Source organism: Drosophila grimshawi, unplaced genomic scaffold, assembly GCF_018153295.1.
Source record: "Drosophila grimshawi isolate 15287-2541.00 unplaced genomic scaffold, ASM1815329v1 contig_311, whole genome shotgun sequence".
NCBI lineage: Eukaryota > Metazoa > Arthropoda > Insecta > Diptera > Drosophilidae > Drosophila > Drosophila grimshawi.
In genome coordinates this window covers 14,138,615-14,265,794 of record NW_025063098.1, presented here as the reverse complement: position 1 = coordinate 14,265,794, position 127,180 = coordinate 14,138,615, and the positions used below count along the sequence as shown (strand labels likewise).

The 127,180-nt window shown below is 39.3% G+C and overlaps 20 protein-coding genes across 29 annotated transcripts; 15 read left to right on the top strand and 5 right to left on the bottom strand.

Annotated features, from left to right (window-relative positions):
• Positions 1 to 17,609: 17,609 nt before the first annotated feature.
• LOC6570404 (selenoprotein BthD) lies at positions 17,610 to 18,525 on the bottom strand. The gene is made up of 2 exons (XM_032742084.2): positions 18,448 to 18,525; positions 17,610 to 18,384 (listed from the first exon to the last, which is right to left on the bottom strand). Exons 1-2 carry the CDS (start codon positions 18,484 to 18,486, stop codon positions 17,851 to 17,853), a joined length of 573 nt encoding a protein of 190 aa, XP_032597975.2. The 5' UTR covers positions 18,487 to 18,525; the 3' UTR covers positions 17,610 to 17,850.
• A 1,961-nt stretch (positions 18,526 to 20,486) lies between these two features.
• On the top strand, positions 20,487 to 23,327 carry LOC6567263. Its single transcript, XM_001994242.3, has 2 exons — positions 20,487 to 20,989; positions 21,059 to 23,327. Exons 1-2 carry the CDS (start codon positions 20,541 to 20,543, stop codon positions 23,187 to 23,189), a joined length of 2,580 nt encoding a protein of 859 aa, XP_001994278.1. The 5' UTR covers positions 20,487 to 20,540; the 3' UTR covers positions 23,190 to 23,327.
• Positions 23,328 to 23,618: 291 nt separating this feature from the next.
• On the top strand, positions 23,619 to 27,005 carry LOC6567264. Of its 2 annotated transcripts, XM_032740234.2 has the most exons (4): positions 23,656 to 24,208; positions 24,271 to 24,523; positions 24,583 to 25,543; positions 25,612 to 25,674. In XM_032740234.2, the coding sequence occupies exons 1-4, from the start codon at positions 23,787 to 23,789 to the stop codon at positions 25,620 to 25,622; spliced, it is 1,647 nt and encodes a 548-aa protein (XP_032596125.1). In that variant the 5' UTR covers positions 23,656 to 23,786; the 3' UTR covers positions 25,623 to 25,674. The 2 variants fall into 2 exon arrangements, with proteins under 2 accessions (XP_001994279.1, XP_032596125.1); XM_001994243.3 differs by having other exon boundaries at positions 23,619 to 24,208; positions 24,583 to 27,005.
• A 290-nt stretch (positions 27,006 to 27,295) lies between these two features.
• On the top strand, positions 27,296 to 30,309 carry LOC116806081. Its single transcript, XM_032742087.2, has 3 exons — positions 27,296 to 27,859; positions 27,922 to 28,162; positions 28,222 to 30,309. Exons 1-3 carry the CDS (start codon positions 27,438 to 27,440, stop codon positions 29,896 to 29,898), a joined length of 2,340 nt encoding a protein of 779 aa, XP_032597978.2. The 5' UTR covers positions 27,296 to 27,437; the 3' UTR covers positions 29,899 to 30,309.
• Positions 30,310 to 30,799: 490 nt separating this feature from the next.
• LOC116805804 lies at positions 30,800 to 33,879 on the top strand. Its single transcript, XM_032740288.2, has 3 exons — positions 30,800 to 31,311; positions 31,378 to 31,621; positions 31,683 to 33,879. The coding sequence occupies exons 1-3, from the start codon at positions 30,881 to 30,883 to the stop codon at positions 33,792 to 33,794; spliced, it is 2,787 nt and encodes a 928-aa protein (XP_032596179.1). The 5' UTR covers positions 30,800 to 30,880; the 3' UTR covers positions 33,795 to 33,879.
• Positions 33,880 to 34,098: 219 nt separating this feature from the next.
• LOC6567934 lies at positions 34,099 to 37,276 on the top strand. Its single transcript, XM_043215140.1, has 4 exons — positions 34,099 to 34,554; positions 34,609 to 34,852; positions 34,917 to 37,143; positions 37,177 to 37,276. The coding sequence occupies exons 1-3, from the start codon at positions 34,124 to 34,126 to the stop codon at positions 37,131 to 37,133; spliced, it is 2,892 nt and encodes a 963-aa protein (XP_043071075.1). The 5' UTR covers positions 34,099 to 34,123; the 3' UTR covers positions 37,134 to 37,143; positions 37,177 to 37,276.
• Positions 37,277 to 47,058: 9,782 nt separating this feature from the next.
• On the top strand, positions 47,059 to 48,039 carry LOC6570398 (protein lifeguard 1). The gene has a single exon (XM_001996585.3). It carries the CDS (start codon positions 47,072 to 47,074, stop codon positions 47,861 to 47,863), a length of 792 nt encoding a protein of 263 aa, XP_001996621.2. The 5' UTR covers positions 47,059 to 47,071; the 3' UTR covers positions 47,864 to 48,039.
• Positions 48,040 to 56,934: 8,895 nt separating this feature from the next.
• Positions 56,935 to 58,434, top strand: LOC6570397. Its single transcript, XM_001996584.3, has 2 exons — positions 56,935 to 57,207; positions 57,899 to 58,434. Exons 1-2 carry the CDS (start codon positions 57,184 to 57,186, stop codon positions 58,325 to 58,327), a joined length of 453 nt encoding a protein of 150 aa, XP_001996620.2. The 5' UTR covers positions 56,935 to 57,183; the 3' UTR covers positions 58,328 to 58,434.
• A 1,373-nt stretch (positions 58,435 to 59,807) lies between these two features.
• LOC6570411 (DNA-directed RNA polymerase II subunit RPB2) lies at positions 59,808 to 63,852 on the bottom strand. The gene is made up of 4 exons (XM_001996583.3): positions 63,670 to 63,852; positions 61,374 to 63,542; positions 60,378 to 61,312; positions 59,808 to 60,312 (listed from the first exon to the last, which is right to left on the bottom strand). The coding sequence occupies exons 1-4, from the start codon at positions 63,686 to 63,688 to the stop codon at positions 59,908 to 59,910; spliced, it is 3,528 nt and encodes a 1,175-aa protein (XP_001996619.1). The 5' UTR covers positions 63,689 to 63,852; the 3' UTR covers positions 59,808 to 59,907.
• A 270-nt stretch (positions 63,853 to 64,122) lies between these two features.
• On the top strand, positions 64,123 to 65,316 carry LOC6570410 (RPII140-upstream gene protein). Its single transcript, XM_001996582.2, has 4 exons — positions 64,123 to 64,376; positions 64,443 to 64,608; positions 64,678 to 64,766; positions 64,842 to 65,316. The coding sequence occupies exons 1-4, from the start codon at positions 64,198 to 64,200 to the stop codon at positions 65,200 to 65,202; spliced, it is 795 nt and encodes a 264-aa protein (XP_001996618.1). The 5' UTR covers positions 64,123 to 64,197; the 3' UTR covers positions 65,203 to 65,316.
• An 80-nt stretch (positions 65,317 to 65,396) lies between these two features.
• LOC6570396 (twinfilin) lies at positions 65,397 to 66,990 on the bottom strand. Its single transcript, XM_001996581.3, has 3 exons — positions 66,914 to 66,990; positions 66,771 to 66,848; positions 65,397 to 66,456 (listed from the first exon to the last, which is right to left on the bottom strand). The coding sequence occupies exons 1-3, from the start codon at positions 66,936 to 66,938 to the stop codon at positions 65,531 to 65,533; spliced, it is 1,029 nt and encodes a 342-aa protein (XP_001996617.1). The 5' UTR covers positions 66,939 to 66,990; the 3' UTR covers positions 65,397 to 65,530.
• A 145-nt stretch (positions 66,991 to 67,135) lies between these two features.
• LOC6570395 (abl interactor 2) lies at positions 67,136 to 70,240 on the top strand. 4 transcript variants are annotated; one of them, XM_032742090.2, is made up of 7 exons: positions 67,168 to 67,299; positions 67,520 to 67,886; positions 68,006 to 68,625; positions 68,701 to 68,788; positions 68,877 to 68,888; positions 68,961 to 69,148; positions 69,240 to 70,240. In XM_032742090.2, exons 2-7 carry the CDS (start codon positions 67,531 to 67,533, stop codon positions 69,401 to 69,403), a joined length of 1,428 nt encoding a protein of 475 aa, XP_032597981.1. In that variant the 5' UTR covers positions 67,168 to 67,299; positions 67,520 to 67,530; the 3' UTR covers positions 69,404 to 70,240. The 4 variants fall into 4 exon arrangements, with proteins under 4 accessions (XP_032597983.1, XP_032597981.1, XP_032597979.1 ...); XM_032742088.2 differs by having other exon boundaries at positions 68,698 to 68,788; XM_032742092.1 differs by lacking the exon at positions 68,877 to 68,888 and having other exon boundaries at positions 67,136 to 67,299; positions 68,698 to 68,788.
• Positions 70,241 to 76,295: 6,055 nt separating this feature from the next.
• Positions 76,296 to 79,548, top strand: LOC6570412 (kinesin-like protein KIF19). 2 transcript variants are annotated; one of them, XM_032742094.1, is made up of 5 exons: positions 76,296 to 76,587; positions 76,656 to 78,057; positions 78,547 to 78,698; positions 78,763 to 79,106; positions 79,174 to 79,548. In XM_032742094.1, exons 1-5 carry the CDS (start codon positions 76,477 to 76,479, stop codon positions 79,373 to 79,375), a joined length of 2,211 nt encoding a protein of 736 aa, XP_032597985.1. In that variant the 5' UTR covers positions 76,296 to 76,476; the 3' UTR covers positions 79,376 to 79,548. The 2 variants fall into 2 exon arrangements, with proteins under 2 accessions (XP_032597985.1, XP_032597986.1); XM_032742095.1 differs by having other exon boundaries at positions 76,297 to 76,587; positions 78,550 to 78,698.
• A 1,227-nt stretch (positions 79,549 to 80,775) lies between these two features.
• LOC6570394 lies at positions 80,776 to 84,926 on the top strand. Its single transcript, XM_001996578.3, has 2 exons — positions 80,776 to 81,103; positions 82,593 to 84,926. Exons 1-2 carry the CDS (start codon positions 81,020 to 81,022, stop codon positions 84,357 to 84,359), a joined length of 1,851 nt encoding a protein of 616 aa, XP_001996614.3. The 5' UTR covers positions 80,776 to 81,019; the 3' UTR covers positions 84,360 to 84,926.
• A 2,264-nt stretch (positions 84,927 to 87,190) lies between these two features.
• LOC6570393 (pyrokinin-1 receptor) lies at positions 87,191 to 90,453 on the top strand. Its single transcript, XM_001996577.3, has 4 exons — positions 87,191 to 88,457; positions 89,252 to 89,469; positions 89,531 to 89,677; positions 90,032 to 90,453. The coding sequence occupies exons 1-4, from the start codon at positions 87,590 to 87,592 to the stop codon at positions 90,080 to 90,082; spliced, it is 1,284 nt and encodes a 427-aa protein (XP_001996613.1). The 5' UTR covers positions 87,191 to 87,589; the 3' UTR covers positions 90,083 to 90,453.
• A 2,608-nt stretch (positions 90,454 to 93,061) lies between these two features.
• LOC6570796 (10 kDa heat shock protein, mitochondrial) lies at positions 93,062 to 93,793 on the top strand. Its single transcript, XM_001996973.3, has 2 exons — positions 93,062 to 93,152; positions 93,220 to 93,793. Exon 2 carries the CDS (start codon positions 93,224 to 93,226, stop codon positions 93,530 to 93,532), a length of 309 nt encoding a protein of 102 aa, XP_001997009.1. The 5' UTR covers positions 93,062 to 93,152; positions 93,220 to 93,223; the 3' UTR covers positions 93,533 to 93,793.
• A 953-nt stretch (positions 93,794 to 94,746) lies between these two features.
• On the top strand, positions 94,747 to 100,405 carry LOC116805789 (neuropeptide CCHamide-1). Its single transcript, XM_032740153.2, is given in 5 exon segments — positions 94,747 to 94,942; positions 98,777 to 98,812; positions 98,889 to 98,935; positions 99,950 to 100,002; positions 100,004 to 100,405. Coding segments are annotated over 5 exon segments (543 nt in total). The 5' UTR covers positions 94,747 to 94,878; the 3' UTR covers positions 100,347 to 100,405.
• Positions 100,406 to 100,883: 478 nt separating this feature from the next.
• Positions 100,884 to 104,764, bottom strand: LOC6570797 (ecdysteroid-regulated 16 kDa protein). Of its 4 annotated transcripts, none has more exons than XM_043214835.1 (3): positions 104,716 to 104,764; positions 101,481 to 101,614; positions 100,884 to 101,410 (listed from the first exon to the last, which is right to left on the bottom strand). In XM_043214835.1, exons 2-3 carry the CDS (start codon positions 101,566 to 101,568, stop codon positions 101,016 to 101,018), a joined length of 483 nt encoding a protein of 160 aa, XP_043070770.1. In that variant the 5' UTR covers positions 101,569 to 101,614; positions 104,716 to 104,764; the 3' UTR covers positions 100,884 to 101,015. The 4 variants fall into 4 exon arrangements, with proteins under 4 accessions (XP_043070770.1, XP_032598137.1, XP_001997007.1 ...); XM_032742246.2 differs by lacking the exon at positions 104,716 to 104,764 and adding an exon at positions 102,825 to 102,884; XM_001996971.3 differs by lacking the exon at positions 104,716 to 104,764 and adding an exon at positions 102,701 to 102,827.
• A 1,617-nt stretch (positions 104,765 to 106,381) lies between these two features.
• On the top strand, positions 106,382 to 118,564 carry LOC6567941 (kinesin-like protein Klp98A). Of its 2 annotated transcripts, XM_001994252.3 has the most exons (12): positions 106,382 to 107,114; positions 110,217 to 110,434; positions 113,449 to 113,762; positions 113,821 to 113,990; positions 114,052 to 114,490; positions 114,557 to 115,303; positions 115,423 to 115,596; positions 115,746 to 115,868; positions 115,988 to 116,101; positions 116,160 to 117,129; positions 117,194 to 117,369; positions 117,440 to 118,560. In XM_001994252.3, exons 1-12 carry the CDS (start codon positions 107,068 to 107,070, stop codon positions 117,680 to 117,682), a joined length of 3,735 nt encoding a protein of 1,244 aa, XP_001994288.1. In that variant the 5' UTR covers positions 106,382 to 107,067; the 3' UTR covers positions 117,683 to 118,560. The 2 variants fall into 2 exon arrangements, with proteins under 2 accessions (XP_001994288.1, XP_032595788.1); XM_032739897.2 differs by lacking the exon at positions 115,746 to 115,868 and having other exon boundaries at positions 117,440 to 118,564.
• An 8-nt stretch (positions 118,565 to 118,572) lies between these two features.
• LOC6567696 (putative gustatory receptor 98b) lies at positions 118,573 to 120,891 on the bottom strand. Its single transcript, XM_001994253.3, has 5 exons — positions 120,841 to 120,891; positions 119,225 to 120,125; positions 119,029 to 119,105; positions 118,809 to 118,967; positions 118,573 to 118,749 (listed from the first exon to the last, which is right to left on the bottom strand). The coding sequence occupies exons 1-5, from the start codon at positions 120,889 to 120,891 to the stop codon at positions 118,654 to 118,656; spliced, it is 1,284 nt and encodes a 427-aa protein (XP_001994289.2). The 3' UTR covers positions 118,573 to 118,653.
• Positions 120,892 to 127,180: the final 6,289 nt, after the last annotated feature.

The following is a 127,180-nucleotide window of genomic DNA, read 5'->3' as shown; positions in this document are numbered from 1 at the left end:
TTAATAAAAACACACTTTTAATCACAATTTTTACATATACGCTTGGATTTGCGACCAAAACCGTTTGATGGATGTCAAGAATTTTGCATACATGGCCAAACTAGATAAGACATGTGTACAGCATCTCGACCTACACCTTGACCTTGTGGCCAGCATGGCGTGGCAGCACGCAGCACATTCTGCTGTTGTTGCCAACACGGTCTGCTCCGTTGACCTGACAAATGCAGCGACTTTGACTTTTGACAAGGGCAACGCTGCGTATGCGCAATCTCTGACATTTACCAAAGAACTTAAAGCACTTTAAGCTACCCCAACGAGTTTCCATACGCCACACAAAGTTTCGTGGTGTGTGTGTATGTGTGTGTATCTTCTTTTACCGTTTACTGCAGTGGCAAAGTTGTGACGACAAAAGTTTCTCGAGCTGCAACAATAACGTTTCAGAAAAGTTTTGACAACAATTCGCCACAACTTACAGCAGCAGCACCACACCAAGCCACACCACCCAGTTAGGCAATCAGCCAGTGGGCTTTGCGTTAGTCAACCACCTGGGTAACGGACCTCGGCCTGGTTTACTCTCGTATTGTCTGGCAAACAAAATGTTGAAAGCATCCGCCTAAGGCCTAAAAGTTTTCAACGCTACTGCACATTTTCATAATGCATCCGATTCGTACGGATTCTCAATGTTCTACGTCTCTAGATGCTCATTGCTAATGCCATTCTATATTTCAATTATGGCAATTTAATTGAAAAACAAATCCAATTTCGTATCAGACTTTTGGCAGAAAGTTTTCGTACTTTTCCAGCAGCTATTGACTGCATCGAGTTATTTGCCTGTACTCATACATTCATTGGCAGAGAGGCAAAGACGACAAGAAAAAGCTCTCAACTGAGCTGCGCAAAACCAAAGTGCAATTTAAGTCAAGTAGACTGTGCTCTTGGGTATTATTCACCTTTTTTTTTTAAACTGTACTCGCCCAAAAAATAACAATGATTAATTAATCAGTCATTCGGCTGGCACTCCAGCCTCCTTTCAGCGCCTCACACTGATTACTTAACTGAAACTGCACTCAATCGATTTACGAGTACACTTTCATGACATGCATTTTAATTAAAAAGCCGTGAGAAGAACACAACATCCTCGAGGAACAATATCCGGAGAATATCGGTCCTCACAGCAACTGCTCTACTTTCCAGCCTCCGTTGGCTTCCGACATCCATATGCATATTATATATATATATATGTATATATATATATGAATGTACAAGATGTGTGTGTAAACAGACCTCTGGCAAGGCAGTGTTTCGCCTTAACATGTTGCAACATTATTGCAATTTTAAACCCAAATTGAATTATCGCGTTATCGTCGTTCTCTCCTCCCAAGTTGTGTGCAACAAGACTTTTTTTTATATCCTACACCCATAAAATGTGCAATGTCATAGTTAAGTTATGCATGCACTATGAAAGTGTCATCAAGCAGTCAATAAAGCATAAGTCTTGCATATTGAAACTATTGCATAGTAAACTTCGAAACGATTAAACATAATAGCAGCTTCTTGATATTTTTGTCGAAACTATTAAACTATAATAGCACTAATATATTCATATTTACGCACGTGCTGGGTATCTGATAGTTGAACCTTTCAAACCATATGCTGTAACTTTGTGAATCTGATGTTTTCGCTGTCAGTTGCTGAACATGTTTTATGACGCCTTATTTAGAAGCTGTACTGTTGTGGTATGTTGAGTATAAAATGCGCATAAATTATAAATAGCTTATTAAATAAGTTTTTAATTAGATGTTGTAACTTTATGCGACGCTCTATTTGAGAAAATATGTTGCAAGCTCTTCGACACAAAGCTAAACAATGCAAAGACATATTCAAATATGTTAATTTCCCAGTAAGTGTCATTATTAAATTCCAAATAGCTCACGAACTTGATACACGCCTTCCCATTATTGTCACTATTATGATTTTAATTGCACTTTATTTATGTATGTGAAAGAATCAAGTAGTCAAATTTCAATTAAAATCCCTTAATGCAAAATATTGCAATTTGTAATTAAAACTTCAACAATGTTCACAATCATAAATAACTACTAAATTAAGTTGCTACGAACAATGCAAGAATCAAATGACCACTTTAATATTCATGAGCAGCGTTATTTGTTATGCCAAAACAATTCAAAGAATTTACAATAATTTGTATAACTTTTGCATTGTTTAATTTCTAATCAACTTTCACAACAAATAATTAATTTCCAAACTGAGCATAAATTAGATTTGACGGCTTGCCAAATGGTCGCTATTACAATTTGTTTATGGTCACAAATCGCATTACGGTTTTATTAATTGCTAAATATTTTCATTGGCCGCCAACCACTAACTTGCTGTTGCTCTTTCCAAATTAAACAATAACAATAACTTCAGCTGCGACGTCCTCCATTCGCAATTTGAATGAATGAATATGCAATATGTGTGCACACAATGTATATGGATGGAATGGTCAATTTTGTTTTCTTTCGCTTCTGCTCTTAGGATAGTAATATTTGAATTCCAAACAAATGCCAAGCGGTCCATAAATACACAAGTTAAGCCACATCCACAGCCACAGGCACAGTTATAGCCACAGTCTAGCGCCAATGTACGATATGCGGATGCGAGTATGCCGCTGACACCCAGAGACGTCCACGCGGACCTGGCCCGGAGAGTGCTGGGTGGAGGGGTGGTAGAGGGGATCGTGAGTGTCGGTCGGCCTGTGTCGGGGCCTGTGGGCCTGGGCCAACAATGCAGGCGTGAACGTAAATTTCAGGCTTGAGTGAACCCCAACTCAACTTCTGGCTTCGCAATTCTGGTTGCATGCCGCTAGCCGGTCTTTCGTAATGGCTAAAAGTGCCAAAGTTTATTATTAAATTATGTTGTCGAATAAAACTGTTGAAGAAAAATCAATTTTTGTCCACCACAGCAACAGCAGTAGCAGCAGCAGGTCAACGGGTTGTGTCCACAGTGTGTGTATGTGTGTGCGAATGAACCCAACTAATCAAATTAAGTTTATTTTTAAAAATACGTTCAATCGTTCAAATTTCGAATCAGCCAAGCACCAAACCCAAATCCAATTTTTAGCCAGGCAACGCAAATTCCCAAAAAAAAATAAAATTTATATATAAATATAAATATTCGATGCTGGTAATCGAATATTTTAGTCAATCTGCCGCACAAGACCAAATTTGTTGACATTGGGCTGGCTCGCTGGTCGAGCTGTAAATAGTCCAAGTAGCCCCCTGAATAATCGATATCTCATATGTATATGCAGCTGTCGGATTCTATATTTCAAATAAGTATTTGCAACCAAAAATAGCGTGGCGTTTGCAGCAGTAGCAAACAAAACACTGACTAGCGCTCAACAGGAAATCTATACAAGCCAATGAGCTAGAGCAAGCCAGCGAGATATCGCGTGACAGGGCGAGAGAAAGAGATGGAGAGCGTGAGCTTTCTTTATAGAATTACTTCTGGCGCAATAAGTTTTCCAGTCGAACGAGCCGTTGATGGGAGTAGTTGGTGGTGCTGTTGATGCTGGTGGCACTGCTGATGCTGGCGGCGCTGCTGTAGCTCATGCACTCAGAAAAACTCGCCTTAAAATTTAAAAAATCAGCCTAAAATGACATCAATTCTGAATTTTAAGACTGTGTATGTTTTTTTCAGAAATATATTTCAAAATGCAAAAACTTTTTTAAAGAAAAATCCTTTTAAAATTCAGAAAAAGATATCGACATTTGCTCTCTTCAAATTCAATTTATAATTTAAATAAAGTCCAACAAAGAATTATTTTTCCTTTACATTAAAAAAAAAACAGTGAAGCTTTAGCCATCTTTTTATTAATTGTAGAAAAATGTATATTTGAATTGAGAAGAAAAGAAAGTCACAGAATTTCCCCTTAAGAGATCTACTTTCTTAATGAGAAGGTGCGATATGGGCTATGTCGACTTTCTCAACTTCAAACCTATTTTTGTTGTTGAGTGTAGTGTCTGGTATATTGTTGCATGGAGTCCGTGCAACCCTTCGGCCATGCGTCATTCTGAATGGATATCCATTCATTGATTTGCCTTCACCGTTGCCAACCACCGCTGAGCAGCGTGCAACGACAATCGTTTGTCCAGCTATTAAAAGCGCTTATAAGTCAACAGCATGGCCCAGATGAAGTTGTTGTTGTTAAGTTAAGTTACTAAATGGCCGTGTGATTGACCACTCGTGTGCCGCACAAGGCAACAGTAGCAAAAGGTGCGGCTGGACCGCATGTTGCGCCTTGTGCAACGCTGTCGACATCGATGTGGATGTGGATGTTGATGTTGATGTCTTGACCGTGTCTGTGCTAATAAATTACAAAAGCCCGTCGGCCAAAGAAACAGACATTGGCGTTGAAGTAGAAACCACTCGCCCGCTCTTGCCAAGATTCGCCTCGCCGTTGGCAGATGATTAATTACATTTAATTGTAATTTATATGCGCAGCCAAGCAGCCTCTCAATGGGAAGTCTGTGAAGGATCTCCGGGTGCTATTCATGTTGTACTTCTATTGAAGTTTTATTGAAATGTAAACCGCTGGCAGTGCTCTTTTATTATTTGGCCTAATTGCCCATAATGCCAAATGATTTTAATAATAAAATGTCATATCTGTGCTGGCTTCTCTGGCGGGTCCAACTTTCACAGCATGGACTGCAAATTGATGTGCCGATAATTGTTTCATGCCTTCTCGTTCGCTGCTGGTCAGCTTAGAAAAGGCAATGCCCTGGTTTTTTTTTTTTTGTCTGCCTGTCTGTCTGTGTGTGTGTGGGCATCATTTGCTTCAAATAAATCATGCTACTGTTGTCCTGACGGTTTTGGCATTTCCATTTCTTTCCTGTTGCTTCTGTGGCAACAATCATTAATCAAGTTGGCTAATAGCAGCAATGCTCCGAGTCATTCATTTCACATGACCTTTGCCCCGGCCAGACATTAACTTTAAGTTGATTTGCTCAATTCATTAGCCATTAGGCATTGCTAAATTTTAGCGGTCTGCTATAAATGTAGCATAAATAATGGTCACATTTATTTAAACTGCATAAAACTTATTGTTGCGAGACTTAGTCATATTTTAAACGTTCCTCAAGCTAGAGTGAAGTTATCCCAACTTTATGCTTGAAATTTCACAAACCAATTAAATCAAAATTAATGCAAAATGTAATTACATTCTAAATTTATTATGCGTAAGTTGACTATTAAGTGCATTATCAATTAAGTGAAGAGAACTTTACAAAACTTTGTTTTGTTAGTTTTGATTTTGTTCCTTTTGCCCTGCAATAAACTAATCAATAAGCGCCATTTAAAAGTTTTCCTACTACTTTCGCTTCTACTTTGCCAACCAGAGTTTTCCACTTGAAATTAAATAAATAAGTTCATCCCATCATTCAATTCAAAGTCGCAAGCTGTACAGACACTTGAACAGAGTTGTACTTTGACTTTCCGAATATTTAATACTGTCGCAGACCACATCTGCACTCAATTATTTTAATGGCAGCTGTGGCCAACAGAACTTTAATCAGTTGTGAAATTCGGAAAGATTTCGAGCACAAAGTAGTCAGAAACAATATTTTAACAATATTATAACAAATAAAATCACTTATTAATAAATAGTGACATTTTCGAAGATAATTTAAATGGAAAAGTCAATGCTTTTAGGCACACAGATATAAAATCCAATATTTTCTTGTTATTTTCTATATTAAGACAAAGCCAATATATATTTCTGACTGATATATTATTGGGACCCAAAATGGCTTTAACAATAAAATGCAATTTAAAAGTTTCAGTGCAATATGCTGAGGCGCAATGCAACCGAACGCATTCGCATTCTCGAGTTGAATTCGACTGCAAGGGTCTGTTGCATACTTTGGATGCACACACATTAAAATTATACGAGCTTAACTCCGATTTAACACTGGAAATGCTGCCATCAGTATGGGCCAGGATTTATGACCTTCGCCGGCAGTGAGCTGCTGACATAGATTTGGCTTAAATATTTCGCACTACTTTTCTCTTTATGAGCGCATGCAATAAAAGAGGCGAAAGCATTACTCAACTGTTTGTTTGTACGCCTTACCACGCCCACCGATTTTCCACACTTTTCCTTTGCGCCTGTTTGTTTAATATATGCACCGTTGCTTTTTTTGTGCGCTATTGTCCGTACTGCCGCAATTGTTGCAGCATAAAAGTGAAAAGTGCACAAACAAACAATACTTTCCCCTCCTGCATCCGCCACAACCCTTTTCAACCCATTTGCGTGTACTTTTCGTACATAAATTAATACTGGCGTGTTGTGTTTTTGCAATCTGTTTCTCTTTTTATACCCTTTCAGAGGGTATTCAAATTCTGTACTCAAGTTTGCATCGCATTCAACCCCACGTTCTCGATCTGAATCCATGGCGAGTCTGCCCGTCTGTCTGACTCTCATCAAACCAGCCGCTCAACTTTACGGTTTAATGAAACTTGGCAAATATCCGTCTTTTTGTTGCAGATAATACGTACGTCGGAGTCGGCTGGTTCAGAACCTGATGTTAAATATTTGTCAGAGGAACATGTATAACCTTTCTTTCTTGTTTTTTTTTACATATTGTATTCAAAGAGCGAATGCTCTATGTTAATTAAAATACCTTCTTCAACACAAAACCTTTCTCCTCTTTTCAGGTTGCATTTCATGTTCTACTTTTAGGCTTTGTACAGGCTGCAATCACAGCTTAACTATTTATTAATTGGTACGCAAAGTACAGGCTTTCGAAATTAAAGACTAAGTTGTCTTTTGCCAACTTTGCGCTTATCTTAAGTATCTTAAAATAAAAAGAAAAACTGATGGCTATACCAAAAAGTTTAAATGAAAAAGTTTTCAAAGTGAACTATTCTATTTGTCCAAATTTCTGGGCTTTGGGCTACAAATAAGTTTGTGCTTTCAGAAAAGAAAAAAAACGATTTCCTTTTCGCTCGCAACTAACTGAAATTCGCAAAAAAAAAAAACAAAGGAAAGAGAATGGCTTACTCAAATTGTCTACATTTAATTAATCAAACAATTATTCCATTTAAATACTTAACCCTGATTGCCATCTACATATAAATTTAATCCTCTTAAATTAAGTTTTAACTCAATTTCTAATGCATTTCAGCTTTAATTGCAGAATTGCAAAATATCAAGTTCAAAAATAATTGTCCGTTGGATAAGTTGACTGGCAGCACAATAAAAAAAATATTAGCTCACATCGGTGAAATGGTGTAATGTGCAAATTGTCAAAAACACTCGAGATGTCGAATATTATGTCAACGCTGGCTGCAACAGCCGGCTGCCAAGTGAGTTGCCTCCGGAATTGTCAGTTTATACGGATGGCTGTTGGTTGCTGAGGCAGCATCACATCTGAAGCGCAATAGTTTAATGGTCATACAATTGACACAAAGGTCGCACATTCCATATACTGAGTATATATATTATATACATATATTCTCCATAGTATCCACATCGCCTCTTATGCTGCCACCAATGCGAGCAGAGTTCCAAAGTATTATACAAAATCCGACCGAGCTGAGCTCCGTTTTGCAAAATATTCGCAAGCAAAGAGACAGACAGACAGATAGACAGATAGACAGACAGATAGACAATGTGAGAGGCACGCATTCACAGAAATGCCAACAAACAGACAGAGCGACAGACGCATAGATATTGCAGTGCTGCGTTTTTATAACACAGCGAGAGCGAAGCGGATTTTCAGTGCCAGAAGCCAACCGTCTGTGCCATTAGTGCAAATGTCAATAAGAATGCCGGATACGGCAATGGCAATGCGCAACAGTGTCGGCTCACATTTGCCATACTCATGCACACAAGTATCAAAACGTATAAAATCATTCATGCATTCGAGAAAAAAATGGACTCTCTTATGTGCTCATCTATGAAACATATCAGAACACTTTTATAATTTAATTGTAAATTAAACTGAGCAATTTTTCATGGCATTGGTAACATATCTTAAACACACGCATAGCCATCAACTGAGTAAATGTGCATATTCAAATTAATTTTTGCAAATTACGCTTACCTTTTTTGTTGTATATTTTAACCAACTTTAAGCAACTGCGTTGCAAATGTTAACTCAAAAAATGTATATAGAAAAAGTTTAGGCGAATACCAAAGAATATTGCTAGTAAACATGAAAATGCAATTAAAATATAAGTAAATATCAGAATAATTATATTATAAATATATATATATATATATATATATTACGATATTGATGACAAATTATTGCAAACAATACTTGCTAAGAACTATTAATAATAAACATCCAATAATTCGATGTGTGTATTTTCGTTAAATTAAATTTATGTATGTATTATATTGAAACTAGGCCTAAATGAACTTGTCAAATAAAAACTCTTTTGTACCTTCTGCTCCCCACTTTCGAATTTATTGTAGAACCCTATAACTACAAGCGATAAGTATAACTTAAATATAAATAAATAAAACCATTAACAACAAACTAGACACAAACAAAATATTAAAAAGAATGTCTGAAAACAGCAAAGAATTTTAATGCTTAAACAAATGCACAGGTTAATCATAAGTAACAATTATGCTGAGAGCATTTAACTGTTTAAATGTACCACAATGGAAAATAGTGATTACGATATTAAATAAATGCAAATTGAGTGTAAATTATAGAATAAAATGATCATAGTAAAAACGTAAAAACTCAATATACTCGTATATAAATAAATATGTGTAGAGCCGTAGTCAGAAATTGTAGTTTATTGTTACTGTCTAAAATAACATCTATGTAAATGTGTGCGTTCAATCATTGTATGCATATACCAGCGTACAGTTTAATCGGTCAAATACAGCAAAAATAGATCAACATGTTAGTTGTGAATGTATGTATGTCTATATTTACAGATCTCCAAAACTTGCTGTATCCCGTTCACTTTTCTGGCTTTTATCTAAGTTGACCTATCCCACAATTGGATCACCCTACTGGCATATGCCTTAACTGTTATCTTCCCTAAATGGATTAAATTATGAATAATTATCAATTGTAAATTTCAAGTTAATTGTTAAGTTAAAAACATACTGAGAATTACTTAAATAAATACTGAACATATTAATAAGCAAACTAATCGGCAATATCAGTTCTATCTGAGCTATTCTCAATATATTTTCTGCACATTCTGCCAAGTAAGTATTAATACAGAAAGGTGGGCAAGTATAAAAAAAACTGCATATTTATAATTATAAAATATAACAATTTTGCATTAAATATGATTTATATATATATATTTTTTAAAATACAATGTTTGAACAACTATTTAAGTCGTGGTTAAAACTATCATATCCAATGTGGATTTGGAGTTGCAAATCATTTATTATTTCATATCATTTTATAAGTTGTTCCTACAAAGCTTCAAGTGACAGTTTCCTTTATCCAACCAATCCGTGAAACTTGGAAAATTTAGAAAAAGTAGTGCAATTTATAAAATGCAAATCGATAAAGCCATACATCTCCCCCAAACTCATCATCGGCATGCTTAAAATAACTATTAATTTGTATGGAGCTGACAGCTGACATTTGTGATGCTGTGAGTAATGAGAGCTAATTAAAATTTTTTAGGGGAAATTCAATATGAAATATAGATCACAGCATGTACTAAAGTGTACTCAAAGTGCAAAACAACAGTATGTACAAAGCAATAAGAGGATGGCAAGAAAAGGATACCGACGCAAACACATAAGTCGATCTTTGACGGGCAGTGGTTTTAATTTCCGTTTTGGCGGCAGCCATCAAAAAGTCGAAAGCAGTGCAATTACGCTCATATATATCTGTAGCTGCTTTTCATCTTTGAATATTGTTATTGGGAGAATAATGTAGGCTTTTGCTTTACGAACGTAATGCTTTACGAACGTAATTTTGACTGCCTTTCATGTAGATTCTTTTGTCAGCAGGTAAGACTTCAACAATAAGAACCCGCTGAGCACAAAATGAAGTTTGGAAATCTATTAGAAATTCAGTTGATAGAAATTGATTGCCTTAAAGTAGAGTCTTCTTTTTAACGCATAAATGCCCAAAAAGACGAACAAAAGCCAAAGGCAAATTTTTAAAACCAAAATGGTGCGAGTGCACATGCATACACCATACCATACCATAAGCATATCTTCTGGCCTTAAGCCATATGGGGAAAAGTAAATAAAAATAAAAAATAGATGAACTTATTTCGTTTTATGCGCCATGCAACGGTGGGCAATTTGCAACTCAACTTAATCTAGTCTTGTGTATACAGCTTGAATGGTAATATTCAGCGCATTGCAAAACTTCACATTTATCCTTTGAAATTCAATTTACAGATACCAAGCCTCTTCATTACAATGAGACGAAATGCTTTATCCTATCATCTTTCCCATTCCCTGTGAGGATTGACTGAATGATGGTTAGCTTATTTAGCATGGTAGATTATCCTTTTGCTTGTGTACATTTAATATTAATGTATCAATTTGCATATGGTTGTGCTTTTACTTCAACAAATTCTCATCTAGATTTTTGACTGTTTTATCAGCCAGTCGACCCACTGTGCAGTTTGCCTTACACATGTGTGTTGCATGTGTACATTTATGTATATTGGGCATGAAAAGCAACTGCGGCAAAGGCATCAACCGGAGTCAAATAATACACCCAAATAACCCTTAGGCAATACGAGAATGTGGCACATTAAAATGAGCAAAAAATGTTAATGAAAACCATTATCCAAAAAATCAGCCAACAGATGATACCGTTAACAACAGTGCTTGATACAAGCATTCTGTGCACGACGCTAAGCAATAGAGCCAAATTTCCCAGGAACCAACTCAAGTTTAAGATATTAGTCTCGAATGTATAGTTCTCTATCGTATAAAGAAATATTAAAGCAAGCGGTAAATTGTAAAATTACAATATATTATTATACCGGATACCACCTATGTTATACCCTATGTTAAAAATGAGAAAAATACTATAAGAAATTTGAATACAATCTTGAGCAGCAGCAACAACCGAGTCAATAATGCCATGTCCGTCTGTATGATCGGTCCGATCTAGACACTTTTATTTAATTTTTTTGATAACAATTCGACTTTCGATATCAATCAAATACGCAATTAATAAATCAGCAAACCTACTATGCATTTAACAGCAACTACAACATTCTAACTTGTTTTAAGTTGTCTCATATTGAAAACTCTTTATAAATGTATAAAGATTTCTGGAGGATGTTCAACTTTCTTTCAGCATCCGTTTAATTAAAGCGAATATAAATATTAATGGTGTTATTTTGGCCTGAGGGTGAAAACGATTGAGTGTCTTCAATGTGTACCTGTTTCAATGTGTACGTGTTCAAAGAAAAATCAACGCAGCAGTGAATTAAATTATTACCTAACCAAAATTACAGAATTGATTTGCACAACTCACCAGAGTATCCCTGACTGTTTTCGTGTCGTTTACAGATGTTAAGGTAAGTAGCTTACTTTATCCGTGCTGATCTGCCCAACACTTCAGTTTAGTATCAAAAGAACTCGTGTTGTGCACACAACTCTAATCGCAACTAAATGTGCTTGAAATTTAAATCAATAAAACGTGCAAATCCTAGAAAAACATTCAGAAAGAGAGAGAGAGAAAAACACATAGAAATGCCTGCTTCTTGCTCAAATTAAAAAGAAATGTATGTGAATGTGTATGTGTATGTGTGTATGCATGCATGCTCTTGAATAAACACATCATAGTACACATATACATATGTATGTATACAACGTCCACATACATCTCATAGAGCCATCGAGAAGGTCAACGTCAAAATATATATACATACTCAAAATATATGTAAACTTACGCTTGGTTGCCTTCGGGCTAGCAGAATTTGGCATTTTGGGTGAACTCCCAACGATTTCCATTTAGTTGACAGCTCGAAGCTACGCCAGTTTCAGCAATTTCAGATTTATTGGAAAACCAACAAACTGGCAAGACTGTGGCTGATGTAAATGATTTGCCAGCATATTTCAAACGTATTCCATGGCATTGCTCATTTGTCTACCAGCAGCTAAAACTGTTTTGTGGTTTGCCAAAACCGCACGCGCCACATTGCGCTTTGCCAATAGCATCGCACTCTGAAGTGCATAGTGAAGATCCTTGAATGCAGTGGCTACATGCTGCTACCTAGATTGAACACCTTTTTTGCCGCCTGTAGTCGTGGTGTAAACACAGAACGTGCATATTTCACGTACATTTTGAGAGAAGTATTAAATTCCCTCTAACTACACTGTGGAAAATAATTTAGTACTTAGTAACATTAAATAATGTGTATTAAATCAGTTTTAAGGTTCTTATTGATACAGCTGTTCAATATATATATTCAATGGTATTATTTATTATTAAATAAAAAAGTACATCCCAGCTTAATGTATTTCTAATAAACAATTCCATTGTAAGTTAACTGTATTCATAGCACGTGAAAAATGCATTCTGGTCACAGCTTCAGTGATGATAAAAGTTTCGTTGACATTTTCACTAGCAATAAGACACTCAATTCTGTTTTTTTAATATATCAATATATTGGTTCTGGTTTAATATGTACAAAGAATTTAAGCTCTTTTGATTAATTAGTTGTCTTTCTTCAAGCATTGCTTTTTTGAATACACACACACACACACACACACACATTTATTTAATTTGTTGTGTTTACAGGATGCAAGTCTTTTAATTGATTGCAATTATGTTTGATTCCAAGCTTCGAGCATGTTTCAGTAATATGTTTGTCCTTTGTTTAATAGTTAGATATTAATCTGGCAAAGCAATTAAATTTGTTGTACATGGACAAATATTTACGACAAATCATATGTGTCCAAATTAATTGCTTTAGCCTGCCATAAATCCAAGATCAAAATATACAAGTCACTTGTTGATGTTGTAATCAGATTATGCAAAGCTTAAGTGGCAAATTAGTTACAGTTGCTAAAATGGTTTGAGAATAATCAAATATTATGTTAGCTACTTCAACAACTTTTTAGATGTTTAAACTCTTTCGGCTTAGTTTATTTAGCTTGTTTTTAAACTAACCCAAGCGAATTCTTTTGCAGCAGCCGCAGCATATTCTATTATCAAATATAACTAAAATGTTTGAAACAACACTTCTATAAATGTTTTATGTATTTCGAATGAAATTGCGGTTAGTTGCCTCTCCGCTTTTTACTTTACGCAAAAGCTAACCAAATACCAAAGGAACTGTGCAGAGCTCAACTTTGGATAATATTACTATATTAATATTGTTGTTATTATGTGTGCATGCTAATCGGAGCTGTGAGCAGCCATCTGAATCCAATTAAATCGCTTCAGTTTTCCATGAAGCTTCCGTTTCTGTCAATTTTTGCGAATTGCGTCGAATCATATTAGTTTTCACAAATCCAAAATTTTGTTAGTTTTAGCGGGGTAAACAACTGGCGTCGGTAAGCGCCAAATTAATTCGCGATATTTAATTAAAATCGAGCCTAATTTAGTTAAGTGCATGTGGTGAAATTATGCGGCATACTTAAGGGCTTAACAGCCCCCAACCTATGTGGGCGGTATGGCCTGGTAAACATTGCGTGCTATGCGGCTTATAAGCAAATCAAATTGCTCAAATTGTTTTTAGAGTTTCGCTCTGGGGTGCCGTGCGTAGCCAACAAAGTGCATTGGCCTCCTAAATGGGAGTCTCTTGTCGACAGCGCAACAGGCAGGCGACTAAATGGGCATTGACCTCAAGCATTTTCATCTAACCAATTTGCTTATCGTGCATCTAAAAGGTTATTGCTTGAAAAATGCTGATCAATATTCGTGGGCAATTTAGTTTTGCTTATCAGCTTACGTCAAAAATACAGTTGTCTAAGGACCTACATTATTGTAACGCGCTTAGATGCTGTCCGATTTGCTGCGCAAGACTCTCCTCAAGGATGCTGTGCCCATAACATTGCTCTACTCTGGGCTCAGTGTCGGAACCGCAGAGGTCTGGTCTTCTGAGAGTTTCAGCAATCGCATTGACTATGGTATGAGCGATACGATACATGCAGAGACATGCAGCATCTTTTCACGCATTGAAGAAGAGATGGCCACTATGGATCCACTCTTCTTTTTAACCATTAAGTGTGAACAGGAGGAGTACGAGCAAGGAGAAGAGGTAGAGCAAGCGAATGAGTTTACGTAAGAAATAATCACTAAAGTTAATCACTCAGCATTGACTCTGATTAAACTTACGCAGAACACCTAGCAGGAGCTGCGCCAACTTGGGCAAGGTCATTAATCCGACTGACATTATGGTCGTAGTGGGTGCTCCACAGCCCTATCCCATTCCGTCGTTGAGTGAACTAATGCCGGAAGAGGGTGATGAGCGGTTTCGATTGGATTTAGATCACTATCGCAGCAATAACCAGCGTATTGTCGAGCCACCAAAGGAGATTGGTGGAGTCGACGCGAGCTGTCAGTTAAAGGTGCTGACAAAGCATTGCGAAGCTTTTATCGACGTGGTTATTAAACAGGTCTCTCGCTTAACTTCACCGATGCCAGATGAGCAGCCACTATTCACGCATGGCCAACGGAACATATACAAGCATAAAATTGTTGAGAACACGGTTCCTGTTCCTGTTCGTGACATGAAGATGATGTCCATGAACCTGAGAAAAATCTTTCTGCCTATGAAGTCATTCAACAGTACATCAAAAGCGGTCAAAAAACCGAAAGCGGAGTTTCTAATGAGACAATAACAAAGAAGTCGAAGTAGTCTCCCTGTACTTGCACGTGGTACAAGATATGCGCTCATTGTCGCGTTCGCCAAACTTGTGCGGTCATCTTTATGCCACCCGCTTGGCACCAAAAAGTTGAGCCTACTGATCATGCATCATACTCAAGCCAGACGGAAAAATCGTCCACAAAATGTCGTCCTTATCTTGAACGGGTATTTTCCGAATTGCAGGTTCTCTACGATACAAATGCCGCAAAGAAGTTGAGACATTCAAATAACCTCTGCAAGCGGCCTCTTTTCAAAGGGCGTCCATCATTGTTATTAAAAATGTAAACGTAAATTTATGTAATTGACTGAAGAAAGCATCTTCCATAGCGTAAAGTATACAGTGTCTCGCAGTTCAACTGGAACAGCGCCTAGCAAAATATTTAAAGTGCTATAACTTTTAAACAAAACAATAAACGCAAAATGTTTAAATGCCAATTTGTTTTATGTTATATCACGTTTGAAAAGGAAGCTTCAGTTTTTATTAAAATATTAAATAATTAACTGAAATTTGTCAAAAACTGAAAACATATCCAAAATACATGTCAAAGTTTTTTTGGAACAGTTTTAGAAAAGTAACATATTAGGCGTATAAAAACTTAAATAAGGATGTTAATACTTAGTATGATATCCTTTACCCCTAATAAAGTCCCTTAACCTATTATTCATGGAAGATACCAGCTTCCGGGTCGTTTCTGGACTGATTTTGCTCCACTCATCCAGCAGAGCATTCTTGAGATCGGATCTGTGATTCCGGATGTTATTTTCGAGCAGAGCCCACAAATTTTAAATAACATTTAAATCTGGAGACTGGGCCTGTGGAATTATCATGTGGAGGCAGTTCCAGATATGCCAAGACCGTACTAATCCGGACTTATTCTTGGTTGTTGTCCTGGTCGTTGTCGTGGTAGATCTGGAAAGTACTCCGGATTCCTAGCTTCTCGGCACTTTGGAGTAAATTTTCCTTTAATATATTGAAATACACACTCTTTTCCATTGTTGTTTCAAAAAACACCAAATTTCCGACGCCGGCTTCCGAGATAGATGCCCATACCATGACACTTCCTCCGTCGTGCTTGACTGTTGCCTTTAGGATTTTGGGACTCAGCTCAGTATTGGGCTGTCGCCACACATAATTCCGTCCGTCCGAGCCAAAAATGTTGAATTTGGACTCATCTGCAAATATGACTGTGTCCCAGAACTCCAAATCCTTGTCCAAGTGGGTTTTGGCGAACGTCATCCTAGTCCCTTTATTTTTTGCGCTTATAAAGGGCTTCTTCCGTGGTACTCGGGCATTAAAGTCATGATTGCGCAGAACCCGACGCACAGTTTCCACACTGCACTTTTTCCCCATTTCATCCTGCACCTGTTGAGTCAGTTTTGGAGCCGATAGCTTGGGATTTTCCCTTATTTTCCTGATGATCCTCCGCTCCTCCTGTTCGGTGAAAATCTTGTTTGGTGCATTTCTGACCTTGTCCTGTATCCGATTTTCGTCGACGAAGCGCCGAATGATATTGAATACAGTTGTGGTACTCAGATTTACCATTTTAGCTATTTGGCGATATGAATATCCAATCCTGAAGTGTTCCAGGATCAGTTTCCGTTGTTCAATGGTAGTCCGCTTGCCCATAGTCCTTGTTGGCTGGTTGCACTCGAGATGCAGGATATAACTAATCTGACTACGAAGGATTGGTCTATTTATACCAAAAATAATCAACCTGACGTAAAAAATCATGGTTTTATGGCACCCAGGTGTCCATAACGCCCATGTTCCAAATAATATGTGACCACAAATTAAGGTACTTTTTTACATAACCCGGCCTAGCCGGTGGGAAAACCCCAGTTTATGGGGGTCATATAGTCATTTAGGTAGTCAATATATGTACCTGCCATCGGTCTTTGGAATTTTTGAAAAATATTGAATAATTTGTTTATGGCAGGCAATTAACTTTTTTGCTAGGCGCTGTTCCAGTTGAACTGCGAGACACTGTATATATTCTAAATCAGCATCAATGACCGTTCAAGTCAAACGGGGACAAGCGACAGTAACACCAAATAGTCATGTATCTCAAATACCTTTCGCAAGCTACCTATAAAATTGAGAGACTTTCCATTTTTCCTCCTTCAAGGGTATATGAATTCATATTGAGCAAACAACTCAGCAGCAAGCGCCACGGGCAATCAGTTTCTCTATGTTTGTGTCTAAATATAAATAGATACAAAGTGTATTTAATTTTAGGTATTACATTGCTATCGTGTTAGATTCGTGTGCCATTAATTTGGCTTACCTTATTGCAAGCAAAGCTAATAAATTGGTGTTAATATAAGTTTTTGTATGAACACGCAATTGACTTAGTTTTCCACAGAGACCCAGTATTTCAGGGTCACCAATAGTTGTGCTGACCGAAGAGTCCTTATAACTTTCTTGCAACTTTTGTTTTGAAAGCTATTGAAGTTAATGGTGTATAAAACTTAGGATTATTTTATATATCCGGCACTATTCAGTTAATATTTGAAAGCAAAAGAATGACTGTAATTAGTGCATAATTCATTTGTTTTTGTAACTTACTATAAAAACGATTTTTTTTTTAAGATTACGTATTTAACATCGGTCATTTGCTGTGCAATTAAATTTTAAAGAAATTAAATTAATGTTATTTTAAAGTAAATACATTGGGTAGACTTTCCAGCAAACTTGGATGATGAACAAAGATATATTTATGTACCTATACAAAACTTGCAATTATATGTATTTTTTCAATTATATATTTTGTTTCAATAACAATTTATTTATTCATTTGATTCGAGAACAGTCATCAACAATTAATGATAATATTTTGTATTTATCTCAATGTAATGAAATCCAATTATTGTCGTCAACAATTAACCAGCTTTGAGGCAGAAGTTTCACACTGAACAGTTCCCGTAAGGGATTTACCGTTTAATGATCATATGGCGCTATTGCTGAGCAAATTGATGACGGCAACTAAATGGTGCTGTATCATTTCATTAAGATGCCTTTGCCTTTGATGATTTGCTGCGCTTAGACGACGTTGGCGCCTGGTGCTCAGTGTCAGCTGCAGGCTCGCTCCGCTTCGAAGATGAGGCTGGGGATGTTGCTGATGGCGACGGCGACGCCGATGTCGATGTCGATGGCGACTGTGAAGTACGCTTACGCTTGTTGCCCTTGCCAGAAAGCTCGTTAAGGATCTCCACTATTTGCTGGTATATATCATCGACGTCGGGAAACTTCTGTGCACGCGGCGTGCGTTTTAGACCGGACCAAAGCGGACGCTGCTCGCTGGCAACTGCTGTGGGGTTGGGGGCAAAGGACAACTCAAATGCGCCACGCCGAGGGGCACCATGGGCGTTGAGCTGCAGTTGGAGCTGGAATTGCTGGCCTGCATTCTGAATTCGAGTTTGCAGAGCAGCATGCAGCTCTTCAGCGCGCCGACGAAAGACGCGTCAGGAGCGACAGTGCTCGATATAGAGCACCGGATTAGTAGGATCCAAAGCCTTCGACTCCTCGTCATTTGCCGGTAACTGCCCAGAAAGGAATGCATTTTTTGTCAAATTGTAGCTCAGGGCAAAAATATTACTACTTACTGGCCGGGGCGCCGCTTTTTTTACACGCTTTGGCGGCATGTTTGCTTACACGACTGGAATTGCGTTCTGGAGAACAATGCGCGCTAAGATTATGAAGTGTATCGATATATCGATATTCATAATCGAAGTTGAATAGACAAATTTAATTACTGGCACGACAGGCAATCGACAGTGAGTATCGATTGCTAGCTTAGTCAACTGGCACAAAGTCAATATCAATATCGATCATTCAGCATCTCATCGCTATTTACTTTAAGTGTTATATTTAAGTGCGTTGAAGACAAACAATTTTCAAGGGAAATAACTGGACTTGATTTAAGTACTGTCATCAATTTAATTCCAAGCTATAAAGTATGTTTATTGTATCCCATAAAAAGATCAAGCTTAGCAATATAACTTTCCACCTTCGCAATTTGAGGCCATCATTAAATAAGCATCAATCACCAACAGCATCATCAATCAACTGATAGCAATGGACAAGCCAGAATCAAACTCGAAATCCACTAATCCAACAGCCTCATTGTCAGAGCTGGTTCCAGGCACAACGTGGAGGTATCCAACAAAGTAGAGGATGCGGATATTTTCGACCAGCTGTTGCTGTTTACTCGAAGAATCAAGCGAATTACCCTGTCGTCGTTTACTTCTCGACTGCATTGCTGTATCTGGCGCTGCTCGAGGTATTCGCATCGTTGCACATGCCAAATGGACAACACACCAGCTAGAACATAGCTAATGAGACAACATGTGGAAAACTACCCGAAATCTGCATCTGCTGCCCAAAGCAGTATGGATAGTGACAGCAACACTGCCTACTGCAAACTGAAGTCCAAGCAGCCCACGCGAACATAACCACGCATATGGCAAGGAGCACAATTCAACTGGCTTCGACAAAGCTAGTCCACGTAGCTAGTACAAACTTCCTAAAATGTTTGCACCTTAAGCGAATATTATGAAAAGACCATTTTATGTTATTCATTTGTATAAACTCAATAGAGTCAATAGTCTACACCAGATCTTTGTATATCTCCTATACTTTCCGCAAGATACCTTCAAATTGGAAGACTTGCCTTTTTGCATCTATTTAACAAACAACTTGGCCACAACCGGCGCGGGAAATCAGTTTCTGTTTACTTATGCATAAACACAAATAGGTGCAAAGTGTGATTAATTTTGAGTCTTAATTTGCCATTATTTAGGCTTATCTTATTGCAAGTAGTGTTAGTAAATTGGTGTTGTTATGAGTTTTTGTATGGACACGCAATAGGCTTAGTTTTCCACAGAACCCCAGTATTTCAGAGCTATCAATATTTCTGTTGCCAAAAAGTTCTCTTAACTTTTTTCTTCGTTTGCCTTGAAGGCAGGCCAAAGTATTTACTCGTGCTTATGAAGTTGGGATGATTATTGATTATGTATCCTATTTTCGGGCTTCGTTTTTGTCAAGTGCAGCAGGTAAGCAGTTCGCGACGGTAAAAGCGTGAAATTAATGCGCGAAATTTAATTAATCTTCAGCTTAATTTAGTTAAGTGCATGAGCTGAAATGATGAGGCATATTTAAAGGCTCTTGAGCAGCCAACAAAAGGGGGCATGGTCTGGCAACGTGCTAAGCTGCTTATCAGCAAATCAACGACTGCTCTTGCGATGAATGAAACGTGTTAAAATTGGTTTTTGTGCTTTCGCTTGCAATGGGTTGTAGTGGTCTCGAGCGATTTGCGTAGACGACAAAGTGCATTGCACTCAGCGTCGTCAGCGCAACAGGCAGGCAGACTAAATGAGCAATGCCCTAAGGAATGTCAAAGAATTCAGCGCAATTAAGGGTATTTTGGCAAAGTTCTTGTGGGTAACTTTGGGTCGTCTGCTTGTAAATCAGCAATTATATTAAAGGGCCAATGTAGTTGATATCCAACAACCATCTTGCTAAAACCAACCATTTATTAATAATGTTCAAATTTGTTTATTAAAATGTTGCTAAGTGTCTTTTATTTTCATATAAGTATACGATAGAAATTTTTGTCATTTAATATTTTACTTCATCAACATCAAATTTGTTTTTATTTCATTTCTATTTTGATTGTATTTTTTAAAAAAAATTTATAATGTCGACAATTGAACCCATTTCGCGGTTGAACTTTATTTTCGACATTATTGTAACTCGATTGCAGTTTATCAAAGATAAAATCGATGACCCAGCGGATCTTCTGATCAACTTGAAGTTTAACAGTATTGGGGTTAGCATTACGTCTAGCCGCATTAATGTGGGCGATTTCCGGGCTGGACGCTGCACTGAATTCGTTTCAGATCCGAGTGCGTTGCGCACAAATCTCGAGAGAAACGGTATGCCCATAACGGTACGCAACAAGGGGATGACTTTGGGAACTGCTCTGGTCGCATTGCCTCAGAGCTTCATAGATCGCATTGAGGTTGGGATGAGTGATCTAGTATTCGAACATAAATGTAGCATCATACGACGCGACGCTGAGGTGGGTACTTTGGAATTCCTTTGCACTCTAATCATTAAGTGCGATGAGCAACCACAGCAGACGGTGTAAGTTAGCCTCACAAATTGATTATGCATTGCTCCAGCTGTTTATTGACGGTTCATGGCTTCCCACAGCACATGTAACAGTGCCTGTGAGAATTTGGCCAAAGCCTTCAATCCGACTGACATTATGTTCGTAGTGGGTGCTCCACAGCCCTGTCCCTTGCCATGTGAGCCGTGTTTGGATGAATTGGAGCCAGAAGAGGGAGACGAACGCCTCCAATTGGATTTGGATCGCTATCGCAGAAGGAGCCAGCGTGTTACCACACCTCCTGAGAAGATATGTGGAATGGAGGCGTGCTGCCAGTTAAAGACAATGACAAAACAATATGAGGAATGCATAGAATCGGTTATTGAAAAGGTGTCTCACTTGCCTTCACCGATGCCAAATGGTGATCTTTGTTTTACAGACTGGAGTGGCAAACAGAAAACGTTCAAGCATAAAGCTACAGATCACACAATACCTGTTCCTGTTAAGGACATGGAGGAAGAGATGGGTATAAAGCCAATTCGCTTCTGTCCTATTTGTCTGACTCCAATGAGCTGGCTTCCAAAATATACACCCTGTCCCAAATGCTGCGCCGTGCCCATTCCCCAGATAGAAGCTGAGGAGAAACCCACTGCAGCCCAAATAATACGAGAGTATCTCAAATTGCCCTCGAATTCAGACGAAGACTTTTGCCACGATCCCTGTGATGAGGCAAAGAAAATGAAAAAAAAGGAAAAGGAATTCCAAAATTCACGTCGCTGTTCTTGCACAATTGACAAATGTTGTACTCATTGCCGTGTTCGTAGTCTCTGCTCGGGCACTTTTGGTCCAGCACATGAGACTAGCACTCCAGATTCAGATGAAAACTTCTACGTGGAGAGCAAAGATCGTCGCCCATGTTTGGAATTGGTATTCTCTGAACTGCGAGCTATGTACGATGAAAGAGACGAAAAAAAGAGAGCTAAATTAAATAAGACATTTGGGCAAAAACCAGATCTGGCTAGGAATTCATCAACAAGTGCCGGATTAAGAGCAACTGGAAGTCCAACTCTTTTGCATCGTTCCCTCAACGCTCCAAAACTTGGCCATAAGACCTGCCTCAAGAGACAGGGGATCGTGTCCCGGCGACACGGCTGGACATGGCCATCGAGCAAAGAGGCACGAAAATACGGCTGGCGTCCAGGTGCCATTCATCGCTATGTTGGCGCAATTATGAAATTCTTTCTAACAAAAACAACAGAGCACAATTCATATAACATCTGCCGTTGTGTGGAAGACGCAGAGAGTCGAAAACAGCTTCCCATTCTCAATGTCTGCAAAAGGAACGGCGAAATTTTCATAGCACTACGAGCACTCAATAATCCAAATGTGCGAATGGAGCCCATTGTGTTCAAGGTGGTCAAACGCGATCTAGCTGTTGCCCTAAGGGAGATCAAAAGAAAGTTCAAGGATATGGGTTTTCCCAAGTGCACCTGCCACAATACGGTTATGTTGTGCGTCTGTCGCAGCAGCGTGGAAAAGAAGCATCTCGAGTCAGCACTGCGGAAGGAGTGTGAGCGCAGGGGCATCGAGAACTGTGTAGATCACCTGGTGCTCACAGATACCAGTGACAGCGAGATGGAGTTTGACTTCGATGTGTCCCCTCCAGCAGCTGTAGTTAAGCCGCTGTTAGCTATTAAACCGCGCTCTATCAACATTAGTACACAGACTTTTAAGAAAGTTGAAACTGTGCCGTCCAAGTATCCAATCCCTGTTGATCACTACTGGCGTACCTATGACTGTGCTGCCGGTGATCGATTTACGAGCACGGCTTTCGGTGCTCCCGGAGAAGCAGTGTTTGAGGATGGCGTCTTTGGATATAGGGCCGGTGGGCCACATGGAAAATCAGTCTCTCCGGGTGGCAGGCCTAAGACCGCGAGAGTTTGGGGTGCGAGTCCAGGACCTATGCGAGGTGGTGGACGATTGGGACCAGGGGCTATTTGTCGTATTGGAAAGTCTTTTCCTGGGTGTAAAACTAAATCATCCAGCCCAAGTCCGGTTATTCCTGTCAGAATGCCTAAGCGCTATGTTGAAGGACTCAAGAAAGCTGCTCAATCTGAAAAGGATGCAATTGAAAAGCAGAAGGGGAAAAAGAAGGCCGTTGACCCGATGAAGTATTTGATGGAAAAAGGCACCGTTGCCAAACCCTGGAATCCCAATGACCCACAGCCGAAGTAATCAGATCTATATTGAATTATAGATGTTTCAATGATTTTAATTTTGAACCTATATATCTGTACAATATTTTGATGATGCAGAAATTAAAATAATAAATAGCTTGGCAGACCGTCTTATCACCATAAATCTTAAGACTCTTGCAATATTGTAAAGCCATTTAAATTGTATACCAAACAATACATAATCTCAGAAACATGGCTTTATTCCGAATTCATATTTCTAAAAGGCTAGGCTATGTCATTTGCCATCAAAGTGTTAAAATTTTGCTTCTGCAATTTTGAAGCCGAAATTTTGGATAGAAAATTTCTAGCCGTCGACAACTCTCATCTGTAAAACCAACTGCAAACAAACAAACAAAGATATCATCTACCGAGGCCTTTTTTATTTGAAGTTATTCATCTAAATAGCTTTTGATTCAGTGTATTTCAATGTTGTATATAAATGTAAAAACTTAGTTCAGACTGAACAGAAAAATTTCATATTTTATGTAAGATTTTTAAATTTGGCGGTAGTCATACTTTTTAGTAGCCAACCTGACGAAATTAGGGATCCGTTAAATTAACAGTACCAAAATATTCAAAAATTATCTTTCTTAATATGGAAAGTTGTAATTTTGTTTTTGATATTATTGTGACTCATTTTGAGTGTACCACCGTCAAAATACCTGATCCCAACAGACTGAAAGTAATCGCTAACTTCAATAACACCAAAGTGCCAATAACAGCGAGCCGCATTAATGTAACTGAGTTCAAGTCTGGCGCTGGTGTCGATCTAATTGCGGTGCCAAAGAAGATACGCAAGACTCTTGGAGAATGTGGCATGCCCGTGTCGATCACGTATAATGCTCGCGTCCTCGGCACTGGCACTATATTCTTTCCTGCAACAACAATAGATCAAATTGAAAACAACATGTCTGATCTGTTGCATGTGGACCGCTGTTCTTTTGAGAAGGATGGAGAAGTTATTGGCAATCTTGAGGTGCTCTGTCGCTTGATTATTAAATGCGATGATAAGACAAAGTATGTTGTTTTATTTTTGGGCCTAATCAATAGTTTAACATCGCTTTAACACATGTTTTCAGGAAGGGGGAAACCGATTGTAGTCGAAATATGGACAGAAGCATCCAACCGCAGGATATCTTGTTCGTTATGAGTGAATCCCAGCGATGTCCCAGCCCTTGCGACCCTTGTCTAGATGCTTGGGAGCCAGAGGAGGGCGACGAGCGCCTGAAGTTGGATTTACAACGCTATAGCCACTCTAATGCTGCTGGCTTCAGGGCAGCAGAAAATTTCATACATAGCCCAGCCGGTAATGCAGCCTGCTGTGAGCTTAAGGTCGGTACAACAAAACCAGTAGCTTTTGAAAACCTCTTTGAATGCACTTGCATTTGCAGAAAATGGCGCAGGAGTGTGGACAGATTGTAGACTCGATTACCAATCGAGTTGGCCATCCAAAGCCGTTAAAGTCGCCTTGTCGAAGACCCGACGAACTGGATTTGGGAGCTCCTTGCAACGGTCCAGGTCCCTTTAACCAGGAGGAAAAGCTGCCGACTGGTTCACATTTGCCCTGTTTTTCGTACCTGCCCGCTCGACAGGGTAATAGCCCTGATTTTTGCAGTCCGGAGCTGATACCCGTGCCAATAAGCGACACGACAAAGACAGATATCAAACCCATTCGCTTTTGTCCCATCTGCCTAACCAATATGTCATGGCTGCCAAAATTTGCTGCCTGTCCGAATTGTGGTGTCAAACCCATGCCGGTCGTTGAGGAACGCCATAAGGAAAAGAAACCGACCCCAGACCAAATAATTCTTGAATTTCTCGGCAAATCTACAGACTTAAAAAGCGACTACTGCAAGGATCCCTGTGACAAGACTAAAAGCCAGGATGAGGATGTTGATGACAAATGTCGGTGTACTTGTAAATATGGCAAACTGTGTACTCATTGTCGCGTACGTCTGCTCTGCGCGGATTTCTTTCAATCGAATAATGAAGTGTGCCCCAGTGTAAATCCAAAGTCCTCCGAGGAGGATTTTTGTGTAAGAAAAGACGACACACGAGAATGTCGGCCACATTTAGCACGTGTGTTCTCCGAACTGCGCGATTTGTATAATGTAAATGATGCTAAACCACCAGCGGAGTCCAATATTGAATGCACTCAAAAGACCACACAAAGAAAGCCACGTCAAAAAACCAATTCAGTCTCAGTTGAGAAGCGTAAAATAATTGAGAAGCCACACAAGCCCAGCGATCGCAAACTTCCGATCTTCGGTTTCGGACACAAGTTGTGCTTGAACAGTAAGTCGAGTGTCTCGCCTCGTCACGGATGGGCTTGGTGCTTGAGAGAAGAGGCCAGTAAGCATGGCTGGCGACCCGGCGCCATTCGCAAGTCTGTCAAAAAGCTTATGAAGTTCTTTTTACAGGACTCAACTGAGAGCAATGCCTACAACAGGTGTAAGGAAGCACAAGAAGCTGAGAAAGAAAAAGAACGTCAGCTGCCAACACTCAATGTGTGTAAAAAGGATGGGGAAATTCTCGTTACTCTGCGGGCCCTCAATAATTCAAACATCAAGATGAAGCCCATTGTATTTAAGGTAGTCAAAAGCGATCTCGCAGTAGCTCTAAGTGAGATCAAGAAGAAACTTAAGGAAAAGGGTTTTCCCAAGTGCACCTGCCACAAGTCGGTGATGATGTGCCTCTGTCGCAACCACGTGGAGAAGAAGCGTCTCGAATCCGCACTGGAGAAGGAGTGCGAACACAGGGGCATGGAGAACTGTGTAGATCATCTGGTGCTCACAGATACCAGTAACAGCGAGATGGAATATGATTTTGATGTGACACCGCCAGCAGCTTTAGCTATGCCACCAAGTCCACCAAAGCACCGCACTATCAACAATGGTACACAAACTGTCAAAAAAGATCAAAACGTGCCGACCAAATATCCAATCCCTCTCAATCCTTATTGGCGGGCTTATGACTGTGCTGCGGGAGATCGATACACGGGTACAGCGTTCGGTGCTCCTGGAGAAGCAGTGTTTGAGGATGGTATCTTTGGCCAGGGCGGCGGTGGACCACACGGGAAGTCGGGTTCAGGTGGACATATGCGTGGCGGTGGACGTACTGGACCAAGGGGAAAGCCCTTTCCAGGGGCTAAAAAACCACGTACTGGCCCAAGTCCGGCTATTATTGTAAAAATGCCTAAGCGCTATACTGAAGCGCTCAAGAAGGCTGAAGAAGACAAAAAAGCTGCAAAGGAGAAGGAGATAGCAAAAAAGAAAAAGGGCATTGACCCGATGAAATATTTGATGGAAAAAGGCACCGTTGACACACCCTGGGATCCCAAAAACCCTAAGTCGAAGGGACAGCCGACTAAGACGGGTCCTGTAGTGGGGCCTGATGGACTAACTGATGCACAGCGCAAGCGTCGAGCTCTCAACGAGATGTGCATACCACCACTTGACAGCATGCCCCGCCTGGGCAAGGGATTCGATCCTTGTCAATGCTACGATTTCTGCAACGCCCAATGTTGCTATCCATATTGTTATTGTTGCTAAACGATGCTATTCAAAACATGTTTAAACTCTCTATGTCTCAGTCGCAGAAGAGAGTGCTCTTATTAACAGAAACAAGGATCAATTCTACGTTGAGTCGTCTACAGTGATTTGGTGTACTGGTATATTTTCAGTTTAGTGGAATCGCCTTAAGCTATCTTAAGATTTTATTTCAGTACAAAATTTATGTAACTTATGAACCATACTTTATAGCCTGTATAAACGTCTTCTTTCGAAACAAAATAAAAGATTTATTAAATTATAAATTATATTATGGAATGAACTGAGCCATTCATCAAATTATAATTGGTAAAACAAAGAAAAAGGATTCGACTTTTTCAGTTTTCTTAGATGCCTACGATTTATCCGAAAAGTATATTTTCACAGATAGCGAATCAAGAAAAAAATGTGCAAATATTTAATATGCGATTATTGAATATTTGTGCCCTATATGGGGCAGATGACTTGTACAGCAGCAAACAGCTTACAGGTCGAAATCTGAATGCTGCCCTGATCCATGCTTTTTCTTTCAATTTAGTAATGTCAAGCAGAGATTTCAATGTATTTTACGTACACAATTTATGTATTTTTATAATTTTTTAATTACACTACTCTTTGTTTTACTTACATTTTATATAACTTTGAAATTAGGCAAAACCTGCAACTATCAAATATCAATCAAATCAGAAATAAATTAAATGGCAGACTGTAACTTTGTCTTTGACACCGTTGTTACGAAATTTGAGTGCTTTCATGTTGAAATTGGGAATTCCCAGAAATTGAAAGTCTTAGTTCAATTCAATAAAAAAGAAATCCCAATAACAGCCAGCAGGATCAATGTAACCGATTTTCCGCCCCTCTCTGGCACTGAGTTCAAAGTACCAACACAAACATTGCGACAAGTCCTCGAGGCATGCGGTATGCCATTTTCGGTATCGTACGACAATTTTGTTCTTGGCACCGGTAAGATGAGCTTCCCTCAAAGTTTTATTGATGGCATTGATGAAGGCATGTCTGATCTGGTGCACTGGGACTCTTGCCAGTTTGCGGCAAATGGTCAAGTTAAAGGTACACTTGAACTGCTCTGCCGTTTGATTATTAAATGTGATGCGCAGCAACAGTAAGTAAATGTTGGAAATTCTTGGTCTATGTCTTTGTCTTTGTCGATGTCATATGTTTCAGATCGATGGAGCGGGATTTTAGGTGCAATGCGAACGCAAGCATTAATCCGCAAGATATTCTGTTTGTAACGAATCGATGCCAGGGATGTCACAAAATCTGCGATAATTTTCTGGATACACAGCAGTCAGAGGACGGTGATGAGCAGTTGAAATTTGATATGGAACGATTTGCTGGTCCCAGACCAATAGAAAATACACACATTCATAAAGCAGAAGGCAATGCAGCCTGTTGTCAGCTAAAGGTGCAATTGAAGCGTCACAAGATCTACTACAGATATCTTAATGGCTTTTCTAATCACAGAAAATGATTCATTGTAATAATTTCGTGGAATCACTTATAAAGAGCACAGGGATTCCTGATCTACCCAAGACGCCTCGGCAAACATCCGAGGAGCTGCATCCGACAACGGTTTCGTATTTGCCAGAAAGACAGTATGAAATCAATGATTGCTGCAGCTCGAAGCTGCTGACTATTAAGCCAATTCGCTTTTGTCCCATCTGTCTGACAAATATGTCATGGTTGCCGAAATTCGCCGCATGTCCAAAGTGCGGCACCAAGTTTATGCCGTTCGTTGAAGAAGAGAATCAGACCATTCCTGCCGAGCAAATAGTAAAGGATTACATGGTCAATACCTCGACGATCATTGATGATAAAAAAACTAGCAAGGAGATACTGACCAGATGTCGATGCTCGGGCAATACTCTGTGCGCCCATTGCCGAATACGTAAACAATGTGCAGATTTTTTGCAGCTCCAACCTATGGCGCAGGAGTCCAAAGTGGTAGATCAGCCCTCTGCAGATTATTGTATAAATTCAGTAGACTCTCGTCCACATTTGGCACGTGTGTTTTCCGAATTACGCGATGCTTATACAGAGCAGAAGGGTCAGCAATATCCAGCGCTGAAAAAGCCATGTGATGAAAGACTAACACACAAGACGAAATCATCGAAAGCCCATTTACCTGATATTAAAAGAAAAACCAACACAATCGACCAAGTTGCCCGACTGACAGAAACAAAGCGACATATTAGTTCTGTGCACAAGTCTTGTGTGAAGGCACAGCAAAGGCGTGTTTCTCGGCGACACGGCTGGAATTGGTCCGACAGCAAAGAGGCTCGCAAGTACGGCTGGCGACCCGGCGCCATTTTCAGACCCATTAAGAAGATCATGAATTTCTTTTTGTATCCGCCGAAGGATAACGCATACGCAATATGCAGAGCACTGAAGGAGGTCGAGTTGCAAAATAAATACCAGCTGCCAATTCTTAATGTGTGCAAAAAAAATGGTAACATTTTCATTACCCTGCGAGCAGTCAATAATCCAAATGTGCAAATGAAGCCAATTGTATTCAAAATAGCTAAAACCGAACTGGCTATAGCTCTAAGCGAGATCAAAAAGAAGCTCAAGGAAAAGGGATTTCCCAAGTGCACCTGCCACAAGACGTTGATGATGTGTGTCTGTCGCAATCACGTGGAGAAGAAGCGTCTCGAATCCGCACTGCAGAAGGAGTGCGAACACAGGGGCATGGAGAACTGTGTGGATCATCTGGTGCTCACAGATACCAGTGACAGCGAGATGGAATATGATTTTGATGTGAGCCCGCCGGCAGGCAGTACAAAGCATCCTTTGCAAGTAAAGCCAATCTTAGTTAACCACGCCACACAGACATCTAGAAAGCATCGGCTGGTGCCACCTTCATATCCAATCAAACACAGCCCCTTCTGGCGCACCTATGACTGTGCTGCTGGTGATCGTTACACATCCACAGCATTTGGCGAGCCAGGAGAAGCAGTGTTTGAGGATGGCGTATTTGGAAATAGGGGAGGAGGTCCACACGGTGCATATGCCACTCCGGGGGCAGACCCAAAAACAAAAATATTTGGGGTGCCACCTCTGGAGGGTCTATGCATGGTGCCGGACGATTTCCTTACGGAAATCCGAAAAGCCCAAATGGCAAGTCTGAGTCGATTCCCGTAAGAATGACTGAGCACTTATTGAGAATGGCCCAAAGGGCTGCCGAAGCTAAACAAGTGGTAAAGAAGAAAAAGGCCTTCGATATGATGAAGTATTTGACGAAACACGGTGCCTTTTCTAAGCCCCTGATTGGCCCGGACGGACTAACTGATGCTCAACGTAGGCGTCGTGCTCTCCGATTTGTACCCAGGACACCCATTGAACTTGTGCCACGACTCAGTAAGGGCTTAGATCCCTGTGCTATCCAATTTTGTGGGTACTATCCCCGGGCAAATTATTGTTAACAGCACTTATTTACTTCTGAGCAAAAGCTATTTGCATCGTAAACATTCAAATTTTGGGCGGCGTTCGTGGAATTATCGAAAAGTGAAAATTCATATTAATCTAATATATATATATCTCTAAGATTCTTTTAATAATATATTTCATGTTTTAACATTTATTTAATAACACTTTAGAGTGCTCAATTCGGTTGAAGCCATACGATATGAAACTAAGTTTTGCCTAACAAAATCTGCGTTCCTCATCCAATCCTAATGAAATCCTTACATCTAATCAACAATAAGTTAGCATATTTCTTTGCAATTCCGTCCTGTATTGCTGTTATCAATCAAATAAAATAAACTTAATCTGCGCTTGGTATACGAGAATTCATATTGTAAATTTGAAGTCTCTAGATCGACTCGGCTATTGAAACTGATTGGATATGCTTTCTTCTGACCTTTGAATGGGTTTAGGGTAAAATAGTTAATACTATATCTCAAATTTGTTTATTTATCGTACTATCATTTGACTTTTAGTCATTTAACCAATATATCCTTTTCAGATTTATGTAAATTATTCGTGTTTCAAAAGAGCTTAACATTTTTAACAGATTAGCTGTACAAATTATAATTGTCAATTCAGAAGTTGCTTATTTGGATTTAAAAAATAACCTTTAATTAAGAAAAGCAAACAAGAGCAATAGAAGTAGGCAACGAAAGCAATGAACCAAGAGCCAAACTGTAATTTTATCTTTGAGGTTTTTTTGACTCGTCTTAAGACAAATCAAATACAAATCAAGAATCCACAAAATCTTAAAGTAACTGTTAGATTTAATGATTTGCCGGTGCATATAACACAAAGTCGCATCAATGTAACCGATTTCAAACCCGAATCTAGTATTGAGTTCAATGTGTCGGCAAAAAAGCTACGTGACAACATTGAGAAATGTGGGATGCCCGTGTCGGTTATGTATAACAATATAACCATTGGCACCACTGTTGTCAGCTTTCCCAAATCCTTCATCGAAAGCATTAACCATGACATGAGTGATCTCATGCACTCCGAATACTGTAAATTTACCAAGGCAGGTGAAGAAGTTGGCACATTAGAGTTCCTTTTTCGTCTATATTTAAAATGCGACGAAAATACCAGGTATGCGAATATTTGATGCAAATTCTAGAGCTTACGAACTATCCAAAAAGATAACTCTTACATTAGGAACGAAGATAGAGAGTGTCGCACCAACATGGACCAATGCATCAGCCCACAAGATATCATGTTTATTATGGGGGAAAACCAGGCTTGCCCAGACCCCTGCGGTCTTTGTCCAGATGTATTGATGTCAGAAGAGGATGACGAGCGTCTGGAACTGGATTTGGAACGCTATCGCAGCTCCAAACCTGTTCGACGCCGGACAGCGGACCACCTGATAAATAATCCAAATGCCACTTGTGTGATGAAGGTTGCTTAAAATTCTGTAATTACTTATTAGCATGTTTCCCATGGCCTGTTTCCATTTACAGAATATGGCACGGGAATGTGAGCAAATTGTTGACTCAATTTTCAAGAGCACCGCTCAGACTCAGCTTTTTAAGCCACTGAAGAAATCCCACTGCGTCCACAATGTCGATCCTCTGTTGGAGACTCCACTCGGCCGAGAGACTTTTCCCTGTTTTTCGTACCTCCCAGAGCAGCAGTCCAAGATAGTTGATCTCTGTAACCCAAAACAAATGCCTGTGCCGATTAGTGATCTTGAAAAACCACTAATCAGGCCTACACGATTCTGTCCGGTCTGCCTGACCAATATGTCATGGTTGCCAAAATTTGCTGCCTGTCCCAATTGTGGGGTCAAGCCAACGCCGGTGATTGAGGAACGTCATAAGGAAAAGAAACTAACTGCTGATCAAATACTAAACGATTATTTTGGTAAACAACCAGAGTCTTTTGATGATTATTCTGGAGATCGATGTGCAAAGACCGCTAAGGGCAAGTCTGAAGATCAACAAGCCGGCTGTCGATGCACGTGCAACGGCGGCAAGGTCTGTGCCCACTGTCGCATACGTGAACTGTGCCTTGACATCTTTCAGGGTAATGAACAGGTCGTTGGGTGTCCTAAAGTGAAGCCTCAATCCTCTGAGGACTTTTGCGTGATAAACACCAACTTACGGGAGTGTCGCCCACATTTGGCACGCGTATTCTCCGAGCTGCAAGACCTCTACAACATCAGGAAATCGGCACTAGCATCGAACCAAGATAAGCATTGCCAGAACACTGAATCACACAAAGATAAATCCCAACAGCCTGATGATAACACATTGGCACGTTCCTTATCCACCAGACGTGAAAAAAATATCAAGAAAAACACTACTCGAAAATCATTGAAAACAACCGGCGAGCAAGCGCTGTCATCAATCAGAGCTAGACACAAGTCCTGCCTTAGTCAACAGGGAACTGTTTCTCGTCGCCACGGCTGGAACTGGACCTGCACCCATGAGGCCCGCATGTACGGCTGGCGGCCCGGCTTCATTCGGAAGCCCATTCAAAAGCTGATGAAGTTTTTTTTGCATTATTTGCCAATGAAAAATGAATTGAACATCTCAACTAAAATAGAAGAGGCTGAGAAGCAAAAGGAACGCCAGCTGCCAATTCTCAATGTGTGCAAAAAGAATGGTGAAATCTTTGTAACACTGCGAGCAGTCAACAACTCAAATGTGGAGATGCAACCTATTAAGTTCAAGATAGTGAAAAGCGATCTGGCTATAGCACTCAGAGCGATAAAAAGGAAACTCATTGACAATGGTTTTCCCAAGTGCACCTGCCACAAGACGGTGATGATGTGCATCTGTCGCAACTACATGGAGAAGAAGCATCTCGAGTACGCTCTGCATAAAGAATGCAAGCATCGGGGCATGGAGGACTGTGTAAATGATCTGGTGTTCACAGATACCAGTGACAGCGAGATGGAATTTGACTTCGATGTTACACCGCCGATGGACGTGGCGAAGCCAAGACCAATCGCAGTTGACCGTGCCACCCAAACACATAAAAAGGATCTCGATGTACCGCCTACATATCCAATCAAACACAGCCCCTTCTGGGGCACCTATGACTGTGCTGCTGGTGATCGTTACACATCCACAGCATTTGGTGCGCCAGGAGAAGAAGTATTTGAGGATGGCGTATTTGGAAATAGGGGAGGAGGTCCACACGCTGCATATGCCACTCCGAGGGACAGACCCAAAAACAAAAATATTTGGGGTGCCACCTCTGGACGGCCTATGTATGGTGCTGGACTTTTTCCTTACGGAAATCCGAAAAGCCCAAATGGCAAGACTGAGCCGATTCCCGTGAGAATGACTGGTCACTTATTGAGAATGGCAGAAAATGTTGTCAAAGCTAAACAAGTTGTACAGAAGAGCAATACCATGGATATGATGAAGTATTTGAAGAAACACGGTGCCTTCTCGAACCCCATGATTGGCCCGGACGGACTAACCGATTCCAAACGTAGGCGTCGTGCCCTCCGACTTGTACCCAGGACACCCATCGAGTTTGTGACCCGCCTTGGTAAGGACTGTAATCCCTGTGCAGACCAATGCTGCAATCCGTGTACCACAGGTTTTTACTATTGCTAGTCTTGAGTAAATATATCTAACAAAATGGTCAGAATGTGTGATATAGTACTATTTATATTAAATATATGCACATACAAAGCGTATACGAAACAAAAAATATTGCTTTTATTAAGTGAGAAGAATGTTGTCCTCTGAGATTTGAATAAGTATTAAAACTGTATGGTTCTAAAGCATTTCTAACACTTAAGTTAACGTAGTAGTTTTTGTGTTACACTCAGTCACTTTTGATTATTAAGTGTAGCTTTAAAATGCTACACAATTTTGTGCTTTTAAATCTTTTTAGTGTTTTATATATTTTTTTTTAAATTTTCTATAAATAAATAATTAAAATGTCTGAAATGGCTAGCTGTACATTTGACTTCGATATCGTTGTGACGCATATCGACTTAACCCGTGTTGAAAGCGTGAATTCGAAGGAACTGCAAGTAGAGGCCACAATTAATTATAGAACAGTGTCCATAACAGCCAGTCGAATTAATGTAACTGAATTCAAAGATAATTGCAGCACTGAGCTCAATGTGGTCCCAGCAAACCTTCGACAGACACTCGAGAAGTGCGGGATGCCTGTGTTAGTTAAGTATAGTGGTGAAATTCTTTGCACCGGACAGTTAAGTTTTCCCGCGAATGTCACAGAAAGCATCTCGGAAAATATGCAACCTCTAATGCACGTGGACACATGTCGATTAGAACGTGATGGTCAAAAGATTGGCACACTTGAAGTGCTCTATCGCCTGTTCACTAAGTGCACTAATCAGCCAAAGTAAGAAAAGGTTTTGCAGTGTCTGTAAATAGCATTTCACCAATTTTGTTCTAGGCCTGAGGAGAGCAGTTGCCGTCGTGACATGGACAAAAGCATCAATAAGGAGGATATTCTATTTATTTTCGGCGGCTCCCAGAGATGCCCCGCGGATTGTGATCCGTGTCTAGATGCAGTTGACCCGGGGGAAGGTGACGATTACCTGAGACTGGGAAGGCAAAGCGTTCAGACTGCTGCCCCCAAGTTTGTGGACACATTAATACATAACCCAGTTGGTGATTCCGTTTGCTGTGAGATAAAGGTATCTAAGCACAAACTTAATACTTAATAGATCATTGACTAATAGGACATGATTTCATTTATAGAATATGGCAGACGATTGTGATCAGATTTTAAACTCAATTTTTAGTCGCTCTGGCCATCCAAGGCCTTTGAAGCCGCCTTGCCGAAAACCAGCTGACTTTAATAATCCCTGCATACGTCTTGCTCGCGAATCTCAAGAAAGCTTTCGTACAACACCTTGTTTCTCGTCCTTACCAGTACAGCAAGTTGAGAGTAGAGATGTCCGTAAAATGGTTCAGGTGCCACTGCCAATCGATGACATGAAAAGCGATAAACGCTTTTGCCACGTTTGCCTAACCAATATGTCATTTCTCCCGAAATTCGCCGCCTGTCCAAATTGCGGAATTAAGCCAATGCCGATCACTGAGCAATGCCCAAAGGAAAATAAACTAACTGTTGACCAAATACTAATGGAATACCTTTGTAAGCCTGCCGATGTAGATGATGGCAACTCAACTAGCAATGCAGCAAAGGAAATACAGGAAACCGAATGTCATTGCACGTGCAACCTCGGAAAACTCTGTGCACACTGTCGAGTAGTTAAAAAGTGTTCGGAATTTTACCACAAGACTGGCAGCAAAGTGCCCAAAGTATCTGAAAATATTGTAGAATCCGAGGAGGATTGTTCTATTTCCGTAGAAGAAAAAATGTCGCGTCAATTTCTAGCACAACTGTTCTCCGAACTATGCGACTTGCAAAATATTACGGGCATCAGGCGAGCATCCGAGCTTGAGAGGGAATACCATCAAAAGTCGCTACAAAAGAAGAAACGTCATAGAGGTGGGCATAAGATGGCTCATAAAAACAAAGGAAACTCAGTCCTAGCCTGTGTAAGCAGCGATGCTGGTTTTACTTTGAGAAAGTCGGAGCATCTTCGACGACTGATTAGTGTAGGACACAAAGATTGCGTGAGCACGGTGGGTCGTGTATCTCGTCATCACGGTTGGAATTGGTCAGTCAGCCCAGAGGCACGCAAATACGGTTGGCGACCTGGCGCCATTCGCAAGCCCATTTTGAAACTCATGAAGTTCTTTTTGCACTACTCGCCAGCGGATAAGGCCTTCAATAAGTGCAAAAAGGAAGAAGCTGAATTAGAAAAGACACATCAGCTTCCCATTCTTAACTTGTGCAAGAAGAATGGTGAAATCTTTATAACACTGCGAACGATCAATAATCCACACGTACGAATGGATCCCATTGTGTTCAAAGTAGTCAAAAGCGATTTAGCTGTTGCCCTAAGGGAGATCAAGAGAAAGCTCAAAGAAAAGGGATTTCCCAAGTGCACCTGCCACAAGACGGTGATGATGTGCGTCTGTCGCGATAATTTGGCGAAGAAGCATCTCGAATACGCACTGTCGAAGGAATGCAAGCGGCGGGGCATGGAGAACTGTGTAGATCACCTGGTGCTCACAGATACCAGTGACAGTGAGATGGAGTTTGACTTCGATGTGTCTCCCCCAGCAGCTTTAGCTACGTCATTAAAAGAACACACTACCACCAATGGCACACAAACTGACAAGAAAGATCTCAACGTACCTCCCAAGTATCCAGTGCCTCTCAATCCTTACTGGCGTACCTATGACTGTGCTTCTGGAGATCGCTATACGGGCACAGGGTTTGGTGATCCCGGGGAGGCAGTATTTGAGGATGGCATCTTTGGACATGGAGGCGGTGGACCCCACGGAGAGTCAGCCGCTCCGGTAGGCAAGACTAAAGCCGCAGGAGTTTGGGGTGTCAGTCCAGGTGGACCTATGCGCGGTGGTGGACGTACTGCACCAGTAGGTACAGGAGGTGGTGTGGCAGGTGGTGGCGGAGCTGTTTTCGGAGGCAACCTACACGGAAAGTCCTTTCCAGGGGTTAAAAAGCCACGTTCTGGCCCAAGTCCAGCTATTCCTGTAAGAATGCATAAGCGCCATATTGAAGCTGTCAAACAGGCTGCTCAAGCAGAAAAAGATGCAGTTAAGGATGAGGTTGAGAGAAGAAAGAAGGGCATAGACACAATGAAATATTTAATGAAAAAAGGCACCGTTCCAGAACCATGGGATCCGAATAACCCTAAGCCAAAGGGACAGACTAAGCCGGCGCCAGCCGTGGGGCCTGATGGACTAACTGATGCACAGCGCAAGCGTCAAGCTCTCAACAAGATGGACAGACCACCAATTGGCAGCATGCCACGCCTGGGAGGGGGCAACCGTTGCTGCTGTGCAGAACGTTGCTATCCATGCTGTTATTATTGCTAAGCGGGCATTTTCGATAGCATTGTACACGATGCAATTTTAAAAGTCGTCAAGTTGGCTGAGCCATTGAACTTTATTGTCAGACTGTTTGGTTGCATGAAATTTAAATGTTGTTCGTCGTATTATTACTTTTGAATAAATTTGTATGTGAAATCTAGATTCGATTAGATTATTTATTTCGCCTTAAAAAGCACCACTCTTAATTACCAATATTGCATATAAAGTCCTACAATTGTTACAAATAGATTGGTATCGATATTCGCTAAGTTGAGGCAGTTATCGATTAAATTAAATAAACTTGATCTGTTTACGAGAACATATCTTCTAGCTTCTGAAATAGTTTTGTTTATATTAAAAGTATACATATTTTATTGGGTCGGGCATGCTTTTGCACAATTTCGTTATAACCATTATACCATTTTAAATGGATTGAGCGTATTAATATCAAATAGATTCAGAGGAATGACACTGATATTTGACATTTCGAGTATAATGGCACGCCTACACAAATCGAATGCCAAACGGCATAGGAATAAATTGTAAGTACAGCCAACTGCACACAGGATTAAAATAGAAATTGAGAGCAATGAGAAAGTTACTCGACAGTAAATTGGGCAAACAATTGAAATCCTAGAGCTATGTATCAACTTGATTATTTAAGTAAGTACAGATGTACATGTATGTCAAATAATATGCTTGGCTGGTTTGTTCAATTCAAAACAGTCGCTAAGATGCAAATCGCTCTCGCATTTAATTAACATTGTCGACAGATCAAATTGTATTGGAAATGTTGTGAAATGTGCATTTAATTAAATGTTGGCCACTCACAGACTCTTGGGTGATGGATGATAGTTGCACAGCAAATCAGAGCAGCAATGAATGAATAGCTTTGCAGACCAATGAGCACTCAATCCTTGATTCACAATCAGTAATTTGCTGTGCATAATCCGTATACTGAAACATGTCCAATTAGTAGCTACTAAGTAGTTGTCATAACTATTTTCATTGTTTGTCTGGTAACCGAGTAAAGGGGTAAGTGCAATTTTGTGGCAGATCTCTTGTATATGAGATGCTTGAACAATTTAAGAATTAACCCCAATAGCTTTGCTGATGAACTTAACTGTAAACATGAGATTCACCTAGCACTCAAAACCCGCTTAATGAGCAGCCATTTAATACCGCAAAAGAACATTCTGTAAAAAAGGAAGACGAAAAAAGGTATCCAGCTTACCCAAACGCAAATTTTTAATTAAACAAATTACGCAAATTAAGCAAAAAGTACAAAGAAGAAAAGAGTAAAATAAGGTAATATATATTTACATGCCATAAATCTGTTAGTCTGTGAATATTTCTCAAGTACAGCCAAAATAATATATTGTGAGTGAAAAAAGAAAGGGCACAACTCAATTGCGCCTGCTTTATAACAAAAACTAAATGTTTGAAAACTTTGCAAATCCTTATAAAGGGAAGTGAACTTTCATGAAAAAGATTTTCGTTTACCAACGTTTCCGGATCAGACGTACAAAATATGAATTTTTTAATGCTCCTAACAGTCATATAAAAAAAAAAAACAACAATATACCAGTATATCATATAAACTAATAGTGAAAGTTATATGTCGGCTAATTGACTCTGGTATTGTTTTTTTTTTTAATGAGTGCCAAGCACTTATTAGAATTTTTCATAAAATATATTTAAAGTAAGTAAGTAAACATATTTAAAGTAAGTAAAGTCTAGAACATCAAATTAGCAACTTGTTCAAATTTTTGCTATAACAATACAATGTTAAAAACAGTACAAAACACAAAATAAATACAAAAAAATAAAGTAAGACTCAAAGGTAACCAAATGTAACCGAATACAGAGAACACTTTGGAATTAATACTTTTTATCATAACCTTTACACTTTACGTACCAGAACATCCTGAAACCTTTAAAAGTTAATTTGGAAGTAAGTAGAAATGAACTACCCACTAAATGGCATCTGTTCCTTTAATGCCTAGAGTTATTTATAGTGCTATATATAAAGCTCCATCAAATAAGCGGACATACTATTTTAGGCTAGACAGCTGTGATTGCAATGGGTATTTTATACACAAACATATTTCATAGCCCGCTTTACAGGTGTCGGTATCAAATTACATAGCTTAGCCCTGCTCTAAAAAGTTGTATGCCCGTTACATGTGAATTTCAAATATGCTGACATACAACGTAACATTATTTAATAATGGGTCACAAATACACACACAAGCTTCAATAGGCCATGAAGTGAAAGAGCTCTGCATAAAATATGTGACATTCGAACCCCAAAACCCTAACCTAACCTAAACCTAAAAAGTCAAAACGTTGGGCAAATTTTATTGAATATTTCATGTACAAGACTTGTTAATTTACGCTTTAAGCCGAGTATGCAAGAGACGAAAAGGTTTTTCTTCACTCCATAAATCAAAGCCAAAATCAGTGTATAAAAAAGGAAAACGCATATTTGAACTAGCTAAAACGAAATTTTAATACTCTTTAGTAAACACAGTCGATGTGTAAGAAAAAGTGAACTCCACCCACTAACTAGCTGCAAACCTGATAAAGACTCTTTGACTTTGACACTTTACCTGCTGATAAGGAATGGAATAAAATTTAAAATGGAAAACATCAACTTCTGCAAACAGATTTACTTCACAATTTGAACCTGCCACTCTCGAGTTCATTTTATGCCAGTCATGTCAGTGTCCATTCCGGGTCTGGCAGCCAACATCCGTTTCCGTTGGCACAAACAAAGCTTTTATCAGATTTTCCCAGCACGCTCCAAATTCGCGGAGTACTTTATTGTGGTTTGCTGGCAACGTTAAGAAAATGTTCTAAAGTGAAGTAAATTCGTTTTTGGGGTGCTGGCCGAGACACTTTATCATCATTTGTCAATTAGTTGCGTGAGTACCAAAAAAACGAGACGGCCTTGGGTCGGATCCATTAGAAGCCGAGTTATTGTTGCATAATTCATTATAATTATGACAGTAGTTTTACAAATGCCCAACAACCTTGCCACAAGCTGCCCAATAATTTTCCAAGTTTTTCACAAGTTATTAAGAGCAGGAGGTGAGTCAATTTTTGCCTGTCTACCTCATTTGCAAAACTTTTGTCGAGCGCTGCTGGCTGTTTTTGTAATTTGAACGCAGCTGCGCGTGTCGTCGTTGCCATTTGCTAGCTGCCAGCTGCCAGTTGCCAGTTGCAAGTTGCTAGTTGGCAGGGCGCAGATTTCAGTTTCAGCTTTGTCAGCTCGCTGGGTTTAATGCAACACGATAACTGCAACAAAGCAAAAAATAAAAAAAACAGAGTCACAAACCTGGCGACACCTGCAGAGCCAACCGAGCCAACCGACCCACCCCTTTAGCACACCCTTTGCGTCCTGTTTCCCAGCTCTTTCCCTCAATATTTGGTGTTCTTTTTTCTTTCTGGCCACTTTTACGAGTCTTGCAACAGAAAGTTGTGCTTGGTGGCAAATGCCAAATCCCATTTGGCTGAAAATTCGTTAATTTGCGGTTTGAAATTAGCTGGCTTTTAATTGAAAATTCGATTGAAAAGCGAAGGACAAGCGGGTAACGGTAAAGGCTCGCATGAAAGCATTCTGTCTGCATGCAACTTCAGCGTCAACGTTGCCCTAATTAATGCACAAAAGCTAGTGGCGACAACACTGCGTATGAGATACTTTTAGTAAAATATCTTGATGAAACTTTATACCCGATTAAAGAGTTGGATCTTAAAAATGTTTGCTTTCCTACCTACTAAGTATGCAATAAAAAGTAAGCAACAGGCAGAAAGCAGTTTCTCAATAAAGTATTTATTTTCTTGAACAGGTTCCACAGCGGAGTCGTCATCAAGAAATCTAACTGATATTAATGAGGAAGGAATTCGATTTGCAACAATTTCACTAATCTTTTTAGTCAGTAGTAACCTTCATCAGAAATCCTTAGGGTAAAGCAAGTGCTGCAAAAGAGAGGAAAACAGGGAATGGTTTTGGGCATTAAATTGGTCGGTTTTGGCAATTTGAGCGCCAGTTTCTCGCGTGACTTTGTTAGCGCAGTTGCTTTCCGTTAATTGAAAGAACCAGTTACCTACATAGTAGCTAAAATTTTCGTGTTTATTGGCTAGCTAATTCCTGAATGTGACTCAATTGCAAATGTTGCCCACAACCGAAATATTAAACTTTAACATGCTGTCGGAATCCGAGGCAGTTGCAGAGAGCCAAAATTTAATGAACAAAAAGGCGCTGATGCTTGAAAAGACACCTCGCCATAATAGACCAAGTGGAAGCGAGAGAAAAAGTGTCGCCAGTGTGGAGGGGAGGCGAGGGCGGCGGGTTGGTGGGCGACCTCTGTGCGGTCCCACGCACCGGCGTAAACAGTGCTGAAATTAAAACTTTTTAATTATGCGTTTTGAATGCAAAGGCATTCCCATTTACATTCCCACTGAGACTGGCGGGTGGTCCTGGTCTGAATGCTATCCAAACTGCAGCCGGCCGAGGAGCACCAAAGAGTGTGTTTGACAATCTACACTGAAAGCGTATGGAATAAAATTTGCATGCAAACTTGAGCAAGGAACATCATAAATACTTAAAATATAGAAAAACTCAAAGCACTTGAATTCCATTTTCACATTTCACGAAATCGAAGCAATGAGCGTTGAGACATGTATACAACTTTTCGCAATTTTCTTCTCAGAGATAAATGTATTTTGTTGTCAAACAAAAATAATCACAAAGTAGAAAAAGCTTATTGAAACAAAAAGAATGTATTTCCACTCGAAAAACATTGTATACCCTGAATCCACCAAAGATTGGCAAAAGAGTATAATGAAACGGAGGAGAAGTATGTAACAGGCAGAAGGAGACTTGCTCGACCCTTGAAAATATATATATTCTTGATAACAATCAACAGCAGAATTGATTGAATCGATTTAACCTATAAAACAATTTTATATTTATTTATTTTTAAAAACATGGCATTTCATTGAATTTACTCAAGGAAATTTCTGGTTCATTTAATTTAAGACATCAAAAATTTCATTCTATAGTCTGAGGAATAAAAGACAAATTCAATTAAACCCGGAGACTTTTTTTCTTTGCACTTTTTGTGGTTTTATTATCTGCACAGACCGCGAACGACAAGCGCAAATGTGTCCGCAAAAACCACGCAAACAGTATGAGAACGATATTTGCATGACTGAGCAGCGAATGAAATGCAATCAAACAAATTTTATGCACTGCATCTCTGAATATTTGCTCAACGAATTTAATCCAACATTTCGACCACAATATGCATTCTTAAAGTAGCCTTAGGTCAAACGGCATCCAATTGATAAATCTTTGTCTATAAAATATTTCTGAAATGTTTACTTATAAATGAGAAAATCATAGATGCTTATAGTACTAGTATATTTATTTATTTATACGAACTTAGTAAAGCCAACAACTTGCACCTACAAAAACAATAATCCTTTCTTCCCCAGTGAGAGTCTTTGATTGATAGTAAGCGTTTGGCTTCTAACTTTATTTGGCCAACAAAAGCGCTTGTGGCCTGTCTGTGCGTATATGTTTGGGTTTGGTTGAAGTGTCTAAAGCAGCAATTTAGTGTATATATTGAATGCAAGCTGGCAATCATATCAAGGCCAGCGGGTACCACAACAACATTAACAAGATGTCTATAAGCGTTTACACACTTTCAGTCAATTAATTGAAGGAGCATTAATACTACAATAGTACATTCAATTGGCCCAACTATACCAAACATTATAAGGCACTGTCCCCAGCAAAAAAAAAAAGTTTGAATGAAGTCGAATACTAGATTAAATATATTTATCTATATATATTTATCTAGTTTTGCACGCAAAAGGGTATTATAAGTTTACTCGACACCAAGCTTACAACTGTCTAGATCCGCTTGTAGCCTTTGACTAGAAACATGATAAGTGGATGACAGGCAAAGTTTGACATCATTGGCAGACTAACTTTTCACATGTGGGTTATTCATCAAATGAGGAATAGATCTGCTCTACTCCGAGAACATAATGACTGACATAAAACTGTCGCTTATAACGGACTCCAAAGTCACCTATCTACTTCATATCGTATTCTAAGGAACTGACTGGAATCTACACCTACAACAAGCGATTAAATAACGAAGAAATACTGCCACAAATTGTTAACTTAAATGGCAAACAGTTACCGTAACCTACTTGGAATCTTTCTAAAGTTCTCAAATAATATTGTGTACCTTGTCTGTTTATATTCAATCAATTTATAGAGAGAAAAAACGCGTAATGAGTGCTTCGAATACCAAAGAGCAGCAACAAAAAAGTAAACAAATGAAAAACTGCTGTGACTGATGTTGATATTGAACTTTGTGCCGAGCGCCATGTTCCAAATTTTAACGACTTCAGAATCAGCCTCAGCGGCAGCCGCCAAGTCCAGCAAAACAACAATAAATACCAAAATCAACACCAGTCAGGCCCAGAAGAGAAACCCGAATGAAACCACGTCACTCTCACAAATAACAACAGCAAATAAAATATGTATGCCACGATAAAACATAACAATAACAAGATACAAAATATTGTTTATGTGTAGTCGAAACTTGAATATCCTGGGAAAAAAAACATTGATTGAACTAATGGATTTTATTATCCAAGAACTTAATATCTGCCTGTCCTTCGACAAGATATCGGAGTTAATTAAGGTATGAACAATATCTCCTTCTAAGCTCAACATGACTCCACTCAAAACATTAGGGTATTTGTCCCAGTTGATGTTAACTGTTCCACTTAGAAAGAAAAAATAAACTGGAAAGCGTTTGAGAGTTGTCAACTGTCAAGATTTTGTTTTGCAGCTACATAGAGTTTAGGTTACTCATGAAATCCTTCAAAATGAGTTTTTCTTCTAGATTTGCATAGATTAAATTGCAATCGGGTTTTTGTTGTTGTTTTCGTCATAATGATGTGACCATTGTTGTTGTTGTCTGTACAGCGACTTAGTTTTTAGTGCTTGTTAAGCCTGTTCATTTTCTGTAGTACATCAACTGCTCAAAGTCCGCCTTAGTATTTTGAATTTGTTCTGGCCATGGCCAAGACTCGTCACAACTTTTGTGGCCAAGAGCATGTTCAATTTTGGGCCTTGTCTTCGATTTGGTCTATAGAATGTCAACGATTTGTGTTGTGTTGCGGCTGATTTTCTTTGCTTTTGCCAATTCCTGCCATCGACTTTTCTTATCTTCTCTGTATGGGCTGCCTGCCATTTTTGGGTTTTTTGTGATTTTCGGCACAAACTTTATACTGCACAAAAACTCATTTAAAGTTTTTAAAGTGTAGTTTTTGTTGATGGATGCCTAACTGAATTTCCCCACGCCTCTTGCGGGCGGGCTTAGACCTACAAATTTTGTTGCTGTCGTTGGTTTTGTTGTGCCAACCAAGGGGATTAGGGCAACACGTGACGTGTTTTTTTTGGTTGTTAACTACCTACCCCGTAGCCGAAAACCTATTATGGTATACTAGTTGGTAGGTAGTTAAAATGACGATTCGGTTTGAAAGGCCATCTTAATATAAACTTTTTCTTATTTTGAATACCGCCGGATCAAGATCAGCTTAGTTAAAGTATTATTAAAGAAATGGAGCATAGAAGTTAACACACAGAAATCATTTTAGACAACGTTTGGTTTGACATCGGGACAATATCCTCCTCTAAAATGCCCAAAAAGTATACAACTAAACACCTCCGGCCAATTTGGTCTCATCAAAAATAAAATCAGGCATTACAATCCAGTCCACAAGTCAGTATGGACAAGTAACTGCCATAATCAATATATTATAAAGATATCAAAATGTAAGAAACAATATAAGTTTAGTATATTGGTTTAGTCCTGTCAACATTTTCAGTATTTATAAAATTAGCTGATTGTTCTCATATTTGATATCTCTCCTCTTAAAACAATTGCACTGGGTATCTAGTTGCCTTGACTAAAACATTCTTTACTTTAGCCAAATGAAATCAAAGTTAACGGAGTGGCTATTTGGTATTTAAGCCAACTTTAAAGCGCAACACGTGCGGTGCCAGCAAGCGCAGAAAAGTTTGACTTGAACCTATCCAAAATTAAAGTTGCAAAGTTGGAAAGTTGGAAAGTTGGGCAGTTGGGTCACATCGCATCGCATGCCCCACTAAATGACATTTTGATTGATGTGTGTGGCACGAAACAAAAGGCTGGCAATTGACAGACTGACAGAAGGCATATGAAAATTCGTTTACCAATCACAATATTTTCTATACTCCGCACAGCTAAAATTGCAAGAATAGGTAATATGGATATTAGACATCAGTACAAACAGGACTAACTGGAGCAGGGTTCGATTTAAGAGACTACAATATGTAAAATAAAAGAAATGAGAATACTGGAAGAGTTCGGCTTGGAGATACCCTATTAAACATAGTGAACCAAGGGTAACTGTTCTCAATTCTTATGGCTGGCTGCAGGGTACGGAAGGGTCATGTTCAATATATATATTCCATATATCAATTCACGAATAGTGACGTTACTTTGATTATCATGCTGCGCTCTTCTCACATATATACACATATATGTACATAGCTTTCCATACATAAAATCTATTCAATATTAAAATACAATTTGCTTAATAACTTGGGTGTTTCTTATCCGATCAAGACGAAATCGTTTTAGTTAATCAATAATATGTCTGGGTATTGTCCTCAATTGTTACGATTATGTATCACAAATTATGGCTTTTAACGCCAGTCTATCGGGGGAGTTATCGACATAATAATATAATGTTCATTTATTGCCCATAGTATATAGCTATAGAACTAATTTCCAAAATATCTAGCTCTTATAGTCTCTGACTATACTAAAAAATCTGCAAGCTCGACCTGAGTTTATTATTTAAAAACCAAGCCTTATACAACAGGGAATCCATATTAAGCCCTACAACGTTTAGATTCTAGTTTTGATCTTATTTAGTATTCAAGTAGTCCCTGTTTACTTGTTTTCTAAACTCTAAAATGTGATTACATTTATTGATATAACTTCTTGTCTAAAAAAATTCTTGAACTGACTCTTTTATGCTTCACCAAATTGAACAATTTCATCCATTCTAAGTGCATTTGTATATTCCAAATTGTGTAATACAAACTAACGTTTTGTAACTTTTGTATTGCACCTGTATCATCAATAAATACGCCAATTTTTGTGGCCAGGCAATCAGAAAATGCCAAATGCAGTCCCTGCCTGCTCCAATTTTCAAGACCAATCTTCGGCCACTCAAACCGACAAAGGCGCTGAAAATACTGAAAATCATTTCACAAAACAAACACAAAAAAAGAAGCTTTCAATTCAAAAAAGAACTTTCGCTGAATAAACGCAATGCGCAGAAGCGAAACCAGAGAGAACGAAAGATAAAGACAGAGAGGGTGAGAGTAAAGGAAGGAAGAGAAGGAAGGCAGAGAAAAACGATTGAGTTTGCGAGAAAATCCACTGCAAAACCGAATGTTTGGGAAAATTACCACCTGTTGTTGTTCTTTTCTGGCCATTTATCAGTTGATGGAATATTGTAATTATTTATCATTTCACTGAACAATAAAAATTAAACTATTAAAGGCATGGAAAAGTAATTTTAATCAATCTACAAGAGAATAAAAATAATTACAAAAGCTGAAGCACTCAGTATAAAGCACTTTCAGAATATGCAAAATTAAATAAGAATATTTGTATTTTGAATTATTGTTAACCAATTTTCCAATTTCCTTTTTTTTTAAGTAATTACTAAAACTTATAATTTTAGTAATTTTGAATAGCCTAGTAGCTGACAACAAAGTAATCTTTCCCAACTTTGTATCACAACTTACATAATTATTCTTGAATATTGTGATATCGACTTCTATTTATTATATAATGGCAGCAAAGGAAGACAAGGCCCAAAATCCTCAATATGTCGTCCTACACGCAAATAAGCAGCCGCGAACCACCATTTTTTATGGTGCTGCCGATGTTGAAGGTCAAGAAAATAATAACTTTCTGTTCCATTGTCAAAGCATCCGCCATAGTTTCATACGCAAGGTGTACTTGATACTGATGGCACAGCTGGTAGTCACATTTGGAATTGTTGCCCTCTTCGTATTCAGCGTGGAGGCCAAGATCTTTGCTGTACTGCATCCGGGCCTCTTCTGGGTGGCTGTACTCATCATGCTGCTGACCATGTTCGCCATGGTCTGCTGCGAGAATGTGCGCCGCGAGACGCCGATCAACTTTATATGCCTGGGTTTGTTCACCGTGGCCGAATCCTTCCTAATGGGCATCTCGGCCAGTCGCTTTGCACCCATTGAGATCCTCTTGGCCATTGGGATAACAGCTGCCATTTGCCTGGCCTTGACGCTCTTTGCCCTGCAGACCAAGTTTGATGTCACAATGATGGGCGGTATACTAATTGCCTGCTTGGTGGCACTCTTGGTCTTTGGCATCGTGTCCATCTTTATGCCAGGACGAACTATCAGGCTTATTTACTCCTCCCTTGCCGCTGTGCTCTTTTCGGTCTATCTGATCTATGACACACAGCTGATGATGGGTGGCGGTCACAAGTATTCTATAAGTCCCGAGGAATACATTTTCGCTGCACTCAATCTCTACTTGGACATTATAAATATCTTTATGGAAATTCTCGGCATTCTGAGCATTACGCACGAATAGAAAACCAAATGCGTGGGAAAGGCGGCAGGCAGAGAGAGCAATTATCTAAATGTTTGTTTTTCTGTGGCATTTAAATGTGCTCAAGCACACAACACAACACACACAGCCACATAAATCACACACGTGTCCATTAAGTTATTAGTTGCCAGCAATAAAAATGTCACAGCAATAACAAAAACAACAACAAGGCAGCTGCATGAATTACAGCAAAGTGTTTCTGCCATTTCACAGGCGATGGCAGGACAACTGGATAGCGTCCAGCCAAGCTCGGATCATACAAATCAAGTGAGCTTACTAACAGCTGCTACCAATTCATGTTAAATATAGTTGACCAGCCCTGCTGCCAATATATTTAATTAACAGTTGACAGCCGACGACAATTGACAGTGGATAAGCTTATGCTTGTGTGCTTAGCTGTGGAAGCAAAAGCACCATCAAAGTAGCAATCTGTCTTTGTTTGAGCATGTTCATATCCTGTACCCATTAAAACTGTTTAAGTAGGGTATGCTAACTTCAGCAAAAGTATGAAACAGGCAGAAGGAATCATCAAGCATTTATAATCTCGATCAGCAACAATACAATAAATGTATGGAATTTGACAAATACAGTCAAATTGTGAAATAAGTTTTTTCATAATAAATATAGGTGATGATAAACTATCTATATGATTTGTAAATGTGAAACCTAACGTTTAATAATAATATAGCTTACAAAAAAGCTAATTTTAGAATTATGTGTACACATTTAATAACAAAAAATATGATCTAACAAATGTCTGCAAATTCCAGTCTCTCCTTAAAGCAGAATCTTTTCTTAGGAAACCAGATCCTAACCGCTGCAATCATCAGTTCTTTGTTTTTCATAGATCTGTATTGTATATGGATATGTATTGACTTACAGTGAAAAAAAAGATCAGCGCATATAAGCTAGAACATCCGAGATTAGTCGTGATTTGTGTCTCAATTTATTACGCAACTTTTTAAGGTCTGATGTGATAACGGTGCCATATTTTTTGCCGGTACTGTGTGTCTCTCTTCTCAAACGAAAAATATTTATTTTCAGCATCCCATCAATAAAGCTCATCACACGCATCTTATGTACTCATGCTCGACGGGACGTCGACAAGTTTGTGGCGTTGTTGGTCTGCAAACTTTGTGTGCAGTGGCTCACTGACTCCTGACCAGCTTCCCAGTTTCCCCATCTCTCAGTCTATCAACGCTCCAACGACAAGCTTCGTTGCCTATTTTCGGCTTGTAGTTTTTCCACCGTTTAAGCGGATGTATTTTTTCTTGTCTATGTGTTTGTAACTTCCAACAAGAGCACACAGCCAAGAGCAAGCAAACAAAATCGAAAGTTTACACACAGTCACAAAAATGGTTATTTTGAAATCGCTGCGCAGAATATTGTTGCTATTCAAATTGGCTATTTGAGTAGTTGAGTATTTGAGTATTTGAGTATGCATGTCACCAATGCTGAAAACAAAATACTATTCTGATCTATTAGTATTATCTTTATCTATTGTACTCTTATACCTTTTCTAAGGATATTTTAACATTGTATAGCTTAATTCCAATCTTAGGCAATAATTATACCCAGGGCATGCACTTAGTAAAAGCTATTAATCAAAATTGGTTGAGACAGATACACATTCAGTGATGAAGAAACTCAATTTCGTTTGAATGCCGAAAACAACTAGGAAAAAAATTTCACACTTTCGCCACCTATCCAAACCAATTAAAACGATAGACGAAATGGAAATTTCCTTGTGCCGTATATAGCAATTTCCAATTGGTGCTCAACTCAAAATGAAACAAAAATAAGCAAAAAAGAGCTATATTTGCAAAAACTTGCTTAAGAGATACTCTGCACGCACACCTAATGAGATCAAATTCTCTTTTTTTTTTTGGGGTCTAGTCCAAAAACATACAACAAATTGAATACTTTGCACTACACTAATTACAATTTCTCTGTCTCTCTCTCTCTCTCTCTCTCTCTCTATTTAGCTACACTCAGCAGTTGCTTTGTCCTTCATTGTGTCTATTAGCCATGCTAATTTGCGTGGACACCGAAAGTGAATTTCTGCATACACAGATATTTCCTTGTTGTCGCATTAAAGATCTGCAGTTTTGATACTGTTTTCTTTGATTTTTTACGGCAACTGACTCTTATGCTCCTCTCACGATCCTTCGCTTCATTTGGAATATTTGCGTTCTTTGGAATTCTAGATATTTAAGGAATACAGCATGTCGATGTATGTGTATTTATGTATGTATACAACTATGCAGAAGGGGAAAATCTCATTTATCTATTTACATACATACATTTGCGCAATTTTGTAATACCATTTTTATCAAAATTTAATGGGCATTCAAAAAAATTGATCGAAATTCCAGGTTATTGATTTGGCCGTAAAATTGTTTTTATCGCAACTGCCATGCAACCAAGTTGTAAATATTTGCAGATTGCACTGTTAAACGTTGTGGGATTTGTTTTTCAGTCAAAGATGCAGAGGGCAAAAAAGGGCACAAATGGAAAAAAAGGGAAATCTGAAAAATGCAAGGTAAAATGTTTCATGCGATGGCTGAATATTTAAACAGAAAATAACAGCAAAAAGCATGCAGCAAAAGAACTGGAATTGCAACACGGTAAAAAAAACTACGTTAGTTGAGGCAAACAAATTGCGCAATCAAAGCTGAGCTATTTTTTCAAGCATGGCCGGAAACTTTCACCAATTCCCTTTGCGTCGCTTACATCAAAATCAAAATTGTTGCAAAATTCAATTACAAGCAAGTTTCAAGCAGTTTCAATGTAACTAATTGTTAATGGCAAAAAAAAAAATATATTTATCAATACAACTAGAAATCCCAACTCACTGCCTTTTCAATGGTCTACCGTAAATATGTTGTATATTTTGTGTTATGTTGTGCATTTTGGCAAATTTCAATCGCATTTCATTTTCGTTAAGCTGCTTAAATGTTTGGCCTGAGCCGCGGGGATTACAGCCGTAAAACATCTGACAATTTTGAATGGGACACGGATTTGGGGCACCACCGAGCACGGGGCACGTGATGAGCATGGGAAGTAACATTCAAATCCAATGCTTGACGAAAGTGACAAACAAGCAAAAGGCAGGCAAAAGCCAAGGAAAAGAAAAAAGTACGCTTTGAGCCTGTGGTGCGTGAACAATTTAACAAACTTATTTATTTATGAAAGCCAAATGCATTTGGGCTGATTCACAATAGACTTTGTGACCAACATCAAATTAAAAATGGCCTGAAAAGCCAATTTGATTGGCACGCACGTGTAACTTGGCCATTTGACTAGAGTCTACTCAGTAAATTTAAAATTCTAGACAGAATATCACAGCTTGTGTACTCAATAAATACGACATACGCCTTGAGTGTTTGTGCTTATAAATACATTTGTAATAACTTGCTCGATTTACATTCTTATCACAATTCAATTGGCATTAAATATGAGCAATTACTCTGCATACACAATATTGTTATCCTAACATCTTTTCAATGATTGAACAAATTACAAAATTAAACCAAAAACAAAAGCACAACTTGAATGGCAGCAATTCAAGTTTGTAAGCCATTCAACTGAATCAAACAAACATTGTGCAGTCAGAAAGATTTTATGTTTATATCTGAATTTATTTTTAATATGTAAAGCATCTTACTTAATATTTAAAACGCTTAAATGGACTCAATAACGCTTCTATATTTATTCTTTAAATATTTCACGATTTCTGCTCACAAATATGTATAAATAAACGCAAATATTTCTTTTTATTTTAGACAATAATAGATAAACATTATAAATATCTAAGACTCAATTAAATATTAAGTTTGTAAGATGCTTAGGTTATTGCGAAGGAAATATAAGCTGAATCTAAGGAATAAGCTTCCACCATACAAGAGCATCTTGTATCAGTATGGACATCGACATAGCCAAGCTATCTTAGTGACATTTCTTGCAATTGGTTAATAATATATCAGGGTATATAGAAGGATATTTATCGATGTTCTCTCTACAAACGGGCAGACTGACATGGCTAAATAGATTCGTCTTTTGATGGTGATTAAGGAAATTTTGATTGCTTCTTTCTGCCAGTTAACAATTTCATTAAACCCATTATTAATGGGTTCAGAGAATAAATATTAAACTTACAAATAAAGTATTCATTTAACTACAAAATTCGCAAGAAATAGGAGCAGAACGCTATGAAATGTTGATAATGTTATGTTATTATAGGAAACGCCTACTTGTGAAATAATGTTAAATATTAATCTAAATTTAATCTCACACTGAGTTATGTTTGGAATGATTGGGGGTAAGAAAATTATACCCATTAACCTAAAAAGCCTAACGGAATCCAGGCTAGTACTTTGTAATTAAAAATCTAAGGGTGCAATATAAATGGGTAACTGCTTTGATTTACTAGGTCCAACACGCCCTCAGCCAACGGAACCAATCGCGAAGAAAATAATGAGTTCAACACACTACTATTGCTATAAATGTATATATAAATATGTGTATATGTATGGGTATAGCCACAAAACTAAGCGCCTCAATGGGAGGTTAATAACCGAGTAGCATGCAAATTAATTGCAAAACATTTAACCCAAGTTATGCAGCACGAGGCGCCAAATGCCCAACCGCTCCCCAGCCCCAGGTGTGGCAGGAGTCACAGGAAACATAAACCCGGCATGCAAATTATGCAGCAGACAGCTAGTTGGCTAGTTTATATTCGGATTCTGCTGACCCACTCTAATGTGGACTAATTAAAAGTTTTAAAATAAACTGCCAGCTGATGGAAGCCGGGCGGGTAACCTGCCAGTTACCACCTGCCGGCAGAGTTCGGCAGGTGGCAAGTTGCATAAACTGGATCTAAAATTTAATTTGGCAGATAACTACTTTAATATTCGAACACAAAGGCGACAAAGTGCCTGGCAATGTTTGCGACTTGCCCCACATCAACCGCATCACAAAAGTCAGCATTAATTTAACAGCACAACAAACAGTCACCAAACAGGGGGGGCTTGAAACCCCTACTGTCGCTGCTCTTTTTGCTGCTGCTGTTGTTGCAGGTTGTGTAAGCGACTTAAGAGTGCTGAACGCAAAATAACTTAAAAGCCGCAAAGTGGCTGGCAAAAACTATTTAAGTTTATGCGATAAGAACAATAAAAGTACAGCAATATGGTGGTGACTCTCCCCCACGCCCACGTGCCACCCATCCCCATTCCTCTCACTCCTTTCATACTGAGTCTTATTCTCATTGCCAACCAGACGCTTTTTCCACTCGTGTTGAAAGTGCTGCATACTTCTAGGCAACCGCAATATTATCATTGTGTGCGTGTAAGTATGTGTGTGTGTGTGTGTGTGTGTGTGTATGTGTATGTGTGTAGCACTTATGTAATTATGGTAATTAAAAAGCACAGACTTCGCTTGTTCTCTTTCTTCCACCTTACCTCTCTCTCTCTCTCTCTCTCTCTCTCTCTCTCTCGCCTGACGCACATAACTTGGCTTTCACATTGTGGAAAACATTTTCCAACTCCACAATGGGATTAAGTATTTAAATTAATATGTTATTCTGCCAAACTTACAATCAGTTAAGCTAATATAAATGTAAATATATATAAAAAGCCAGATATAAGTGAAAGATGTCTATTTTATTCTTAATCACATCTCTCTTATACTGCACACTGGCTTTGATAAGTTAGTTGACTCTGTGCTTAAAATAATTTGTAAATTTGGTCAAGTTAAGCAGAGAATATAAACGTATGTTTTTCATAAAAAAAAGTTAATTTTCTTATTTAGAGAATTTAGTTTTGCTAGCTTATTATATAGGTTAGTTATATCCGATATTTCTTGTTCTTGTAGCCCGAACCCATTAATAATGGTTAAAAGGGTATAATAAAGTTGAAGGCAGGAGAAGATAAGTCCGAACCCATACAGTATATATGTTCTTAATCAGCATCAACAGTCGAGTCGATTTAGCCACCTCCGACTGTAGGAACCATACAATCCCAGAGACTAGTTTTATTGAACTGTAAAACTTTCAGTCTTTAGTTCTTATCGCCTCTTAGATCAGGGCGTTTCTTTATTCATACAGGCGGAAAGACACACAGACAACTTATCTTTTGATGCTGGTCAAGAGTTTATATAAGTTTATATACCTTATGGGGCCGCAGTTAATTCTTTCTGCACTTTTCCTATCCTTTTTAATAATTTTTTGAAGATATTAAAGGCTTAAAGGAACTTAAGTTTGCATGCATAAATTTCACAGACTTTGTTACTATTGCTGCTTGTTTCGCAATTTAAAATGCAAATGAGGTAGAAAACATCCGATTACAATTTAAACACAAAAATGAAATAATAAGCACAATTTGTCATAATTTTATGGCCACTTTAGAAATTGATTCGTTGGCATCTGAGAGATTAATATATTAATTATTTATTTTTGGTTTGCTTTATTGTTTTTTAATACTTCAATATATTTAGAACCGCGTCGGAATTTACAGAGGCCGTTCAGTCAGTTGTAGAGTTTGAAAATTAAAAAAAAAAATCACTTGACATGGAGCCAGTAAAAATTATATATTTATATATTCCTCTACCTAATCAATTTGGTGGTGTAATACAGTTATAATCATAAGCAAAGAAAAGATTTGCATATGAAAATCAGTGTGCCAAAAAGCAAATTGATGCAAACTAATAGCTTGGCCTGCAAATGATTGACTCCAATGGCTAAACGATTGGCGAGACACATAAGCCACCAAATGGTGTGGCTAATACTGGCGCCGCAGATGCCACCGAAATCAAGGGCTTTCACTTTTCGAACCATTTGCCATTTGGCTAAACAGTAGCAGCGGTCGAGTGGAGTTTAAGTTAAGTATTCACCTTTCACACGACTGCTGCCCGCTTGCATGCGAATGAGCTCATTGTGAGTGTGTGCTTCTGGGCGAGTAGAACGAAAGCGAACTCGAAACGAAAGCACAAATCACAAAATGTTGTCCCATTGTTGTTCACATCTGTGTACTAGTTGTAAAGAGCCCTCACAGCTAAGCCGTAAGCAAAACAGCTGAGAGGGAAAGAGGGATGCGTTGCAATTAAAAACTCACGATTTTGTACTCGACGCACGGGAAATGAATTGAAATCAAGCGCGATAACTACTTTTTGTGTTGATTATGTGATGTGCTTCGAATTGAAGTTGATGTTTGCTTGCTTGCAAATAATTTCACATTTAAAGCGATTAAATTTCGCTTGTGGCCTTGGTCATCGAGTGCCCCTCAACGTGTTGTGTTTGCTTTTTGGTCTGGCTACTTCAATTACTTGGGTTTATTTTGATTTGAGTTTTTTCTTTCTTTACTTTGGCCCACGTCTCGCTGGCTTGCTGATGAATGGGTTTTCAAAACATCATTAGATAGTGTCTATAATTCTGTAAAAACAAGTTTTATTTATTTTTTGTATCTTTTACTTTGCTACTGGAAAGTAGTTTACAACAATTTACAGTGCGTAACCCATAGTGCGTATGATTAATTAAACAATTTCAAGCCGTATTTATTTACATTTCAACAACGAGCTGCTTGACTGATGCGAGCCAATTAAACCTTTGAGTTTAGGGTCACAAGAAACAATTTATGAGTTAATAGAATCTAGAGTAGCTTATACTTAGTATAGTCGAGATCATGCTTCTAGATTGAAGCAGAATCTCATAAGGACAACGGAAATTGGTGATATGATAAAAAAATAACTTCTTTAATAGTAATAAAACTAGGATAAAACTTTCGTCAAGCGTTAACTCGAAATATATGTTATTCAAGAACTTCTTAATTAAGTATGAAGTGCAAACAGGCATATTTCTAGACAAACTTTTAAAATTTTTGCTTAGTAAATTTGAAGTATAAGCATACTTATTTTTAGACAAACTTTTATTTGTCTTAGTAGTATTACTTTTTTTACTATTTATATTTGAAATTTTTCGGGCTTGCTTTAGGGGCTTTTTTAAGCTGACATATTTAATATTAAGCTGTCATTTGCAGTGTAAACATGGCATTGACTGTTTTATGAATATTTGTATTCTATATTTATTCATAAACCAGTAAAGTTTTGACTTATTGAAGTAGCAGATATAATAATAAAAACAACAGTTGGCACCTCACCACAATAATGGTATTCATACATACATTTACAATAATGATCAATTATATGCTACTTATCGCACATTAAGCAAATAAAGATTCTTTTTAAAGAACTCGCACATCATTTATATTCATAAATTCTCCAGCAAGACCGTTTGGTCATTTGGCAAACGCTTTTGCTTTGTTCAGGTTCAGTAAGCAATGTTCAATTGCAATCTGACAGACTCATCAGTGTCATTCGCAGAAGCCATTTTATTGGCAAATAACACAAGACATTGAAATGTTATCATAATCTACTGGGCAAAGACAATGGACATAAGAGAGCCAACCAATCTTTGTTGAACGTACCGTAAATATTTGCTAATTAAACATTTCTACGTTTGTTTTTCATAGTTTTTTGCTGTCGAGCAATAATAATAATAAATTTGACATCATTGCGCGTAAAAGCATAAAATTATCAAGCTTGTCTGCTGCTGGTTCGAACATATTTATAAATGTAAGCGGCTAAAGCAGCTGCTGATTTGGCCAGCTTAGAAGCAGAAGAACAAATAAAGCGCAGCGTAGCTTATTGATAAATTCTCGACAGCATTGAACCCGCCGACACCCGACTGACCAGCAACGACCTAGTGATCACTTAATATTAATAGTAAATAAACACAATATTATTATGATATTTGATGATGCCGGCAACCCCTAATACCTCAAGCGCATTAATATATTTATCATTTACTTGACTAATTTTTATGATTTACCTTCAATTTACAAAATGCTCAAGCGCCGCCGACGCCTGCGCAAACGTCGACGTCTCAGTCTCAGTTTACGTCTCAGTCTACGTCTCCGGCTCAAACTCGGACTTGGTAAATGAAGTAAACTGGCCTTGCCGCGCGTCAGTCTTCGCTTAACATTTGCGCGACGCGCTTGGTAGTCGAACCCGCTACTGTCTGTCCGCCTGCCTAGCTGCCTGACTGCCCGCCCACCTCCAACTCCAGCACGTACAATCTTGATCGTGTCAGTCACCGACAGTCGACAATCGACAGTTGACAGTCGACAGTTGACAGTGTTCGGTTGATGATTGGGCTGTTGTATTTTTGGCGCAGCGTCCAAAGCGGCTTAAATTATTGAATCCAATTTTGAGCTAAGCTTGTTAAGCGTGCAGTGTTTTTATCAGCCAAAATGCCGCAATACAAATTCCAAACGGTAATTACAAAACGGCATTCAACAACATTTACAAAAGTGCAAAAACAATAATAAATTGTACAAAACATTTATAAGCTTACCTTGTTCAGATAACAGATCTAAAGCTAACGAGTTACTTGTGAGATCAATGCGATTTTTAAGTTGTTTCCTATAATTTTTTGACAGCCTTGAACGCTTAATACATAATCCATTTTTCGTACATAGACTCCATGTTATTTATCATCAAAATTTGATGGTGATTTTAAATAATTAAAATTAGTTCCATGTTATTTACCATCAAAATCTAATGTGTGCTTCAACTAATATTAATAAGTTCTTCACAGCCAAATTTTTGAAATGCCTTTTTGTTTTTGGTACTTTGAGTTTAAAACAGATCTCTTAATCTAATCAATTCTTAAATGTCTGAGTTTAAAAGATTATTTATTGTGATATATCTCTAAATGCTTATTCTATGACTTTTAATTCTAAATTCAAAACCTTTATATTCCAGAAATTTTAATCAGTTCTTGAAAGGCAGATTTTGAAATGGATTTTAACTTCCAAAATGCATTAAATTTGAATTAAATTCAATTTCTTCATGCAATTTAAATGAATATTAAATGCGAAAATTTACGAATTATTTTGATGCCCATTATATTTTAAACAAAGTTGAAAATATACATATCTCGTTAACTTTTAATTCTAATTGCAGCTCCTTTCTCCAGCACTGCTCATCTGCATCTGTTGCAATTTCAACTTTCGCTGCACACTGGCTGCTCCTGTGCCATATTTTGAAGATAATCTCGTCGACTATCCAAGTTCACCGAGTGAGGTGCTGCCCATTGAGCCGTTGCTAATATATCCCGAGCCTCGTGAGATTTTTTACCAGGCGCGCACAGCCAATGGTGATGGGGAGCGGGACATTATCTTTGTGAAGTTGCTGCAGAACAAGTTGGATGGCTATCATCCTAAGAAGCAGCACCTCGTCGAGAAGCCCAAACGCAAGGAGCTGAGCATGAAGGACATCTTCTTTGTGAAGGCGCGAGCCAACGGGCAATTTAGTCATGAGCGTTTGAAGGTCTATCGACTGCCGGAGTTCTTTGCCATCAGCGTGTTCCGCAATGACGCGAAGAAAATGTGAAAGATGGATCTAGCTGGTAGCTAATGTTGCATACACGATGCACTCCAGATTTTTAGTTTGTATGTTATGCTTAAGCCGCTATAAATAAATACCTCAGACGTTGTTTAAGTCCACATATTTATTTTTATTTCTTTTGTGGCTCTTATCAGCGAGTTGCTTTTGTCGACGATTTACATGTATACATTTCAATTATTCATAACAAAAGACAGCCGCCTGTTGTCGCTGAATTATGGGGCGTCAACGCACCCCTCCCCCCTTCAAGCAACTGCCACTGCTCCCCCCTCGCACCAACACACCGCGTTCACGTCAAGCGGCAATTAATAACTGTCAGTCAATTGGTGGCTCCAACTAAAGCCAACACAAAGCTCCAGCATCACAACAAAGAAGTAATCCCTTTTGTCATTGGGCGTCACAAACCGCGGGCCAAAACATTACGTCAAAAATGATAGAAAGCAAAAAAAATATTGAAAAAAAAAACAGCAAAAGCATAAAACATGAATGGAAAGCTATCTCCAAGCCGCTGCGTAAATACACTCGCCAAACAAGTTAACATACATTATGTATGTGAAGCTAAAATTTCAATGGAAATCCAATAGTTATCATTTTGTGAAGCTAAAACTCAAGTGGAAATTGAGCAGTAATTTTGAAACTCAAATGGTAATCACATTGTTTTTTGCTGTGTGTAGCTAAAACTCAAATGGAAATTGAATAGTTACTTTTTTGTGAAGCTAAAAGTCAAATGGAAGTCGAATAGTTATTATAATATCATGATTATATTCAACCAAGGTTTTTTTTTCATCACACGCCTAAATTTTCCAACAGATTGATTAATTAGTTTTAGTTGTATAAAAAAAGGTTTTCAAACAGGAACAACATTTTTAAGCCATATTTATCATTTGATAAAGTAAACTAATGATGATAAGTAAGATAAATCAACATAAATCGTAGCTTGTAGTAGTTTGGATAAGATACATTTCAAAGCTAAAAAGGTTTAGCTACAACAACTTCATTTAAATATAGACAAATTAAAACCACTTTAAAATTGAAAGTCTCCTCAAATGGAATGGAACACAAATGTTGCTGGCCATCTACGAGCTCGTAGACAATTTCTTTTACAAAAACACTTGCACAGTCTATTATAGTCTTTCATATTAGCCTCGGCAAGTGTATAAATATAAAGCTCATTGATTACATGCAAATTGTATATAGTTATATTATTTGCAGAATCATTATAGTTGATGCCGTCAAAAAATGTTTTCCTCAACGCGTTACAAATTCAGTTAGTTGCCCAAAAGACTCAATTGAAATAGAATTTCAAACCCGTTCGAAACATGAACTCTCAATGCAAACTTTCGCCAAACTATTTTTTGGGGGTTCAAAGCACGTCTCCAACTAAACAATGCAGTACGCGCACTTGCTCCACTTGCGAGATGGACTAAGAAAACAAATTACTTTGAGTAAATACGGTCGAACATAACAATTGAGTTGTCACAATTATGAAAAATTTAATTAATCGCTAGTTGGGAGCACAGTCAGCTCAAAAATTATACTTAGAATATACGATAAAAGTTAGTGCATGCTTAGTTGACCATCAAACGCGGTGCAATGTTCATGGACATGAGCTCCTGGAAGAGCAGCTTGGCCGCATACGGCAGGCGCACCTGTGAGATTTGCGTCTTGTTCTTGCAGCCCTTGCACTCGAACGTGTTGTTCCGCAGATTCGCAATGGCAATCAGGCCGCAGAAGTTGCAAATATGCACGCGATACGGATCGGAGACCTCAAACAGACGTTCGCGCAGGAATTGTGCGGCGCCGTGCGAGATTTGACAATCGCGCTCCATCTCACCGAAACGCAGGCCGCCGTCACGCGCTCTGCCCTCCATGGGCTGGCGCACAAGAATCTGTACGGGACCGCGGGCACGCGAATGGATTTTGTCGTCGACCATGTGCTTGAGACGCTGATAATAGGTGGGACCCAGGAACACCTTTCCAAACATAAACAAAACAGATTAAACTGGGTACTCAAAGCAAGTATTACCGTTTGACTCACCTGGGCATTGATTTTGCGACCGGTGTGACCATTGTACATGACTTCATTGCCACGCAGATGATAGCCGTACTCCTGCAGGAACGTGGATATCTTCTGGACATTCACTGCATCGTTGAAGGGCGTGGCATCACCAATTTCGCCCTTGTTGGAACCCAATTTGCCCTGCAGGCATTCGATCAAATGACCAATTGTCATACGCGATGGAATAGCATGGGGATTAATGATGATATCGGGCGCCAGGCCTTCGCATGTGAACGCCATATCCTCCTGGCGATACTGAATGCCGCACGTGCCTTTCTGTCCATGACGCGAGGCAAACTTATCGCCAATCTGTGGTATGCGCACGGAGCGCACACGAATCTTGCAGAACTTGTAGCCCTCGCTGTTCAGTGTCAACATCACTTGGTCCACAATGCCCGTTTCAGAGTTGCGCAAAAATGTGGACGCATCTCGCTTGGCGAATCGCTTCGTATTGCTGTCCAGCTCATCATCGTTCTCAGGCAGCGTAATTGTCTTGCCAATGACGACATCATCGCCAGAAACACGTATGCCCGGCGCAATGATGCCATCGTCGTCCAGTTTGTCGTAATGAGCATTCCTCATGCCTTGGCAGGTGCCTCGATGTGGTTTCTCAAAGTTCTCCTCCTGATCACCGACACGCTTATTCTCCGAATCCTTGTACGAACGGTAGAACACCGATCGGAAGAAACCACGCTCCACAGCCGACGCATTGAGAATGACAGAATCCTCCTGATTGTAGCCAGTATAGCACAAAATTGCCACAATCGAATTAATGCCGGCGGGCAGCTCTCGGAACCGCAAATACTCCATAGAACGTGTGGTGACCAGCGGCTTCATTGGATAGTACAGCACGTGAGCAAGTGTGTCCATGCGCACATGGAAATTGGTTATATAGACGCCCATAGCTTGCTTGCCTGAGAAATAGAACAGAAGGCAGGTTAGTTGACTGAATTTTGGAACGAATCCCAAACTTACCCATAGCACTTTGATATGTGTTACGTGGACTCTGATTGTGATCTGGAAAGGGTATGATGGAGGCACAGACACCCAATATCATGGCCGGATGAATCTCACAGTGCGTGTACGTGGTACAATATGCATAGTCCTTGTCCTGCTTGAGATCGTACGGTGACATGGCAATCATGACAGTCTCCTCCTCGAGGGTGTCGATATACTCAACGACACCAGACGCAACCAGCACCTGCCAACTGTAGTTGTTGTAGTCGCGTTCCTTCAACATTTCCACATGCGTCTTCTTCAACAGCAGCGTACCATTCTCCACGATGAGCAGCGGCCGACAGATGCGGCCCGCATCCGTATAGATACGGATCTCGCGGTCGCGAATATCGCGAATCATTGAGACCTCCGAGACAATGATGTCCATCTGGCGACGCAGCTTGCGCAGCGTGGCCATCAGCTGCTCGGGATCCCGATGTATGCCCACCCAACAGCCATTCACAAAGATTTTCGTTGCATCTGCAATGGCCGAGGGCGCAATTTCCTCCAGATTCTCCATGGACCACTCCTCCAAGAACTCCAGAATTGGCGATGGCTGCGAACCCACCGAAATATAGGCCATAAGTGCCAGATTCTTGACTAGACCAACAGCAGCGCCCTCCGGTGTCTCGGCCGGGCACAACATGCCCCAGAGTGTGTTGTGCAGCTGGCGGGGCTTGGCCAGCTTGCCATCGCGTCCAATTGGCGAGTTGACGCGACGCAAATGGGACAAGGTGGAGGCAAAGGTGAGACGATTCAACACCTGCGAGACGCCGGCACGCGCCTGATGCGCCTTCTTCTGATCCCCCCAATTGCCGGTGGCCAGCGAGTAGCGCAGTCCATCCGTTATAATGTTTGTCTTGATGGCCAGCTCCAGATTGAAATCCTTGCCACGATCAATGAACTTCTGCGTGTACATGCGCACCTCTTTCATGAGGTTCTTGAAGAGGCCGCGGAACAGGAAGGCCAACAGTGGACCAGCCAAATCCAGACGCTTGTTGCCATAATGATCACGATCGTCGAGCTCGCGACGACCGAGCGATGCGAGCAGCAATCGATGTACCATGTACCCCAAGAAATATGCCTTCTTTGTCTCACAGAAATCGGAGACGCCCACATGTGGCAACATTTCCTTTTGCAGAATTTCCTTGGCATACTTGATACGCTTATCCTTGGTGACACCGGGTCTTGCGCCGCGTGCTCCAATGAAATTGAGGGCGACATTCTGCTCCTGCACAACGAACGCCTCGTCCAGTGAGGGTTTCACCATCTCCATCATTTCCGGATCGTCAAAGTCGTAGATGATGTGCTCCAAGATATCACGATCGGCCACAAAGCCCAACGCACGAAACACAATCATAATGGGTATTTCCTGTTTGATATACGGCAAAATTGCTATGATGCGCTGGCCAATTGCAGACTTTTTAATGTTCTGCGAGCCACGCGCCATCATGTTCACCCAGAGCGTTGAGGTGGGACGTGAGCTGTGCTCCAGACAGGAGCGTATTTCAGTTTTGAACGCATACTTGCCATCTTTCATGCTGAACACGTAAACAGTATTCGTGGCCATTTTCTCCTGTGCAATGAGCACTTTCTCCGAACCGTTGATGATGAAATAGCCACCGGGATCGAGTGGACACTCGTTCAGCTCAGTCAAATCACGATCAGTTAGCTGGGAGAGCAGGCAATATGTTGATCTCAACATAATCGGAATTTTTCCAATAAACGTTTTCTGATGCTGCGTCTCAACGGGATCCAGACCCTCCACGTTCTTTGTCTTTGTGATATCTACATACAGTGGAGCCGAGTAAGTCAGATTACGCAAACGGGCCTCATTCGGCATCATGGGACTGGGCGAACCATCCTTCTCCCAATGCGTCGGCTTGGACAGGTAGATCTGTTCAAATTTGAGCGAGAAACGTGGCGGCGTCTCCACCTCGCCGGATGTGTGCTGTGCCTCCGCCTGCAGCTCAATGGCCGGCGAATCCTCCACAATCCGCTGCACGGACATCTGTATGAACTCATCGAAGCTGTCCAGCTGCTGACGCACCAAACCCTTCTCATCAAAGTACGCGTTGATCACAATCCAGCAGGCCTCCTGCCACAGCTCGTGCGAGATTTCTTCCACATTCTCCTCCTCGAAATTCTCTGCAAGTGCATTTATTATTCACAACTATTCGATTATTATGCTTAGCGCTTCAGTCGCCATGATCATTTTTTTCTTTTCTTTTTGCAAGCGGCGTGCGTTGCAATTTTTGTTTGGATTTTTTCTTACCTTCTTCATTTTCGTACATAATATTAACCAAATAGTTTTGGTGCACTTTGTGCACGTACAAAAATTGATAATTTAATGTTTTTACACTCTTTTAAATGTAGAATAAATTGATGAAATTGCAACTGAAAAATATTCTGCAAACACCGCAAGCAGCGGCGTTTTTTTTATGTTGGGAATTGCGATGTGAAATAAACTTATCGATATTTTCTTAGTGTTGCAGAAGGTGCAAATTTATCTTATAACGATAGCACAACAAAAATCACACGAGAATGTGTGCTCCTCATATGGAAGAATATATTGGAATTAGGAAGAAAAACGTAAACTTTTTAAATAATTAAGTAAATAAATTTAATGATGCATTTAATTTATTTAAATTTTGAGAAGACAACCACTCTTTCAAGTTAATCGGGTGTTTGTTTTGCATTGCATCGATATTACGTGTACATCTCTAGCAGTTATTAACAGCTGTTTCTCACCTCGCATGTTTTTCCTTTTTCGTTTTTATTGTTATTCAACGCTGGATTGCACATGAGTTTCTTTACAAAAGGTGGTCGGTTCTTGATTACCGGCATTCTGCCGGGCATTGGCATTGACCGCAGCGCCGACGATGTTGTCGACAAGGAAAGCAAAACCTACAAATCTTTCCTAGCCGAAAAGAGACCCGAAGAAACCGGCGCAGAGCGACTAAAGCAAATGTTCACCGTGGAGTAAGTTGCTCATCAAACGCAAACGGAATTACCAAAACTAACAAAGTGTCCAATATGTATAACTAGTGAATTTGGCAGCATATCCTCAGAGCTGAACTCCATATACCAGGCGGGCTTCCTCGGCTTCCTGGTCGGCGCCATCTATGGAGGTGTTACACAATCGCGAGTTAGCTACATGAATTTCATGGAGAGCAATCAGGCAACGGCCTTCAAATCACACTTTGATGCCAAGGTGCGTTTTGGGATATTCCCTATAGACCAATCAGTCCTTACTATTAATCTTTATTATTTCGCTTTGCAGAAAAAGCTTCAGGATCAGTTTACGGTGAATTTCGCCAAGGGCGGCTTCAAATGGGGCTGGCGTGTGGGTCTGTTTACCACCTCCTACTTGTAAGTGTGCATTCCTCATAGTGTGTGCAATGCACAGCTGCTAACTCTGTTCCCTCTCTGTTCTTCTACCGGCAGTGGCATCATCACCTGCATATCTGTTTACCGGGACAAGTCGTCCATTTACGAGTACCTCGCAGCTGGTTCGCTGACTGGCGCTGTTTACAAATTCAATTTGGGTCTGCGGGGTATGGCGGCAGGAGGCATCATCGGTGGATTTCTGGGCGGGGTGGCTGGTGTGGCGTCTCTGCTGCTGATGAAGGCGTCGGGCACTTCAATGGAGGAGGTGCGCTATTGGCAGTACAAATGGCGACTGCAGCGAGACGATAACATTCAGCAGGCGTTCAAGAATCAGGCACAAAAGGATGCTCCCGAATTGTTTACGGCGCACGATAGTCGCGTTGGCGACAAGGCTGTAACATTGGACTCGGTCAAGTGAATCGCTACTTAAATGTTTATTTAGATCGTGTTTTTTATTTATATTTAAATAATAAATTGCAATAATGTCCTTTTAAAGTATGTTTTAGAGACAAATACAATTAAGGAAGCCCAAGTTGGTGGCCACTGCTATGCTTTGATTCAGTTGGATGCCTAGTGCAACTAAAGATACAGGATAAGGATAAGGATATGACTCAGATATACATTTGAAAGTATATAAAAATTGAAAGTGGAACACAAATAAATCAAATGCGAATAAATTAAATGCCTTTGCTAGGAAACCAAGAAATGATAAAGTCGGAGAAATGTGAATCTCGTTGGGTTTCTTTTTAGACTTCGTCTTCGTGGGAGGGACGCGTGAGACGCTTGGCGCCCCGATTCGGTGGTCCTTTCGGTTTGGCAAAAGCTGGCCGATGTAATATCTTCTTGGGATGCAGTTCGTCCTGCAAGTACGCTTCCGTGAGCTCATCGCCCGCATCGATTTCCAGCTTCTTGTCCACATTGATACCCAGCTCCGCGAGCTGTTCAATGAACGGCGCCTTGCAGCTGGAGTACATCATTCGTTCGCGTACCGAGCATGAGTAGCCCGGCATGGAGTAGATAAAGACAAAGGACTCCAGATAGTCGCCTTCGTGCGTGTGCTTGAAAATATACAGATGATAGCGTGCATGATCCTCGGGCACCTGTCGCCGCAAATCCTGCAAGTCCACATTGCCAGCATGGGAGACATGGATGCGCTCCTCCTCCAGGCTAATACGGAACTGCAAATAATCATAGCTGCCACGCACCATATCCTGCACAGCAGCAATCGTGGCATCTGTCAGTGGACACGAGATGCCGCCCAGTGCCTGGTGACGCGTCTCCGTGGAGATGTCGGTGCACACAACCGTCTCCTTCAGCTCTTCCTCGCGGGTGGTGAGCGGTGCCGGTGCAGCAAATTCTCGCTTATGCTTCTTATAGCCTTCCAGCGTGGATTCCTCCAGAGTTGTGGCATGCAGCTCCTCGGCAATGTACGCCGATCCGAATTCGGTCTTCAATGTTGCCTTCGTCGAAGCGTAAACCATTTTCTGTCGTATGCTCGCCGTATCTGGTATCCAGCTGATCAGCAGCCAGCCATAGCCCAAGGGCATCTTTGCATCCAGACGATACAGCAAATAGCAGGGAACATTCTCATCCAGCAGCGGCGACAGCAGCTTATCATAGTCCCGTTCCCAGTCCTTCTTTACATCAGCTGTGGCGCTGCAGCTGAGCTGCTCTGCGCGGCGGAACAAAAAATAAAAAACATCAGTAAACGAAAGCAACGGAAGTTGTCGCTGTATGTGTGTATCTATGTGTATATACAGTCGAACTTGCCTATAGTGAAGACTGACTCAGATATCGAAAATCACTATATTATATAGACATTTAATAACTCAGATGATTCTTGCAAGTCCAGTAATCACAAAAAAACTGAATACAAGAAATCAAATCGGAATGTGAACGAAATACTCTGTGTGTGCACTGTAGCGAAGCTCCACTGTATTTGTAGACGCATGCGTGTGAGTGTGTGTGTGTGTTAATTCCACTCACCGTTTTCAATGGACACTTTTATCACTCGTATTTTACCATTCTTGGCCTTGCCAAACACTTTCGCTAGTTGCTCGTTGGCTGCAAAATAATAAATATTTTATTTAATCTCTTAATATCTTAGAATTATGCAGCTCCACGCTTACCTTTGATGCCCGTTTGGTGCGACATTGTTAACTGAAAGCTGGTGCTTTATTCTAAATTCTAATCGGAGAAAAAAAACTATTACTCACAAAAGAAGAAGCGGTGCTGCCAGTGCTTTCTATTTTGAGGTGGCAACACTGCTGCTCTGTTTACCTTTTGCAAGTAAACTATTTGCCGTCTGGCAGCACTCTAATTTGTAATGTGACCAGACTGTGCACGAGCTCATAGCGTGTTTTACAGCACTGTGACTTGCTCTACGTTCTTTTCACGTCTGTAAAATGTAAAACAAAAATTTCATTTTATTGCACTTAAAGCGACACAGTCCAACCAAAAAAGAAAGAAAAGAAACCAACGTATTTTTTTTTAGTGCAATTGTGTAGTAAATCAAGTGAGTGAAAGCTGGCGTGCAAAGCGCATAAGCGCTGCTACGGTCCAATTACTAATGAGCGCTATCTCTGCCGCTGTCGACGTCGACGTCAGCGTTTGTCCCCGCCCTGCTGCAAATGTTTACTTCCGCTTTTTATTGTTGTTGTTGTTGTAGCTAATGATGTGTACATAGTGTGGAAAGCGTTGAATTAAAATTTGTTATTTGTGTGCATTCGTTGCAGCATCCATACCCATGTTAACCGAAGCCCCCATGGCCAGTGACAACATAATGGACGAACTAGCATCATTGATACGCACCGAAATCCCCGATGGCCGCCAGAGTCTGCGCGACAGCTACACGAATCTGGAGCGTGTCGCCGACTACTGCGAGGACACCTACTATCGTGCCGAGAACAAGAAGGCCGCCCTCGAGGCCACCAAGAACTACACAACCCAATCCCTGGCCAGTGTAGCGTATCAGATCAACACCTTGGCCTACAGCTATATGCAACTGTTGGATTTGCAGGCGCAGCAGCTCAGCGAGATGGAGTCCCAAATGAATCACATTGCTCAGACGGTCCACATACACAAGGAGAAAGTGGCCAGGCGGTAAGTTAACCAGTAGCTTGGCAACTTTACTTGATCGGATGTTCTCAGGCTTATTAATCATTATAAAAGCATTTCAAAGAATACGAATTTGAATTATTCTATGCATTTCAAATCTACAGCGAGATTGGCGTCCTGACAGCGAATAAAGTGAGCTCACGCCAGTTCAAGATTGTGGCGCCCATCAATCCGGAGAAGCCCATCAAGTATGTGCGCAAGCCCATCGACTATTCCATACTGGACGAGATTGGCCATGGCATCAACTCGTCGGCCCAGCACGTTGTGCGCCAGAAGCATCGCGGCTCGAGTCATGGATCGGTGCAATCGCTTGTGCCGTCATCGGTGGGCCCTCCGCCCACCACAAAGCCACCAACGCCGCCGCAAATGTCGCGTGCGGGTAACACGGGCACCTTGGGCAAATCGGTAAGCAATACGGGCACGCTAGGCAAGAGTTCGCGAGAGTATCGTACACCACCGGTGGTTAATCCGCCCCAGGTGCCGTCGCACTATGCGCCCAACTATCCCATTGGGCATCCCAAGCGTATGTCGACGGCCTCGTCCACCACCACCAATACCACGGGCGGCGGTGCAGCGGGCAATGAGCGTGCCGCCGGCTACAGTGCGCTTCCCATGCCGCCTAGCCAGCAAATTGCGACGCATGTGAATCTACCGTCGGCGGGCATGATGCAATCGCTGCCGCCACCGCCGCCAACGACTTACGATGACAGGAGCAGCATGCCACGTAAGTTAAGCGTTTTCCATTCGATTGAGCTTGGCAACAACAAATAATGAATTTACTTTTGCTCAACTTTAGCAGCACCTCCTTCGCCGCTGACCGTATCGCAGCATGAGATGACCGAACAGAGCCACATTGGAATGCACACGCTTGGCCGCAACATCAACAGGTAAGCATATTTGAACTACGCGTCTCCTCATTATGTGCCTGTATTTAACCATATCTGTATATCGTACTTTTAATCTGCTTGCGCACAGGAATCCGAATAGGTAATTTGCATGCTTCTACTGTCATTCGTTGATGACCCTTTTTTTTGTTAACTCTTTCTTTGGTTTGCATAGAAATCATTTCAGTTTGAACTTTGCACGTCCTGGTTCGCAATCGCCTCCATTGCCACCACCGCCGCCGCCGGAGGATGAGCATCAAGACTTTGGACGTCCACGCACTTCCACTGGCCCTCAATTGGCGCCCATTGTGCCAGAAGATCAGAACTTGCCCGGCTGGGTGCCCAAAAACTATATCGAAAAGGGTAAGGAACAGAGAATATTATGCTAAGTCTTTTAGTGAAATTATTATGCTACTAATATATTAATATATTTTTACTTTGCATATCTTTTTAGTGGTCGCAATTTATGATTATTATGCCGACAAAGATGATGAGCTCAGTTTCCAGGAGAGCTCCGTTTTGTATGTGCTGAAAAAGAATGACGATGGCTGGTGGGAGGGTGTTATGGATGGTGTAACCGGTCTGTTCCCTGGCAATTATGTGGAGCCATGCGTCTAAGCACTGCCAATGGAATCAACAACAATAACAATAATATGCATTATGACAAAGACGATAACGATTTGCGCATAGAAGTTAATGATAATTATACAACTACAGCCACAGTGCACGCTCGTAAAAGTATTCCACTAGCATAAACCGAATGGCAACAAGCTGCATCTACACACACACATGCATATGTACTTTAATATGTATAACACACACATACAAGCACACGTACACACACACACAGTCCTATGAGTATACAAGACACTCCAGCAACAATTGTCAAAGCATTTATATGATCTACGTAACGTAAACTATAAACTAATTAAATAACCTAAATAGCCGAAAATAGCCCAAAGTAACGAAAAATGCAAGAGAAATTGAAATACACATTAATATTACCTATTTAGTACATATACTGATATAGACGAATTCGGCCCCCAAGTCAGTTATGAAGTGTTTAAATATTTGCTAGTGTTTATAACAATTTTGTAAGGCGCTTTCTTTTTTGTGTTTACATTGCGCTTGGGTTTTGACCGAACGACCCATTTTGCCACACCACCTCACCACTCCCACACACACACACACACCCAACCCCCGCGCAGTGTCGTAGGTTATACGAATTTCAGTTAGCCCTTAAGTATGGGCCAATTGGTATTGCGTTTAATATTTTTTTGTAATACTACATTCTACCCAACACACTTACAAATAATTATGCAGAGATATTATTTGCGATTATACTAAAGATTTAGTTAACATGAAATTACCACAATGAAATCAAATTACATTTATAAAATATACAGCCACATGCATTATATGGTCAAATAGCTAATAAAATTTCGAAATTTCAAAGGCCTTGTTATTATTGTTTTCGACCATGCCAATTTTGCATTGCCCGCCTCGCAACTGGGTTTGACCTTTACGTGCCGGATGCCTACATACGCCAAGCTAATCATTTTATTAAAATCCGTACCCCCGAAAGTGTTTGGAAGATATGCAAATGCGTGTCCTTGGCATGCAACCAATGCACCCAACTGAATACTGTGGGTGAGTGACGTATGCTCTGATGTTGGCTGCCCCCAATAAAATATTTACAAATGCCAACACTTTCAACGAACTAACGCCCAAATCTATCAATCAATCAAAATTTGATATGCGAATGCATTTACAATTTCCAATTTCAATGTCGAGCTTGGGAAAATTGAATCCTAAAAGGAAATTAATGCTTTCACGTTGATACGTGGCAGCAGCTGTTATTTGCAACATTTATTATCAAAGCCATTCGGTTTGATGGCAGTGGAGTGTGGTACTGTGGCGTCACCTGAGATTGACGTTGCGGAAATGCTTCTACTTTTCATTTAAACTGCCAGTTGCTTGTTGCTAACTGGGCTCAAATGTGTCGCAGCAAAAACTCAAACACAAAGTGATTTGCATAAGAATGTAATTGGTGGTCGAACTATGTAGTTGGAGCAACATAAGTATAGTATATATATAAATATACATAATACAAAATATTACAAATAACTTTTTTGAAGAGAGTTTTAAAAGTAGATGTGATCTTAGGGATAACTGTATTTCCCATACGAAATCGATTTTCCGATAAGTTTCTTCGCATATCCATAAAGGTGAATTGCAGGCGTTGGGATGCAGCCCCCAAAAAGTGGAGCATAATAGTTTTCCACCCATTTTTCGACAGTGGGTGTGCATATAGCTGCAATGCAAAAGTCATAGAATAAATTTTGATTTTAAAGTGTTCGAGAACTTAGGTTTAAAGGAAAAAGCTAACACTTTATACATATTTTTCAACCATGTTAGTGGATTTGTAAATTCGGTAAATCATTTATTTATAATTTAAACTTTATTAAATGTATAAATAGAGATTTGGATAAGTATTTGATATTCAATCGGATGAATATTTATGTTTCGTTCTTAAAAGAAAACTGATAAGAATTATGCCATTTTAGTTTGAAATGCTCATAGACTTAGATCGAATATTAATAACATACAACTAAATAATATTACAGGAAACAAATAGACAAAAAATGATCTAAATGAGCTTATATTAAAATGAGTTTAATAGAAATTCTTATGCTGTATAACTGCTTAATTTTACAGAAAGCATCGTTGAAGAAAGTCATTAAGTAGGCAACTAATAGATCGACAAGTAATTTACATACTTAAGTAAGCACCTTCAAGGACCTTAATTTGTATTTACTCTTTATTGATATTTTAGCGGCATTGTATGGGTATGTGTGTTATACACCAACAAATACTCAACTTTGTGAATACCACCCCAGAAGAGCTCCGAACTGGCCAACGTCAAAGAAATGTATGCAAAATGGCGCATTAGCATTTCAACAATTCCAAAAACAAGTGGAGTGAAAAAAAGCAAAAAACAAACACTGGGAAGAAAGGCAGTCTGAGGCAAACCCAAGATTAAATACCCTTACAGACCAGAGTCAAACTGTCGATATCTAAATTTCACTAAATGAATTGAATATATGAAATCTACTCTAGTGTTTCTCAAGGGATAACTAGATCAGTTAGGAGTTGTAGATTTATTTCGCAGATATTATTATGTTTTGAACAACTATAAGTTAATGTCCTGCATAGAATCCACTTCATTTGTGAAAGTGAACTTTTATTAATCATTCTTATTGCAGCTGTAGACAAGATTATTATTAGAGTCTCGGAACTTTTATTAATCATTCTTATATCCTAAAAATCTTCCATCTTATCCATATGTTCTCTGACCTTAAAACATGTTTGGCCAGGATACTATATTTTTCTAGCTAGGGCGAAAGAGTCTGGCAGGTACAGGCTTTGACATATACTACAAGTATAGTGCCAACAATGTGATGAACATATTCCATATTCCATTAAGGGGCTAGATGGCATAAAAATATGCAGACAGAGGGCTGTGGCTTTATCGATCAGAATAGTTATGCTGGTCAAGTATAAATGTATATATATATTCTTCAAGGTATTGAAGACGTCCTCTTCAAAGTACACAACAAAATTATAATGCCCTGGCCAACTGTATAACAACAACTGAGAAATTGATTGAGCTATGCGGCCAACAAAACGAAACACAACAAGAACTACAGCAACACCAACAACAACAATAGCCGGCAGACTACACACCGCCCTCAAAAAAAGAACACCCAACACTTGGTGTATACTGTACAGTGCACACTATGCCTATATTTTCGTTTCGTTCCGTTCTGACCAGCACAGAGTCCAAATGGGGCCGGTCGCCTTTTGGTTTAGTTCAGTTTTGTCAGTCCACGCGAACGGTTCGCTAACATCGCGAGTGCCAAGTCAAATAATATATATATATATATATATATATATATATACATAAATATATATATATAAAATACACCTCGGTTAGTGTCCTTTTTGTTGGACTCGAGTTTTTTGAATAGTTTCGTGAACAAGTTACATTTGTAAGTGCGGCATTTGGCAGACGTGCTGCGAAACTTTTGTTATCGAGTGGCGAAAAGTTCTTGCTGTTCCTTACTACATTATAATCGATGATAAGTTATTCGGAGGGGACTATTGTTATGAGTAGCTCTGTAAGCTGATGGCTTAGCTGTTTGCGCATATAATTGACCTACTTGAAGGCGGTTGCCTGAGCCGCTTATCGCGGTCATCTGCAGCCGCATTGGATATATTTCTTAGCTTAACTGTGAAAATATAACATTATTTCATGTCAAGATTGGGGCCAGTGGAGTCGTTTTGTTGTTGAAATGTGCGAAAAATATGGAAAGTTTTGTACGTACTGCAAACAATGCAGAGAAGTTGGCCCACTTTCAGCCGGGCCAAGTTCTTGAGATTGCGGCACGCACGCCTCTTTTGTATGCCTTTCCTCAGTGTCCGGAGTTTTTAATTGTGCCTGGCAGTAATTGACCAAACTTGAAGGTTGCAAAACGCACCAAAATCTGATGAAAAATCCACACTTCAAGTTGTTGGAAAAGTTTGTTTAATGAACATTCTTACAATCTCCCTGTCACATTTCATTTGATGTATCCTATAAATAGCCAAAGGACGCACAAACAACTTATTACTGGCAATTAACTGTTGGCCACAAATGCTGGCCATCAATCACAATCGCCCCAGCCATGGTCAACGCAAGCTCATAATTATTGAGAATGAGTTTGCTAATTTGTATAAGACTGAATGTAAAGTTGAGGTCATATTTCTACATCTTTTAAGTATATAAATAATACAAGAACCCACAAATCCAAGCTACAATTTTATTGCAAAGCTTTTAGCCAAAATGTATGCTATGATAATTACAATATTTATTTATATTTTTGGTCTACATTTGTACAGCATTCGTTTAGAATGAACAAATATTCTTGGTCTATATTTATTTAACAATTAACACAACTTAGGCAAACGAAAGGTATTTCTATTTTTGGTATAGTTTTTTATGTGCTATGTCCATAAAGCTACCCACTTTTCTATTATTGACAAAGATATTTTCATTGAACGCTCTTCTGTTTTAATTATAGTTTCCCGAAAGATTTAAAAAGCATAAATTTAAAGCATAAATTTAAGCATATATTTTAAATTACATACTCCTGACGTTTTAGTCAAGCAGAATTGAAATAAAGTCGATGTCGTGCGATATAAAAACATTAATTAAGGGTTGTTATATTCAAATTGGTTAGAATACATACAAACTAAGATTTAAATATTATATCAATGCTTAAATGTACATAAAATACATTCAAATACAAATTCTAAACCGTTCTCGGCTCGTGGCTCGGATACAATGTAGCAAGAAAGATATATAAGTATATATATAACAAAAATCAGATAATTATTTAAAAGCTCTCGCATTAGTTAAGTGCTCTGTTAAGTGCATTTAAATCCAACTTAAAAGCAATTATATAAAAAAATTATTAAATCTATTTTTATAAATTTTGTATACTTATTTGCCACCAAGAAGAAAAATCCACCCTATTAAATAAGCTGACTTGTTTACAAATAAATACAACTGCTTATGTTCTTTTTACCAAGAGAATTCCCCAGCTAATCACTGATTTTCCCCAACAAATGCAAACAGCAGAGTCATTTAGTCAACACGTGGACGAAAAATCGGACTGGGCACACTATGTACTACATATAATATATATATATATATATATATATATAGTAATGAAAATGAAAAATCCACTACAGACACGCTCTAATTACGTCTACCTCATCGCTTAGGGTGGGATGGAGTTGTGGCTATCAGTGGAAATAATCAGGGTTATGTTTGTCGAAAACTCTGCTGACCGGAATGAAATCAAAATGCAGGATTCTAAAATATGGTAGCAACGAGCATGCCACAACAGCAACAACAATAACTACGCCAATACGCGCAAACAATAATGTCAAAGACACAGGACCCACTGACATACACCGAGACAGAGAGGGATAGAGAGAGTGAGAGAGAGAGATAGTTATTTAGTTGGACGGCAACGAATTGCTGTCCACTGTTGGCCCTGGTTGTCGTGTTTACGTGCAATTTACGCGAATTCAGTAAATGACAATAGTAACACAAAATAAGAGAGAAACAGAAAAAGCATAAAATGCAAAACAAGCCGGTAAAAATGATTAGAAAAATTATTGTGGCATTTTATAAGCTTAGTTTGAGCGGCTCGATGCAAATCGATTTTAATATTAAACTGTGTGAAAGTGCAGAGGCCACTCACGAGCACTATGGAGTCCTGCTTTACCTAAAGGGCGTGTCCGAGCACTCCATGAATTCGTTTTATTGACACTGAAGGCCTACAATTTGTCAGAACTGTAATTTGTATTTTCTTACACATGTGCACGGGGCACACATTCGAGGGGCAAGTGTTTGTTTATTTGAAATTTAAGTGTCGCATGAGTTATTTATAATCTGTAGGCTTGAAGTAATTAAATTATTTATGCGCTTTCGCGCTCAAGTATTAACTACTCGTCCAAGAGGTCATTTGTTGCACATATAAATTGGAAAAAGGGGCGAACCCCTGCCCAACTGTGGGTAGCTGGACACATGTGTGTTTGGTTAGCGATGTGAACTTTGTTCTTAGAGATTAAAATTCAATTTCACTTGGCCAGCTTAATGGTGCACATAATTAATTTTAAAAATAATCTTCTCGTAGATCTGGCATTGAGAAATTACTCTGGTTATTATAATTAATATAATTATCAATATTGCTTTCTGATTAATCTAAAGTTTTGCGTGTTGTGACCTCGAAACAGGGTTCTCTCTTCTGGTGAAATTTCGAATTTAAGCTTAGAAAATTTCGAAATACTGAAAAATTAGTTACTCATTCACTAAGGCATGAAAAGATCTGAATTCAAGGTGTTAGTTAAACAGGACTTTGTAGGAATGACTTGGTTGAAGTTGAGACTGCAATAGTTTGGAAAATTCGGAAAAAGGCCGAACAAATTATTACGCATTCACTAAGTATGAAGAAGTGTTAATCCAAGGTGTTAATAAATAGGACTTTCCCTGAGTGAATTTGGACTTTAACAACTTAGGAAAATTAGGAAAATACAGAAAAATTGGTCATTCATTTAAGCGTGAAAAGGTGTTAATTCAAGGTGTTCATAAGTAGGACCTTTGCTGAATGACTTGGCAGTTAGTTTCGTCTTGTGGCAGGTGTTTGACTCTTTGAGCAGCCATCGAACTCTTGAAAAGTTAACCTTCATTGATTTGCATACGGAGACATGCAGTACAATGAAAGGTGTTCAAGTTCACGGCTTGATTTACGACGCACGCCAACTCGTAAACCAAGCCCGCAGGACTTTTAACTGCCAAAAGAACTGAACAACAGCAGAAACAACCACATCGATTAAGTCAAGTCATGAACATGACAGGAAAAACCTTGACGCCAAAGTTTATAATCCATTAAGACTAGTTCTCATTTCTAGGTTGGGAAGTTGGTTGTGGATATACCCAGTTAATGACAGTTTTACGATTGTTGACAACAAATTGACACCATTTGTAATCGTTTGTTGTTGTGGTCACCTTGTAGACAGGTTATCGACACATTTGGGGCACGTGGCATTGCATCGAAGGACAAATCACTTGATTGAAGATGGCTGCTAGTGCTGGTGCCAGTAGCTGGTCGGGCAGCAGCGGAGGCAGCACATCTTCGCAAGGACGCCAACTGGCAACGGCACAGCCCGCCCAGGAGGAACGCTTGGTGGTGAGTGGCAGAACCGCGCTGGGCATCCAGGGCACATTCCAGTTGAAGGAATTTCCCACTCTTTGCAGGTGGCGGTGCGTGTGCGTCCTAGTCTGGATTCCACAGAGCGCTGCATTGAAGTCATCTCTGGCGGCTCCCTGCTGTATGATGATGGCGGCAAGAGTCGGCCAAGGAAATACTCCTACGATCATGTCTTCAAGGAGAACGACACACAGGAACAGGTGTACAAAACCACCACGTCGCCACTGGTCAGAGATGTCCTTAACGGTTACAATGCTGCTGTATTTGCATATGGAGCAACGGGTTCCGGTAAAACGCATACAATGCTTGGACCTGTGCCACGAAAGAAACCCTCGACAGCCGGCGGCAGTGAACCGGACGTCAGTAGTCAGGACATTGGCTTAATGGTGCGGGCAATCGAAGACATCTTTGGTTACATTGAGGCAGCTACACCGGAGAGCGCCTCGAAAATATCCATATCGTATTTGGAAATTTATAACGAACTCATCAGGGATCTGCTTAATCCGGGTGGACCGTTGGAACTGCGAGAGGATAATCGTGGCCAGCGCATCACCGTTGCCGGACTCTCGGAGATAACGACATCCAGTCGCAAGGAGGTCGTCGGCCTGCTCATTAAGGGCAACAAGGCGCGCACAATGGAGCCCACGGCAGCCAATCAGACATCCTCGCGGAGCCATGCTCTGCTTAGCATCACGGTGCAGACACGAACGCCGATGGGCACCAAACAGGGTCGTCTTTTTCTCACCGATCTGGCTGGTTCGGAGCGTGCCAAGAAGACGAAGAATCGGGGCAAGCGTTTGCAGGAAGGCGCCCACATCAATCGCAGTCTGTTGGCGCTGGGCAACTGCATCAATGCTTTGTCGGGTGGTGCCCGATATGTGAACTATCGCGACTCCAAGCTGACCCGTCTGCTCAAGGAGGCGCTCAGTGGACGCTGCAAGACGGTCATGATTGCCCACGTCGCGCCCGAGAGCAAGCATAGGGATGAGACCAAGAATACGCTCGTATATGCGGATCGAGCCAATAGCATCACAACAAAACTCCAGAGCTCTGTGTACATCGATGAGTTCAAGAACTTTCCCACCAAACACTACCAGAGTCTGGTCTCGGAGCTGCGCGACGAGGTCACCCGCTTGCGCACCAAGATGTTAACGGAACGTCCACGCAGTGGAGCTGCTGCAGCCGCAGCGGCTGCTTCTACGGCTCAGGCAGCGACAGGCCAACAGCCACCATCCAGCGGGGAGCCAAATGAGCAGAGGAAATCAGAGCTTCGTTATTTGCGTGAGCAAATTGTGCTCACCTTCAAGCAGCAGATGAAGCTGCGAAGGAAACTCCTCGAGGCGGAGAGTCATCTGTTGGGCCTCGAACTGGATGCCGAGCGACAGCACATGATCATATCTCACTGGCAGGGACGCATTGGCAAGCTGTACGACATTCCTGGCGATGATGGTGGGTATTTAAAAATACGAAAATTAACTCTCTTTTTCAACTCAAATATTAAATACCCTTGTAGACTAGACTTTATCTCCTTCCTTCCTTTGATAGCTGGTGAGTTTGATTAGAGTAATTTGTTAAGCAAAAAGTTGTTCATTCAAGAACTAATATAATGACCGATTGTTCCGCTATATGATGCGATCTCTGTGATTTTTTTTAACAAGTTTTGGGATTATAATCCCAATTAAAATACACATTTACCAACCGGGGATTCTTATACTTATATTACGAGTATATCATTTCATGATGATCAATAATTTAATATTGGAAAAAGTTTCTAAGACAATTAAATATAATTCAATTGTTGAAGAATAGTTTGTCATAAATGTTTCCAAACAAGCTCAGGGGGTTTTATATATATAAATATATATATTTATTTCTATTCCCATTCAAATTTGATTTGAAATATCTGAAATTATTTATTTAATTTTTCATTATCTGAAGCAGACATCGAATCGGAGGGCTCTGTGGCCTTGAAGAATGCTTGGGGCGAACTGGCGGCCATTGAGAAGGAGACGCGACGCTATAAAGAAGTGCGGGAGCACACAGAGCACGAGTTGGAGCAGTGTCGGCAGAAGGGTGTCAAGTTAGAGGATGTAAGTCGAACAGAATTGTAGTCTCAGCAATGCTAGTTGTAACTAAAATCCAATCCATGTACAGGAGCTTCCCGAACGCATTACCAGCGATGAGGAGCGCGAATTGCTCGCCCTGCTCTGCCGCGTGCACGAACTGGAGGCGGACAAGGTGTCATTGCAGGCGGAACGGTTGGCACGTCAGGCGGAGCTACGGCGTCGCGACCTCCAGCTGTTGCGGGCCGAGCGGCAGCGACGCCTGTGCGAGGACATCATTAGCTCCCAGCGGCGACTCATCGAGGAGGGCAACGTTGACCTGCCAGATGAGTTGCGAGAACTCTACGGTCTCTATCAGCAGGAGATTCATGCCGGCGTTGTCACACCAAGCACGGGCAACTATGAGAAGAAGCTGCCGCCCATCTACACAGCTGGGTAACCCACCCTATCTATCTTTCAAGACGTCATATCTATAAACCAACAATGCACCATTTTATTGTAGTTCCGACTCACCCGGTTCGAGCTCCAGCTCGGAATGGTCACCCGTCTCACCATTGCCGGCAATAGAGATTGCCGTGTCGGACGGACCAGATCGCTTGATGGGTCCGCCTGTGAATCCGCGTCTGCCCCGACTGTCGACCGGTGTGAGTGCGGTCAGCATGCGTCGTCCCTCGATGCGTCTGGGCAAACAGACGCATTCTTAGAGTTGGCAGCGCCAACTCTGCTCGAGTTGCTCAGGTATAGTTGTAAAGGTTTAGGTTAGGATTAAACGGGCTGCACAATTTAACGAAATGCTCAATATGCCTAATGCATTAATTATGTTTATAATTATGTCTTAACTTCGAGTACATATCTTAAATAAATAACTATTCGAATGGAACTGATATTGTTGTACTTTCTGTGTGGGTCTAACTTATTTTAGATGATGCTTGGCGATTATAAACGCGAGAATAATTTGTTCTTCGTTTATTGTTTTTGTTTTTGTTTTATATTTTTAATATGTTCATCAAAAAAGAAAATTCGCATATAAATAATGTGTGCCTTGGAATCTACGATTTAGTGCTTCTTTATTTTGCTTAAATAAAATTTTCCATTTTTTGTGGGCATATTCCTTGTCATGAGAAGCCGCTCGATGTCACACATATCAAAATTGGTATTTGAATTTATGCCAGCGTTGCCGGACCTATTTCTTGAGCAATCTGGCAGCCCGAATTTAATACGTTAGATAGATAGGCGGTTATTTTTCAAAATGAACACAAAAGTAATTTAGTTTGAATGAAAATTATCCGTGAAAAGCATACATATATCGTGGGTATTTCTACTATTGAATTTTTTAATATATATATATATATATATATATATATATATATATATATACTTGACTAGTACGTACGACTAGTATATCTACAAACTGTTTTTCAAGTAGCAATTTACATATCAAATCATTATAAAAGTGCTAATTGAATTTTGTAACTTAAAGAATGAGCTTTGTTTGATATTATAAAAAGATGTTGTATTGAAGATCAAAATTGCTCGATTTATGTTGTGGGTTTTATCATATTATTAATCTATTGATAAGTGTATTCCATTTTCATTATGTTTAGAATAAGCATTTATCAAGAGTATATAATATTCGGTGCGCCGTTGATTTAATTTGTCACTTGGTAATAGTAAAACTCGTTTCATAATAAGCTAGCCCTTTACACACTTGATGGCTACGATAGGCTTACCGCGAACATTTCCTACGCAACGACGCTAAGGTCACTGCCGGCACAGAATTTTTGTTTCTAGTTTCTTGTTTTTTGTTGATTTGTTGTTGGTTTTGTTTTTTTTTTTTTTTGGAAGTAGGTCAGAAACAAGAAACATAAACAAAGCGAGAGCGTTCCACTGAGACGGAGAGAGAGAGAGAGAGAGGGATGGTGTCTGAGTGGAGTGCCAGAGAGAACACCGGGCGAGAGAGAGAGCATGCTGAGCGTGAGAGCATGCGTTGCTAGGAAATATAATTATTTATCCGCTCGCACAACCATTTGATGGTTTGATTTTCGTTATTAGATACACAGCTGTGCTCCCAGTGCGTGGTTGATTTTCCATTTGGTTCTGTCATTGGCATTTGGCTGCTGTAGTTCAAACAATAAGCAGGTTGCTGTCGAATAAGAAAGTACATTCATAAGAGCAATATAAAAATACATTCAGTCAAACATAAACACAACTATTACACATCACATCTATTACAAATATTACAGCACTGGAAGTAATAGCAACTGCGCAATTTGCACATTGAAACACATTGAAAGTGATACGTGAAATTTGTTAATCAATTGTACAATGCCAAAAGTATAATTGTCTGCATGGGAAATCATTTGAGTGCCAGTAGAATTGTAAGGATTAACCGAGGCCGAATTGCTTTCTTCGATAGAACCATCGATTGTCAGGTAAGAAAAAATGCTGTATGCATTGCAGACTCCCACAATGGGATGAGTATCTGTCTGTACAAGTATCTCAAGTACGCCTGTGTGGCTCTAACTGCATATATGCATTTGTATATTTGCATGCATGTGTATATGTAATATACATATGCATCAAACTATGAGTCCAAAACAATCTATGCACGGCGTGAGAGAGTAGACGAGAGTGCAATGGGCCAGCTAAGGACTGTTCCCCGGGCAACCACCTCACCTGTTCTGCGGCGAGTTTGTTTGCTGTCGAAGTTTAACCCTTGTGTGTGTTGTTTTCGGCATAATTGGATTGTACTATTATTGAAAGGTTGTCGTATTGAATTTACTTTGTGCTTAATGGTATTTGAATCTCTCTTAGGATAAAGTCTGATTACACAATTATTTGAATATTTTCGTAAAAAAAAGTTCTAGCTAACAAACAACCGTTAACATTTTTCATTCGATTTTAACAACTAAAAATATTAGTAGCAAGAAAGAGTAGTTTTCTTAGACAAGCCAAACATTACATACCTTTGTAGAAAAGTAAAGATAATCCACAAACTTTTAGTCCAGAGTTTTATACAAATCGTATTTGTGTGTTTTCCGTTTCACGACTGGCTGTGAACTGAATATTCCACATTTGTGCGACTTTATAACATCAGATAGGTTGACATGTATTTAGAGACCAATAATGTCGAGCTTCAAATGTATTGATATTATTTATTAAGTACAGCGCAACGGCACAATGTTTATTATTATTTTACGGCTTTCCACCTGCAACAGTTGTCTGTTTATTTATTATTTCTCACATGTGAATTACTCTCGACGACTCTCTCAAAATGATAATTATATACTTCTCAACGTCTGCATGTATTTGTTGCATGTATGTCTACGCCTATCTCACAATGACATAATACAGTTAGACGTTCGTAGTTACCACAGCAACAAGACACATATGCGACAAGTTTCAACAAGACAATTTAAAAAATGGAGGAGGGCAACATATTCAAAGCATGACTAGAAAATTAGCACAGACACGCAAAAGTTCATGGCTATATTGACTTATAATACGCTCCACAAGGATATAAGAACATAGAAGTATAGAATGAAATAGCAATCTCAAATAAAATCTGATATGAAAAACAGTTATGTTGTGTTGTTGTATAGATTGAATACCTATTGCAGGCTTATAGCAAAAGTGCTATACACTTTAGATCCATGAAGAAACCCTTAAGCTGATCATAAGTGTGGTCACTTAAAAGGAGAGAAGAATCCTTTTTTAAATTATAATCTTTATAAATAGAATACCCCAAGAATTTCTTATTGCAACCCTTTCAATAAAAATTGACCAAAAGAAAATATATCGATCGTTTAAAACTGTGTTAAAACTGATTTATGGAAATTTATTGAATTTAATGGTAGTTAAAGTTTAATATCCTCTGACTTCTTAATAAAATGTATAATGAAAATGTCTCAATTCTTGCAGGCGAATAAAGTGGAGCCAGAGATGGCTACGGCACTGGCAGCCAGTAATTCCGCAGAGACATCTGATGAAGAAGGAGAGACTACAATGATGCACATTGAGCAGTTGCCAAATGATCTGTGGATAGAGATTATGTCGTATTTAACGTATTTGGATCTGCAGCAGCTGCGACTGGTTTCTTGGCGTTGTCGTGAATTAGTTAATCGGCGTTATTTCGCGACACGCGGCAGGGTGATTGTGACAAAGGAGAATCTGAAGGATATGAAGCAGCACGTGGAGAGCCACGCATCGTATATCAACTTTGAGGACGTCGAGTTTCGCAACTTGTCACAGAGTCTGGAATTGGAGCAGTTTCTGCGACTGGTGGGCAAGGAGGTCAAATGCCTGCTGGTTCGTCACTCGCCCGTCTTCCGGAGCATCCATGGCAAGCTGCCCAATTTGAAAATGTTGAAAATAGCCACGACTAGCTTTCTGGATGATGACAACATGACCGTCGATGGGATCAATATGAAGCAGTTCCATCAACTGGATGGCTTCGAATGTGACGGTGTCAGTCTAGACTCAAATCTGAAGCTACTGATGCTATTGCAGTTGCGTCGCGTGGAGACCAAGGTTCGATTGCGTCACCTGCTATTTGAGTATCGGCGCAACAATGAGATGGTCCTGCTGCAGGTGCTCTATGACCACGCGCACACTCTGGAAAGCGTCGATATCTTCTTTAGCTGTTCGCCGGGTATTGAAACAGAAAACTGGCGTCTGACCTTTGAGCGGATGTACAGGTTGCGCACCTTAAAGCTCTCTGGCAACTGTCATCTAATGCTACTTCAAGTGATTCTGGATTCGATACCAAAGACGGCTCAACTCAAGCATCTTGATCTCACCGGCATGCTATCGCTGACAAATGAACTGCTTATCCGAGTGGCTCGTAAGTGGCGTAAAACGCTGAGTTACGTGGATCTCATGTTCTGCGTCCAACTGGATGTGCGCTGCGTGAAGGCGTTGCGTAAGATGAGCGGTTGCCTGGAGTCGCTAACCATGTCCTATTGTCGTGCGATGACTGGCAGAGGGTTGGTGGAGGGGCTTACCACCAACATGAACAATACACTGCAGGAGCTGTTTCTGGAGGATGTCTGCTTCATTGATGAGAATTCCATGTGCGCTCTGCTGGAGCGATTGCCGAATTTGAGGAAGCTCAGCTTGGATAACTGCCAAAAAGCAACCACCGATCGCACTCTGGCCACAATATTCCAACACCAGAAGCTGCTGCGTGTGCTCAGGATTGATTACTGCATCAAGATCACGGATAACGGCTTTATCGGCTTTGGCAAGCATCCGTACGCCATCAGTCGCTTGCGAGGATTGCGGGAACTAAATGTCCGAGGATGTCGCAATCTTACCCACCGCCTGCTTAAGCGAGCTCTACGTCTGCCCGAGCTGCTTAGCCTGACACTGGACTACTGTAATCGCTTGGATACGAAAGGCATCGCTGCACTTACCATGAACTGTCCAGCGTTGGAGATGCTGTCCGTGGCCAGTTGCTCATTGCTGGATGATGTGGCTGTTCAGTTTGTTGTGCTCAATCTGAGTCGTTTGCGCAGTCTCAATATTAGCAACTGTTCGTTGATAACGTTGCAATCGTTCAGTCATATTGCCAGATATGCGGACAATCTGAGGGAGTTGGTGGCATGTAGCATTGATGGGCTGGATCATGAGGCTGCTCAGAGTATTCTGGATCTGCATCTGCCAGAATTGAAGAAAGTGATGCTATAGCAGGAGAGGCTCGTTCACTGACTGGATGATAACAATCCTCACGCCGGTTGGGGAACCGATGATGAGGATGATGCCGAGATAATTGATATTGATGTATAAATATGCAATATGATTTAATTATCTCAATGTCGCATATTTAAATATTCTATTGTGCAATATTTTTAAGCAGTCTCACAACACATTTTGTTTAGTATGCTCGGCATTTCCAAATGTTTCTCTCTGTTACAAATTATATTTACGTTATAACCATCAAAATGTGAGACAAATTGAGGTGAAATTATTGAGTTATCTTAAAACTTATTTATGATTTTTATAGCATTACATTTAAAATTAAGCTTACTAAGATTCCAATACTACTTGCATAATTCTTAAGGTTCTTGAGTCAGCAGTAAAGAATGCCAAAAAAGTCGTAATACTAACATACCTCTATATACATGAAACTAAACATTTCAAACAACTTATAACGAACCCATAATATATTTTATATAAAATACCAGACGATTATGTTTCTAATTTATGTAGTGTGATAAAAAAGAGTTATAGATAAATGTTTTATGTTTATATAATATTCGGTAAATCAAAAGCTTGAAACAAACGTATAATTTCTTGAAAAATATCAAATACATCTAATATTTCAGTTTTATGTGATAAAATAAAAAAAAATCTTTCAAAATGTTTATGCACAAATTTTAAAACCTGAACTTAAAGTAGACTTAACAAATAAACGAGCTTGAAAAAGACTTTAATTGTGAGTTGAAAACACTATTCTGTGTTACAAATACAATTTTTGAATGTCGTAAATATTTCAACAAATATTTGTTTCCATTCAATGTATGTCACAAATATTACAAATATTTATATACTTATCCAATATATACTATTTCAGCCGCCCATTGAGGACATGCACCATAGCATAAGTATATATGTTTTTAAGAGTCTACGAGTTTACTCAGCAAGTATTGAGAATATCAAATGTTATTGATAGTTGCTTTTAATTACAATCTTATACTTGTGGTGTGCTTAAAATAAACGATCAAATCAAGAAAAGCATTAATCCTCGACAACTAAACTATTGCCTGACTTAAGATTGAAAATAAATAAAAGAAAAATTAAATTGGATTAAGAAAAGAGATGAAATGAAAGGAATGTTATAAAATATGATATCTATTATAAAATTCAATTCAATGTTTTAGTAGTGTTGGTATAAAAACAGCATAATTAATGCCATACATAGCAAGATAGATATTCTGTATGTGTTAATGAGATTAATATATATTATATTAGCATATTGGTTTTTGCCTATATACATATATTTGAACTATTGGTAAATGTCTATAGAATATGTAACGAAGGTAATGGTTCCAGGCAGAATTTCCTGGAAAGGCTGGTTGAATAGTGTCCAGTGTTTAAATGAGATATTTATTGACTTCATTTTACCAAACTTATACAGATCTATTTAGAAAATATTTATATATGTATATTCATATTGTACACCTTACGAATGTATGTGTTTCTGAATGTATTTGAATCATTTATTAAAATATTCTAAGTTGTCCTGACTCTTACGAATGGTTTTAGCAACTACAATAAAATTGATGTTGCCCATAATATTTGTGTATTTAATTTAATTACTTTTAGGTTAAGGAATACTCTGTTCTCATCCAACAAATCCCCAGAAAATACGAGTGAAGATACACATAAAAAATGCAGGTAAGTTAAAAAACGATCTCCACATATAATACAAATAGAATTGGTTTCAAACACCCAAAAAAAAAGAAGAAATTAAATCAATTTTAGTTGATCTTAAACTTATATAATTGATATCATTGAAATTTTGATGGGTTCAAAATATTAGTCTAATTTTAGATGCTTAAAATTGTATAATTTTAGTGTTTTAGAAAAGCATTCGATATTTGGTTGTTAGAAGTATTTAGTTTGAAGGATAACAGAATAATAGTCTCATAAAAAGGCGACGATGTAAGAAATATACAATATGAAATACAACACTTATTTTTCGAGCTCCATTGCATTCTAATAGATACTTTGTCGTTGTTACTCATAGCACTTAAATTATAGTTTGCCAAGCAGCAGTCTTTAAAGTTGAAGCGAACAGAAAAGCGAGGTTGCACTTGCTAAGAGCTTTCAAGCACACTTGCAAGCACTTCTCAAAGCTTTACACAACAAACACACACACACATAGTCGGGGAAGCACACGTGTGGCTTGTGGCAGCCATGCAGTGTCTTGTATTTGTATTTGTATGTGTAAATATAACTGTAAGTGTTAGTTTATCCATGTGTATTCTGTGTGCGACTATTACAAAAGCAGCGCACGCACTTGGAGGGTGGTCGGTTAGGGGGCAGTGGAGTGAGTGTTTTTTCGGTTAGTTAAACTAAATAATATAAATGAAAATATATATAAATAAATATATATATATAGAGGAATATGTCACTCGTCAGAGCTCTGCTCTGCTATGCTACTGACAAAACGCATAGAGCAAAACTTTTTATGACATCCATCGTCGTGGGGATTTTTGTTTTTGGTCTTGGTCGTGTTTTTCTTGGCTTGAGACTTAAGAAGTGGTGGCCAAAAGCACAAACAATGCCAAGCACACAGAGCACCGAGTCACTTAGCAGTATGCACATGTTCGCCGAGGCGGGGGCAGAGGCGGTGCCAGTAACAGAGACACTGACAGAGGCAGCGACGCGACAGCGCTGCTTATTGTAGTTAGATACAAATCTGAATGGGAAATGTTGCTGCTGCTTATCAGATAAGTTTAGAACGCGCTGGCGTGCGGTTCGGATTCGGATTCGGCATCGGCATCGGAATCGGGCAGTACTCGATGCATTCAAAATTAGTGACAAATTTATACGGTTGGTCAGTTTATAATCAAGCGAACGCAGTTGCCGAAGCGTCCAGTTGCCTCACAGCTAGTGGGCTGGGTGGGCGTTTTGGCACCGGTTCCGGATTCGGTTGCGATTTCGTTGACATTATATACATATATATATTGAACACTGTTTATTTGTTGTTTTCGTCCGTTGCGTGCGAGTCAAGAAACGAGTTGAGTTTCGAAGTCTCCAGTTGCTTTTGGGTCGTGACATTGAATTATAATAATTAGCACAGAGGTAGATACAGCTAGTCTAAACGCCGAGCAAGGGGAAAAATTGCTGGAATTTAGAAATAAACAAAAGCGCATGAGTTAAAGGAAAATTTCAGCTCACAAAAATAAAACATGTCAATGGTATCGGCACCGCCTGCCACCAACGCGAGTGCTGCCACAATTAACCAATTGCTTGGCGCTCAACGTGATTCGTTGGCCATTGTCATACCGGTCACTGTGGTCTACGTCCTGATCTTTCTCACCGGCGTTGTGGGCAACATCAGCACCTGCATTGTGATCAAGAAGAATCGCTCAATGCACACGGCCACCAATTACTATCTGTTCTCTCTAGCCATATCGGATTTTATGCTGCTGCTGTCGGGTGTGCCGCCAGAAATGTATTTCATCTGGTCCAAGTATCCGTATATCTTTGGCGAGCACTTCTGCATCGGACGCGGCCTCCTGGCCGAGACATCGGCAAATGCGACAGTGTTGACCATAACGGCATTCACCGTGGAACGCTACATGGCCATTTGTCATCCGTTCTTGGGCCAGGCAATGAGCAAACTGAGCCGCGCCATCCGCATCATAATCCTCATCTGGGTGCTTGCCGTGGTTACGGCCATACCGCAAGCAGCACAATTTGGCATCGATAACTATGCGGGTGTCGACAAATGTGTCGTGGTCCGCGTGATCGTGCAGCACTCGTTCCAGCTCTCGACGTTCATCTTCTTTTTTGCACCCATGTCCATCATTCTGGTGCTGTATCTGTGCATTGGCATCCATCTGTACCGCTCGACCATAATTGGTGGACTCGGGTCACCAGCTGTCATGGCCGATAGACGTCAATCACAGCCAATAAAGTCGGTGCACAGCGATACGATACTCTATCGCTATGCAGGCTCCGGTTCGATTTCGACCAAAAATGCGGGGCCTCAGCTGAGCTCGGTGCGTGGACGCCTCAACCATTATGGCACGCGTCGTGTGCTGCGAATGCTGGGTGAGTTCCATTTAGAATCGGGTATGTCTATCAGAAGTGTGAGAGGAACGAGATACCATTTCCTTCTCCACATTCCTAAAAGATTCCAACAATCCCAATAGATCCTAAGAACGTATACATTCATAGAAAAATAGTTTTCGAATTGAGCTGGTCAACATAAATCTAACACTAAAGAATAAATAAATAAAATACAGGCGGAGAGTGTAAGGTATATATTATAAATTAAATATTAAGAGAAGTGTTATTTTTGTGAATGAAAAATGAATTAAGGGTTTCCAGTTATTAATATGTTTAAATAAATACAATTTAAAATTTTGGGAAATTGGCTTAGACTTGAGACCTTGTTGAAGTCCCTGGAAAAAATAACCAAATCAGAAGTTATAATCATCAAAATATAATTTTCGGGCTGGTATCCTCCCATCGAAATTGGATAATTAGTTCTGCGGCCATCTGTCGTTACCATGGTGGCAAATGTTGCCACAGGCTGTGTGGCAAATTTCTCATTTCTAACCATATGTGTGTATGCCAGCAAGGGGTATTCTGAAGTTGTGCCTGTGAATTGGGCACACACTTAATCAGTCATTCACTGGCCAATTTATTACATTGTCTGCCTGTCATTTCGGCATGCTTGACTTTTATGGAGCGGGCGCGTATTTTATTGTGCCCAAAAAAAAAAACAAAAAACATTCAAGCTATTCTATATATCGTGGCTGTGTCATTAGTTGCAAATGAATATAAATACATATGTAGAAGTACATGTACAAATTGTTTGGTTTATCTGTCTCATTCCACAGTGGCCGTCGTCATCTGTTTCTTTCTGTGCTGGGCACCATTCCACGCTCAGCGTCTGATTGCCATTTATGCGCCAGCCACTGGCGCCCAGTTGAATGAGCAGCATGAGTTCCTCTACACCGTGATGACCTACATCTCCGGTGTGCTTTACTATCTATCCACCTGCATCAATCCACTGCTCTACAACATAATGAGCAACAAGTTTCGCGAGGCCTTCAAAGTGAGCTACTGAACTTAACCATTCGATTTAGTTTCTGCGTTACGACATTCTTCCTTTGCAGGCCGTGCTGCTGGGCAAGAAGTACTCAAAGGGATCGCTGAACTCGAGACATCAGCTGGAGTCGCGACGCTTGCGCCGCAACACAACCCTCAACTCATCGACACAAACGCAACGCGAGTCTATTGAGACGAAGCCGACATTAATGCAGGTGCATATATATTACAGTTTATATGAGTGCACTCAGAAAAAAAATCATCTTGAAATGTAGAAGGGGAGCCTAACTTATTTGTATGAAAGTATCTTTTTTTAAAGGGTATTTTGTCTTTATAAATAGCATAGTTTTTAGTTCTATTTATATTCTTGATCAGCATTAAAAGCAGATCAAATCTATCTCAGAGACTATAAAAGCTAAGATAGCTGATCAACTTAAATAATTTATATTCCTAAATTTCGATATTTCGGGTGCATTTTTTTCTGAGTGTGGTGTTAATGTGATCCAACATTGTTTGCATGCATTTCCATATCCTTATCTCATTATCATTCCCTCTATTTCTCCATATAGACGGCGCTGAATGAACGACTGCTGCAGTCAAACTCAGAACTAGTTTCGTAATTTGCAATGAACAATGCGCTAATTGCTGCTATTTTGTTATATTCTTTCCATCGATATTTATCACTTGTTGTTTTCTGCAGTTTTCTGCTAACTAACTGTTGTAAACTAATTTTAATATATAATAACTACAATCGAGTTTATGTTAATTTTGTTATAATTAGTACAAGTTGGTATTTTATATTAGTTGCATCGAATGTTGTCGTAATTAATTTATAATGAAATCGAGCTTTATACATTTATTGATTTTTAAAATGTCGAGTCAATGCTATAATTCCTAATATGTTTTTTAAGTAACAAGTACAATGTACTTGCCTAACTAGTCCATTGTTTGTATTATCTTAAATATTTTATGGAAATATATATTGAAAATATGTATTTAGTGTATTTAACAGTGTGAATTCATGAATTGTTCATAATTCGCAGATAATTTATTTGATAAATATCTACATATTTAATTTATCATTTAGCTTCAATCTGAACTCAATATGAAGAGAAAATTAAGTCAACTCAAAAAACTATGTATATCTAAAGATCAATAATCAACTTCAACGTCGGTTATTAAATGTAATTTTCCGTAACCGACCAGTTTTTATTAAATAATTAGAATATCTACAGTGAGCTCAGCTTTTCTTGTCGACATAAATAAGTGTACTTTCCTAAACAAAATATATAAATTGGGAAAAAGCTAAGTATTAACTTGTATAAAATAAAGCAAATGTCTATATATTTCAATTAAACTGTATATTATATTATAATTTTGGTTAAAGTGTTCCTAAATATTTTTTGGTCGACCTACAGGAATATAAATGACGAGATTTCGAGTAAGAGCAGTAAGAACAAATGTTGAAGTCGGAAACAGATTCCTAACTACGTTGCTAAGCAAGTGAATAGATTGGCCTTAAACATTCGATTTAAGATTTAATGTGAAATATATATATCTATATATATGTAATGTTAATAAAACGTAAATACATTTACTCAATTTATTTGCTAGGGTTTCTTCTATCGCCGAAATAACTATTTTTAGCTGGCGCCGTGACTTAAGCGAAAATATTGTAATTTGGATTCATCGAAATGCGCATAAGGATACTATTATCGATTTGTAGTATGAATAGAACTGCGAATGTCGTCTGCATAAATACATAATATGATAATTATTTTCATGCACCACGCACCCATGCATCATGCTTCATGCACCGTGCTGATAATCGCTCAAGGTCACGGACTGCAAATGCCCCAATGCCCCAATGTCAACGTGACGTATGAGTAATATGGTCAGTAAGCAGTCGAGAGTTGCATTTGATATGTAAATGCAATCAGGCAAATTGAAATGTTGGTTAAAGTAAACTTTCCAGACTTATTTAACTGGAGTCGTTGTCAAAGTTGCCCCTTTTGGATGGTAAGCGCCAAATTGTGGTCGACCTTGACTCCTGCATTTTAGCGGAACATTTGCTTACGTATTCATGTCCTAGGCCCATAAATTGTATTTAAATGCGTCATTTTAATACATACGTGGAAAGTCAAAGCGCAGCATGCCGTAAACATCGTAAACACCGCAAAACTTTCCAAACAATATGCAAACGTCAAATAAAGCTATGCTCGTAACGATAGCACTTGTCCTATATTCTGGTGCGAATCTTTTATACCCTAACATACCAGTTTGGCAAGGGTCGGAGGATCATGTAGACTCCCATTTAATTTATTTTTTTAAAATTAAAAAAGAAATGTATAACTTTACACATTAAATTCCATAAAATGAAAAGGAAGTTATTAAAAAATAAAATAATAAATAATAAATAGTGGACTTAATTAAGATTACAGAATCCCAGAAACAAATTATATAGATGTCTGAAGTTGTCGAGTGAGATAGGTTTACTACAGTTAATCACGGTCAGAGTTTTGAAAGAAGTATAATACTTTATTAAATGAATTTATATATATTGAAATAAGCTGGACCCTTAAGCCCTGTGTGAAATGCGATAAGTCTTAAAGCTATTATATCTCCAAAAGATTATACGATAGGCACTTCATTTCGCCTTCATTACTTTCAAATAATTCAAATGAATATTTTTCTACCTGAAATACCAATAATTTCTCAATATGTCCTGTAAGAGTCTATAACCAAAACTTTCTGTAACATCCATATTTATTTTCATCGTCCACAAGCCATTACATTTAGGTATGCCAATAATATATCATGAAGCTTAAAGCTTAATATTTATTGGACTCCATGTGCGTTACGAACTTTATATGAAAATTCATATACTTAACAATATTTGGACAAGTTCTATAAATAATCTTTCATGTACGTCACGTAAAACTCGCAAAAACCAGCAAACCAATACATTAATACAGAAAAAAAGCAAGCTAGGCAAAAGAAAATTATCCCACACACACACTAAAGCAAACAGACACACTAACTGCCACACACACACACACACACAGGCATACTCACGGATACAGAGTCTCCCGCAAAAGTGTGAAATATTTTGATTTACGAGCGAATCGGGAAACAAAAAATGAAATGCCATCAAGCAATTTCAGACAACATTAACTGCTGCAAGTACAAAAAACAACGACTCACTCCCAATCATTTAGACAGGAAGCCCAACGGGACGCACACATACACGCACTTGCACACACACAAACATAAGCTATATGCTTAGTGCGCATCGGCGACAACAGGTGGCGCTGATTATTGCAGCGTGAGAGTTTTAGCAAAACATCGCGACAACAACACAATACAACATTTATATACACTTATACACACACACACACACACACACACACACACACACACAGCACAAGCACTGTTTATAACGGTAGTTTCACTCACAATGCATGGCCGAGTTTCAAAACTTAGTAGAGACACTCACACATTGAACGCTCTTTAGGGTGAACCAAAATCATAAAAAAATCATCAAAGTAGGCTGGTCGATTTTCAAATCCATTTGCTACTACCAGTTTTTCATATTGCTCAGTCTGTTTCCGGCAATTGAACTGAACAGCTACAAAAAAAAAAATTAAAAATTTGTTTACCTTTTTTTAATTTTATAAGTACAACTTATTGGTAAGCATTTCAAGTTTGTTTTTATTAACTTTTTGATTGTCTTATTTTCTGTTTTCCAAAATGACAGAAGAATGTCTAGCGTTATCAAGAAAGTGTTGCCCATGCTGGATCGCATACTCATCCAGCGTGCCGAGGTGAAGATGACAACTGCTGGAGGCATTTTGCTGCCGGAGGACTCTGTCCCCAAGGAAATGCAAGGCGTTGTTGTGGCTGTTGGACCCGGCGCTCGCAATCCCGTCGGTTCAGGACATCTGCCAGTGGCTGTTAAGGAGGGCGATCGCGTGTTGTTGCCCAAATATGGCGGCACCAAGGTCGACATGGATGACAAGCGCGAGTATGTACTGTTCCGCGAGAGTGACATCCTCGCCAAGCTAGAATGATCAATGTGTTGCACCACTTAGCCCCCCACCAGGCTATACCCACTATTTAAAACACACACACACATATCCGTTGCGTTCGAAACTAGATGATTGATTAATGGGAAGGTTAAACACAACAACAAAACCACACAAGTCCCTATACATCCCCTAACTTAAACAAGGAGAAAAGAAACCGTTCTTGCACACATACTGATAGGTCACAATTACCACTTTGTCAGAACACTATAATAAACAATTGTTCAGTTTGCGTTTTTTCTTTAAGGAGCATAAAAACTTTTGTTTATTTTAAAACTCGATTCTTGATTTAGCTGTAATAGTTTATTGGAATGCCTCTGAGCTCTCTTGGTCAAACTTTGACTGACTTTTGCATGCCATACATAAATGTCTTGTGCATATTTAGGCAATTTCTTTGGGGAATGGATGCAGAAAGAATCATGTTATTCTGTATGGTCCAGTCGATCTCAGAGATTATCAGAGCTAGAGACAATACCAAACGCTGACTAAGTTTATTTCATTTTATCGATAACTGCTCACGTTACATGAATGTCGATTCAAATCGATATCCGAAAGCAATGAGGTACAATCTTCCAATTGATATATTATATAGCGAGACATATTGATCAAGATTCATATAATTAGATCAGACACTAATTTTGTCAATCAAAACATTTTTGTGTTAAGCAAACTTAAATATCAGCGAGCCTTCAGTGCTTAGAGCATTTTAGCTTGTTTTATACTTGTTAAACTCTGTATTTTCATCGTGTCTTAATTAAATGCTAAGCTGCAAGCACAAAATGAACTTACAACACGTAACAATTGCAACAAGTTAAACTCCAGCGCTCATAACTTTGGCAGCCTCGAAGGGGGAAGAGCTTCAAACTCTGGCAACATGCCCATTCCACTCTGGTGGAATACACGTCATACATCTCAGCCTGTTGCTGACCTCCAGCGCTACGCTCATTGGCGGTATTTGCCTCGTCGTGCGTTGGCGTTGCCTCTTCTCGTTGTCGTTGCCCCTTGTCGTTGCCGCTGGGATCGTATCTTTGTTCGTTTCGTCCATCTGCCTCGTGTGTTGAGCTCGCATTGGCTGTCGTTATCTTTTGGCGTTCTGGCGGTAAATGCTGCAGAAGGCTGGTGCTATAAAAGCCGTCAGTCGAGCGCATTTTGGTGGCAATTCGAAAAGATACTCGCACCAGCAGAACACCAGCTAAACTGTTGAGCCAACTATCCTGTGGCAAGTGCATTAAAAGTGAAATTGAAGAAAAAATATAAACAAAAAACCGACGTATTTTTTGATATTCGAAACCGTTGCTGAAATAGTTGAATTCGCAAACAGTTTATCCAAAATGTGGTATATTAAATTAAGTTGGACTATCTTGGTGTTTGTGGTGCTGTTCACGTTTGTGACAGGTAAACATTTAAACATTTAGTTTCTATTATCATTTAAAATGTATAAATAGTTGCACAATATGTTTTTATGCAATTTACTCATAAAAGTATGCAATGTTTTAACAATTTACTACAAAATGTTTTTACTCACGCATTATCATTCAGATCAGCAAATTCGACAAGTTTAATTCAAAATAAATTTTAAAAAAATAAAATAAATAAATCTTAGCATAGAATTATAATGAAAAATACAAATACATAACTATATATCTATCTTAGACAATTCTTGATTCAAATTTTAGGAGCTCTTTTGAAAGTTTTCAAATTAAAGTCTAAATTATACAACGAAATTTTCATAAAATTATATTGACAACATATATGTTTGTTGGCTAACTAAAAAATAAATAAAACATTCAATTCCTGTTATTGCATTTGTTAATTATTGCAACTGGAACAAATTCGATGCGTATCTACGGCATATTTCTTCTTAGACTCTAAAAATTACTAAAAGTCTTAACAACCAATACGAGACAAGACACCAGCCTCAAAGTATGCCTTCCTATTAGTCAAAAATAACCATTAATTGTAAAAAAAGACAGAGCTCGTCGAGGAGATACTTTGAACCCAGCTTTTAAACACATATTAGGCTTAATGGTAATAGTTTGCTTAATATGAAAATATACTTTGGTTAAACAAATTTGCCTTCCTTATCCGGTTTTAATTACATTTGTGCGGTTGATCAGTAATAACAGATAAATTAGATAAATTAAAGCTGATATGCGTACAAAAAAGACTCAGCTTTTGATGCTGATAAATTTTATATATATGCTTCATTATACATATACTTTATTCTGCCATAACATCATTATAACAACTTTGACTTTTCTAATGGATACCGGGCATAAAAAGAATGTTGAATGGAAAACTCATGGAGAACATATGTAATTCTAGTTCAAGTGACGTTGAGTACATATTCAAATCCCATTTTATTTGTCAATGAGTCACTGCAAATTCGGCTTGGAATTTCACTCCATATCTGCAAATGAGCTGTCGGTAGAACGTAATCCGTATCAACAGGGCCATAAAATTGACCAACTACCTTATTAACACAGATGTTGTTGTTTCAATTTGTAAGGCGCATTATCTATTTTATGCACAATTTCCCGTTTGCCTTTTGATCGCCAGGACGGTATTGTTTCTATAATTTTCATATCGTCGCTTTGCGTTGTCAATTGCGTCGGTTGTCAGCCGACAACGGCATCCAAATATCAAATGCCAGCAAACACGCCCCAACGATTTTAATTGCAGTCGTAAATTAATCCAAACTGCGTGCCAAATAACACCAACAAGAACAACAACGACAACAGGAACTCCAGATGACACAGCGAAAAACGTGTGAACCACTCAAGCTGCAAATTGTTGCCACACTGCAGTTGTTGGTTGTGGGTCTGGCTTAGTTTGGGCTATGCTGCCACCTATCTATGGCTATCCAAGCGGCAACTGTCTTTGAAGTGACACAGAATTGGGCTAGGTTCAGGTTAAATTATGTATGCAAGTTGCAACCAATTCTTTGTGTCTGACAGATTGTTCTAATCTACTAGTTTTATTGCACATAATCGTTCAGATTTTTGGCTTGAGTTTAGTTATTCAAATGAATCAATCTGATGACATAATGTCATGAAATATCAGCAGGCATATAAATTAATTGTTGTTTTTCAATAAAAATGCAGATTTGTCGGAGAATATGAGTTTCTTCTCTGCTTTGTTCTACTTATAGACTAAACCAAATAGCTTAAATTTTTTAAATAAATACAAATAAATGGAATTTTTAATTACTTAACAAAATTCATGATTAATGTAAGCACATTTTTATGAAAATAAATAAAAACTTATAAGATGTTTAACAAAATTTGTGATTTATGTAAGAGGCTTTTTTAAACAATAAACTAATGCCGATTTAACTTCTTTTTTTCGTTTAACAATTTGAACACCATTAAATTTTTCTACAATATAATTTTTCACAGTTTTTATTAGTAAATTAAAAATAAATAATAATAATCTGTATTTTAATGAATTACATTAATCACATACTAATCGATTTTCTATCTGTTTTAATGAGAAACACTTTAGGAGTATTATTATTTTAATTTTGTATCTAATTAAATGCAAAGCATTTAAGCACGCAAGGCAGGCTGCGTGGAGGTTGTTGCTACTTTGAATCTTTTTTATAGCTGTCCACTTTCCAGTCAAACGTATAAATGTCTAAAGTTATTTTAAGATTGTTAACACAACAAGAATAGCCCGATGTTGCAACACTTTTAAATTACACGTTCGATCATTAAAAAAAAAACCATTACTTGGCATTTGAAAGCCAAGAGGGTGCACAATTACGACACTAACTGACCACAGAGCGTCACGAGTTGAGTCATTAAAGTGGATGGGCACGCTAATTAGACGCTTAGTAAAGGTCCTTACTCTCACTCTTGGTCTATTTTAATGACAGCCCTTCGATGAGGCGCCGTAGATCCCTTGGCATGAGCTATCTCTGATGGTCTGGGCCTGTCAACAATTAATCCATGGCTTAAGTAATTGACAAATGATTACACATTCGACATATGGCGGCCGGGTGAGGGGCGGCTGTCAACAGTTGATAGAGTCATCCAACCAAGTGGGCTCAATGCCCAATAGCAAGCATTTACAATTCTTATCAATGGGCTTATGCAAAGCGGACGGCAAGTGCAGCACATCTGTGGCATGAGGCTGCTGGCTAAGTTGCCAAGAGAGATTTGCTGCTGCTGTCCTTGCGTAAACTTTATGCTTTATGTCCCAGCTGCTCTTATGTTGACTGTTTGACGCCTCGTTGTGTGACATGTGAGCACAGGCACAAAGTCTTTTGTTGGCCATCCATTTGTGCGATTAGTTTTTGGCCACACAATGAAATGCAGCGCCAAGGACATTCCATAATGGCCCACACCCCTCACTAGCTTCAGCTACATCGTGTTAACCACGCACTTCTTGCCAGCTGAGTGCGGCGCTCTCAACGCATTACTCAGGTGCACGCTTATTACCTGAACTGTAATGGCTCGTATTTATCATAGGTCGTGACACAATACAACATACAACATGCAACAGTGCTGTGACGTTGTAGCAGCCGTAGCCGTGGCAACAGCAGTAACAATTACATTACAGCTACAGCATCCACATGAACTTCTTGGTTACCTTTATAAGCTATGCTGTTGGTCTTTCCTAGGACTCCCCCTGTGATGACCTGCTGACTGGTGGAATGAAGCTCTTTTCTATACCTTTTCAGAGAGTTTTTTATTTTGTGTTGAAGTTTGTAGTTCATTAAAGTAGACATCTCTTACACCTTGAACTATATCCATCTGTTTCAATGCGAACAGTTCCCGCTAGATGAAACTTGGAATATGTGCGTTATTTGGCTGCAAGTAGTACATATTTCAGAACACAATTGTATCACTATGTTATATAGCTCCAATAGGAACAATTACCCACTATATCATTTACCTCCAATATAAAATATGAGATACGTCTCCAACATGAGATATAGCTAAAATATGAAATAAATCTTCAATATGAGATGATTTCTTGCCTGAATCCTTTTTATTTATATTGATATCCACACGAATCATCGGTTGGCTTTTTATTTAACTTAAAGTCAAATAAATTAATGCAAATGAGCTGCGGTCTGTAAGGGTATATAATCTTTGGTGTGCTGTTGTTTCTTGTCTCCTCATAAATTCACATGCGGAGCTTAACTCTTCAGTGCCTTGCCAGAGTAATGATGCTGATGATGATTTATTTAGTAAGCATAATTTTATTTGCATTTACTTGCAGGCTCCTGCTTGGAATATGGACACTCGTGTTGGGGTGGTAAGTTGAGAGTCATTTTTTTGTAGTAAATATCGCTTTGTTTGCTCACTTTCTGTATCTGTATCTTTTGGTCTAGCACATGGCAAGCGTTCGGGCAACAGGGCGGCAATTGCAGCTAAACAGGTGGGATTTTATTATTATAACTAATTCCGATCTATGATGAAATAACACCACTAAGCCGTCATAAAGTAACACAATTGCACTGAACACATTATCGAACTAATCTTATCCACAACATGTACCCGTCATAAATTTATATATTTGCATTATATAATTCTTCTGTTTGTTAATTCGTGGAAAAAAACATCAATATACCGACTCTTCCAAATTATTCACTTCCATAACTTTGTCAAAACTGAATAGGTTCTTAAAAGCATTATCATTAGCATTTTAGTCATGATTGCAACTCTTTAGACATACTATCTACAATATAATTATATATATATAAGAGACACGATTTCCGCTCGACATTTCGGGTCGGCTTAGCTTTTATTTCGCTGACTTTATAATGAATTAAATTGTATTTTTCAATCATGCTAGGCTTTCTGAGAGTATAAAAATCAGAGTTATCTACAAGTACATTTGTCTGTCCTTCTCTCTGGTGAGCTTATTGCACAAAAAATGCAAAATTTAAATACCTTAATATGGCTATGCTTATGTGAGGTTTTTATATGGCATTATATTTTATTGGCGGTCAATTACAATGCAAACCAAATTCGCTTTTGTGCCAAGTTCTTCGTGTGGCATAGCCCTAAACTTTGAAGTATTTCAATTACTGATCAATTGATTGTATAGTATTAGGTTTGAGGGAGTGCTGATTTATCGCCAGTAAATGCTCCTGAGTCAGTCATTTATTAATTGTTGATCTAAGAAGGAAGGTCACGTGTGAATTGATATATCAGTATTTATATGTATTCGGACCAACAACAATTAAAGCTCGACTACAAGTTGGTTAGATAAGAGGAGTATGTTTAACTGGAGTTTAGAGGCTCTATTTATGTACTTGTTCCTGGTGGGTTCCCTTGCACAAGAGAAGGAGAAATATGTAGATGTAATCAATGAATAATATTAATCTGCAAACAAGTCAGATTCTTATACTCAATAAACTGATTCAACTCCGATTTTTCTGTGCCACAGCCCACACCCTACGCCGAGAATTTAGAGGAACAACTCTTCAACAACAACAACAACAAATAATAATGCAAATGGTGTTGATGACGAGAGCAATAAAATCTACAACTTGCCACTGACTGCAACCGACTTATCAGCTCAGAGTGTGGATGCAACGGCGCCGGAACGCAATCGTGATGTGAATGATGCGAAATGGACGCAACTGTTGCGTCAGCATCGCTATCAGCTGCGGCAGATGCAGCGTCAGTTCGATGCCAGCGATGCGGCAGAGAGTTGGCGCAAGTTGCAACAGGCGATGGCCGAGGCAGAGCAGCGGCAAGGACAACAGGGGCAGCAACTGCAACAGCAGCAGCAGCAGCAACAGCCGCTGCCCAACGGCGACTTCTTTGAACTCCAAAAGTAAACATTGACCGCAAAATGGAAGCCAGACACACACACACACACACACACACACACACACACACACACGTAAATTAAATGATGCCAGATAAGCAACAACAATTAAACGATATTTATTCCATCATTCGAGCATTCTGAACTCGTCTCTCATTGCATGCTGTGCGCCAATTAACAATTAACAATTAACATAATTAAAGAAATGAAAGACAAAGATCGCCGCTCGGCGAGCTGCACGCGAAAAGCTACAAGATAAATGCATAAATCTATTGTATAAATAAGCAAAATTAAATGAAAAATGAAAATGAAAATGAAAAAAAAAGGAAAAATGGAAAAAAAAAGTTTTGATATTTGTTCTTTTGAAGTACGTATTCTTTTTTATTATCAAAATCTAAATAATATTATTAATATTATTAATATTATTATCGTGCAATCATACATCAAATATGGTTTTTGATTTGTTCCTTAGTTTGCCCTTGAAAGACCAATACTGCGACATTGGCTGGATGCCGCAATATTGCCCAATTATATAAACTCACAAAAGTCCAATTCGTATTTAAATTACATTGTACTTAACCAATCGTTACTATAACCTATGCATAACATACGTTTTAATGATAACAAATAAAGCTTACAAGCTAATATGCAAAAAGGCCAATGCGACTCATTTCAAGAACTAAGCCTTGATTTTGGCGGGTATCTGGAAGCAGGCAGCATCGCCCTGCTTATCGCCCAGTCCCCAGTGTATCTCCAGACTGACTGTCGGATAAACGGGCAGTATCTTGAAGCTATTCTTGTACGTGTACGTCTCGCCCGCCTTGAGGGGACATCCCACCTTGTTCTCGCCGGACGCATCGTAGATGTGCGGACACGCACTGGTCCCATAGTAACCGGGGAAGGGCAAAGGCACTTCCAGAATAATACCCTGTATGTCCGAGGTGAGCTCGTTAAAGTCCCTCTCCGGCCGGATCTTCATTACGATGCTCGCCTCCGTATTTCGCTTCAGAATGCATTTGTTCTTCGGACAATTCGATATGGTCACATCTCCGGCGCCCAACGCTTTCGCTTTGGCTAAATATGAAAATGTATGAAAATGTGGCAATAAGTACGAGTTAACAATTATCTTCTTTGGCTCACATACATTTCGGGCATGACCTCACTTCGGTGGCCGTTGCAAGGCCGAACAGCGCCGCGACGCCAATCAAAAACAGCGCGGAATTCATCTTCATTTGGACTAAGCTGGGGGGTGTTGGAGGCGCTGAGGTGCTGAGGTGTCTGTAAGTGATTAAACACAAGTCGTTATAGGCTAAATGTGAGCAGCCAAACGCAGCGCATGCAAATGTTGTGTTCAGCTCGCTAATTGATTGCCAACTACTTTGGGGCCGGGCCAAAAAGCTTGGCTCACACCAAAAGTCAAATCAAAATAAACCGGTTCACTATTTGCGTTGCGAGCGAAAGATCGACCTTGACTCCAAAGCAAACCATAGCTCTGTGCAATTCACTTAACAATGAGCTGATGCTGTGTGGGAAATGACAAGTATCTTTCAGATACTTCAAAGTGGCCGGCGTTCAAATGACTTTGTTGCTTAAAAAGCTGACTTTTTTCCACATTTTTGTGTAGTTTCAGTAATAAAGATTTAATGCACTTTATGCAATTACGCATTAACATTTTAAGTGTCTATCTTAAAAGATACTTAGGATTTTTAATTGTGCTTGTAAGCAAGCAATTAACTCAAACTTAGCTGGAAATTGCCAGCATCTTTCAGTTGTATTTGTGAAGCGGCAATAAAAATTATTTGAATTTGTTTTTCAATTGTGTAAGTATTTGAAAACTGAAAAAAGTTTACAATTACCTAAGGTGAGAAGTTCAAACAGTTTTCTTTTGTGATAAAAATGTTTCAAATATATATATATTATATATATGTATGTATATGTGTATGTCAGATAAAAGCCTTTTAGATACATCTACATATCTGACAGACAAATCTTTTATAGTTTGAAAACGCGAGCATTTAAGATAATTAAAGATTTTGCAAAACTTAATTATTTCAAATTGAGCAAATTCCAAGACTTGAATGATTTTACTGCACAAACTTGATAACTTTACTTGTCTTGACAGAGTTGATAATATATACATATATATATAAAGCTGTCTAAAGTGCAAAAAACGGGTCAGTCGACTATTGGCATTTCGATATGTAAATTAAAGCGGTTTTCTGGTTATCAGGCGCTTTTTTACACTTCACTGTAAGATTGGATTAATTAATTAAACGTGGAAGAGAGATGGACAGAGACTTAAAACTCTTTAAACTACAACTAGAAGCACATGTACAATTGTTAAGATACTTTGTAGTTGCTTGCCTAAAATTAAAGCCTATTTTGTTGGCTCACTCAAACAAGTCAGTGCAACTAGTTTGTTGTCAGTTGAACAACTTGAAACAACACGATTACAACACAATTGTCTAGTTGCTTCCAAGTGAATTACTTTTTGTCACTGCGAGTATCTCAAACTTCAGGCGCGACTGATGAACGGCAACTGAGCGAATATCGCCCCAGTATAGAGACTATATGTATTTCTATCTATATATATATATATATATATATGTATGTGTGTATGTAAAGCTAGATCGTATCGATTGTTCGTCGGCTGACTAATCAAGTGATCTTATAGCTGACGCTATCCGATTTCTTGAACCTGCTTGGTATGCGTGTGGCATATACATATATATATACATAGATATATGTGTGTGTGTGTGTGTGTGTGTGTATACGCAATTTGAGCAATTGGTCGCTTCAGAGCTGGCTGTGCCCGGCGTACACAGATTTGCGTGCTTGGAGAGTGCTCTTCAATTGGGCGCATCCGTGACGTTCTGCTGCCAGTTTAATCAATCTCATTGTGAGACGATCTCTTTGGGTATATATATTTATTTACATTTTATTTGTGCTGTGTATCTGCTAGATGCGTTAATTGGCACACATTCTCTCGTCAGTTGTGTCTAGAAAACAGTGCAACTTGAAGTCAAGTCAAGTAAGTACTTCCCTGAAGCCTATTAAGGTCCGAGCACAACGGGGAAGTGCTAATCATTTGTCATGGCCAAAAAGCCTCCGATTGATACTAAAAGTTATCATTGAACACATACCATAAACCGACAGTCTCCCGATCTAAGCCAGACCCAACTCAACGATCATTATATAAACACATATTGACAAACGACTTAAATGCATATTTGCTATGCAAAGTAAATATTTATATTTCTTCTACATGTCTGTATTTATTTGAATAGAGCATTCAGTATGCGATCATTCAATTGAAAGATGTCCCACAATTTGCTCGTTCAACAGTTTTATTTAAAGCTGAGTAGGTAATAAAGTTATTATGTTTATAACCATTTGATTATTTTTAAGGGAGTCATTGTCGACCTTGAAAATTTATATTCTTCTTCACATACTTATCAATATAATGTAAAAAGACATCGATATAACTGGTTTTTTCTTTTTTGTTTTAACCAACAAGTTCTGGCCAACAGAATTTAGTGAGCTTAGAACCTTTAACCGATTATTATATTCGCTGAAAAAATTAAATATTTATTTTAATCTCCAACAAAAGTATTGTTTTTGGGCTTGTGAAATGTCTGTTTGTCTGACAAGCTAATAAGCCTAAATATTCAGGGGCGTAGACAGGGGAGTGATGCTGGGGAAAGGGGGTAGCTGCTCTCCACATAAACAGCCCAAAGAAAATCACAATAATTAGACTCAACTTCAGATGAGTTTTCAAAAAGACTTGGAAATCGTTTTAATTATTTGATTACAATCTTTGAATAATTGTTAAAATTATAATAAATGAAAATGACAATTTATATTAATAAATAAATATATATATATATTAATATTTATATAGATTTTTTCTTTGTTTTATTCACTTGCTGCTTTTCAAATAAGTTGATATTTGTTGCCAATTAACTTAACACAAATGAAGAAAGCTCAACTGACTGGCCCCCAATTAAGTTGAAGTCAGGAAATTAGTAAAAATATATTGTTAGACTAGCTTTAAGCTGGCCGCTGATTAATTTTTTTGCGTTTTATAGAACACTTTGTGTGGCGAAACTCATCCTGATTAATATGCAACGCGTGGCATTTGAAAATGTGTTTCAGAATATGAGCTGAAGCCGAAGCCGAAGCAAAAGGCAGGAAGTCAAATAGACTTTGGGGCGTGGCGCTGATGACGAGCACAACAGCTAATCGAACAGCTGATCGATCAGCGAACAATTTGACCATTTAGAAAGTCAGTTCGGGCTTCTTGTCTCGATCGTGGATCAGGAACAAAACATAAACAGAAAACAATCAAAACACTTTCCACTTTTCTTCGAGCTACTCACTTGGCTGATGTCTTTTTTGGGGCGACTGCTTCGATCACAGTTTGAAATGCAACTGAAAACTGAAAGCGAAAACTGCACCAGTTTTAAATGGGAGCTTGACAAACTGACTGAATGAAAACTCTACATTTCTGGACAAGTTTCTTCTTTACTCATCAATGTTTTTGTTGTTGCTGTTGTTGTTGTTGTTGCTGTTGTTGTTGTTCTTGCTGCTGTTGTTGATGAAAAGCGACTGAGCCGGTTTCAACGGTGCTTTTTTGTCGCCGTTTTACAAACATTACACGATATATATATATGTATATATATAAATATTTGTATGGGTTGTTATTTGATTTTGTACCCTGCACACATAAAGTGGGGTATATTAAGACTATAACAAAGTCTGCAAATGCACAATAATAATAGAAATAAATAATAATAATAATAATATTAATTATAGAAGTAATCCCAATAATGATAATAATAATAGTAATATTCATTCAAAATATGCAAAATGTTAAATTGAATAATTTAAAAACAATTTTGAAAAATATTGTGTAAAATAATATATATAACATTAACAAAAACAATCAAAGATCTATGATATATATATATAATAATAGAAAAAAACATAAATAAAAAAATATATTTAACTAATATACTCAAAGAGCTTTGTCATTTTTGTATAAAAACAGATCCAGTTGTGTTTCATGAGAGGTATCTTCTAGTCGATAATACTCGATTGGCACTGGTTGTTTTTCAGCTTATTTTTCTTTTTGTGAATTCACTACGCATGCGACAGAATTGAAAATTTCCGGCCTTTTGTGCAATCCACTCACAAATACAATAACCGAAACCTGCTCCATGTGTGTGTGTGTCTGTGTATGTGTGCGTGTGTGTGTGTGTGTGTGTGTCAATGTACAGAATGGCAACAAAAAAAAAAAGAATTTAAGTACCCAGTTGACATATAAATAATTAGCTAAATATAATTGTTGTAAGAGAAAACATGGTTTTCATTCTTAGCTAAATATTAACAGGAAAATCAAGCAAATTATGGGAAATGTTGAGTCGGCATTTGTATTTCTGTTTGAAAATGCTGATCAAGATTTTTATTGTTTTTTCTGAATTGCAACGGTAAAATACATTGGTTGATCGGAGATTAGCAGAAGACTTTCAGAAAGTTCTTCGGGTGACCTATAACCGCACAACCAGTTAAAAACGAGTTTAATTTCCAAAGTTTCTGTTTCTTCTTTTTATTCATTTTAATTGAGCATTTTTTCCCGCCAATTGATTTGAAGCTTGAAAGCGACAGTTGGGCTTGTGGCAAAAATTTAAACTAACAACAATGAGTTCCACAAAGCAGTGCAAAAGATAGCAAGCAGTGCTTATAAAATGCTACTTTGCTCTTTATTGCGTTCACATAAGTCAATTTGCATTCATGTTAATATTGAAATTTGTTCCAAATTGTATCTGAACATTGTATATAAATTTAATCTTCCGATTGAATGATTAGTGAATAATATATATAAATAATAATAAATGAATTGCCGAGATTACCGACTACAACTTAAATGATTTGTGATTTATATAAGCTCCGTACTCTGCTTGGCTGTTAAGCATAACATGCCCATTTAGAGTATAACATTTGCTGTTTCTAACGCTAACATTGTGCAACACTGTGAACCCAGCTGCAGTAAGAAGAAGACACTATAAGCAACAATATCGGAACGCGCACAATACACAATAAAAAATCAGAATATCGGAATATACACAATATTTTTTGCAGTGCTATCGAGTTAATTATGTGATCTTTTCTTCAGTGCTTCCGTCTCAATTCGCTAATAAATATCACACACAACACAGACGGGCCCAAGATGTGGGCAGCTGGCTGTAAACAATGCGAGCTGCAAGTGAATCAAATTGTGCACAATTAATATTAATATTATTATTGTTATTATTATTGGTATGCGCTGTACTAGTTGTCGGCTGTGGCGCGCACGATGAAACGCAGCGCAAGACAACAAATCCAAAAACAAACTAACAAGGCCAACAACACCAGCAACAACAATAATAAGGCGCAAATGCAAGAGGCAAAAACAAGAAAACGCCAAATAACATAACAAAACACACTGTGAGCAATTCGAGTGGCGAGTTGACGTCGTTGCCATTGCACTGCAGCAAATAATTAGTTGAATGCTTAAACAGACCAACTGTACATCATTCTCCCTCGCACCCTCTCTCATTAACTCACATAACTGTGCATAGCAAAGGAGCAAAGGAGTAGCAGCAACAACAACGACAACAATAAACAGCAAGCCAACAGAGGAACAGAGAACAAGCAACAACAGCGAAAAAAACAGGCAAACAACCACCGAAATGTCGTCGCTCAAGGTTGCCGTCAGGGTTCGACCCTTTAACTCGCGGTAAGTTGTTCGAATTCTGATTCGAATTCGGATTAGAATCGCAGCTAGTTCATACAAACATTTGTGTGTACGCCCCTTAATTCGCCTGTTGCGCATTCCAATTAGAATGTACAATGTAAAAAAAATCCATTCACCAAAGAAATACTTTTGCACTGCTGACGTTGCCAAGATTTTGGTTATTTCTCTTTTTTTCTTCTTTGTTTTTGGGCAACAAATTATGAGGCAAGCTGGCAATGTACTACGCTGGCCTAAACTTGCCCAACGGCTACTTAAAACCGCATTAAACATATTATTTTTTGTAGTCGCTTCGTTTGTGTGTGTTTCTGTGTGTGTGTGTGTGTGTGTGTGTGTATCTTGGCACAGTTAGTTGGCTTAAGCGCAGATTCAACGGATTTTTGGCAACAAAGAAGAAGCAGAAGCAGCAGCAGATGAAACTGTAATGATGTCATCCATCTTGCTCTCTGTTCAATAAAGACAACAAAGAAAACAGAGTATAAAAATCAATCCATCAACAAAAAACCTTTCCTTGTGTTAATTGTCCATGCAAATGATCTAATTATAGAGCTCTCCAGAGTAAAACACACACACACACAGTGACGTCACGTGCTCTTTGTTACCTATGTAACAGCCAATAAACACACACACACACAAACATATATATATATATATATATATGTGAATATGCATAGTTGATGTTTTGTTTAGCGTGAAAAACAAAATTTTAGCACTCATTTGCATTTGTGGCTTATACACTGAGCCAAATAAAAAATAATACATTTAATCTACATAATTAACGGGGAATGTTATTAAAATTGCTAGCATTTTAAATAAAATTTATACAGTTTGATTTTTTAGACATTTGTAAGTAAATAATTAGTTACTTTTTTGCCAAAAATACTTTCTTTTCTGACACATTTTTGATGATAAGCCAAACTATCTAATCTGTCATTTGCTTTGTTTATACAACAATCATTTTCGGCAATCAATTAAAGGCTAGTAAAATGTATATAATGTATTGCATTTTCCATAAATTAGAAATAGTAATTATCATGTTGTTGAAACAAAAACACTTCCTTACTATCTTCTGCTGTTGAACACCATAATTTATCTAGATATGAAAAGTTGGAATGTTTTGGTCAAAAGAGAACTCGACTACGAGATACCTTCCAATGCTAAAGAAGAGTTTACAGCCGATCAATAATATATTTTAGATGGCCATATCTTAATTTTTATCCATTTCCAAAATATTTATTATAATTACAGTCGTCCTTTTTTAAGTAAATAAATCGCAAACGGTTAAAAATAGCTTACCAATTTCTCCCACTGTATTCATGGAAGAGCGCTTCTCTCGAGTAATACAAAAAATAAATGAAAAAACAACAAATACAATTACCTATGCCTATGCACACATGTACTTATATAAAATTATATCCGAATTTGCGCTTGGCTTTTAGCTTTTGCACACACACATCACACACACACGCACACACAGGCACACACACACACGATCGCATACTCAAAAGTATTATGCATGGAATCATGAATATGTTTTGCACGCAAGTGCAAATCAAACAACTTCCATATTCATTATGAAGTTTCATAGCGCATTTTTTGTTTTTTTATTTTTGTATTTTGCATTTGTGTGAGTCAGAAATTTGGTCATAATCGAAAGCAGTGCAGCATTTGTTGATTTGCATGTATGTATGTGTTTGCTGGGAATTGAGGAACAAATCGGAGGGGCACAGATACAGATAAAGCGCATTGGGGAATGCGCAATAAACAGACTCAAAATGCTCGCGACAACAAACCAAGCCAAGCAGCAGATTAAAAAATTAAAGCCACTCGACAGCAATGAGAGAAGTGATAGATAGAGAGAAAGAGAGAGAGAGAGAGGCGAGAGCGAGACAGAGACAGAGACAGAGAACAATCCACACACAGTCACAGTCACAGCCGCATGCTACAAATGCCTGGTTGCAGCTGAACGCTGAAAGTGGAGCGTAAGCATGCCATCAGCAACAACAACAATGCCCCTTGAGCAATGAGCAATGAGCCCATATGAAAAGAGGAACGACCTAAAATTGTTGCTTTAAATGGGAACAAGACGCATGCAGATAATAAAAAATAGATGAATAAAAACCAGAATAAACTTTCATTCACGCCATGCCGAAGAATAGATACCCTGCACATATAGTGAAAAATGATTGAATCTGGCATGTAATATCTGATTTAAAGTCGAAATATTCTCTTATATTAAGTATAAAAACTCGATTGCTAAGATATAACCATTCATAACCCCGACATATTGAAGATCAACTGTAATAATTACATTAAGATCGGATGAAAATAAAAGAATTTGTTACCATTCTGACTGAAACTAAATAAGATAAATGTGAACTTTTTACATAAATAAATAAAATAGATATATATTATTATTGGTTACTATTCCAAAATTACCGATTGAAGAATAAAAATATGATTCACTATTTTATTGGCATGAATATATCTCGTGCTCGTTACAATCTCAATGACATAATGTGAATACCCTTTGGATGTCAGGGGACAGTGGTGCTGCGGGGCCATTGACTGAGTCATAGTGGCAAGTCTTTGAATTGGGTGGCATTTGTTTGCTGTTGTTGTTCTTGTTGCTGCCATTGGCACATTCAACTGTGGTGGGTGTAGCATGAACTGACGACGATGTCGCCGATGTCAACCGGTTACAACAGCCACTGCTCTCTGGTCAACTGTTTTTCTGTACGCGTTGTGTTTCTTAAGTTTTTCTCATTCGAAAACCGGAATCGTGTTTGTACTTTGCCGCCTGAGAAATCATGAGATTATGGCCTAGGGCATTACTTAACAGTTCTCGCGTCTAAAACCCATTTAAGATCATGCAAAGCGTCTATATTTAGTCAGATTTATTATTGAGTCGAAGTCGCAAAACAATGGCAACTAAATGGGAATTTAATGAGGCCCCAGGGAAAACTAAACACGATGACAAGTTGCTGGATTGTTGTGTACATGTTCGTGCTCGTCCGCTTATGGGGCCAAGGTTATTTGCGTATTGCGAGTATTGATTGACGTCTTCCCTTTTTATTAATTTTGCAGTGAAATTGATATGGACGCCCAGCTGATAATGGAAATGGAGGGCAAGAAGACGCGCCTCTTAAAGCCCCGATCCGTGCGCGATGCGGGTCGCGAAACCCAGCACGATTTCACCTTCGACTATTCATATTGGTCATTCGATGCGGAGGACTCACACTTTGCCACACAGGAGCAGGTGTACAGCGATCTGGGCAACGATGTCGTCGATTGCGCCTACGAAGGTGAGTTTGGTTCACATGTAGCCCCGGGCAGAGGGCAAAGCGTAAAGCAGTAGTTAATAATGATGACATCACATTTTAACCGGAGTTGACTAATTACTGCTCACAGTTGGGCCGTGACTTTGGCTGACTTTGTTGGCTGGTTGATAAAATGATGTCGGTGCCAGTCAGACACAAATTGTTTGGCACTTTGCAGAGCTTTGTTTACATTTTCTTTATGTTTTTGGTTTTCCTCTGTGGTCTTTGATGTGGATCTCGTCTGCTTAGCCCAAAATTTGCGCTGTGAACACACAAAATGCGTGTCTAAAAATAAGCATTCGCTTCGACTCGCTTCGCTTCGTTTGCCTTCAATGAACATGCAAATTTCCGGCTAACTCCCTGAACTCCACCCCCTCCCCACCCCTTCTCGCTCCCCCTTATAGCTTTACCAGCTCTACCTGGTTGATGCCCCACTGGTTTACTGCTGATTGATTGTTGACATGACTCAACACGTGCCTGGCTATGATTTTCACCAGTGCGTAATATTTTAGGCGCTTTCACTCAACAATCAAACAAAAAATAAAAAAAAAAAACAAGCAAAATAAAACACAAACTGTAACAAAAGTCTAATTTCTTTTATTGCAAGCGCAAAAACAAAAGCCGAAAAATAACTTTCGCCCACAAGTGCAGAAAATGCCAAGCGGAATGGAACAGCAGCTGTTTGTTGTCTGCATTTAGCTGTTGTTATTGTTGGTGTTGCTGCTGTTGCTTTTACTGCTGCAGCCTGGCACGCTTTCAATATAAAATTACCCGGCCAAGATTGGCCGACTGCGAATGACAAAAGTTGCATGAACACGAGTCAACGATGTGAAAAAACGTAAACAAAGCCAAAATGCATGCAAAAAAAAAACATTTGATTTCGTTGCACTGAAGTTGAAATACTCTTAATAGTATTAGTAGTAAGAGATATGGTCAGCTGTTTTTGGCCAGCATTGTGTTAGCCTGTTGGCTATCAATGGCATTACAATCAAAGTAGTAAACTTGTTATCTTTATGAACAGTAAACAATCAAATTATGTCATTCAAAAGTGATAAGCAGTAAAGCTTTTATCAAATTATATCACATTATGAATGAATGCACATTTGTATTTGCTGAGTCTGATTCAGAGGGGTTTGCGAAAAATATATGTTTATGCTTTGAACCCATTCAAAATGTGTAATAAAATATAAAGTTTATATAGTAAAAGTATAAAAACGCATGAAGTATTTATATTCTTGATCAGCAACAAAAGCTGAGTCATGTTCATCTGTAAGTCTGAATGAACTACTCGATCTCAGAGATTATGAGATATAAAGACATAAAAATTTGAATATAAGTTATCGTATATGAAATCATTTTACACACAATTGTTGAGATGTTGTCTTCCAATTAATATTATATACACTGACATATTATTTATCAAAGGAATCGCAGATTTTGTAAACCAAAAGGATTATTTCATGTTGAACAAAATAATATGAGCAAGCCTACCATGTATTTGAAAGTCAAAGTTCAGAGTATCGTCTGGTCGAGCTTCTCGACTAGAGCATCCCAACTTGTTTCTAAAGCAGAAATAAATATTTTTTTGAATAATTCGAAAGATTTTAATTATTTATATAGTCTTATATGGATTTATTTAGCAGCACATCTTAGCTATAATTATCTGCAATATAATTAATGCAAATGCCGCTTTCATGGCATGGTTACATAAGTCAGGGCTTATTCAGAATACCCAATGAGAGCAATGTGTATATAGCAATAACTGCAAGTGATGTCCACTCGCACAGTGGGTTGGCAGGGGGATGTCGAGAGTATGACTTTGAACAGTCGTTGTACGTGTGGCTGACTGGCTAAATGATGCAGCGACTTGACAGTGCTTTTGTAGTTGTTGATGTCTGTTATTGTTAGTTGTTGCAGTTGCTGTTGTTACTTTTATTATTTGTGCTGTTGTTGCGCCACTTGTGCGGTCTCCGATGACGCCGTCGAAGAGGCCCATTCAAGCAATCTCTTGGCTAAAAGGCAAACCCAACGGCAATTCAAGCTTTTGAGATAGTATTTAAACCATGTGCCGACCATGCGGCCGCCCAACGGGTGGGTTCATCTGTCGCCTCCGTCTGACTGACACTTGAGCTGCAATTACAGTAAAAGTGTTTTAGCCAACTCAGGTTTCCTTTTCCATTTCCATTTACATTTATGCAATGGTCGCGTCTGTTGCGATCTGCACACAATTAAGTAAATAAGCCTTAAAGCTCATGGGGAATGAAATCGATTCGATGAATACAATAAGGATTTTTATTATATTGCTAACTATTACAATTATTTTCGGTGACTCATATTATGAAATCACAGCCAGGTGAATGTGTGTAATCTGTTGATTACTAATTTGACCATATATCTTGCTATGCAGTACGAAATAGTATTCGAGACCACATCGATAGTTTTCTATTGATTGAGTCGGCATTGAGTATAATTTGTGAATGACGAAACTTTTCCTTCTAATTATACCTCAAAATATTAAGTTAAAATGTAAGTCTTTCAAGGCAATAAAGTAGTTAATCTTATTTATATATTTTCTATTTCCAATGAGTTGTTACCATTTTAATTCATTTATTTGATTAAAAATTTACTTATCCATTAAACATAAATCTACAAAATCAAAATATATATAACTTAACTAGTCTATTACGGCTGTGGCGTCATTTCGTTTCTGCTGAATAGATATTAAGGTTAAAGTTTTTTATTTGACTCAATTCTCATGGTTAATACTAACCCATTTATAAGTGCATATTTATTTTGTATCTCATGGATATCTTGAGTAACAAACTGCCGCACATGAGTCACGGTTCGCAGTGTTGCTCATGTAGTATTAGGCAATGCTGCCATTGCATGCAACAAGTGGATTGGCAAGCAGCGATGCAGCAAATTATAGCTGCAGCCCTTTACCTCTTTAAATTGGCCATAAAAAGTGGTATTCACATGCACTTTACTGTTGTTGACAGGTTACAATGCCTGCGTCTTTGCCTACGGACAGACGGGCTCGGGCAAGACGTTCACCATGATGGGGACGCCGAGCAATCCGGGCCTGATACCGCGCATTTGCGAGGAGCTGTTCACGCGCATGCGCATCGGTCAGGAGTCGGGCACGGGATATCGCACGGAGGCCAGCTACCTGGAGATATACAATGAGCGGGTCAAGGATCTGCTGTCGGCACAGAGCACGGGGCATGCGCTACGAGTGCGCGAACATCGCACCCAGGGGCCCTATGTGGAGAATTTATCGCAGCATGCCGTCTCCGACTTTGAGGAGATACAGGTGAGTGTTTGGCCAATAAATTTAAATGAAAACCCAACTGATGATATTTTTTTGGCAGGAGTGCATTGCTCGTGGAAATGCGCACCGCACCACGGCCAGCACCAACATGAATGACACAAGCAGTCGCAGTCACGCCATCTTCACGATTACCTTTGTGCAGGCCGTCTTCATGAATGACATGCCAAGCGAGACTGTCTCCAAAATACATCTTGTCGACTTGGCTGGCAGGTGCGTTATTAGACCATGAAATTGTCATGTGTCCACTGAACATGATTTTTTCTTTTCGCAGTGAGCGTGCCAATGCAACGGGCGCAACGGGACAGCGGCTGAAGGAGGGCGCCCACATCAATAAATCTCTGGTGACGCTGGGCAGCGTCATCTCAGCACTGGCGGAGCAGTCGAGTGCCGGCAGCGCGCAAGTGTCTTCTTCTTCGCTGGCAACCACACCGAATGGCGGGACGAAGCGTGTGCTCTACATTCCGTATCGGGACTCCATACTCACCTGGCTGCTGAAGGACAGTCTCGGCGGCAACAGCAAGACAATTATGATAGCGGCACTGTCGCCGGCGGATTGCAACTACAGCGAGACGTTGAGCACATTGCGATATGCGAATCGTGCCAAGAATATCATCAACAAACCGACGGTGAATGAGGATGCCAATGTGAAGTTAATACGCGAGCTTCGCGAGGAAATCAACAAGCTTAAGTCGATGTTAACCGGCGATATTGTAAGCAACGCTATATTGTCAGCATTATATATACCTGTTAAATTTGAGTATTACTCTCTTTATTAGCAATCGTTGCAACCCTCGCTGAAAATGCTGGCCGATCTGCAAAAGAAGGAGGCACAGGAGAAAGTCCTCACGGAGGAGTGGACGGAGAAATGGAAGGTCGCCCAGTCCATATTGCAGGAGCAAAAGAGTCTCGGACTACGCAAATCTGGTGTGGGCGTTGTGCTCGACTCAGAAATACCGCATTTGATTGGTATACACAACGATGTGACGACTGGCGTCACCCTGTATAGCCTGAAGGAGGGCGAAACGCGCATTGGGACAGAGGATGCGGAGTTGGCACAGCACATTGAGCTGATGGGCGATGGCATAAGACCACAACACTGCAGCATTGTGCTAAAGGGGGGCGTGGCCACGCTACATCCGTGTTCGCAGGCCCAGTGCTGGGTGAATGCGCATCTCATCGATGAGCCCAAACAGATCTCCCAGGGCGATATCATATTGCTGGGACGCACTAACATTTTCCGCTTCAACAATCCCACCGAGGCAGAGAAACTGCGCAAAGATCTAAATCGCTCGCAGTTGGATATGTCGCGTCTGTCTTTGATTACCTCGTCACGGGAGAATTTGCTCTCGTGCAGCACCTATGTGGACGATGATGCCATGACGGGCAGCACCTCGTCCTCGTCTAAGCGATCTGACCGGCAGTATTATCCACAGCGTCCAATGTCACGCGATGATCCCGAGTTGCAGGATGAAAACCGCAAAATACTAGACACGATTGAGAATGCACTCAAACAACTGAATGTGGTTAGTACAATAAAATATATCTAATTCATCTTTGACTATGACATATTGATAGTAGATGAAAATATATTCAATTGATCATGAGTTAAGCAGATTATCTAATAGTGGTGAATTATTTACAGGAACGCGTTCAGATGCATGATCAGTACAAGACCAAGGTGCGGAAGCTAACCGAGGAACTGAAGCGCCTGGAGCTGGAGAAAATTGATGGCATGGAGGTGTTGAATTGCCGCGAACAGGAGCTGTTTGCCCGCAAGGACATGTTGCTCTGGGAAAAGAATAACGAAAAAGTTCAGGTACGGTCTTCCGATTCAATTAAATGCTGCATGTATCGATTTAGCTACGAATATGTTTATTTCGCATGTGCTTGTTATGTGATTTCGTCTGGCTTGCATTATGATTTTGGTTTCTTTATGGTTTTTTGTTCGTTTGATTTTCGTTTTAGATCGACATTGTGTGTAGACAAATTTCAGCATTTCAAACGCAGCTCGACTCAAAGAAACGCGATTTCTCAGAGTATGTAGCGAAAGAATTACAGGAGCTGCATGATTGTGGCAAACTTGACGAGGTTTGTTCGTTATCTTTTTCAACATCATTTGCGTAGAGCTTAGACTATTCTCAAATAGAACATCAATTAAATTACTTATTTGCTTACCAAGTTATTTGATTGCAATTGCTCCTTTACAGATGGGTGTAAAAATCGAGGAAGGCACTCCGTTAAATGATGAACTACTGCTGCACGTCTCCGAATCGTTGGATTTGTTTGCTGCGCAGTTCATCAAGGATACGGTTCGAAGAAATGTAAGCTCTAACAATTTAATGTTATATCTACCTTATTGACTTAAAAACCCCTTTGCAGAATGAAGAGATACGCAGGCTGGACGAGCAAATCGCCGAGAAGGAGCGCATACTCAATGCCAGCACCACTAAAATAGCTAAAGTCGATGAGACCATGCTGGAAATACAGGGGCAATTGGACCTTTTGCGCCAGGAGCGAGCTGACAGTGAGCAAGAGTCCCAGGCAATGAGAGCCAAAAAGCAGAGCATGCAATTGCAGATGACAAGTGCTAATGATATGGATGATGTGTCCAAATCGGACACCTATGAAACCTGTGATACTTTCCATACGGCGCACTCCGATTTCTCGCTAATGTCATCGCCCACCATCACGGAGGGTCAGCAGTCGCCGCTGAGCAATTGCTCGTGCGAGGCCGATAATGAGGCGGACGACACGCGTAAGGATGACTTATCGGGCAGCAGCGAGGATGCTTCGCGCACATGCACTGCGGGTCCCAGCAGTGGCAGTGGCAGCGGAAGCACTTCTGTTCCACACAGCTCACAGGCAATCATGAGTGACAGCGGTGTCTGCTTGGACAGTCGCAATCAGCAAAGCATGATCCCAAATGGAGCTGGCAGCAACTACAGAAACACTATGCGCACCAGCGATGAGGAGACGGGCTCCTGTTCTTCCTGTGAACTCGGCAGAAGCACAGGCATGATGCGCTCCCATTGCCCATTGCTTGCGCAGCGGCGCAAAATTGCCTCCCGAAAGGCGTTAATTATGAAGAATCTCGAAACGGATCTAAACAGGGCTCATCTCGATGAGCAAATAGCCATTTTGCAAGATCTGCAGCAGACCTACATGCAAATGGAACAGGAAATGCTGCAATCAGTGGAGGATCGTGAGTCGCATGCTCAGTGTTGTGCGGGTGAGCTGGCGTGCTCAGTTAAGCGCTCCAGAGTGATGAGTCCAACCAGCATGGAGGAGTCCACCTCACAAATCTTTTCACCCAGCATGACAAGATCTTGTCCGTCAATGAGCGAGTTTTGTAAGTTGCCGATTACACTAAAAAAAAAATCCTTAAGCTGACTTGTATCTTTTTATTCACTTAGCCGAAGGCGAACACTTTATTACCATACCAAGTTTCGTGATGCGCGGAGCAGGCAAACAAACCCACTATGAGTATGAGGTGCGCATTGCCCTGTCCGATGGCAAACTGAATATTCTGCGTCGCTACAGTCGCTTCCGGGAGCTGCACTTGTGCATGAAGCATTGCTATGGTGCAAAGGTAAGTCTTTTAAGTTTTGTATTAATTCACTATCAGATAATAATTTTATTGATTTCACTCTTGTCTGTAGATCTCTGCATTGCCTTTTCCACGCCGTGAATTATTCGCCTCGAATAGTGAGCCGGTGGCCAAGCATCGTCGCCGTTTGCTGGAGCTCTATTTGCGTCGTCTGTTTGTCGTCTGCTCCAAGATACCGCAGTGTCCAATTTATGAGGGACCGGGGGGACCGGGCCTCACGCGTGCCTCTCTCGGTCAGCTGTCGTCTTTTTTCAAGAAGGGCCTGTTCGAGAACGGAAAGCACGGGACGGGATAATAGTTAACCTACTGCTGAATTATCTCCTGCCTACAGTGTGTCTATTAATATATTTATATTATCTGCTAAGCTATATGAACTACGATATGGACCTGTTTTAAGTAGCTAGCCGAAGAAATTATAATAATGTGTACTCAATCAAATATGTGTAAGATCTTGTATGTTATGTAAGACCACCAGTGTCCTTCCAATCTGTTATATATTCTTCTATAATCAATGTATAGAGCTTTACCTTAAACTAATTGTAAACGGAACTGCCAATGGCATTATAGTATCTTTGTATTCTACATAGAAGAACCAAGTACATACATACAAACATACATATATATATATATGTATATTATCTCATCTCAATGGTTGAGAATTTTTAATAAGCTTTGTTGGTTTGTTCGTTGGTGGCGTATTTTAAAATAGCAAATTTTTCACTAGTTAAATATTGTATACTAATATTGTGTTTATGTGGAACTTCCATAAGTTATTCCAGTTATTCAGTCTGTGATTATCAATTGAAAGTTATATGACAACATCTAAACATCCAAACAAACATAACGTAACTGAACATTTCACGAGTATATACAAATCCAATAAATTAGACGTAGGCTAGCGATAAATATAATTGAACACTGATGGGTCATGGGTAGGCTGATGTTTAGCAGTAGGTGATAAGCAATATATAGCATATAAGTAATCATAAGCTGATCGTCGCAATTACTTTACACTAATTATGAGTACAACTAACAGCAAAAAACATTAAATGTTAATTACATACAAATCTAGGATAAGCGCTTAGCATAATGATAACTGATCGTTGAAGTTGCTCCATTGCAATTACTGAAACAATAATAGTCTAAATGTTTAATAAAAATCATTTCATATGTAAGTATTTAAACAATATGTATCTTTAACATTTGGCGCCAATTGGCGTCTGTTAACTTCTGCGGAGCTTCCAGTAAGCTTTCGTTGTGCTTTTATCATTGTTGCCCTGCTTTGCTTTTGCTTGTTGAGAGAAAGCCCTGCATCTTGAACTGTATTAGAATAATGGTAAAACTGGCCATAGTAACCACCATCTGCAAATGAAGAAATAACAATTATGTGATTTAGGCTAATAGTTTTAGATTAAACTGACACTGCCAAAGCAACTTAGATTAATATCAAAGAAACCGCCGCAAGTGAACCGCAACTTTAAATGTTCAAACTGCAATGAATATTCTCGAAGAGCATTTTTGAGCAGTTGCGGATAAAAGCCGCAGCGAATGCTGTGAATAATACGCTTGAAGCTGTTGTACTAAATGGAAATGTTGTTATTACACACAAGAGAACTGGTCCAAATTCTTGTTGTTGCTTACTGTGCTTATGCAGTTTTGGCTGATCCAGCATGGCAACAGAAGATTAATTAGCAGAACTGTTAAGTGTCCAACACGCCCTGCAATAAAGAAGCATATTAAATGGGAGGTTTTGTCCGTGCCAAATGATAATGAGTTTTATGTCTGATATATATATATATATATGTATATGTCCATAAATCAAATCTGAAGCACTTACAAAAACGACAATTACTGCAATCGTTGGGATTGAGCGATTGAATATACACCCAATTGACGATGTGCAGCATGCTAAAGCAGTTATACAGAAACAGCAGCATCATTGGCAACATAAAGTATACCTCCAGTTCGCCCACAAGCCTCCAAATGCGCGACATTAGCTGCTTATTGCGTCGCAGTGCGGCACACAGTGCCTGGAGCAGAGCACGCCCCTCGCAGACGGTTAGCTCCTGCTTCAGCTGGATGAGCGAGTGGCGCAGACGTAGCAGTAGTTCCCGTACCAGAAGTACAAATAATGTATACTCCACACTTTTCAGCTGCATCACCAGCATTATGAGCTCGGTGAGAATGTTGTCACGCCATTTCATTCCCAGTTGGGACATGGTTGTGCGAGGAAGAGCTAGAAATAGAAAAATCAGCCACAAGCCGACAACGATTGCCAAATGTTTTTGCAAGTAGTAACGCTGCCGCTGACCACCAAAGTATTGGGATGCAGCATCAATATCCAGCTCCAAAGCTGTTATTTCCACATAAATGCGAGCCAGTCTACCAAAATGTATCAGTATGCAGACATGTGTGATGGCCGGCAGGATCGTGTACAAGACTATTTGCAGCAGGCCCATATTGCTCGTGAAATCACCGACTGCCAAAAGTAGAATTTCCGCGTTGAGCATAGTCGTGTTTACATAGGACACATATAGTCCCAGCAGAAGGACACAGCAAGTATAGCAGCCAAAAACAAATATCAATAGTTGCCTCCGGCGATGGTCGGAATTTCGCTCGTAAATGCTGGGCGGTGGCATTAGCGTGAACAGCGAGAAGAGCTGCAAATAAGGACGCGCTGTTGCCAGCAGTTGACCCTCCATGGCAGGCACCAGCAACGTCGTCCACTGACTACTGGCCTAGTCGCAGCTGCTTGCTTTCAATTAGAAATATTTATTACGCATACGCCGCATTTGCCCACTGGCGCGTTGTTTCTGATTAATTAGAAATATATAGATAGGACAGCTGCAACCTGTCAATAGGTAAACTTACACTGAATTAAATAAGTTAAGGCTCTCGAAGCCGTGGTAAAAATATTGTTAGTCTTAAATCTCAAGAAAATAAAATATTTTAAAGAAAGAATTACAAAAACATCAGTTCAGTATGGCATGTAATAAGTTCTTATTGTTATTGATAAAACGTGAAACTGTCAGTGTATGCAGACTAATTTGACTAACTGTACACAGATAGGAGGATCTTGAAATGTTTATACAGCCAATTGTCACATTATGTAAGGTATGTAATTTTCCAATTGCAAGCCAATGTGGGATACGATTGTTATTAGTCATAAAACCGAACATGTCCAGCAATCAGTAATGACGATTTTCCCCCTGTTGCAATGCATCTCTTCTCCGAGTATTTCTACATACGTTTGCAGTAGCAATTGTTCCACTTTCTTGCTTAATTTTCCATTTTATGCACATAATTGCCTGCAATGTGCAAGTTCTCAACAGACACACATACATATGTATATATGTCACACATGTGGGAGTCAAATCAAATGAAAACACCCTCCGACTCGACTAAGGTCCTGCAGGAGCTCGTCTCATTCGCCACCTAATCCCAAGTGCTCACCCGCCAGCCCGTTAGAATTTCACTTAGGCGAACGTCCGCGCGGCAGTGCATTGACAGGATTATGTGTCCTTTTTAATTTCAAACTACTTCAACTCACTTTGTGCACCCGTCGAGCGAGCCATGCTAGTCACCATATAGTATGCATGTGCGAGTGTATGTGTGTGTGTTTGTGTGTGTGTGTGTGTGTGTGCAGGTTTTATTTCATTTTCAAGTGCTCTTCTTTTCAGCTTGATTAAGCACTTTGTGTAACTGGAGCACATGCAGATGTTCCTTGGCCCCCATGTAATATCTCAGCTGCCCAATGGCATTTTTAATTTACTCGACTCGACTCGACTCGGCGCCTGCAAACGTTAGAGTGCAGAGAGAGATACTTTTCCATTTAGAGTTATTATGCCCTCAATAGGCTCATTTTCAATGCAAATTTACTGCTAAAATATTACAATGACTTTGTATTATTTGTTGCCTCCATTCAAGCAGCAAACAATAATTGGAATGAAATAAAATTGAATAATTTTTAACAATCCACCGGAAAGTGGTCGAACACACACACACACACACGCACACGTGTACACATACTAATGTTCACACGTAAACACCCACACTAACTCAGACACACACACACATACGGTGTGGCTGTCAAAAAACCCAATCTCTTCACAGCTAGCACAGATAGTTTTTCTTTTATTGCCTTTTATTGCGCTTATTATAAATACTCTTGGGCATTGTTTAAATTGCTTTCCGTTAACAAAAACTGCCGATATATTTTATTGCAAAGGTAAATAAATTCGCATAAAGGCGTGTAAGCCGACTTCTGCATAGGCGTTTGTGTGAATGTGACTGTCATGTCTGTGTGTAATAAACAAATACATTTTTATTATTTATGTATTCATGGCCATTAAACGGATATCCGTGGCCATTGCGCGTTAAATTGCAATGGACTCCTCACTCCCCCCGCAGAATTCCTGAAGAGGAGCTGGCACATGCCATGTTGGCGCATATATATATATTTATATAGTATATTATATACATATATAGTATGATTATAGTCAACTTTAATATGCATTTCTGTGCCCGAGAGCGTAATGTAGCACTGACATGTTATTAAATTAACGAACATATTAACAAAAATGATGCAACATTTAATTCCATTCCATTATTTTAAAGCTGGCTGTTCACTTGTAAGTTTGCTACAGGTATTTTTCGGGCGGATCAATAAACAGTACATTTATTAAAAACAATTGCAATCACATTTAAAATGAAAAGAGTTTGAAACACAATTTGTTATAAATTCCTTAAGTGTATGTTCATTTAATAAGATTCATAGTACTCAATTTTGATTCTTGTATTGGCTACTTGATTTGCGATCTTATTTACAATTACATTTAGCTGGATTGTCCTTGAAATTGCCGAATTTTTCGATTTTTCTTATTTTTCATTCCATCTTATGTAATTTTGTTGCCTTATTTTGATTACAAGAATATGTATAACTCTGCCAAAGCCATACAGATTTTTAAAACCCATGATGTGTTAGAATCACAACGACATTCTCTGTCAATCTGCATTAAAGTATTATGGGGTCATCTAAAAACCAAAACATTTGTGAAAAATTCCTATATTAATATATCCCGTGATAGAAATGCGTTGCTTAGTGGTTTTAATTTAATTTGCTTAATGGTTCAAATCGATCGGATAGGCATAAGTAGCTTATTATTGAGTGCTATCTTAGATAGGTTATGAGACAAGAACTCTAAATTATCATGAATCATACCACATATTGATTTCCAATGAGTTTCATAAATTTTTATTCATGTAAATCAGGCTGGCTTCTCTTTGGTACTAATGCTATTGTTTTATTGTTATTTTCATTTATTTCAGACTTGTTGCCTTTTTTATTAAAAGCTTTTTTTTTTATATACCATTGTTTTGTACGTTTCAATTAGTTAATTGAGAGCTCAGATTAGCCATGCTTCTTGACTGTCAGCATACAAGTGTACTTGACTTCGCAGAAAATAGAGGGCAAGAAATAGTAATTGTCTGATGTGGATTACACACCCCTCCGACATACACTCACATTTTATTTTCAAGCATAGCACAAGTGCTTGGATACATCGACTTAACTTGGGTAAAAGGGGGACAGGGACAATGTTTAGATTTGCTTGGCTCTAGACCTTGTGTATTAATTCTAATTAAATTTGTTATTCAAAACGAAAATGCGGCACGTCCACGTCAGCCATTTTGCAAGTGTTAACCTTTTGGCAGTCGGCGCTAAGCCCTCGCAAATGGACAAACATTGACGGCGACTATTCGCAGGAGGCAGCAGCCCGAGAGCAACCTTGACATTTTTTATTTATTTATTTTTTTTTATTATTTTTGTTGCCTGTTTTCATTACACTAATGAAGTCATGTGCGTCAGTGTTGACAGTGTGTGTGACAGTGTGTGTGACTGTGTGTAGCTGTGTAGGTGTAGGCGTAGGTGCAGGTGTGTGTGTCCGAGCAGTTTCAGCAGCAGTTTTGTCGAGGTCCAGGCAAACGACAACTGCCAGACACATAAAGGGTGCATGGAAGGAACTGGCAGCGACGCCTCATTAAACCATTTTATTATGCCCAACGTTCACGAAGCGGCCTTAACTTTGTCAAAGGCTCCCAAACACATACACACATTAGCACACACGCACACACAGCGACACAACATGTGTAAATACGCTGTGTGGTACAGCACACAATCATTTAAAAGCTTTAAAACGAGCACATCTCGAATTAGAAGTTGAGCTTTAGAATTGCCAACTAAATTGTAAGACGACAGAAATATTTCAACAGGAATTTACGATGCGCGCACACTAAACGCTCATTTAGCTTGCACTTTTATTTAGAAACTTCGTTTGCACGTTTGCCAAATTGTCTGCGGTAGCGAAAGCCAACAACCGCTGCACAGAGACAACAACAACAAAACCAAGCAGCAGCAGCAGAAAGTAGAACTACAATAAAAACAATGTTTTTGAGGCAAAGTGCAATAATAATGAAGACAGAGGCGTAAATTTTGCTTTGGCTGCAGTTTGCCAAGCGGGAGAGAATGGGAGAGAAACTGGCTGCTGACTGGGTGGGTGAGAGCCAGTGGTGGTGGCTCCTATGGCTACTGGCTTCTATCTCCTGGCTCCTACCAGGTGAGTCATTTTGTCAGCGGAAGGCAGCAACAAATTTTCGTTGCGAAAGCTTTTAGTGAATTTATGGCTACGAATTTCTTCTTGCTCTTGGTACTGTAACTGCTGCGGCCTGCAATGGCCGTTTGTTTATGTCTTGGGTAGGACCACTTCCTGCCACATGCGGCATGCGTTGTGCTACTGTACATAAACTTCAAGCGTAATGCACTCGCTGACCCAACAGCCTTAACTCCGTGTCCATGGTGACTAATTGAATGCTAAAACCTTCAAAGGTTCCACAAAGCATGCGCAATTAATTTTGTAAAATATTCATGGCCGTGTCGTTCACTCAGATGCTCATCCTCCACCGAGACACATCCACCATATGAACATCAGCGGCAATAGATATTGGTCTGGCTTCATTTTTGCTGCCTGGCAGCATCAATTACCTGGTTATTTTCGCAAATTTATACACAACCTTGACGAATTCTGTCAAGTTCCGATGAGTTTTGCGTTTCCTTCGGCGGTTGAATGGAAATTTTATCCTTGCAGCCATTGCTCTTACACAATACGACGCCTCTTGTTTCATGTCTTATTTCCTTCCTCCTCTTCGAAAAAGTTGATTAAAGTTTATTCAAAAACAAATTTAACTTTTAAGTCATCAGCAACAAAAGCAGCAGCAACCAGAAGGTAGCTTAACAATTTCAACACATTGCCACCATCTGTGAAGATCCTTGACAGCTATAACGAACTGCCTAGCCCACATTACCCACTCTACCCAAACAGATAGCCTGCCACTGTGTAATTTTACTACCGCACAAGTCGACATTGCTGCTCCATATGCTTGGCAATTGCACCGAAATGTGATACTTGATTTACCCTGTAGCCACAGAAACAGGTAGACTAATGGGTATTGCACATGAAAGCTCGCAAGTCAGGTACAGACACAAAAATTTTTTAATTTAAATTGCTTAAAGTGATAAATAAAATATTTAATATTAATATTAATAATAACCATATTTTTAAGAAAGTATAATTGTTTGGTCAAACTAATTCAAACACAGCTGATCACTCAATATCAGCTGTCAATTTATCGCGGCTTTGCATAACACTGGTGCAACTTATTCACTTATGTTAACAATACTTGTAATTTAGTAAAACATCGATAGTTCACTATCGAATTAGCCAAAGTTGTTATAAGAACTAGAACAAGCAACGCGCGCACCTTTGTGTAAGAAAAATAAAGTGTTAATTAAAATAGTTAAATACTGCCCAGACTTGAAGTCTCGTGTGTGCATAAAATAGTTAAATACTGCCCAGACTTGAAGTCTCGTGTGTGCATAAAAAACGCTTTGTGCACCGAACAATAATAATTGAAAAATCAAAATTACAATAATCAATTCTTTAATGCATACGTAAGTAAAATATATTTCATTCATGTTTGGCAGGGCATCTTCCAATCGACGAAGCATCCTGGCTTGCTTTTTTATACTGCTACAACTTCTTATTTGTATGAATGAATCTTTTATCAAAAGATATTATCAGGAACATTTCGTTGAGCTGACTGCAAAAGAGAACAGGAAAGGGTTGAGAGCGTGGTGGGACAAGTCACAATTCGTGTTGCATCCACATTCGCGCTGTCTGCCATTGTTTAACTTGCAGTTGGATTGTCGGCCTGCATTTTACCGCATCGCCAGACAACGTCGTCGCCTGTATTTGCATTCAACTTAATTGCGTTTTAAGTAGATTTGCGGTGACATGTGAACACACACACATACATATACGTATATACATATATAAGTATATATATTTATTATATGTATATACTTATATATATTTGTTTTCAGTGACATGGTACATGGTAGACATGGTACAGATGGCGACATAGAATGTTCAGCAACGGTTGTCCATGAAACTTTGTCTTGCAGCAATTTTCTGATGAACAGCAATCCCCATGGATAAGTATATAATAAGACTGAAAAATACTAAATGAAGTAAGGAAGCGACATTCAATTAGTGGATCTTATTTAAATTGAGAAGTCAAAGCCTCTAAGCGCTCCTCTAAAGCGCTTACAACTATGCGAGATTTGTGTTACTTAAGATTATATTTAATTATAAATATAATTAAATTAAAAGTAACATACCTTAGGGCGTGAATTAATTACGAGTCTGAGAGAGAAAGGTATGTATAAATCTATAAATCTAGACAGGTATGCTGCTGGATGCAAATCCCTGGAAATCTTTCCGACGAAAATCTGTGTCGTTTGCGGTCTGCTTTACTGGCACGCATTGGACTGAGCAGCTTTCTGTCTTTTACTTTCCTACACGTGTCAAACTAATTTCACATTTTGTTACCTTTTACACTTTGGCGCATTTGTGTCACCGGCGCTTCGGTTGCCCATCGCACGCCCCACTCTCCTTCCCTCCCCAAACGCCATGCTGCCGTGACAGAGAGACGCCAGAGGCTCATTGAAATTCATAAAATATTTGCACAGCGAAATGGGCTACGAAGAGTACAGGCTGCAGGCGGTGTATTATGTGTCAAGCACGTTTGAATTTAAATTCAAATATTTGCCATTGAAGGCAAACAAATAAGCAGAAATATGGTAAACAGCAATAAGCAGCAACATCAATGACAATGGAAATGGCAAATGCGAACAGAAGGTGAGTACTTACTCTTGGCAACATATGAGCGAGCATGTCATAATCTGTTTCACTTTGGCCTAGTACGACACCATTCCGAAACTGACTGGGGAAGCCGTCCGATTCTCTGATTCTCATAATTATTTTTAATCACCGAGACTGAGAAGTACTGCGGCTTCCATCGGACAATCTAAAGCTATATCTATATTATATGTTGGCTGACATGGTGAAGCAGGCGAGAAGTGATCAGATGAACTGACCAGCCAACATGGCTAATCCTTTCTGTGTACATTATTGTACTTGCCCAGCATAATAAGTTAATAGCAAGAGCAGACAATGGCGTTGGCCGTGACCAAGGCTCCCATTTAGTTGGTTGCGTATAATGGCGTCACCTTGACTCGACAGCAGAAAATCAGACACAACAGTTACCCGATGCCAGACACTCTGTCTCTAGGTTTATAACAGCTCAAGTTATTATGTTGGAAAATATAGATTTTTTTAAGCTTCTTGTTTTAAAATTGTTGACTCCAGCCTTTAAGCTGGAAAGAATTAATTCGTCT

Excerpts from the sequence above, each read along its gene's own strand:
- LOC6570411 (XM_001996583.3), bottom strand. Across the intron at positions 61,313-61,373 it reads CACATATCAAAGTGCTATGG|GCAAGCAAGCTATGGGCGTC; the intron begins GTAAGTTTGGGA and ends TCTATTTCTCAG. Across the intron at positions 60,313-60,377 it reads GTCGCAAAATCAATGCCCAG|GTGTTCCTGGGTCCCACCTA; the intron begins GTGAGTCAAACG and ends ATGTTTGGAAAG.
- LOC6570412 (XM_032742094.1), top strand. The coding sequence starts at position 76,477 with ATGGCTGCTAGTGCTGGTGCCAGTAGCTGGTCGGGCAGCAGCGGAGGC. Across the intron at positions 76,588-76,655 it reads CCCAGGAGGAACGCTTGGTG|GTGGCGGTGCGTGTGCGTCC; the intron begins GTGAGTGGCAGA and ends CACTCTTTGCAG. Across the intron at positions 78,058-78,546 it reads CGACATTCCTGGCGATGATG|CAGACATCGAATCGGAGGGC; the intron begins GTGGGTATTTAA and ends CATTATCTGAAG.
- LOC116806081 (XM_032742087.2), top strand. The coding sequence starts at position 27,438 with ATGGCAGACTGTAACTTTGTCTTTGACACCGTTGTTACGAAATTTGAG. Across the intron at positions 27,860-27,921 it reads AAATGTGATGCGCAGCAACA|ATCGATGGAGCGGGATTTTA; the intron begins GTAAGTAAATGT and ends CATATGTTTCAG. Across the intron at positions 28,163-28,221 it reads CAGCCTGTTGTCAGCTAAAG|AAAATGATTCATTGTAATAA; the intron begins GTGCAATTGAAG and ends TTCTAATCACAG.
- LOC6567941 (XM_001994252.3), top strand. The coding sequence starts at position 107,068 with ATGTCGTCGCTCAAGGTTGCCGTCAGGGTTCGACCCTTTAACTCGCG. Across the intron at positions 113,991-114,051 it reads CTTGTCGACTTGGCTGGCAG|TGAGCGTGCCAATGCAACGG; the intron begins GTGCGTTATTAG and ends TTCTTTTCGCAG. Across the intron at positions 116,102-116,159 it reads AGGATACGGTTCGAAGAAAT|AATGAAGAGATACGCAGGCT; the intron begins GTAAGCTCTAAC and ends ACCCCTTTGCAG.
- LOC6570398 (XM_001996585.3), top strand. The coding sequence starts at position 47,072 with ATGGCAGCAAAGGAAGACAAGGCCCAAAATCCTCAATATGTCGTCCTA.
- LOC6570410 (XM_001996582.2), top strand. The coding sequence starts at position 64,198 with ATGAGTTTCTTTACAAAAGGTGGTCGGTTCTTGATTACCGGCATTCTG. Across the intron at positions 64,377-64,442 it reads AAGCAAATGTTCACCGTGGA|TGAATTTGGCAGCATATCCT; the intron begins GTAAGTTGCTCA and ends ATGTATAACTAG. Across the intron at positions 64,609-64,677 it reads AATCACACTTTGATGCCAAG|AAAAAGCTTCAGGATCAGTT; the intron begins GTGCGTTTTGGG and ends TTCGCTTTGCAG.
- LOC6567264 (XM_001994243.3), top strand. The coding sequence starts at position 23,787 with ATGGAAAGTTGTAATTTTGTTTTTGATATTATTGTGACTCATTTTGAG. Across the intron at positions 24,209-24,270 it reads AAATGCGATGATAAGACAAA|GAAGGGGGAAACCGATTGTA; the intron begins GTATGTTGTTTT and ends ACATGTTTTCAG. Across the intron at positions 24,524-24,582 it reads CAGCCTGCTGTGAGCTTAAG|AAAATGGCGCAGGAGTGTGG; the intron begins GTCGGTACAACA and ends TTGCATTTGCAG.
- LOC6570796 (XM_001996973.3), top strand. The coding sequence starts at position 93,224 with ATGTCTAGCGTTATCAAGAAAGTGTTGCCCATGCTGGATCGCATACTC.
- LOC116805804 (XM_032740288.2), top strand. The coding sequence starts at position 30,881 with ATGAACCAAGAGCCAAACTGTAATTTTATCTTTGAGGTTTTTTTGACT. Across the intron at positions 31,312-31,377 it reads AAATGCGACGAAAATACCAG|GAACGAAGATAGAGAGTGTC; the intron begins GTATGCGAATAT and ends CTCTTACATTAG. Across the intron at positions 31,622-31,682 it reads ATGCCACTTGTGTGATGAAG|AATATGGCACGGGAATGTGA; the intron begins GTTGCTTAAAAT and ends TTCCATTTACAG.
- LOC6567934 (XM_043215140.1), top strand. The coding sequence starts at position 34,124 with ATGTCTGAAATGGCTAGCTGTACATTTGACTTCGATATCGTTGTGACG. Across the intron at positions 34,555-34,608 it reads AAGTGCACTAATCAGCCAAA|GCCTGAGGAGAGCAGTTGCC; the intron begins GTAAGAAAAGGT and ends ATTTTGTTCTAG. Across the intron at positions 34,853-34,916 it reads CCGTTTGCTGTGAGATAAAG|AATATGGCAGACGATTGTGA; the intron begins GTATCTAAGCAC and ends TTTCATTTATAG.
- LOC6567696 (XM_001994253.3), bottom strand. The coding sequence starts at position 120,891 with ATGCACTGCCGCGCGGACGTTCGCCTAAGTGAAATTCTAACGGGCTGG. Across the intron at positions 120,126-120,840 it reads AAATTCTAACGGGCTGGCGG|GCCAGTAGTCAGTGGACGAC; the intron begins GTGAGCACTTGG and ends AGCTGCGACTAG. Across the intron at positions 119,106-119,224 it reads TTGCAGTAATTGTCGTTTTT|GGCGTGTTGGACACTTAACA; the intron begins GTAAGTGCTTCA and ends TCTTTATTGCAG.
- LOC6570395 (XM_032742088.2), top strand. The coding sequence starts at position 67,531 with ATGTTAACCGAAGCCCCCATGGCCAGTGACAACATAATGGACGAACTA. Across the intron at positions 67,887-68,005 it reads AAGGAGAAAGTGGCCAGGCG|CGAGATTGGCGTCCTGACAG; the intron begins GTAAGTTAACCA and ends TCAAATCTACAG. Across the intron at positions 69,149-69,239 it reads CAAAAACTATATCGAAAAGG|TGGTCGCAATTTATGATTAT; the intron begins GTAAGGAACAGA and ends ATATCTTTTTAG.
- LOC6567263 (XM_001994242.3), top strand. The coding sequence starts at position 20,541 with ATGTCGACAATTGAACCCATTTCGCGGTTGAACTTTATTTTCGACATT. Across the intron at positions 20,990-21,058 it reads GAGCAACCACAGCAGACGGT|CACATGTAACAGTGCCTGTG; the intron begins GTAAGTTAGCCT and ends GGCTTCCCACAG.
- LOC6570397 (XM_001996584.3), top strand. The coding sequence starts at position 57,184 with ATGCCGCAATACAAATTCCAAACG. Across the intron at positions 57,208-57,898 it reads CGCAATACAAATTCCAAACG|CTCCTTTCTCCAGCACTGCT; the intron begins GTAATTACAAAA and ends TTCTAATTGCAG.
- LOC6570393 (XM_001996577.3), top strand. The coding sequence starts at position 87,590 with ATGTCAATGGTATCGGCACCGCCTGCCACCAACGCGAGTGCTGCCACA. Across the intron at positions 88,458-89,251 it reads TCGTGTGCTGCGAATGCTGG|TGGCCGTCGTCATCTGTTTC; the intron begins GTGAGTTCCATT and ends CTCATTCCACAG. Across the intron at positions 89,678-90,031 it reads CGAAGCCGACATTAATGCAG|ACGGCGCTGAATGAACGACT; the intron begins GTGCATATATAT and ends TTCTCCATATAG.
- LOC6570797 (XM_043214835.1), bottom strand. The coding sequence starts at position 101,568 with ATGAAGATGAATTCCGCGCTGTTTTTGATTGGCGTCGCGGCGCTGTTC. Across the intron at positions 101,411-101,480 it reads AGTGAGGTCATGCCCGAAAT|CCAAAGCGAAAGCGTTGGGC; the intron begins GTATGTGAGCCA and ends TTTCATATTTAG.
- LOC6570396 (XM_001996581.3), bottom strand. The coding sequence starts at position 66,938 with ATGTCGCACCAAACGGGCATCAAAG. Across the intron at positions 66,849-66,913 it reads GCACCAAACGGGCATCAAAG|CCAACGAGCAACTAGCGAAA; the intron begins GTAAGCGTGGAG and ends ATTATTTTGCAG. Across the intron at positions 66,457-66,770 it reads AAAAGTGTCCATTGAAAACG|AGCAGCTCAGCTGCAGCGCC; the intron begins GTGAGTGGAATT and ends TCCGCCGCGCAG.
- LOC6570394 (XM_001996578.3), top strand. The coding sequence starts at position 81,020 with ATGGGAAATCATTTGAGTGCCAGTAGAATTGTAAGGATTAACCGAGGC. Across the intron at positions 81,104-82,592 it reads ATAGAACCATCGATTGTCAG|GCGAATAAAGTGGAGCCAGA; the intron begins GTAAGAAAAAAT and ends CAATTCTTGCAG.